At 35.7% G+C, this 127,885-nt stretch overlaps 6 protein-coding genes across 9 annotated transcripts; 1 reads left to right on the top strand and 5 right to left on the bottom strand.

The window, feature by feature from the left end:
• Positions 1–24,074: 24,074 nt before the first annotated feature.
• On the bottom strand, positions 24,075–24,959 carry LOC132697171 (neurogenin-2). Its single transcript, XM_060662465.1, has one exon. The coding sequence runs from the start codon at positions 24,957–24,959 to the stop codon at positions 24,075–24,077; it is 885 nt and encodes a 294-aa protein (XP_060518448.1).
• A 12,574-nt stretch (positions 24,960–37,533) lies between these two features.
• LOC132696711 (popeye domain-containing protein 3-like) lies at positions 37,534–42,551 on the top strand. Its single transcript, XM_060661701.1, has 6 exons — positions 37,534–37,713; positions 39,282–39,422; positions 39,475–39,788; positions 41,202–41,309; positions 41,360–41,630; positions 41,780–42,551. The coding sequence occupies exons 1-6, from the start codon at positions 37,590–37,592 to the stop codon at positions 42,001–42,003; spliced, it is 1,182 nt and encodes a 393-aa protein (XP_060517684.1). The 5' UTR covers positions 37,534–37,589; the 3' UTR covers positions 42,004–42,551.
• An 857-nt stretch (positions 42,552–43,408) lies between these two features.
• Positions 43,409–67,833, bottom strand: LOC132696710 (probable multidrug resistance-associated protein lethal(2)03659). Of its 3 annotated transcripts, none has more exons than XM_060661699.1 (14): positions 67,577–67,833; positions 55,358–55,698; positions 54,871–55,301; positions 52,618–52,774; positions 51,541–52,415; positions 51,077–51,482; positions 49,268–49,634; positions 49,053–49,203; positions 46,364–46,594; positions 45,924–46,152; positions 45,631–45,869; positions 44,708–45,023; positions 43,684–43,852; positions 43,409–43,545 (listed from the first exon to the last, which is right to left on the bottom strand). In XM_060661699.1, the coding sequence occupies exons 2-14, from the start codon at positions 55,672–55,674 to the stop codon at positions 43,516–43,518; spliced, it is 3,918 nt and encodes a 1,305-aa protein (XP_060517682.1). In that variant the 5' UTR covers positions 55,675–55,698; positions 67,577–67,833; the 3' UTR covers positions 43,409–43,515. The 3 variants fall into 3 exon arrangements, with proteins under 3 accessions (XP_060517682.1, XP_060517681.1, XP_060517683.1); XM_060661698.1 differs by lacking the exon at positions 67,577–67,833 and adding an exon at positions 63,816–63,936; XM_060661700.1 differs by lacking the exon at positions 67,577–67,833 and adding an exon at positions 59,108–59,184.
• Positions 67,834–69,175: 1,342 nt separating this feature from the next.
• On the bottom strand, positions 69,176–76,177 carry LOC132696002 (general odorant-binding protein 83a-like). Of its 2 annotated transcripts, XM_060660517.1 has the most exons (6): positions 76,021–76,177; positions 72,797–72,872; positions 72,009–72,100; positions 69,458–69,563; positions 69,328–69,392; positions 69,176–69,269 (listed from the first exon to the last, which is right to left on the bottom strand). In XM_060660517.1, exons 1-6 carry the CDS (start codon positions 76,081–76,083, stop codon positions 69,252–69,254), a joined length of 420 nt encoding a protein of 139 aa, XP_060516500.1. In that variant the 5' UTR covers positions 76,084–76,177; the 3' UTR covers positions 69,176–69,251. The 2 variants fall into 2 exon arrangements, with proteins under 2 accessions (XP_060516500.1, XP_060516499.1); XM_060660516.1 differs by having other exon boundaries at positions 69,176–69,392.
• Positions 76,178–77,207: 1,030 nt separating this feature from the next.
• On the bottom strand, positions 77,208–82,096 carry LOC132696003 (general odorant-binding protein 83a-like). Its single transcript, XM_060660519.1, has 6 exons — positions 81,956–82,096; positions 81,820–81,895; positions 79,965–80,053; positions 79,654–79,756; positions 77,333–77,397; positions 77,208–77,274 (listed from the first exon to the last, which is right to left on the bottom strand). Exons 1-6 carry the CDS (start codon positions 82,058–82,060, stop codon positions 77,257–77,259), a joined length of 456 nt encoding a protein of 151 aa, XP_060516502.1. The 5' UTR covers positions 82,061–82,096; the 3' UTR covers positions 77,208–77,256.
• A 6,995-nt stretch (positions 82,097–89,091) lies between these two features.
• LOC132696574 (calcitonin receptor-like) lies at positions 89,092–126,304 on the bottom strand. The gene is made up of 11 exons (XM_060661470.1): positions 126,180–126,304; positions 122,637–122,721; positions 122,274–122,479; positions 105,827–105,918; positions 103,380–103,506; positions 101,972–102,192; positions 100,491–100,567; positions 98,382–98,596; positions 92,145–92,310; positions 91,009–91,084; positions 89,092–89,750 (listed from the first exon to the last, which is right to left on the bottom strand). The coding sequence occupies exons 2-10, from the start codon at positions 122,713–122,715 to the stop codon at positions 91,035–91,037; spliced, it is 1,233 nt and encodes a 410-aa protein (XP_060517453.1). The 5' UTR covers positions 122,716–122,721; positions 126,180–126,304; the 3' UTR covers positions 89,092–89,750; positions 91,009–91,034.
• Positions 126,305–127,885: the final 1,581 nt, after the last annotated feature.

Below are 127,885 nucleotides of genomic sequence, written 5' to 3'. Positions count from 1 at the left end.
TATTAAAATTGCCGATTACTTTTTACAATCATCTAACACAGAAAAAATATTGAAGACAACAACAACAATTTTGAATATTAATTGCTTCGTCAAATTTATATTTATTTTTTTTATTTTTACTACCAAAAGTTTTATTTGGCAAATTTATATGTTATTGTAAAACACATAGGCTGAATGTCACATATCATATATACAAGGTGTGTTCAAAAAGTAACGTGACTTTTCTAATTGGGTACATTCGACCTTCGATATTTTTTGTTATGTTGGTACACATGTCCCTAATATATGTTCATAGTTTCAGCCAGTTCGAATATTTACTTATTTTTGTGAGACGGAAGCGTCAGACGTGTTTCTGTGTTCCGCGATTTTCTACTGTCAAAAAAAAGAAACGAAGAATTTGAATAAAATGTTTTAATATAGCAGTGAGATATTTTGGTAGAGAGTATGTTGGAGAGGCAATGGTGCTGACCATAGGACCATAGATTCTGATAGAAAAGAAGCCTTAATTACAGATTTAAGGTGGCGTTACATAGATGACGCAGGATCTTTTTTAAGATGACGATAGAATTCCTCTCTAAGATATTCCCTTCGAATTTCAATAGTTGTTTAAGATTGCAGTTTGTTTAGGGTAGACATTTCAAATGATTTCCTCTTCGGTGATGTTAGTTTTTCAAATGTTTGAATGTTTGAAAACACCCTTTAATTAGGTTTTCGTCTATAAGGTGTTCACTTCGAAATTCATTAGCTGTTTGGGATGGCAGTTTGTATAGGGTAGACTCGACATTTTAAATAATTTCCTCTTTTGTGATAATACGTGGGGCAACCAGCAAGTTGGAATCTTTTGCAAGAACTGATTTTTCCGTCTCAGAAAGTTGCTGCGTTGATATTGAAAAGAGTTTGATAGTTTCACTAGTGTTGATCTTAGTTTTTCAAATGTTTGAATGTGATCCTGGGTAGAATATAAACGAAATTTTCAGCTTTGTCATAAGATGGAAACAATTTCAAGGTGTGGAAACAGAAGGGGTATGATGAATTCTTTCTCGAAGTAAAGTGAAGAATTTTATAGAATTAACAACTTTGTTGGATTAATTATTCTCAGTACATTTTGTTAGTAAATTGGCAACTAGTAAAGCAATAGGCACGTACTAATGCACAAACACCATAAAACACCGTTTAATTAGATTCCACGATTTGTAAAAAACCACTGTTTGGTTAAAAGAAAACACTACAACTGGTTTACATCCTGCGCATGCGCAGCTTATTTTCACGGCAGCAACATTGGTTTGTGATATACCGCTTTCCGTGTAGAGGGCGCAACGTTCGTCCAAACCGACGGCGACGATTGTCACTCTAAGTGCGGACACGTGACGACGATCGAAATAAACGCGTCGCGTTATTAATATGTTGTTGCACCCCGCCTTTTAGCTTATTATTAGCCGGTACTTACCAGAAAGCGTGCGGGACGTTTAATCCGGAGCGACACGTGGCGCCGCGTGTCGGCGGTTAGATAAAGTCCTCGGCCGACGCCGGTCGAAAAAAAATGAACGTCTGCTGCAATGATACCGAAATAAAGAGCTCGGCAACGTAAACACGTTTTTTTTTGAGGCGTGAGGCTTGCGTTGAGGGTGATCGTCCAACTGTCAGCCAAATGTTTTCGCAAGCACACGCGTGTCGGTAATTTATACGCGAATTATCGCTTGTTCGAAATTAGGATGTACCGTCCGTTCAATTTATCTTGATAACATTTTAATTCGCTGTAACTTTTTTTTGTTTTTGGACATATCAGGGTAAACGAAAAAACAAAATGTAGGGTTAGTAGCCAATTTTTTTTGCAAGTGACGTATAAAACAAAACAGTATCGATGTTCTGACATATAAGCCTCCATCATAATTTTCGAAATAGAACATCTTGTATATTATATATTTATAAAATATAGTATTAGAATATTTTTTTCCGTTTGCAATAATGTAACACACTTTATATTTTAGTTTACTCTTTTTTTATATATGATTTCAAAGAATGCCGTGACTCACAAACAAAAACATGTTTATGTTTGATGTCATTATTATTAAAATGGTTATAATGAAATAAATAATGTTTTGAAAAACATTTTATGGACTAATGAAAGTTCGTTCAGTAGAACAAAGGGTTGTAATAGACAAAATACGCACCTCGCGAGTCTCTAAATAATTCTAGACAGATAGACGAAATAAAAACCCAGGGGTACCAATCAATTCATCTATTCATCAATTCATATTTTGGGTCCGATATGTATAGATCATTATTTGCAACTCTTAGAGCACCAAATTGCCCCTAAATATATCAACGCTGATTATATGGCAGCAAGACGGTGCCCCTCCTGACAATGTTGTGCAAGTTAAAATTTTTCTTAACCTCGAATATCCCAGGGGTTGGGTAGGGAATGGCGGAACTATACATTGGCCAGTCAACAGAACCGACTTAACTTTAATGGATTTGTTCTTTTGGGCCCCCTTAAAAATTCACGTGCACAGAACTCCTTGTAAAAATATCGTGGAACTTCGGCAAAGAATTTCAGAGGCAATCGATGAGTTAAGAGACAATCCGGAAACGTTACTAAATGAAACACATCATACAATTAGAGTGTATGAGAAATGTATTCAGAAAAATGGTGGTCACATACAGCAGTACTTAAAATAGTTAATGAATTTTTTGCTTTATTCTGCCTTGTCATTTTTAGTGTTTTTGTTCCACTTTAATTTGTAAATAATTATTGTTGTTGCAGTCAACAACTTTTATTAAGTACGTCGTCATATATTTTTAATGTCTATTAACTTTTCTAATATTTACTCTTCCTTCTGTTTAAGCCAATTGCTAAAATATTAGTTGGTCATTATTAGCAACCGAGGCTCTGTTCACAAAAACAAGAAAAAACACAGTAGGCTAGTCAATACATACATCAATTTGCCATCAATTAAACTCTAACAGCTGAGGGGCACAACATTCCTTGCACAACTAGAGCACCACGTGTTAGTCATTAGTAAAGGCTGTACAGATAGAAAATAGTAAAACAAAGGAAACTTATGCCTAGACAACTAGTCATTAATTATTAAGTAAAATAACCAGAAACGACACCAACACAACAAAAATGCAACCCAATTCGATCTTGTCGGAGATAACCCGCTACCGGCATTTAAAAGAAAACAGACATCTTGACAGATGGGAAAATGGCTAGGCACATACAGAGAAAAACTTGACAGACCAAAGAATCACCACGCTACAAAACCAAAGAACATAAGGCAAATAAACCACCAACGACCATCATCATCGAACTTACGTTTAACACGTTGGAAAAAGCACAGACCATAGTTACAGTACAGTACCAACACTACAGGACTTTTCTTGAATAGCAATCTGGGAGTTTCAGTTTTTTTTTTAAATGTTTGATGTAATAAATAAGTGTATATACTGCTCAAACCATCCATATCACTTTTATAGTTAATACAGTTGGCACACTGCTATGTGTTATGTGCCATGTGCTATATTCATCAGTGTCCAAAAATATCGTAGTTTATTTGCAAGTTTGAAACTAGTATGTTTTTAGAAAAATTAAAATATTGGTGTAGGCCTGTATTGTGACTAATAAAAATGTTGCAGAATTTTTTAAAAGGGATTCGACAGGGAATTTATAGCTAATATTTTCCTGCGATAGTTCGGCGCGAATGTCATCACGCCGGCGTTGGTTTTCCTTTTTTTTTATTTTAATTCTTCCGCCATTGGCGTATCGCGTTTTATGGGTTTAACGCTTACACATGTAATAACCGTGAAAGCTCCATTGTGAACTACAAACACGCAACATGCGCATAATGCGCCCGGAGCGCAAAAAATACACTTTGTATAGATTATGCACGGGTAGACCGGGAATAATGGGCCAAAGGGGTGAGTGAAACTACCCTTTCGGTGAAGGGAGGGGGGCTCAAAAACGACCCGTAGCAAAGTTACACACTCGACCTGGCATTTTAAATTCATAATTTATAATAAGCGAGTCTCTGTTTTCTTGTTTGGATAGTTTTCAAGGGCTGGTCCATTTTTGATGAACCTCGAGAGCATTGAGCGATGAGTAAAAAATTATCAGTCTTAAAAATACGTTTGACAACACTGAGTTTATTTATTTATATGTTCAATCATTTATTTATATATTCAATTATTTATCTATTTATTTATTCATTCGTTCATTGACTTTATATATATATATATATATATATATATATATATATATATATATATATATATATATATATATATATATATATATATATATACAGGGTGTTTGGGATATTTTGTGCTATAATATAAAGCATATAAAGTACTAAGTAAACTTTAGAAGTTGGCCGTTATCAAGCGTGGTAGTGCATTAAAAAAAGAAAAGATTTTTTTTGGGTCATTTTGGTTCCCACAAAATTTTTTATGATTTTAAGATTGTGTTTTTCAATGATTGGAAAAAAATCTTGTAAAAATGGTACTTTTCTAAAGTAAATCATGTCTATTATTAAAATTTGTAAAAAATATGACCAATTGGTTTAAACCGGATACGGTATACGGTTGGTACACGGTATAATTATGGCAATTCTATATAAGGTTGTATATGCCTAATATTGTTACTTTTTGAATTATTTCCTTTTAAAAATTTGTCTATCTCAAATAATATGCTGTTGTAATAAAAGTTCAGTTAGTGTAAGGTTGCTATGACGGAGTTTAAACAAAACAAGTGCTAGAATTTCTGGAAGTCCTATAAAATCTGTCCAGTGCAAAGTTCTTACGGAGAGGCACTTGCCAGAAAATATATTTGCTAATATTATTTGGACAGATGAATAAAATTTTTAATTGAAAATAGAAAACGTATGGAGTTATAAGATCAGGTAGAACTTTTGTCAAAGTATTTGGCCATTTGGAGGTTCAGAATAATAGGTCCGGTATTTTTTGATCAGAATTAAAATTCCCAACACTACTTGCAGCTTTTAAATATTATTCATCTCTTGGTTGAAAATGAGGTACCCGAAAGGGAACAACGAAATTTAATTTGGCAGCAGGATGACCCGACTTAACTCCCCTAGATGGGGTACACTTAAACATCTAGTTTACAAACACAAATTGTCAATTGCGGATCAACTTCGAAATGGTAAATCATAGTAATCATAGTAATCACTTTAGCACTTGTTTTGTCCAAACGCCGTCATAGCCACCTTACACTAATTGAACCTATCAAACCTATCAACAGCATATTATTTATGTTTCAAAAAGTAAAAATATTAGGCATGTACATTATAGAAAATTTTTATTGCTAAATATGGAAAGATTATAAAAAAAGTTTTTTGGTAGTTTTTTAATTTTATTTTTGATCTTATTTGTCGCGTATTCGAGTCCTTTGTCTACAACAAACCTTACTCAAGCGAAACAATTAACGCTTCCGAATGTAGAAGTTGGAAGATATTTGACGTCTTGCAAACATCATTTTTGGCATAAAAAATTATAAATGTCAAAAACTGTTAGACTTAGGTATAGGACATTACACACAAAATATGTTTGGAATTTTGTATAGAATTCAAAAATGAAGTAATAGAGGTTTATAGTACCTCAATTAACGTTTGTATTTAACTTAATAATAAATAAATTATAATAAATAATAAACAGTAGGCAAAGTTAGTCACGGGATCGGTTGTAAAATCATGATAATTCTGGTCCACCTGTAACACTGTAGAAGAGCTTATTGCGATTTATTAAGAAACACTGGAGGTGTATTTCAAAAAATGTGGGCAGTATGAGAAAAAGAGCTGAAGCGTGTATCCATCAAGGTGGAGGACACTTTTAACAATTTGTCTAGTTTCTGAGTTCCACTTTTTCAAAAAGTTTTGTATTGATTTATTAAGATACAATTTATCTATCATTAATAATTTTGTAAAAAATTATTAATGATAGGTGATGTTTTTTTAAAGATTTCATCAAAATTGTAAAAATTAAAAGAGCAACAATTTTTTTTTTGAAAAACTAGATATTTTGTTTTAGACAGATATTTTATTTTTTACAAAAAAGTTCGAACGGTGAACCGTACATTGAATTGAAAAAAATCAAGAAATTAAATTTTTTTAGAAATTATTGGAGATTGCAAGAATATTTTTTATTTTAAGAGAAATCAGTATCGTACCATCCATATTGGCCAAAATATACAGGTGAAATTCCGTGTGGTACACTAAATATTACCTCTTGATACAGTCTTCAGAGCGTCGTTGACAAAGTTATATTACGGCCAGACATAAATTAATCATTATCTAATTAATTAATTAATCTTTATTTAATTTTTTATTCAAAACTAAAGGAAAATCCATTCATCCATTCATATATATATATATATATATATATATATATATATATATATATATATATATATATATATATATATATATATATATATTCTCACGTATTGATTCACGGATGGAAAAATGTGATGACACTATATTCCGGGATATCATCCGTTCCATATATATATATATATATATATATATATATATATATATATATATATATATATATATATATATATATATATATATATATATATATATATATATATATATATATATATATATATATATATATATATATGATGACACTATATTCCGGGATATCATCCGTTCGCTCGTTGAACTCCGACTGGAATCCTGCAAATCCTGCATCCGACTGGAATCCTGCAGACGTTTCGCCAAAATCTCACTTGGCATCTTCAATGCTCGCGCTCCGAAAACACTTCGAACATCATCACATTTTTCCATCCGTGAGAATATCATACATATATATATATATATATATATATATATATATATATATATATATATATATATATATATATATATATATATATATATATATATATATATATATATATATATATATATATATATATATATATATATATATATTTATATATATATATGATGACACTATATTCCGGGATATCATCCGTTCGCTCGTTGAAGTCCGACTGGAATCCTGCATCCGACTGGAATCCTGCAGACGTTTCGCCAAAATCTCACTTGGCATCTTCAATGCTCGCGCTCCGAAAACACTTCGAACACTGCAGGATTCCAGTCCGAGTTCAACGAGCGAACGGATGATATCCCGGAATATATATAGTGTCATCACATTTTTCCATCCGTGAATCAATACGTGAGAATATATAAAAACACGATGTCTTTTGAGTTATGTCCCAAATTCAGTACCAGCCCTCCCCTTAGCACTGCATTTTTCACAATCTAAATGTAATTTTCAAATAAAAAGGTAAATAAATATCAAAATCGCTGATGTATTTTCCTTTAAATGTATTTGGATATTGTTTACAGTGACTGCGAAAATACGTTGTGTTCACGATAAAGTTGGGAGGCAAGCTGACTGAGCCTGAATAATAAGTATATAGAAACCTAGCTGAATTCTGGGAAATAGCTTTGTATTATTTTGTCGAGTCGTATCTAAATCCATACGTTGTGAACTACCCTACATACGGGTAGCACGCGAGAATTAACGTCCAAAGAAAAAGGAATCGCAGCCCTCGTTAAAAAACTACCCTCGCACCTATACGCGGATGGATTATTCCGAATGACATGATTTCCAACGCGGAACCTGAATGGTAAAAGGCGACAACTCCTGCCGGGCCTATCCCGGATATAAAACGACGCGATTACGTCGACTCCGGTAAATTTTCACGCCGCATTAACCACCCCCTACCCCCCTTCCGAGGCGGATTTGTTTTTTATTCGTTTTTTCCTTTCGAAAAAAATTGCTGGCTTTCGACAGATGTCCGGAAAATCCCAGCGGTGGGTTTTGCAACGATCTTGCATGATTCATCACATTTTTCTTTTTATTATTAGTTCATGGTGGTCTACTTGTTGCGCAGTTTGGTCGAAGTATAGTCAGAATGGTATATTTTTCACCCTCTCAGGGATTATTCAGCTACGCAATTTTGGTTTGAGGTCATTCCTCACATACCGAAAGAGTTTTTTCGATACAGAGACGAGCCATCACAGCCATCACGACGTAGTTGAATTTTAGGGATGACATAAGAGCAAAGTTTAAAGATCTTCAAATATTAACTGTTCCATTTTATTATATTTATTCAGCATTAAAGTATACTAAAAGCAACCAGGATCAATATCCTATTCATATTAATGTTTGCCACCATCTCACCAGAAACAGAAATGATAGGTTGATTAACTACTTAAGAATTGCCACTAGCCGTTAGAGAGGGGGAGGGGGCTGGCGGGTTGGTTAGTTTTTTTGTTGGTTAGTATTTTTAAAATTTTGAAAACCGCGTTTAAAGAAAAAACTCACGCCAAAATATAACTAACAGATGAGCAGGATCCAGTACTATAACTTCTATTATTATAAACAAAAATCTAAAAGACGCTGAAAATTGACCTTTTCCATAGTAAATTATTAGAAGTATATCAAAATTCGAGATATTTGAAAAATTCCAAATGGAAATCGGCTTCAATCTAGAAGCAATGACGCCATTTTCTATAACCACGTAGTGCATGGTTTAAGAAAACAAGTATTTTCTCGAAAAAAAAAATCATATACCAGGAAACTTGTAAGATCCAGGGTTATATACAGTTATATACAGGGTGTGTAGTTTATGCGCAAAGAATCAAAGAGTTCTTCCCATTTTTTTTTGGGTAAATTTTTTGCGATACATGAAAAACTGCTAGAGATGAGATATTTTGAATTTAGCAGTATCGTAAACTGTGTGGAGGGAGAGTTCCAGTTTACGTCTATAATACAGGGTCGGCGAGATATTTAAAAAAATATAATTTTAAATGAACAGTATAAAATTTAATATTTACCAAAGTTTGCCGCAACTTTGAAGTTCGACGACATCTGGAAGATACTTTATACAGGGTGCATGCACAATTCAGTTTCATCGATTTTGCGAAAGTTCCATTGTGGTCCGAAGGTGTTCTACGACATGGTTTCGAAGTTGCAGCTCTCAACGTAACGCTTCTTGAGTTATCGTGTCTTTTTCGAATATATATCGAACCAAATTTACGAGAAATAAAACCTCTGACCCAAAGTTGCAAGGTTGACAAGGATCTACAAGTCTACTCTATGGTCACTTGTCTCTACCTCCTTAATAATATTGCAAGGAAGCTTATCAGTTTTCAACAGTAGGAACAATTTCTACTTTCCCTTAATCCCCTTAATATCCCTTAAAACTTTTATGATGAAATTAGTCAAATTAAACCCGGACAACATTTTCTTTATTTCCGTTGGCAAAAAAACTGAAATTCTGATTCAATAAAATTCAACCTATGACCTTGTGGCATTCAACAACCAACGTGGCTATCATTAAGTGTAAGTATTTTCTGAAATCCTTACTCCCAGATATAATACGAATTTTTTTTTGGTCGATCTTGAGATAATGTGGAGTTCTTTGTAATGGAAATTCAAAATAATAAAAATATCATATAATTAACAATCTCGGCTATACAATTAATACTCAAAAATATATTTTCCGGATTTTTGTCCTTTTCTTAGAGCAACTGGGAATATTATGCAAGGAAGTCGTATAAAAGAAATACATTCTCTATTTTATGCACTTAATTCATTAGAAAAAATGGTGAATGAGTGCATAGATAAAAATGGATATTTGAAGTTTGTAAAATCTGCATGGAACTGTAAAACAGTAGAGCTGTCTCGTCTATCTCCAACATCTGAATGATCGTTGGATGGTTGGAAATCAACAAATAATTATTTGGAGCCAATTCAAACTTTACTCAAGAAGAAGAGAATGAAGATGAAGAAATAATTGTTGAAGTAGAAGTAGACAATTATCTATTGCAACAACTTTTAGAAGAAAACAACCTATTCCACTTTGAAAATTATCAATGTTACCATACTTTCGATCAATAATATACGATCAATTTTTCTTCATTACAATTGGGCATACCTACTGGGAAACCACGTTAAGAAAAAGCGGGAAGTACATTACCTCATAGGTGGTGTGCATATTATGTGAAATACGAATTTTCTACAGATGGAAAAAATTAGTTTGCTAATTGAACCGACTTGGTATCTCTACTCATAACAAAAAGAAACGATCAGTCTGGGTATGATATATGTTTATATAAGTATTGAAGTTACAGAATCACAGAACGCAATGTTGGTTGCCTATTGCGGCTCGTTCAAGCTACTACGCTTTTCTGTTTATCCTATAACGTCCCACCTCCCGTCTTAAATTTATTTGTTAAATTCTGTTTACTTTGGCATGTTAAGTACGACGTCGGGTTTTAGTCGGGCCCCCGCCCTCTCCCTTGACCCTAATCCCTCGTTACTGCTTAGACAATGCTACGAAATTATGGCAGTTTCGAGGCTCCCTCAAAACCGAACCCCCCGAGGTCCTTCGGTGCGGCGTAGCTCTAATAAAAAAGGGCGCAGTCCAAAAGAAAAAAGCGCCCGGGGATACGAATTAGGTAACGGGGAAAAGTCCCTATCATTATTCATTGGGATGTGCGACATCGAATGGTATTTACTTTTATCGATGGGGCGCGATTACTCTCAAAAATTTGTAGCTCCTTTTTCGAAAAAAAAATCGTTATAGTGATTTGGAATTTTATTTTTATTTCTTTCGAAACTAGGGGTTTTGGTTTAGTTAGAGGCGCAACAGAATGCTATCTTTTTAAAATATTTGTTTCGATAAAAAGCAGAATTAAACTTTTTGGGAGACGTTTTTATTTTGAAAACTGATTTTATATAATTTTGATGGGCATTAATTTTTTGTGTTCAGTAAAAAAGTGGAAAACCTAGTTGAAAAATGGAGAAAATCTCCCCTCAGACTTTTTTAAGTCAAATCTTCGGGTTTTTGTCAGAAAACTGCTTTGCGGACATTCGACTGTTTGTTTTTAAGGGCTAATCCCGTTATAACATCCAGCATTAGTCCGCCACCATCGCTGAATTGATATTGTCATTCCATTTATTACAACCTAGACAATGAAAGTGTTGTAACGTACTAGAGTTCCAAGGAAACTTATCAATTGCTTCTATAAATGAAACCCAGGCCTTTTTCTTGACATTGGTCGGTGTATTTTGAAAATCCTTGCCTTTACACAATGTTCTTATCTGCGGCCCAACAAAAATAACTCCTATTATCTCGATAACATATATGACTGAAAATTTCTGGCACAAATACCGTCCAGTTTTGTCTAGATCTTTAACAGCCAAGTTTGATATGAAGAGGAGGCAGTTAAAGTTTTTTGGGGTCAACTAAGCTATCTACTAATACATTTTTGCTACCAGGTGTAAGACTTGTTCTCGAATGTGCAATAAACAGGCCCCATTCTTCTTTTATATACGGCACATTTATTAAGTCAGGAATATTACAATACACTAGCGGTCCTTCCTGAGTAAAATAATATTGACATAACTCTTTTTCGCGATCGCGGTAGAAGCTTGATGTGACGCCGGGTGCCAGTAAATGCTTGTCACGAAGTCTGAACGCTAACAATTCGGATGCATCATTTTGAAGGTGCAAATCTCTAATTGAATCATTTAATTCGCTCTGGTTAAACACTATGAAATCTGGTGTGAAATCTTGAGTCATCTGGGTCGGAATTAGATACCTCTGTCGTACCTAGTCTCTCGCCATACCATAGAAACACCAAAGCTTAAACATTTCTTCCTAACTTCCTGTTGGCTTCTTCAGAGCTTGACTGAAACTGAAACAGGGAAGTATTTTTAAAAAATAAAAAAACCAAGCATGCAGCGCCACATATCTTTATTCTTGAAAAATATACAGGGTGTGTCCGGTATTCGTAAAAAACTGTTTTAGTTTTTAAGCACCGCCATTTTTAGCATTTTTTCGATAGTATACAGGGTGTGCTTTTAATGGCCAAAAAATCTATAAATAATTAGCAGCAAATGAAAAACGATGACACCGGACAATTTGGTTTAAAGATTATTACCTTTAATAGCTTCGAATTATACCATAATTTTGTTTTTTTTAATTAAAGTTTTTTGCGTTTTTATTTTTTTAAAATTTGCAAAGAGCCATATCGTGATCTTTTTTTACACCTCTAAGGGCCCCACGGAGCAGTGGAATAATTAATTGCAAAGAAATCCACTTATAACTACCGGAAATATTGGCTGTGACCGATTCCGATTTCATGCCGTGGCTGCGTTCAAATCAAAGCGCAAAATCGGTACGGTGGGAGACGCGACATGTTAAAAGTTGAAACGGGCACGCAGCTGCCCCGATCAACAGACCAGAACAACCCCCTTCCTACGCCGCGGGGGTACCTAGCTTCAGACCCGGACTGAATAAAAATTCCCGGTTGTGTTTGCCTTCGAAATGTCCAACGAATTGGCGTCTGTTTGCAAAGGATCAGGTTTTTAAGTGCCCCTGCCCACCAAATGTTTGACGAACGTAATTGATAACCGAGAAGGGACTACCCAATTTTGTTCTTTAATTTAATATGTATAAGTGACGACATCGACCTATTAAAACATGGTGGAGAAAGCCTACAGGGTGCAGTGCACTAAATCATACAAGCAGCAGTGAGGAGAAAGCGTAGTGATACCTATATATAAAAAGGGTACAAGAGACGAGTGCTAATGAATTTTTTCAAGTAATTCGCTATTAAACTCGATATCTTTCCGTTTAAATAGATGTATTATTTGTTAACAGATCGCTCACTAAAGATCATATTTTTGTAGTCTTTTGGAATTGAAACTAAGCAAAACTTTTTTGGTAGCTCATTGTTTATTAATTCATATTTTGTATATCTTACATAGCAATTCTCTAGATTATTATGAGGTTTCAGGTCAAATTTTAAGTCTTGGGCGCATCCGTGGGATCTTTAATTATTAACTATTAACAAACCTGAAATTGCTTATGACTACTAATAATAATAATATTAATGTTATTTTCCGCACACACATTTTTTTTAAATTTGTATAGGAATCGTCAAATAAAAAAAAGTTTACAATAACAAGTACAGACAGAATGTATGGAGAGGCTACAAAAAGATGTGTGTAATCGGGTAATGAAAAGTTTATGTAAAAAAACTGTTTACAGTGTATAAAATTTTTTGCAGGACATACTGATTCAATGTTATTTTATTTAATCGGTAAGGCGATTAAAGGCTTGCAGCCCCACTGCCGGTGGCAAAACGTAGACGAATTTTGATTTGCTGTCTGGTGTTAAAAGAAAGAATATACTTCATTTTTATTTTTGTGTATTTATTAAATAAATTTCTACAATAATCAGAGCTCGGTTCCCCAGTAATATAACGAATCACTCTTTTTTGTGCTAAAAACACTTCTGTCGATTTCATATCGTGGACGAGATTCAGTAGAGAGAGAAATCAAGAATTCCCAGTGATTTTTATTGTTAAGATTCTCACCAATCATAATACCTAAATATGTAGCCCTCTGTGATTAGAACGTATTTTCTGAGGATGGTGGAATCCTAAAAACGTTGTCTTATCGGGACTCGAAAACAAACCATTTGGAATGACAATGGAAGTGTCTAATCGGTTAAGAACCATATCGGCAATCCCATAGAACTTTCCCAAAAGAGTACTGCGATCAGTAAAGTCCCTACTGAGATCACAAAAGATGCCAATGGTGCACTCTCCCGATTCCAGCCTTTTCATTGCCTTTCTTCTTAGCCAACAGGATGATTGGCGAATCTGGAAAACTTGTAAGTATTACGATAGCCTCGTTCTTTGAAAAATTAAGTGATTTTTGTATTTCATGTTATTTAACGTTTTGATATATGTCTTTTTCATCGAGCAGCTGGCTTCAGAAGTGATGAAAATGAGTATACTCTTGATGTTTGAATTTTCTGATTGATAAGATCTTGTGGTTACTTTCTATCTTTTATTTGGTCCTAAATATTGGCTACCCATCCTTGATGGGTCCCTGGAACCGGCCCGAATGGTAGTTATATTTATACGTGGCAGTTCGACAATGAAAAACTAACAGGGGTGTATTCTGACGGCCCGTACTTCACAGTGTTATATATTTTGTAGTGCGTTCGAGTCAAACCACCCCATAGGGTAGGGGGTGGGTCAGGCAATGACCGTGTTTACGCAAGGGGAACAGCCACCGTTCGTTTTCTGAGCACCTGTTATGCCGTATTTGACAGCCAGATTTTAACGCCAATCGCTATGTCGCCGGTGAACCGCTATAAACGACTATTAAATGCGCCTCGCATATAAAACCGAATAATTTCTGTTAAAAGAAAAATTGGTATATCGCGGACAAGGCCGTTAATGAATAATCATATATTTTCAAAGCAAAAATTTTTAGTATACCGCTCATTGCCGCACGGAGCATAGGAAATCCGACGTAAATTTTTTAGCTGCCCAAATATTGCCCCCCACCCCTCCCCCGCGGACATTCTACAGCAAAGTTGTAATACAATTTCTTGAAATTATTGAATTAAATATGAAGGCAGAATTGAAAAATGCCAGGAAAACAAACACCAGCGAATATAAAGGTGGGTTTACAAATAAAGGCATGCATATTTGGTTTCACACATTCAAAATAAGCTGAAATTATATTAAACTACTACAAAAGAGGTCGTTCGGCGAGAGGTTAGGTGGACTGGATGGCCAAAGGATTCGGCACCTTGGGTCAATAATATTCCAGTTAAAAGTATTTCCCAGATACTCCCTGACCATTGGGTGGGATAACAAACAGACCCCAACCCACAATAACATTTATTTTTTGAGGATTAAGGTTACTCTTAAGGAATATGGCGGAATTTTTCATTTATTGTTGTGTTTTTAAATTGTTTCCTTTTAATGCTTTGTTGTTGTTGTGTCCTTTTAATAATACGCAATTAACACCTTTGTTGAGTTCAAAATGGTTTAAAATATTCGTACTCCATGGTTGTTTCCTAAATAAAATCATGGTTGACTGAAATAATCCGTTCTCACTTATGAAATTCAAATAGTTTATCAGTTTGATAGGGGTCACTTGCAAAACTCTCGAATACCGGCATTGTGTTTACTTTGTACAAGGGTATCTTAGTTTGAAAAATGTTATTTCTGCCCAAAAATTAAAAACACTAAAACGCGTGTGCTGGGTCACATAAATTCCATGTTGAGTGCCGGAAAGATCTAGTTTTATGGTCTGTTCATAGATATAAGAAAGTGACCAATTGCTTTGGAATGGGATTATCCAAGGGTGGTTATTAACATACAATGCAACAAGATTATTACCTAAAGTTTCGGAATTTAAATTCGGGTAAAATTGTGGTCCGTTATAGAAAATAATTTTATATCTACCTGTGTTTAATATTCTTTGGTTTTGTTTACTACTTAGTTTAAGTTTATTAGTAATCATTATTATTTCTTGTGTAATACAGTCTAGTGTATCTCAGGAGATGCTCCCGCCCAAATGTAGAAAACACTATTCTATTGAGACTAAGGAAATTTAAAACAATGTTTATTTGACTCTCATTGAACGTGGTGCCAACAAGCAAGCATCTTTAGAAGAAACGGCCACATTGACGAAAATTCCAACATCAACTGTATGGAAAATTGTGAATAATCAAAAATTTGCCAGTTATACGAGGAACAAAGCGTATAATAACGACATTTATTTTCAAGAAGATTATACCAAAAAGCAATGAATTGAGGTTCTACAAAGCCTGAACCTACAAAAGGAATACGTCTGTGATAATTATGCACAAAATCTAGGGCATAGAGTTTTAAGGCTTCCACCTTACCACTGTATATTTAATCCCATTGAACATGTTTAGCACCAAATGAAATCTGCCATTCGTCGTAACAATGTTTTTCCGCGTGTTAACTCCTCAAACTTATAGAAATAATTTTAAGTAATTTAAGTAGGTAATAAAAATAATTTGTAATTTTATTTTAGATTTAAACACAAATACATACATAAATAAATAAATATTGCTTAGTATCTTTCCTAACAAAACCCCAAATAATTAAATTCTAAGCAAAGTACGGACCTGTTCGGCCAAGTTTCATTGTTACAGCTTGCCCGGGTCTTTCCTTAATCGTATCAGTTAGTCACTTTCTTATATTTATGAACAGACTTTACCTACAACAACTCAGTGAAAACCCCAGTCTTTACAAATTTCAGTTCTTGAATGGTTGGCTACGACATTAACCATTTCTTCAGGTAAAGGTAAAAATCCAGAACATTAAACGTCGGCAATCAGGGAGAACGAAAAAATAACCCGGAAAAATCGTAAAATTATTAAAGATAACGATTATAGATAACAATAAGGGACGGGAGAAAAGTGGACATCCTAAAAACTGATAGCGATCGAATATCTAGGGCGTCACCGCCCGTACATTTATTACATAACGATTAAGGAATTATTTTCCAGGCCGGTTGTAATGTTTTAAGATTAGGGAGATTAGCGCTTTGTGCCCCGCAGATCGATAGATTGTTGCGAGAGCTTTTAACTACGGCGGGAACAGGTGTGCTTTTAGAGATCGGACAAAACCGCGGAGCTTTAAAAAGCCCGGAACTATTGTTAGTTTTGCCCCCCCCCCCCCCTCCGATCGTACGGCGGGCTATGGCATAGGCTATTCAGTTTCCTTTTCATCTGGACGTGTGTCGGTTAATAGAGAAAATGGCAATCGAAACATTTCTAAACTGTCAACGTAAAAATAAAGAAAAAAAAACGTGCTAGTGATTAGACTAAGAAAACGTTTATTATCTTTTCAATATTTTTAATTTATTTTATTCTAAAGCAGAACACAAAATTACAAACAAAAACCAACAGAATGGCCTCTTTTACTTCACAAAATTACGTCTCTTTCTTGATCGTTTCAAGGCGTTTGACACGGTTGATCATGAACCGATGTCGGAGGTCTGCCGTAGGCGGAATACCTTGGATATTATTTAGGTTACGGATGGAATGCAGAAAATAAAAATTAATAATACTTATAGTTAAAAAAAAGCGCTTCCTACAGTGTCCCCCGGGGTCCGCTTCGGGGCGTAATTCATCCTTTACCTATGGTATGTTGGAATGGGGCGAAGCACTGGATGTACGTCTAAAAAAATTGGAAATTATTCCAAAACAATTTTCCAAAAAACTAGAAAATACTCCTCTGTACAATTGTAGGCAATTATTTGTTAAAACGCGGGTTTTAAATATTTTCAAAAATAAAATCGAACTACAAAATATAATACATTCTTTCGACACAAGAAATAGTGAACAAGAAAATGTGTGAAAAAGTGGATCAAAGATCTTACACATTTTTGAAGGCCCATTTCTAGGATCTAAGGCAGAGAATCATAGTTTTAACATCATTCAGAGTTTTAAATAAAAATCTCAAAAAAATTATTCCATCTGCAACAATAAACAACAAAAAGTAAACGAAATTTGAGATACTAATATATATACAAGAATAAATAACAAAAAAAGGTTAATATCACAAAAATGAAAAGACTATCAAATTTAAAGTAACATTTGTGTTTCAAATTTTTATTTTATGTATTTTGTATTTTATATAAATTATGTAACAATTTGTGGCAGGTTAAATTTATGACATGTGAACCCACACAACTTACGGGTTTAGGGAGAAATTTCTTTTGTTTTTTTGTGGATATACAAGATATGATATATTATATTTAATTTAAATTTGTCGTTGTCTACAGAATAAGCACAAATTATATATACGTAAATGTCGTATCATCTGGAAATAATTTTTTTTATGCGGAATTAGAGTTTAGTAAAAAATATGAAGAGTATTTTTGAATGCTGCATTATTATATTAGCAATTTTTGTAGCTGTATTTTTATTATAATTATTAATTATTTTTAATAAAAGATTTTAAAGCTTCTTTGCTGCTTAAAGCTCCCTTTAAATAAAATTCTTTCCAAGAACACTTCAAGGGGCAAGAAGGTCTTAAGAACCAAGTATGAGTTTGATCCCAAGATATACAGTCTGTCTCAATATTGTTTATTTAGGTGCGTATAATCTTATTAAATTATACTAAGAAAAAATAATAACATTACATAGGTACAATAAATTTATGGCTAGGAATATCTATGCATAATTACTTTTTATTTTAAATGTCTAAATCTATTTCTGTTTCACTAGTAGAGTCCGTCATTGAGATATAACAGAATTTATGTTGTTTTGTATAAAAATGTTAGGGTAATATTTTTATAAAATGTATTAAATTTTTCCATGTCTAAATTCTTGGTTATTTATTACATTATTTTATCATATATATAAAACCGGGACTTAAAGTAGGAGTAGCATTTTCTTCTCTGACTTGGTCTAAACACAGCCTGTTCAGCATATAAATTTAGGACTTCCAAAAAGTCGTTTTTTTGTAACCGAATTCAAAATAAATATCATTTTCTAACAAATATATTCCTGGATTTCATTTTTTGCACTGGATGAGGCTGTGGCAGATATTCTTTGCAGGCAACAGCAAGCAGACAAATCCGTCTTTTGATCCAACGTGTATTATGGTGATGCGTTTTCCCTTATTTGAAGGTGCATTAGTCTGGCAGTTTTGAGTGTAATCATTCCATTCTTGTGTATGGGACCATGTTTCATCAATCATCAATCATCACCTTCTAATTTGTTGAAGGTAATTCACTGACCAAGTGTGTAATCTGTGTGATTCCATTACTACTTGCCTTTTGTCTATTGTCTCTATGGAAAGTGGCATTGCTTATAAGAGGGCTGCCGTTTTCTTAATTTTGAGGATAGGAATACTGTTTATTGCTGGTTTTCGGACTTCAGTGGTCGTCGTTGTTTTCTGAAGCAGTGCAGAAGCTGATTTTGCAGGATCGTCAAGTGACTCGCCATGAGATAGAGGTATATAAGGCTCGTGTTGATTGGTAGAAGGAAATGTTCAAAAATGCGATCGCGGTGCTTCCAAACACGTCAATGATGAAAAAAAGAACGTTTTGAGCATTAAAAACGTTGATTTGATGAGCCATCCACCATATAGTCCTGATTTAGCACCTAATTGTTTTTATTCCCATAAATTAGGTGGGCAAGGATTTTTGACGCCAGAAGAAGCGATTCGTGTGTTTAAAAAGCATGTTTTGGAGGTGCACGACTCGATGCGGGAAAAGTACTTTGATGATTGGTGTTATCGAATTCAAAATTGCATTGATCAGCAGGGTGAATATTTTAAGAAACTTCATTTTCTTCAATTCTCCACTGTTAATAATACCCCTTACCGACGATATTGGCGCTTTTTAAAGTAGACAGGTTTCTTTAAAAGCTTCTTGCTGAATAAGTTGAAGTTACATGCACACGAAATTTACTGCACACAATAAGAATATATTTTTTAAACGGCTTTACCCAATAACAATAGGTAATAACGTCGTTAAAGTTTTATTGGGGAGCTTCCGTCGAAAGCCAACACGATGAAGATTGAGACAGACTATACGTCCACTACGCGGAGGTCTCAGTCTGTGAGGTTTATCCGTTTGGGCCAATAAGAACTGGAATGGGACATGTCGACTAGGCTTTTTGTTCGTAATTAACATCCAATTTTGTCGAGATTAAAGTAGCAATAAGACAATGAAAAATCCGGGGATTCGCTGCCCGGAAAACGCAATAAAAACCCAATAAAACCAACCGAAACCCCGTGTGCCGTTATCACCCTGGCCTCAGAACATCACGAGTGATTTGTCAATAATTGTTTCAACTAGAACAAATAAAATATAAGCAATATTTATTGCCGTCTTTCCCTTGCTGCCGTTTTGCCTGAAAAGCACACGTGCGTAACGCAAATAGCGAAAAAACGGTAGTTTTCCGTGATATTTATGTTCGTCACACCTAAACAAATATAGATATTTTTAATTAAATTCATTGACTCCCGGTTATTTGCCGAAAGCCCTTTTTAATAAGCCCGGCGGCGCGAGAGCGTAGCCGCCTCTGCTGTAATTGGGCCGAAAAAATAATTTTTATCACTTCTAGACCGAGATGTTTTTCTGGTTGCCTATACGCGAAATATCCACCGAAGCGCTAAATATGACGAAAAAAATGCAGGACAGCAAGCGAGCAACGCCAGAGAACCACCATGGGATGGGAAAAAATGCAACCAGGACACCCAAATATACTTAAATGCAAAAACCATGGACATTCATGTAATACTTCAATAGTCAGAAATATTTCTTTACAATTAAACTCGTTCTTCGGAAATCTTATAATTTTTTACCACAGCAGTATGCCACACAAAGCACCAGCCTCATTAAGTTGAAAAACTGAAATCCGGGAATATTTCTTAGAGAACGTTATTTACCTTGAATTCAGCCCTAATTTCATATGCAATTAAAAAACGGTATGATTGCGATAATTTGCTGACAGACAGTAGTGCCATTGAAGTAATTAATTAATAGTTGCACAATACTGGAAGAAATCTACAATCACCCCCATAGAGGAGAAGACAAACAGAAATAAAAGTGAAGAATTTCGACCTATAAATACGGCACAGGTCTATGAAAAATTATTAGAGGTTGTTGTCAACAAGCAATTTATACAATATTTTGGATTTCGAAAAAACAATTCCTGCGAAAGTGCATTACAAAGTGTCTTATTAAACTGGAAAAACGCTAACAAACAAAAAAAATTGTAGAAGTGATTTTCTTGGATTTTCGAAGAGCTTTTGAAAATATATGGTATGCATCAATCCGTTCACGAAACAAGGTTTTTTGAATATACATTAAAGCAAAAGGAAAATCAATTTGGGGTACCCCAAGGAACAGTGTTGGGACCGAATCTTTTCATTGTCTATATAAACGACATTGTGCGACACTTAAAAAAGTGTGAAGTTCAACTATTTAGTGATGGTACCTTGTTGCATTTAATGGGAGATGATGATGATTCTGAATGAAGAAATGGAAGTTTTGTATAAGTGCCTGATGCGAAATGGATGAAGTTTGAACATACCAACCATGATTATTAAATGTAAATTTAATGCCATACCAACTAAGAGTCACACTGCAATATTCATAAATAACAAAAAATAGAACACACATAAGAGTGCAAGAAGAAGTCTACAATCATCTCCATGAGAAGAAGACAAACACAAATAAAGTAAAGAAGTTCGACCTATAAATATGGCGCCGGTTTATGAATAATTATTGGAGGTTAAGCGACATTGTACGACACTTAAAAAAGTGTAAAGTTCAACCATTTACTGATGATACCTTGTTGTATTTATTGGGAGATGATGATGATCCTCCATAAAGAAATGGAACTTTTGTGTAAGTGGCTGATGCGAAGGGGATAAAGTCTGAACATAGAAAAAACAAAACGTAGGATCATTAAACGTAAATTTAATGCCATACCAACTAAGAGTCACCCTGGAATATCAATAAATAACAAAAAATTAGAACAGAAAGAAGGGTGCAAGTATTTAGGTGTTACCATTGATGAGCATTTGATATAATCAGTAAAATTGCGAAGAAAATTGATCTTCTGAAAAGTCAATAATCTTACCACATTTAAATTATTGTTCATCTACACTATTCTTGCTAATATGACGCAGTAAGCGTACTTCAGAAAAAACAGAGCCAAGCCATGCGTTGTATTATCGTTACACACATATAAAGTCAATGTTGGAAGTAACAGGATTACTAAGTGTGAACCAACTTAACACAATGACTTTTTTATATAAAATGAAACACAGTTTGCTTCCCAAATATTTATCAAGAAATACAGACATGCATAATTATCAAACCCGAGCCAGAGAAGACTTCTATTTTCCTACACTTGAAAAACCAAAAAAAAAAGTCGCCAATCGTTTTTTTCTCGGGTCGAGGTGCTTTGACGTTTCTGACCGTAAACAGTAGAACAATAGAAGTAAATAAAAGAATCGGTCATATAAAATGTCTTTATTAAAAACGTACAAAAAATATTTCACATTTGACTTAACCTAGATAAAATGTATATAAATATATTTATACCGGGTGTCAACGAAGCGATTACTCTGTCAAAAAAAAAAAAGAAAAATTTCAAACATGGTGTGGCTATTTTTCGACATAAGCGAAACAAAATGCTATATTTGTATTCTACTGGTAAATCCAAGCGGGGAATGTTCTTTATCTTTTATAGTTTGGAGATAATAGGGTTCAAAAATTTCAATCTGTCAAGGTATTAAAAATAGCTCTCATAGCGTCGGAGAAAATACGGTTCCAAAATGTTAAAATGTCAAATTTAATACACGTGTATTCTAACTAGAAAATTGAAAGGTAGTGTTAAAAAAAAATAATATGTCAATATTAATAAGAAAAAGTACATATTAAAAATATGGTAATTGAATGTACTGCGCATGCTCAATATTTGCTTTTTATTCGGAAACAACACATAAGTATTCCAAGAAACTTCCACTCCTGGGTCGAATTTTCGGTACAAACGCGAAAGCGTATATTTTTTCCACTTTCACCAAATTGTTTTCCTTAAAAAATTCCGGCCTGTCAATTTTTTGCTTAAAACATTTTTTTTTCTTTTTTTTTTTCAAAATTTTCTATCGAAAGAGGTATATAAACTAGTCAGTCGATAAAAGAATAAAAAGCAGCCATTTTGCGTGTGCGTGAGGACGATTTGAGTTATTATATATTAGTGTGTCCGGGTGTGAAGGTTTATGGCAAATGGAAAAACCTTAATTTGTTCTGTAATTTAGTTATACGAGGTACGTTCCAAAAGCAAGGTGACTTTTGTAATTGGGTGGGCTACGTACATTCGATCTCCGCTATTTTTTTATGTTGGTATACATGTCCCTAAAATATGTTCACAATTTCAGCCAGTTTGAACGTCCACAGAAGAAGTGAGAAATTTTGTGTACAGAATGGAATACAGTGCCGCAGAACACTTGAAATGTAGACAACGGCATATGGTGAATCTACTTTGAGCAAAAAAAAATGTTTATGAGTGGTACGAGTTGTTTCAAGATGGCCGAGAAGACGCCGATGATGATTCTTGCTCTGGACGGCCCAAAATGTCACTAACTGATGAAACCGTCGAAGAAGTGAAAGAAATGTTGTGGAGAAATCGAATCACTATTGGAGAAGTGGCTGAAATCGTCTATCGGCTCCTGCCATGCAATTTTTTCTTAAAGACTTAAAGAAGCACGTCAAGTTCGTATTCTGTATTAGGTTTCCGATAAATAGAGTTTACTGTTGCCTGGAGTTGTTTCTTATTTAAATAAAATTTGTTTTTTATTTAAATAAAATAAAAAACAAATCCAGACAACAGTAAACTCTATTTATCCGAAACCTAATACAGAAGACGAACAATTTAAAACAATTACATACATAGGAGAACCTAGTGAAAAAGTTTCAAGACATTTGTCAAAATGTGGTTTAAAATTAGCTTTCAGAACTAACAACGCAATAGGAACATTTTTAAAAAACAATAAAACGAAATGTATAAAAAAATCTCAAAAATCGGGTGTCTACAGATTGAACTGCGGATCTTGTCTTAAAAGTTATATCGGACAAACAGGTAGATCCTTCAAGAAACGTATTAACGAACAAAAAAGAGCGTTTAAAAACAATAGTCTAGATTCTAATTATGCTACACACTTAATCACAGAAAAACGCATGCAGCCACAAAAAGTTGAAAATTAAATTTATTGGAAGCCATGGAGATTAACAAAATGAGACATTCAAATGTATTGCTTAACGATCAATTAGATTTACATAACTCTCTTTTATTGAACTTAAATTCTCACAACATTAATTAAGGTTTTATGGTCCTTTTTCAGTATGTAGTTTGTAAATATTACATTTCATAAAGACACGGTGTTGTCAAAATATATAATTTCGTGAAAATCAGAACTTTTAGTTCTTATTTATTTAGAGAGAGAGGGAGAGAGATATGTGAAAGATCCTGGAATAGGTGTTTGAAATAAAATAAACATTCCGCCATTTTATAAAAACATTCGTAAATTTAAAAATGTATTCGGTCGTTTCCGACAGAGTTACCTAGTGAGGGACTTCGTCGACACCGGGAGCTTAAGTTTCCCTATACTACGACTAGAAAAAAATCACAATTCCGGAACCCGACTAGATTTCTGTCCGCGTCACACTTTCGAGTACCCTCCGCCCCCGTACCCGTACACCACGTTGTTGTTGAACCCGTTTTCGGTACCCGTGTGGTACTGGCCGAACCCCCCGTCACCCTGACAGTACTGTAGGTGATCGTAAGGCATCGAATAAGGCATCTGGTAACCTGCGGCTTCGCCGCCGTTATAGTCCTGCATGAAACTCGCGTTGCTGATGCTGCCGCTTATGACACACGCGTGCGACGCGCTCCTCACAGCGTTGCCGTGTTTCCCGATCGCGACGGCAACGTTGCCCACGTTTACGACGACCCGTCCGTCGTCGCTCGCGTACTTTTCGATGTCGTTCAGCGCCTCCGCGAGCGCGTTGATGTAGTTGTGCGCGAACCTCAACGTTTCGATCTTGGTCAGCTTGGTGTCCTCGGGGAACGCGGGCAAAACGCACCTCAACCTGTCCAGAGCCTCGTTCAGCATGTGCATCCGGTTCCTCTCTCTGTCGTTGGCCTTGAGGCGTCTCACGCGTTTGATCCTCATGATCTGCGACGGACTTTTCGCCCTGGACACCCTGTTCCTTCCGGTGGCGTACCTCTTCTTGGGTTTCGTTTTCGCTTCGTCTTCCCCACCGCATCGCTCCTCCTGGAAGCCGTCGAAAAGGTTGCGCCTGCAACGCGGGGTCCAGTCTTCGTGAGGTTTCCTCTCGAAATCGGCTAGGCTCTTGTAGAAGGCGCTGTTGAACTTTTCGTAGAGGGAGACGTCGAGGCTAGGCGAGTTGGTCGGGGTGACTAGTTCGTCGAAGAAGTCGGTTCTGTCGTCGGTGGTCTCGGATTTGTACGAGAGCTCGAAGCCGGAATCGCAGCTGCCCTCGTACGAGGACGACGCGTACTTGTAGAACTCGTGGACGGACATTCTGAAACGAATCGAGAGTGTAGGGACGCGATGCGGTGCCTGGAGGTGCCCACGCTGGAAGCGCGCGCCTTACTTTCGTTTTTTATACCTGTCTGTTCGCGCGCGACTAACGAAACTCGTCTTGTAATGTAAGCATTCATGAGGACCGTCTACAATCAGCGATTTACAATGTTAACCAATGCAAAAAATGAAAAAAATAAGTTGATTCTATTAATTATTTTATTAAATAACACTGGTCTGTAATGAAACCCCCCCTTCAAAAAACAATGTCATAAATATGAAGATTCATATGATCCAGTTGGGCGATATTTTCTATCACGTGTATATTTTTCGAAATAATTCTTTTTTTAAATATCATAAATTTAATTTTTTTTGAATTTTATGCGTTAACATCATAAAGAGTGTATATAAATACAAAATGGGTTTCAGCGAGTTGTAAGATAAAGAAGGAATGTGCCGAATGTGATTTTTGTGGTGGTACATATGCGGTTGCGCAGTATTCGCTGTGAATTTACAAAAATTAGTTGAAAACTTGTCTTTTAATTGTTTACGTTCTGTATCAAATATTTTGTTAAGTTTTGCGTAAAGTTCATATTCTCCATATCTTTGTTATGTATTTTATGTCTAGTTCAAGTATTTTTTCACGAACAGAGCAAGTAAATATAAAGCAGCAATTTGAAATTTTTTCTAAAATAAATTTTATTTAATTTAGGTGAAGGCACTTTATCTCCAGTTCCACAGGAAATAACGAAAAGATGGAAAATAAAAATACTTGCGGTCTACAGCTTCAATCGAGATTTATTTCACCTTCACGCACTTTATCTGGATCTTCAAGTCCATCAAAAGGACCTCATTTACGTAAACAAGTCTCTAACAAGATAAGGCGTCTACAATATTTCTTTAATTTAATTGCAGTATCCACGATCACTTATTTAAAACACTAAAAAAATATAAATTGAAACTGCGACAAAACTTTTCAAAAATAAAATTAACAATTCTACATCAAATTATGTATAATTTTTTGTTTATAGAATGTTTTATATTTGATAAATTATATTCTGACTTGTGAACTACTTTTTGTGACCTAAATGTTATATTTAAAAATAACCTTTTCATTATACATGTGTAGTTTTTGTTTGTTTAAAAAATGTTTCATTTTTTAATAAATTAAAATATGACATTTTGTAAATAAACTTAATTAAATATTGTGTATTTACTTTAAAACCATCATACTAGAATCATTTTATAGAGGAAGGGCTTGTGCATTATACTATATGAAAATAATTGGCGAATACCTGATACTTGTCTATAGTACCAAAAAGTTAAAATGTCCCTATTATCTCCGGTCTACCCTAATCAAAAAATTTGACAAATACAAGAAAACTAAAGAACACCACTTTTTCGATACTTGACACTTTTGGCTTAAAAAATTGTAACAATATAAACAGTAAACAGTAGGCCTAGTTTTACAGAACGCGAAAATTAATATAATTGCTTATTTGGCACTCATTCTACGTATGGTCCAAAGTCAAAAATAAAATTCCACAAGTCTTTTTCTTCAGAGTTTCTAAATTATGTTAAAACATATTATTTTGAATTGGGTGCTGTGGCCAAATGGAAAAATATTTTGTGACCAATTATGGTGTTGTTTTTATTTGAAATTTTTATCTACGACCGTTATTAAAAGTTTCATGATATGGTAAAAATAAAAAAAGTTGTGTAAATTTAATATTGGGGTGCAAGTTGTTAATAAATATAAACACGATTGGACGTCATTCAGTAACAGTAAAAGCGTTTTAATAATAGGTGTTTAGACATATTCTAATTAAACCATCAGTTTCAAAGTCAATGTTTTCACTGAATACAACATGGTTTTGATCCGATGCAACAGATTTTTTTTTTATATTTTATTTGCTTGAGATAAGAGTTTCAATCTTGACGTGGCTTCTGGTTTATTGCTTAACGAAAATCCTTCACGCATGAGTTACGAAAAATGCCATTTAAAAAAAAATGTACGTGTTGCGGGAAAATTAAAAACAAGCCTAAGCCTATTTTTACAGAATCCGAAAACTAATATTAAGTAAAAAATATAATATTTAGAGGAAAATTACTCACTGCGAGAGTTCGAATCCGATCGAGGAATCGAAATCACCACCACGTCACCCGCTGGGACACCAAGTCGTTCATTGCCGTTCGCGCGGAAGGTTTTTCGACTACTAAAAGGCATATAGGGTAGTTGATTTATGCGGATCGGTCCCCCTTCCAGCGTTTAGGCTCCTATTCGGGGCACAAAAGCTCGCGAGCCCATTGGACGTTTACCGTTTAGGTCGACCGTACGATTTTCCTGCATCAGGATGACGGAGGACCTGTCGAAGTCTAAACGGTCTTGTTTTGTTGGGACCCTATGCACTTTGCGAAGCCTGTATTTTTGAAACATTAAGGGCATCCAAGGTGCAGGAAAAAAATGTTAAAACTGGCTACTTGGTGACTATCTACACACTTATTCTGTTAGATTACAGCAGAGCTTTTGGTATTATTCAAATTCTTTGTCTATTTTTTTTTAAATTCAGTGAAAATGTTGTTTGGACCACAAAAACGAATGAGGTTGATGTAGAGCTTAAAACTGGAAAGCTAAAACTATGGGCCGATACTAATCTACCATCTACTACTGCTTAAATTATTTGTCAACATTTTCCTTCGTTGATTTACAAGATAGGTCCACCATATTACGTAACTATTACTTTGATACTGTTGAAATCCTTTGATATTTTAATAGGTCGACAACAAAAGTAAAGCTTTCTGTGAAACAAGACTCTTGTCAGCATGCTGACTTCATTTCCTGCTTTGAAACGAAGTATTTGATAGTAGTAACGAGAATCTGAACTGTCTATTCGATATACCTTCAGCTCATAATCTAAAGCTTGACGTCCAGTCAGTGGCTATGTCATTTCCACCAGCACCAGAAAAACTTAGAGCTATGGGCGGGTACCAACTTAGTACCTACTTAATATATGACATCTTGATGATTATTTTGTCTTGTACTGTTAGATTGCAGCAAAGTTTCTGATGCTGTTGAAATTCTTTGTTTTTTTTTTGTGGTTTGCGAGGTTTAACTGACACCTACTTTGATGGCACGAGGTTGTCTATAACAAAAGTAAAGCTTTCTGTGAAATAATGCCAGATCTTGCGAACTTCTGACTTTCTTTCCTGTTTCGAAACATGTATCTCTTAATAATAAACGAAGTATTCGGTGGAAGTAACAAGAATCTAAATTCCCCAATTGCTATAGCTTAGGCTCATAATCTAAAGCTTAACGCTAATAAGTCATTGAAGTGAGGTGGCTTTTACTTGATGAAAATCCATTTAACAAAATAAATACGAACTAAAAGCTCAACAACACCGACTCTTTATAAAATGTAATATTTACAAACTACCTGCTACTATATTTACCGCAAAATGACAATAAAACCTTAATTAATGTTGTTGTGAGAATTTAAGTTCAATGAAGTTCAATTAGTTCAATTAGTTCTTATTTATTTTGCCACTAAGTCAGTAGGCGTTTTATTTAGACCACAAAAACTGGAAGACTATATCAAAAATCATTTAAAATCAACAATTGAGCAAAAAATCTGCAACTATGGGTGGATACTAACTTGCTAGCAAGTAAATGACTGATGACTTGATCACAATCTCGTCTTGTTCTGTTAAACTGTGAACTGGTCATTTCTTTCCCATGAAACTGTATGAAATTATTAACATATGTTATCTTTATCTTTTGTTGCTAGTGAAGCTTTGAATGCTGCTACCAAAATAAATTTAGATCTAAAAATAATTTCGGAGGTATCTGCGGCTCAGTTAGCCACCTTTATTTTTTTACTAAACTCCACTAAGACACCTTCGTACTTGTTTGATAAACTTTGCGGAGGAAATAATATTGATAACCGAGACATTCGTTATTGTTTAAGATATTGAGTTCCCAGACACACTTCGGTAACTTTACAGGCATCATTTAGCTACGACTCAGTTAAATTATTTAATGAAATACCTTATGCTATAACGTCCCTCCCCACAATAAAGTCCTTCAAAAAAGCGTTGTTATTTTTATTAGGAAAGCCAATATCTAGCAAAAGCGTATGAGTATTTTATTTGACATTTATGGTGTTGGTGCTCTTATTCTTGCTGTTATTATTTGCGACTGTCGCCACTCTCATGTTATTACTTATATTATTATTATTATTATTGGCAGAGTCTTTCTGCCCATAAAAACAAACAAAATAAATTTTTTATTTTCATTTCATAAAAAATCTCATCATTAATTAATAAATATATTTCATTAATTCATGATGCCGTGTCGTTGCTGAACGATGAGCAAATATCTCAGTTCAATTCGTTATTTATATGTCTATTTGCTTGAAAGAATCGTCCAACGAACGCGCTCCAACCCTTTCGAATCAAATTCGGGGCATCTGCCACCAGTCGCGACGAAAACAAAAACGTAGCGACATTTTCCGCCGCATTTTTTTCGAAACATTAAATTTCCGATCGCGTCGAATCGCCTTCGGATATTGCCATTGAAAGCGCACAACCCTTTCGCGAACGCGTCGAACGATATTTATTGCCCGTTTTACGACCCACGACCCAAATCGAAACGGATTGAAAAATCACTTCGAAAAGCCGTAAGCGTATAATAGGACTTGCCCATTTTTTTAATTTTACTGAAATGTGTGTTTGAACAGGGTGCGTTCTAATTAAATGTCAGTCGATTCTTGGGTTCATTTTAAAAAGGAAACTTCGCATGAACGTATGTCGTAAACGTCTTAACTTTTGAGATACTGGGTGGTAAATTTTTCAAACGTAAATTGTATTTTTTAATATCTGTAATACCACCAGATTTTCTGTTACATATTTATTCTTAAAAATATCAAAAATAAGAATCGAGCACGAATAACTCAGACAGCGAAGCAGAAGAAGAAGCGGTTTCTGTTTCTCCGCCTTTCGCCGGGAATTACATCAACCTAATAAAATCTGTGGAAGAGTCATTCAATTTTAAAGGAAAAAGTGGAATTTTGCGGTTTCGAACCCATTGCGCTAGAGGTAAAGTCTGTTCATAGATATAAGAAAGTGACTAACTGATACGAATTAAGGAAACACCCGGGCAAGGTGTATGAATGAAATATGGCTGATCAGGTCCGTACTTTGCTTAGAATTTAATTATTTGGGGTTTTGCTAGGAAAGATACTAAACAGTATTTATGCATAAATCTAAAATAAAATTACAAATTATTTTTATTACATACTTAAATTACTTAAAATTATTCACATAATATATCAAGTATCACTATCGCTATCATCGCCTTTCTAATTATTATTTGTTCTATATCATTTGCAATATGGATATACGATTGTTCTGCTTTTTCTATATGTTTAACAAAATTTGCCCAACTTTGTGGAGGGATGTTAAAAACTTCGATTTCTGTAAGTTTGAGCACACTGGTGTTAACACGGGGAAAGACATTGTTAAGACGAATGGCAGATTTTAGTTGGTGCCACACATGTTCAATGGGATTAAATATGTAGTGGTTTTTTGCATAATTATCAAAGACGTATTCCTTTTGTAGGTTCAAGCTTTGTAATTGCTTTTCGGTATAATCTTCGTGAAAATAAATGTCGTTATTATACATGTAGTTTTGCATTGTCGCTTCTGGGTCACATAAGGAAGGGGTTTTAGTCAACTGTCTATTGTGATAACTTGCATTGTCCATTACAATTACGCTATTAGGAGGAATGTTTGGGACTAGTTTGTTTTTAAACCAACTTTCAAATAAATCAGCGGTGGTGTCTTCATGGTAATCCAGAGAAGAATCTTTAATATTTAATATTATTATATCTTTAGAACTAGCATTCAAAATAGTTATTCTTTTACCTCTTTTTGATGGCGTGTTTGTTTTACACTTATCAGTTGAGTCAACCCAACCTTTTTCCAACCAAAACTATCGACATCAAATTTGGCTTGCAAATAAATTTAGTCGTGTGGTGGAATCTATTGAAATTGGGGACTGGGAGGGTCACCAAGTATTTGAAAAAATTGAAAAAAAAATTGAATTGAAAAAAAGTTCTACACCAAAAGATCCGCAACAGCCAGTGCTATAAATCTTGATTCTTGACAATTTTTACCAATGTACAGGGTGTGGTCAGTATTCGCAAAAAATTGAAAATTGGGTATCTCTATTAATAAAAATTGACTATAACTAGAAGACTGTGATTCAGATATCAATTTGTTTCACATCGAATGATATCTCCTGTAGACGGCTAAAACTTTTGTATTTAAGGTTTCTACTTTATGTACAGGGTATTCCGTTCAATATTATAAAACGTCTTAAGTACCCTAACTTTGTAGCTTTCCATCTGAAATTAAGCAGAGAAGTAGAAGTCCGGAGCCACATTTAAACTCTTAAAATTGGGGGCAATCAATTATCGCGAAGTATTTTTTAAAAATATTTGAATTTTTTTTGGGGTATTTTGGTTTTCAGAAAAAAAAATTCTTTAAAGAACTTTTGTTGCATGCATTTTTTCGATTACATACCGGATTTTTCAATTATAGACAAAAATCTAAAAGACCCTGAAAATTAGCCGCAAATCAAAATTCCATTTCTCGCCCACAATCTAGACGCGATGACGTCATTTACTATTAAATTTACTGCTAAGAGTGTCGAGGAGTTGTCCGTTAGGGTTTAGACAAGACCCAGAGTATTGTGTTTTCCTCCAATTGATTGGTAAATAGTGGACAGTCCCTCAAGTTGCTTGGCATTAGGATCGATGATGGTCTAAATTGGAAACAACATATCTCAGACCTGAAAAATAGATTGTCCAGCAACATATTCGTTCTTCGACGACTGAGAGGCCTGATAGGAACAAGGACTCTGCTTATGGTCTATTTTTCTTTGTTGCATTCGCACTTATGCTATGGCACGATGCTGTGGGGTGATTCCTCAGCTGCTGTGGAGATTTTTAGAATGCAGAAAAGGGCCATTCGAGTCGTTGCTAATATAGGATATAGGGACCATTGTCAACCTTATTTCAAAAAATTTAAAGTGATGCCCCTTCCTTGCATCTATATCTAATACCAGTTATTAGAGATACAAAGAACGAAAGGAAATTTTAGCGCTAATTCCGATTGCCATGCCTATCCAACTCGTTCGGGGGATCTCCTTAGACGGCCTAGGTTTAGACTGAGGAAGTCTGAGAACAACTCGTTGAACCTGAAATTGTATAATGTTTTGCCAGGTACCGTGAAAGAGATGAGCAATAGAAAATTTAAACATACTGTTAAACAATCCTTACAACGTCATTGTTTTTACTCCCTGCGAGCATACATTGACACTGTCACTGGCATCGATGTGCTATAAAACTGTATAGTACTGTATATTTTTTTTTGTATTAAATGTGTATTTTTATGTTATTTTTTAATGTGATTTTATTACACTTGAATATAACTTCTGACTTGTACGAAACGCAGTCAATAAATGAATCTATGTATGTATTTACGTACGGCATATTTTCGGAAAACAAGTCTTTTCTCGAAAACTATTGACCCCAATGGAAAAGTTATTATACCAGGAAACGTGGGGAATTATATACACGGTCTGTCGTTTAAGCGCAAAAAATTAAAAAGATACTAAAAATTTGTAAACTTCTAAAGGATAATTTGATTTCAACAGTGTCGGAAACTAATATGTTTACAAATCGCAATTAACAGTACAATTTACCGAAGTTTTCCGTAACTTCCGTAAAAACCCCGAAGCGGCTTCCTTTTGAAATAAAAAATCTTGCCCCGCCCAGTGACGATTTTTCGAAAGCAATCTTGTCTTCTTTCGTGACTTATAATCATCTAAACTTTTCCCGCTAATTTCGTACTCGTGACAAAGATTTTCTTACGCGCCTCCCTTATCAACAGGTCCATTAATTACTCCCAAATAAAATAGTTGTAATTGCTTATTCATGGCCGGTCGCAGTCAAGTATATGTTTGATCTGCATGAAATTCGCTTTCGGTGCCGATTCGTTTTCACCCCCGTGTGGGCTTAAAAGCGAGCACTCTTACCGACCGGGTCTTTAGGGCGACTTTGGGTCGACTCGACACACAATGCAGCTCCCCCACCACCCGCCGACGGCAATTATTCTCTCCCCCTGAATAATTAAATATCCACTGCTCTCGATTTTCTGCCCATCTGTCCCGAAATCTTTTCCCGATCCCGATCGAAAATATCGGGTTACTCGGGAACCAAAATCTCCTTGCTTGCAATCAAAAGCTGATGACCCGATGAAGAGTGATACAGAAAAAATTATTGTTTCTCAAAATATTCACCCTCACTTTTGCATTCGATAAAACCGATCATAGAAACACTTTTCCCACATTGAGCCCGACACCTTCAAAACATGCTTTTTAAAAGAAGTCATTATGTACTAAATCAGGACTATATGGTGGACGGTTCATCAAATCACCGTTTTAAATGCTCAAAAAGTTCTTTGGCCGCCGATGAGAGCTAGCATTGTCGCCGTGGAGAGTGATTCGTCTTCGGAGGTTGGTTTTTATAATTACTTCGAAGACTTTCAGCACGCAAATGGTTGTGCATTATTCAGAATGGACTGTTTTACGATTCTCCAAAGAAACAATTGCCACGTGGTCAGTTTTTCTAAAAAACAGGCTACCATTTGTTTCTAGGTGCTTCGCGTACTAACAACTTTGTTTTCTTGGACAACCACCGATTTTGGACAACCTTCACGAAATGCATCCTTAAGAAAACTACGACCACAACTGAAGTCCGAAAACCAGCGATAAACAGTAGTCCTAGATGGTGCTTTAGCTCCAAAAGTCGAATTAAGTTCATCGATGCATTGTTGTTGAGTTTGTCCACGTCTAAAATTATTTTTTTTAATATATCGCAAAAAATACAAACAATACTCTTTCGCCAAAACCAAACTGAGTAAACCTAACCCCAAAATGTCACACTTTCCTATAAAACCGTTAACCGCCAGATGGCAGGGCTAGTTTATGATAATCCCGAAATATAAAAGGCAGCCATCAAGGTGCAAGGCCATGGAGAGACCTTTCGCTCCACATGAATACTGAAGATTTGCGATCGGTACACGATGTAAAGTTTCTCGGAATATTCATATACAGGGTGTTCGGAAATTGAGTTCGGAAACTTTGGAAATTCGTTTTTTTTTCCCAACACCATCTGTTATAGGTGTTTCATACACTAAAGACTTTAAGAAGTCCATCGGATGGAGGTCTGGTGAGCGAGGCGGTCACGCTAGAGGTTAGCCCGACCTATCCATCGATGTTTAAATGCCTGATTTAAATACCTTCGCCAATGTAAAATGGGGTAGAGTGCCATCTTGAATTAACCACATGTTTTGTCTCCACTGCAAGGGTGGTGGTTCCTCTTGGAGAAATTGCAAATACATTTCGCCATTAAGCGATCGGTTAAGGAAGTGAGGTCTTATAAGATTATCTCCTATAATCTCTGCCCATACATTTAAAGAAAACCTGCATTAGTGTTGTCCTTCAATTTTTGCATGGCTATTCAATGTTCCACTGATGCATATTTCCGCAATTTACAATGCCATATAGTGCTTGAACTCATTGAACATGAAAAGCCGTCGTGCTTGCTCTTCCGTCGCAAAAATGCAAATGACGGTATGGCGGAATATTCCTGATGGACCATCGCAGTAGCAGTTGGATAACGGATTCTGACATTGACTTTTTTTTCAAATTTCATTACGTCCTATTAGGTAAAATCACATTTACAGGTAAAATTCGAGAAGGGAATATAAAGTCGATTTATGGTCAAACGATTACACTTATCTACTTAAAACAAGAGTAACAATTTTTAGGGATTTGTGATTCTGCTTAAGGCAATTTGCAATGTCAGTCTAAATAAATCAAATACAGGCAAAATAAAAAAATGTTCTAGATAAGTGCCCTCTGGTGACAGATTTCTGAAACAGTTTTAGTTTGTTACTATGACATTTACTAATTCAAGGCTGCGTGTAAAATACCAGTTTATTCCGTTGAAATTAGAAGATATAGATTAGACACCAGATCCATAATTTACCTTGATGAAATATGGTTAGATACACACGACACTGTATTCAAAGGATGCATTGATTCCACTCAAAACTATCACACGAAAGCACTTTCAAATAAAGGAAAACGCATCACCATAATACACGCTGTCTCAGATGACGGATTCGTCCCAAACTGCAATGAATATTCAAAAACTGAAATCCAAGAATATTTGAAAGTGAGGACTTACGTTTCTATACGAAACACCATAAATAGTGATAGATAGTGGAACAGAATTAGCTTCAAACGTTTAGAATTATAATGAAATTCTGAATAGATATTCCTAGCTATGAATTTATTGTATGTCTTTAATGTCATTGTGTTTTCTTTGTGTATTTTTATATAAACCAACCAAAACTTTTGAAACACACTATACGTTCATCTTTCAATCGTTTTGTCTGACCTTGAAGTTGGTCTTCTCTTGTAGCTAGGTTCTTAGTATCTTTCGTTTACGGGGTGCACTCAAAAAGAATCCCATTGATGTTGCCAATGCGGTCTGGTTTTACTAGCTATGTTGGGTTGAACCAGAAAAAGAAAACGTTGCCAAACTGGGCGCGCTGACAAATTTGACGTAAATCCCGTGACAAAAGGCCCGCCGAGTTTGGTCTATTTACCCAAAAATCTATTACCTAATTTGGTTTTATTTATTGTACATCCCGTCGATGCTTTCCGCCACCCTCACCCGTCCAACACGGGGGTGGATTATTGCGGATTTAGGTCTCGTTTGGTAAATGTGGACCCCAGGGTTCGCCATTGATCGTTATCAATCGGGCGACGCTGCATTACTTCGATGCCATTAAGGGTATTAATAATGAATATAAAGTAGAAGCGCCAAATTTTAATGACAATGCGACAACGTAGAGGTGAATGAAACAAGTGCGAACGGGATAAGGAAAGTAAAAAAGCTGCTGGGAAGTATTTCCATTGAGCTGATTAAGCTGATAAAACCCGGTAATTTACTCTACGGGGTAGAGTATATTACTAAGGTCAGCGTTTTGACACCTAGCATCAATTTGTTATTTTTTTTTACTGGATTTAAGGAGAAGGCTTGAAAAATAGTTTTCTATACTAACAATGTCATACATTTTCTATTAGCAAGTTGGTTAGGTGGTGAATCCCCATCTTACTAAGCAACAGTGTGAGTATAAGTATGTGCGACTAGTATATAGGGTGTTCTGCATAAATTAACGCAAATGTCACTATTTTTTTAGGAAATCAGCGGCGTGCCACTCTATGAACAAATAATGTTTTGGTTTATTGGTTCGGCACGGTACTGGCTAAATCGCAAAACTTTTTTTTGTGAAAAATGAAATATCGATCTAGTTTCTAGTTGCCACCAAAAACAATACCTAATAACAATAATATTTAACAAAATTGTATGTTAATAAATTAATAACAATCTGTTTGAAAAAAGTAGAACACAGAAACTAGAGAAGTTGATGAAAGTGATCTGCACTCATTGAAGTATACCTGCAGTGTTTCTTATTAAATCGCAAGAAGCCGTTATACCATCCTTAAGCTCTTCTACAGTGTTAACTAAGTGTTTAACACGCCCACATAAGAAATTAAATTCTACAACTGCCTGGATTGTTGTGGAAATTTCTGATTGCATCCTTGGAAAAGTTAGCTTGATTTGTTGATAGAATTATTGCTCTTCCAATTTTTCTAGTACTAAGTTCAGGATTTTTACCAATAGAATTTAAAACTGCCACTTCAGTTTCTGGAGTTCTTACAGTCCGGTCCGTGGGACTTTTAAATGACGACGCTCTTAAGAAATAGCTCTTGATATAATCGCCTAGCTTGCTTGTACTTCTTCTAGCAAAATCTTTTTAGCCTTTCTGGCAGGAAAAAGTAATTTCCAAAAGCCGCCAGTCAGGTGCTACGAAGGGTATTCCAATTATCTCAAACAATTGTCACATATGCTATCGTAGTTGAAGTTGAAGGAATATCACGATGAAAAAAAAATTCGGCACCAGATAGACGCTTACTTGGATTAACTAAGGTATTTTTTCAATTTCCAATTTGTTCGCAAAACATTTTTTTTTTACTTCTAACTTTAATCAACATCTTATTCACACTGCCTTGATACAATTTTCTTACCGAATAATACACAAATACAGTTACTACAGCTGATCTAGACCAGTTATTACTAACTTTGATGCTACTTACAAAAAATAACGCAGTTCATTTTCAGGTCAATGAAAGTGCTGCCATCTTTGGCTTACAAAATTAATTAAAGAATACTTATCAAAGCAAAAGCAAACTTTATAAAGCAAAAATCATTTGAACGGTCATTGAATTATTGCTATAGATTATTTCTATTTTCTAAAAGCGCGGAACTAGATTTTGCCATCTCCCGCGCCATCTAGCGGCCGCGGCGCGAACTACGCCGGCCGGCAGCGCAGCGCTCTGCTCCGGGAGGATCGGCCGTTTCAACCAACGATTCGCTTGCGCTCCGGGGTCCGCCTCAAACTGTCGTTCGATTCCGACAACTCCGGGCGAAGATGCCGTCCGATCCGGAATCCGGACTTCAGCCGAACCAAGATAGGCCGCAAATTCTGATAGTCGGCTCGAAACTGAACGACACGTGGCTCGAGAAAGACAACGTCAGCTATATCATCCCCTCCGGTGAGTTTTAATCTCGTGCCTTTAAACTCTACGAGTCTCCCGGACTTATTTTAAGAGTATGCAACTAGTAATACGTGATTCGTGTGCGTTTAGGCTGCGACGAGATATATTACGCCCCCGGCGACCTAAGCAGTAAGTTCTCGAGAGCTTGTTTGAAGGTCGTAGGCAGAGAGTTGTTCAAACTATTCGTTTGGGCTTCCATTGTCTTTATTTGAAATTATATCTCGGTTATGGTTGGCATATTACCTTCATTATATGACGTCACGCTTATATCAGTAATGACCCCTTACCTAAACCGTGACGTAAATAAGTGGGTTGCATTTCCTTCCAAGATTCTTGAATTACCTTTACCTTTACTGTGTTGTTGACATAATTTTTCCGGTACTTCATTAATCGCTCTTTGATACTATCAATATATACACTCATTCCATACCATTTAAATAGTATTAAACCAGCAATCGTATGAAGTAAGTCTTTCCATATGGCCCTCTGTAGAAAGTCAATGTTCTTTTCTTTTAACCTTCGAATCCACCTCTGCGTGGTCCTTGATTTTCTTGGAATATGCTCTAAAAGTTATTAAACTTTTCGTATACGGATTTGGTTTCCAGCTTATTTACATATCACTACCTTTTTTTGCACTTGCACAGGTTAACCTTTACTAAAAACCGAAATCTCATCAATAAATACGGTGGTTTAATCTTCTAGGTTTTAATTTTTGACATATTCCCACAAGAAATTCGGTGGTATTTTCTGTTACTTGATTTCTTCCACTTTTTAGGTAGATTCTTCGCCATAGATGTTAAAATTAAAATATTCGCTTGTCTCTTAGTTTTTAAAGCAAAGTCTGCATTAGAAGGGAATCATATCTCTTACTTTGTTCTGCAAGTAATAAGCAATTTTTGACAATGATTTCAAAAAAATTGTCTCTGTCAGTTGGCTTAGATCGACCAAAAATGGGTGATGGCTGGTCGTTGTTACCTGCGGCTCGTAGTGTCCATAGTCTGCCTACTTCAACTGATGAACTGTCCAAGGCCTCTTCCGTCAATAAAAACTGCTTTCTTGAATTATCTCGTATTGGCTTTAAGAAGACCCTATCCAGAGGCTCGATGAAAAAGGTTTGATGAAACAATAAACTCTGGAGTAGCGTACCACGCGTGGAACACCGAATCCTGTGGTACAGGTCCATCCAGGGATGAGGCGTCATGTAATCTATCAGTTGAGGTAAACAGGCGATGGGTACCATTAGTTACAGGACCACCAATAAAGGCGGCACACATGAGCAACCAGCAGCCGCAATGAGATAAAATTTTAGAAGAAATTCAATGGAAGTCGAACCAAACGGTTTTCCCCGACAGCCGTTGCTGTTAAAACCATAGGATATTTTAAACTTGAAAGTATTCATTTTGCGGTAGACTTTAGCCAGAGTTGATGAGATAGTAAATTGCTTTTTTGATTGTAAAGCTTTCGTTCCGGATTCCATATGCGTAAGATTTTTTCTGTAGGTTTTGATCGCATGCTCAATCACGATCCAAATCGGCGCCCATAAACTTTACGAAATGAACTTATAGGCACTTGGTGGCCATGGTGCGACTACTGGAAGACCCCCCAGCATACCCTGTTCCAGCTGGCGAACGTGTGCTTCGTGTTGGCGTATTCGTCGACGTGTTCCAAGAAGGGAGTCCTGTTCATGCACTGCTGGCTGATACTGGGTGAGTTACCGTTTCCAAAATAACTGTGATCGACTGTTTGACCCTTTTCCAGGCCTGATGCTGTTCTCTACGTGGGCGTGGAACATCATCTGCGCCCCGGACGTGTTCACGTGGAACTTCGCCTTCATGCTGATGAACATGGCGCAGGTTTTTCACATCCTGTACCAGCTCAGACCGGTCAAGTTCGATCCCGAATTGGAGGAAGTGTACCACACGCTGTTCGAACCTTTCAAGCTGGCCCGTCTTCAGTTCAAAAGGATGGTGGGCCCGGATTTCGCGCAGATCATGTCACTGCACGCGGGCGAAGCATACGCGGTGCAGAATTTGACCAGAACTGACCGGCTCGGACTGCTGCTGTCAGGAAAGGTCAGTGAAGTTTCAATTTCGATAGATACCACATAGGACGTAGGGCCAATCCATATAATCCATTTCATCCTATTCCCTGGATGTCGAACCAGATTTAGATTATTCGCCACTCATCGAGAGGTGGCAGCACAGTCTAGATTTTGCTGTTTTGAGCCTCACGCGTCAGGTATATTATATATGCGTTTAATAAAATATGTTATACCGAATACAATGTAACGCTCTTTATAATTTAGAGACAGGTATTTCTCGGGGATCAATCCACTCAGATTTGAAAGAATTTAAATATTATCCATTTAATCTTTCAAAGAAACTTCCACAGGCTTCTGTTTTACTCGTGCGTCGGTTTTTGTTGAGTCGAACTAGCTAACGTTTCGCCAATCATCCTGTTGGCTTCTTCAGAGTTTGACTGAAACTGGCTCGCATTTTACTCCGTACCTGCTTTTATATTGTTTGAGGGGGCTGACCTAAATGAGGGACATAAACACCATCACCATCTTGGATGGCCATATTGGTGGCAGGTAAAGACCTGGTCGCGGTTAAGATTGTTATGTTGCTTATAAATTTCTATACACTCTCGGATTTTTCGTTGGTTAGTTTGGTTAGAAGAATCGATTACATGCAAGAATTTTAGTTTTATCGAATAATACGGTCATCATGAACACATAGAGTATCACGAAAAGATTTAGGATATTCTTACAGACTGATCATATCGTCAACTTAAAAAAGATTCTACGTCATCTAAAGTGAAAGGAATTAAGTACGAAACTGTCAGTTTTCCCTGTACAGGGTTTTAATTAGGAAGCTAGATATTTTGCTAGAGAATATGTTGGGAGAACCAAGGGTGCTGACAATACGTCGAAGGGGTAATCCTGGTTTGTGAACTTTTGGGAGAGGACAGATTTTTTCATGGAGTCTGATAGCGAAGAAACCTTAATGACAGATTTAAGAATGCGTTCCATAGGTGACGTAGGATCATCGGTTATCAACTCTCTTGTTTACAGAGCCGTAAAGTTATCTCACCCCACGGCATTGAACCCAGAATTAAAACACCTCACCTCTGCTCTTCCCCCTAATAATTTCCACATTAGAGATATTAAGCGTTTCATCACAAATTACACTTCACCACAATCTTCTAATAGTGATGAAACCGAAAGCAATCCACACTTGCCACTGTTGTCTTTCCTTATATTCAAAACCTCACTGACCACATATCAAAAGTTCTAAAGAAATATATCGTCAAAACCAGATTTACCACTTGTCCAAAAATTTCTCAACATCTTCGATCCGTCAAAGACAAAATTTCATTTGAGATGCATTGTTTTTATTGTTTACCTTGATATCTCTAAAAAGCAAAAAAGTTACAGCCATTTAAAATGTTATTAAGATAAATTGAACGCATCGTACTCGTCGCAGGTGAACGTCTTGTCCGACAATCAGTTTCTGCACCCGATCCTCCCGTGCGAGTTCATGGACTCTCCGGAGTTCGAGTCGAGCAGGAACACCGTCGACGACAAGTTCAAGGTCGTTTCAAAGACAAAAACAACCGGCAAAGCAGAACGGCTCCGTTGCAGGTGTCGATAGTGGCGGCCAGCACGTGCCGGTACCTCTACTGGCAGAGGTCCTCCTTGGAGTACCTCTTCGTCAAGGACACCTACATAGCAACGGTCCTCACGACCCTCATCGCCAGGGACATCACCACCAAGCTGTACGCGATGAACAACAAAATCGTGACGGCCAAGGGCTCCCACCTGGACATCAGGCTGCCCAGCATTACGTCATCGTTGACGTCAGCGGGGGAGTACAAGAGTCCGATTAGGACCAAGAAAACCAACGGCGGCGTAGGTATGTAGGATACGTTGGTCGGTGTCGATATTCCCGGGGTTTCGTTAAAAAAGTATTGATTTTATAAAATGGGCGAGTGGCCTTAGCGCATGCGGCCGGCCTAACGAAAAGTAAAAAACGCGGAAGAGGTATAAATATGACGCCTGCAGGTGCGTGCAAGCAGGGGGAAGAGTCTTTTGTGGGCGATGCGCCGCGACACAAGATGTACGACAAGTTCAAGGAAAACGGCAACCTGTCGCAAAACTGTTACGTCAGCGAGATGGAGCCGCTGACCGAGCTGCCATCTACCGACGATCTGACGTCGACGGACGTGGAAAGCTGGCTCGAGTCCAGCTCGAAGTTCCACAGCTGCGAGATCGTCGACATGGATTAGATAATCTCCAATTTCAGTTTTTTTTTTAAATATACAAAACTTTAACCCATTACTCTGCTCTTGTTAATGATTTATAGCGATTGCCCATCGAGTGGCGTCATGAGTTGCGACGCTTCCGATTGAGCACTGGGAAAACAAGATTGCTTTCGAAAAATCGTCACTGGAAGAGACAAGTTTGTAGCGCGAAGCAGGTTATATTTCAAAGGGAAGCCGCTTGCTTTGTTTTTTTATCGTGCTCCTGCGGATCCCTATGGAACTTTCGCAAAATCAATGTAATTTTATTGTGTACACACCGTGTATAAAAAGTCTTTTACTTATTGCCGAATTTCAAAGTCACGACAAACTTTGATAAATATAAAAAAATGTACAAGCAATAACGATCGAAAAAATGCCTGAAATAAATGTTATTGCACTCGATCATCCGCGTCTGCTGGTTAAAGAGTTCTGCCGATCGGGTGAAAGATTATGGAGGAAAACATTTTTCTGGAAGCCAAAATTGCCAAAAAAAAAAATTCAAAAATTTCTAAAAAATACTTGGTAAAATTTGATTGCACCCAATTTCTACTGTTTTCTTATTTAGCACGGAATATAAGGAACACTCTATACAATAGGTGCAGGCTATATCGCAATGTAAAAGAAAGTGACATCTGGATCATAGTCTTTCAGTTATAACTGATTTTCAATAAAAGGGGTAGCCATTTTTCAGTTTTTTGAAATTTGCAGCGCACCCTGTAAATTTTTGAAAAATTGTCAAGAATAAAAGTTTATGGAGCCGTATCTTCTGCGTTTCCTGGTGCAGGAATTTTTTTGGTCTCGTAAACGGGTTTTGAAAAGTGATGTTTTTTAACGACCCTTGCACACGCGATTTTTTATTTTTTTAGAATACTTCCAATTTCAATAGGTTCCGTCACGGGGCAAAGTTGCATATATGTGCGATATATGAAGTCGATTGCTTTAAATTTCGGACCCTTATCGTGTTTCATAGCGGATCGAGGCCATTTGTTATAAGCTTGTGTGTCTGATGGAAGGTTAAAGAGGAGGCAAATTTTAATTTTGTAGCTCCAACGGTTCGAAAGTTATTCAGGAAAAATCAACTGACGAGGACGGAGAAAGGAGAACGGACATAACAAAAAAAAATTTTTTTTCGATGCTGATCGTTTCTGGTGGTTCCATAGGACCTACCGTTACCGAGATATTAAATTTGAATACGAGCGTAGATACTTTCGAAAAATTCGATTTCATCGATTTTCGAAAATATCAATGAAACACTGTTTATAAAACTTCTGGATTCCTCCTGCGTTGGTTTTTGTTGACTCGAACTCGGAAGTTTCTTTTAAGAATTAACAATGAAACGATCTTTTTTTTATAAAAAAATATAATTAAGTACTTTTATACATACCTATGCTGTTACAAGAAAAAAACGAGTTCTTATAAAAATATAAAAATACGATACAATAAATAAATAAAAAATAACAATAACAGTTAACGATAAAAAAAAACACGGAGCACCATCTACGTCGGCTGCGAAGATCTGAGGAAGTTCTGCAAAGGAAAATGCCATTATTAGCGACAATTCGTAACAGCCGTCAAAATGGCTTGTAACGCAGTGACGTCTGGAGCGTATTTTGATTAGAGAATTATTTAAATTAAAACTGAAAAATATTTTATTGTAAATCTCACCTTGCTCGCGATCTCCGCCAAGTGATCGGCGGTGGACTTTCCCGTCTCCCTCACCAATCCGGAAAAATAACCTTCGGGGTTCTGCAGCAGAACGTGGGGGTGGTTAAACTCGACAGCTTCACCGGCGTCCATGACCAGGACCTTGTCGGAGTCCATCACGGTGTTTAGTCTGCGAAAATAAAAATAAATCATATACATTTTTCAAAGAAACTGCCACAGCCTACTGTAATATTTTTTATAAAACTTCTGGATTCCTCCTGCGTCAGTTTTTGTTGAGTCGAAATTGCTAACGTTTCGCCGGTCATCGTGTTGGCTTCTTCAGAGTTTGACTGAAACTGGCTCGCATTTTACTCCGTACGTGCTTTTATATTGTTTGGGGGGGCGGAGCTAAACAAACAAACATGGAATTTTGTCTTTGACGGATCGAAGATGTTGAGAGATTTTTGGACAAGTGGTACATCTGGTTTTGGCGTTATACTTCTTTGATCAGTGATGTTTTGAATGTAAGGAAGGACCACAGTGGCAAGTGTAGGATTGCTTTCGGCCTCATTGCTATTGGAAGGTTGTGCTGATGTTGTGATGGAACGCTTAATATCTTTAATGTGGAAGTTAACAAGAGAGTTGATAACCGATGATTTTTGGGCCGGATGGTGATATGACCATGTACCTGTGTGCGTAGGTTTTCTCTAAACACAATGACCCAATGTTAGGTCTGATTTTTATTGATAAGAATATCTAAGAATGGCAGGTTATTAGTAGCTTCCAACTCAATGATAAAACGTATGTTAGGTTGTATCGAGTTTAACAACAATCTTAACCGCGACTCAGGTCTCTACCTGTCACCAATTTATGAATCGGTCATCCGAGACAATGTTTATACCCATCATTAGCGCGCCCCCCCCTCAAACAATATATTAGCAGGTACCGAGTAAAATGCGAGCCAGTTTCAGTCAAGCTCTGAAGAAGCCAACAGGATGATTGGCGAAAAACATATAAAACTATTTTATAAATTTTTTGACCTAACCTGTGAGCGATGGTGAATACGGTGCAATCCTCGAACCTCCTCCGGATCGTGTTCTGTATCAACGCGTCGGTCTTGGGGTCCACGTTGGCGGTGGCCTCGTCCATGACCAGTATCTTGTTGTTCCTGAGTATCGCCCTCGCCAGGCACATCAGCTGTCTCTGACCTACGCTGAAGTTGGCCCCGCCCTCCAGCGTTTTGGTATCCAGCCCCGACTTCAAATCGGATACGAAGTCTTTGAGTTCGACTTCAGCCAGCGCGTTCCAGATGGCGTTGTCGTCGTATTGCCCGAGCGGGTCCATGTTGGACCTTATGGTGCCTGTGGTGGATGTGTTTCGTTAGATACGCTGTAACTTCCGAACGGACAGAGGTGGGCGGTCGAAAGCCTCGCGGGGCGCGGCGACGTATCAAAAATGACCCCGCACCGCTCGTGTCAAATAAACTCGTGAGTCAAATGCCGTTTAACGCACTTGTTGCACAATATTCTATTACACACGGGAGTAGAAAAAAGTATATTATGCAACAACTGCTGTCCAACATTTTCGGAAAACAACACGAATATATTCACTGACGTGACTGTTAAAATTGACATAGGTCAAAATTCAAAGTGTGGGAAATCTCCGGAAACATCCGATTGTTCCCAAACCCGTGCCGTAAAATGACGGAAATGTCCGAAGTGGCTAGGATTCGCGCCTTCCTGCACGCTAGATCGGTGTGTAATTAGGTATTTTACAGACGGGAGTAGAAAACATTTTTTTTTTCATTTTTATTACGGGTTCAAAAAAATGCAGTTCTCTCGAAAACCGTTTGTGCGATTAAAAAAAAATTGATTTTTCGGAAAACGTACAGGGTCACGAAAGAAAATTTTTCGACAAAGTTCGAAATCTTTCTAACGTGAGCGAACGAACGGGGCAGCTGCGTCTTACCCGAGAATATGACCGGCTCCTGGGGTATGATCGAAATTTTCGACCGCATGCACTTGAGAGGGATGTCCTGCGTGCAGATGCCGTCTATGATGATTTTGCCCTCGACATCGGCAAGCCTGAACAGGGCGGCGGTGATCGACGACTTACCCGCCCCGGTACGCCCCACTATGCCCACCTTCTCCCTCGGCTTGATCTTGAACGACAGATTGTTCAGCACGTAGGGTTCGTTTTTGGCGTACCTGAAATCACAGGTCGGGGAATATTTCACGCGACTTGAAAACTCGACGGCTCACCTTAAATAAACTGATCTGAACTCGACCGAGCCGCGTTCCGGCCAGGTTTTAGGCGGTTCCTTCTCATCGGTGCCCGCCTCCTGGTCCACGTCTTCAGCGTACTCGACCACCCTTTCCACGGAGGTCATGTTATTCTCCAATTCGCTCCATTGTCTCATACCCCACTGGAACATACCAGTTAGGCTCATCGCTTGGGTAATCGCTAATCCTACGTTACCACCGTACGTCTCTTGAAAACATTAAAATCGGTAAAATTTCCTTAGTGCTAACGAGTCGGATAATGGAAAAGGAGGGCGTGGGAATCTCATTCGTTAGGCCACCGACATGACAGGAATATTTGGGACGTCCCGTCGACGAGTCGAAGATTTTGCAGATAATGCCTCAAAACCCTTCCTCGTCTTCGGTATCCTCGGGGTTCGAAACAATCATCCTGTACTCACCGTTTTCGATGAAAAAGAAGCTGAGCGTGACCAGCGCGGTGTAGATGATGCAGTGGAAGTCGAGCCAGAACCCGAAAGTGTGATTGCAGCAGAGGAACATGTAAAAAGCGGAACTGTGGACGTCTTGGAACGCATCGAACTCGTTGCGCAGCATTTCCTGCGCCTCGAACGCCCTAATGGTGGTCAGACCGCGCAGCGACGAGTTGAGGTGCGAATAAACCGGACTTCTCGCTGTACGCCACGAAATAATCGATAAAAGGGGGAAAATAACCGAGTGGATGATCGTTGTAAGCGTCAGAGTTAGCGTGAGCAACGCGTTGTGCGTGGGCAGTGAGCGCTTGCGTCAATAACGCTCAACGGTAACGGTAAAACTTAAGACGTAATGAATGGCAACGTAATCTGGTTTTTGTGTGGGGTGGGTTGCGACCTCTACAAACTCATCTAAATTAAGTGTCATCATTGGTGTAATACGACCAAAAATATAGTGCATTTATTGCTTTGACGTGTTAAGTATGTAAAACCCATCCCAAGAGATGTTTATTCTGCATTAAGTAGGCCTTGCCTTAGATAGACCGTAATAAATATCTGTATAGACTTGAAATTTTTATTTGAAACGTAAATTTGATTAAACATTGATACTGCGGTGTATTTTCGAATAAGTAGAAGCGTCTATTCTAACATCGGGTCATATGTATTGTTCTTAAGAGTAATAAAAGAAGAAAATATTTATCGAAAACGATTAGTGACGGAGTTGATCATTGAACTAGATGAAGACAGTAGCGATAGTGACTATACTTTATCATTATTAATTAATATTGATACTATGTACCTTGTACTATTTTTTTATGTATGTGTTTCAAGAATTTAATTTCAAGAATAAGCACTACGCAAAGTTAATCGCAGAGTCGGTTGTAACTGCACTATATTTTTGTCGTGGGTATAACTTTTTGCAAAGCCGGACTTATTAGCAAACCAGTAGTATTTTTCCCATCGTCGACAGACAAACAATGGAGTGTAGGGTTTATTAAAAAATGAGTGAAATGTTTCTGTAAATTGTTTCTAACGTTCAAACGGAACAATAAAAAGAAAATGGAATTTTATTTCGCAACCGTTCATAGCCATCAAATCCATAATAATTCGGTTATTTTTAATTTTAGGCTAACATTGCATATAAACTTTTTTATACTGTCGGCGATTTAGGAACGTCAAGAGATAAAACGCTACTAGTTTGCTAGTTTTTGAGGTTATATGTTGGGTTATGTGTTTTGAATGAATTTTATGGTGACAAAGTAATATACTGAAAGGAACAGTATTTCGTGTTTCGTATGCTGCCATCTTTTTTTTTATTTGTTTGATTGACTATTGCTCTCTTCCCAACAATAATATGGACGAATCGAAAGTGTAGCGGTAGTGTATTAAAACTTATTATCTCACTTGGTAGATGACGTAAAAGATGTATGCAAACGGCATTGGAAATAAATGCTATCGTTCATTTTCAATTGAGGTATCTCGATTTCCTTAAACGTTATACCATACCGGGTGACACAAAAATGTGGGAACACTCTATAACTTTTAAACTGCTTGAGATAGCGATTTCAAATTTGGAACGGTTAGTATAGCTTGAATGTCCATTTTTTTTACACGATGTAGTCAATGGTTGCACTTCCGGTTTGAGCGGAAACGACAATAACTTTTGAATTTTAAATAGCACAACCTATATTTTTTTGCATTTTTGGATTCAGGAGACCATTCTACGTAGGATAGGATGGTTTTTCTCTTTTTTTTGTGTTTTTAAATTTTTATTTAATTTTTGAAAACTGTGTCTAGGTAGCTGTGATCATAATAAATATTATTTACCGGGTCACCGGGACACCAACATTTCAAAAATCCGTTAAAATCCGTTAATATTCGAAAGTTACTGTTGTTTCCGCTCATACCGGAAGCCTATATTGATCCTTCCAAATTTCAGATCGCTATCTCAGGCTGTTTAAAAGTTATAGTGTTCCCACTTTCTTGAGTCACCCGGTATGTATATTTTTTCGAAAGATGTTACAAAAAGCCAAAACTTTCAATCGGTACGTCATACTCATATTTTTAATACCTTGCGATTTATGTTAACTTTAAATAAAATCGGAATTTTTGAATTTATAGTCATCCAAATATACTCGTTTTGGTCACTATGTAGCATATTATTCCATTTCCGTTACATACACGTCGTCTTCGAATAACGCTAAAGAACAACTGCAGACCTATACTATACCCTCATGTGTATGAATTTCAATGCCACCTACGTCATACGGCCAGCTATATAGTTGCCTTAATGTGTGACTGTGACCATCGAAGAAGTGACTTTTACCTACATCGTAACCTCACTATTTGAAAAAGTTCTATATTTAGTCGTCATCGAATTCGGATACGTCTAAGTGTTATCGCTACCGTTGCAGAATTAGTGACGCCGCGAAAGTAGCGTAAATAGCGGAAAAATCACCCAGACTGCGTTGTTATTAGCGACCAACCTTTCCAAAAAGCTGCTCTCAGTATACCGCGGCAGTAGGCTAACCTCCTCTATTCGAGGGCGAGATAACCACAGCACTGAAGATGGGTGCAATCTCTACGTGTACAAAACATGGTGCTTTTTATCGAAAAATATTTCACCGAACTGTGAGGGATCGGAGACGAAAAGACTTACTGGTGGCCTCGATGCGTTTGATGTTCCTGCTCGATTTGAGGAAAACGTTGCGGTACATGTAGAAGAGGGCGGCTATCACCAGGGTCGGTATCATGATCCAGGGGTCCACCGACGCGATGACGACGTTCACGGCCAAAACGTTGAGTGCTATCTGGAAATGGCAGAATAATTTTTACCCTCTTCCTTTGCTTCACCTTTTCATAGTTCAAACTAACTTGGATCGTGTCTATGAGGACGTAGGGCAACTTCTCGTCGATGGAGCCCATATCTTTGGCGAACCTATTAAGTACCCTGCCTGGGCAGTTGACGTTGAAGAACCTCGTCGTCGCGTTCACTATCCTCGCGAACATCCGGTTGTGCAACCTCACTGACGCGGACATGCAGAACTGGAAGAACGATACCGACCTGATGACGGTCAATACGATCACCGAGCCGATTATAAACGAGTAGACGTAGAAACACATGTCGGTGGTGAAGAACAAGTCCAGTCTGCTTCTGCTCTCGTCCGCGATGGTTTTGTAAGTATAGACGGTGGTGTGGTTCCTGTGGCTACGCTCGTATCTGGTCTGCTCCAAATTCACCCTGGATTAATAAATATATCTAAAGAAATTTCACAAAGATGTTGTTCGTGGTTATCGGCGTCGTTATACAACTTCAACCACCCAATCATCCGTCTGGGTCTAGCAGGAGAGAGGAAACCAGATAAAGTTTTATAACCAAGAATAGTCTCGCGATAACTCCGATAACTTTGACACCCACTCATTAACTAGAAGCTCGATCAATCAATCTCAAAGTCAATCTTCGGATACGACGGGTTGTTGATTGATCTTGTAATGGAGGATGTTATTAGTGATGAGAACGTACAACCTACACTTGCACTTGCGCTGAACTGAAACGTGACACAAACTCATCGATCAGAATCTTTAATACCATTCTCCAAAGTCAATCTTTTGAAGTTACTAAACGTGAGAACCATATTAAACCTGCGGAAGACCATCTAACCGTCTAATTGAAAACCACTTATTGTTATCTGAGAGGAGAGCAGTTAAAGTTTTATAACTAAAAAGAGTGGGTGGGTTAACTGGTAGCTCGTATATTTATCAACCAGACTTTCTCATATTATTCTACAAAATCATTTTTTGAAGGCTGTGTTGAAGATACATCCGTAGGTTGTTGATCTTGTGGTAAAGGAAGATGCTATTCGTAGGTACATCACCATCCATCTAAAAACCAATCAACCCTCCTGTCGAGTCTTGCAAGTGAGAGGAGTCCAGATAAAAGTTTATAACTGAGAAGAGTGTCGCGATAGATTATCTGGCTGAGTTAACTTGTAACGAACATGCTTTGACACAGATTCATCATCCAGATTCCAAAATGTTATTTTCCAAATAATTTTTTTCGAGGTTTCCAAAGATACATTGACGGGTTTTTGACCCTATAGTAGAAGATACTGTTCGTGATGAAAACCTACAACCTATACGCTACGACCTACATGAAGAGTCTGACAGGGGAGAGGCACTCAGATAAAGCTTTATATAAAAGGAAACACTCAGCAATATGAACGTTATAGCTCCTCTAACTGAGTTAACTTGCAATTCGTATTCTTTGACACAAATTCACTAACCAACAAACCAGAAGTCTAATGTCATTCTTCCAAGTCAATCTTTGGAAGTTTCTAAAGATGCAAACCATATTAAATCTACAGGAACTCATCCAACCGTCTAATTCAAAACCACTCAACCCTGCAGCCAAGTCTGCCGAGGGAGAGGGGCCCAGATAAAGCTTTATAACTAAGAAGATTACAGCAATAGATCCACTGGCTGAGTGATTTAGTAACTGTTTTTTTTTTACCAACTAGAATTTCTAATGTCATTTAGCAAAGTCACTCCTTTAAGGCTTCTGCGGATATATCCATGGGTTGCGGGTACAGCTATATTAAACCTACAGAAAACCATCCACTTCAAAACATTCCTGTTCAGTCTAGCAGATGAAAGGAGGCCAGATAATAACTAATAGCTGCTTACCAAAACTTGATGAAGTAGTCCGCGGAACTAGACGAGAACTGAGATAGCACGAACAAAGCGAACACCAGCACGGTGTAGCACCAGCCGCCTCCAGCTTTGAAGTATTGCCTGTAAACCCTGGACGCTATCGAACCGGTGCACCGGGTCTCTTTCACTTCTGTCGGCTCTTCGTCCGATACCGGGCAGTAAGAAGAATTCGAACCCGACAGATTTCCGCCCCCACGACACTCCGCATCTTCCGGATCGGCCTTACAGAGCTTGGCGAACTCGTCCTCGGAGTTTTGAATCTCCTGGTACGTTCCGCTGGCCACGATACGACCCCCGTCCATTACGTAGATCTTGGTGGCGGATTTGAGGTACTGCAGCTGGTGGGTGACGAGGATGATGCACTTGGTCTTGAGGAAGCCTGAAATTTACACCAATATCCTCGAATCTAGTGACGGTGTTGGGTGGTAATCTTTTACCTGCTATGCAATCGTCGAAAAGTTGCTTGCCGACCAGGGTGTCGACGGCGGACAAAGGGTCGTCGAGAAGATAAACGTCGGCTTCCTTGTACACGGCCCTCGCCAAATTGATCCTCGCCCTCTGGCCACCACTTAGACAGACTCCCCTGTCGCCGATAATGCTCCTGTCTCCGAACGGCAGAATCTCAAAGTCCCTTTCCAAAGCGCATACCTTCAACACTTCTTCGTAGCGTTTCGAGTCCCACCTTTCCCCGAACAAAATGTTTTGCTTGATGGTGCCCGGGAACAGCCACGGTTCCTGGGGACAGTAGGAGATCTTGCCGACCACGTCCTTGACGCCCTTGGTGATTTGCAGTTCCTTCATGATGACGTGGAGCAGGGAGGTTTTACCCGATCCCACCTCTCCGACTACGATCGCGAGCTGCTTCGAGCCGACGTTGAGGTTGATTTCAGACAGGGTGTTCTCGACTAGGTAAGGGTTCCATTTGGCGGACAGGTCGTGCAGGTAGACCCCGATGGACTTTTTGCTCGCCGCGTTGATCAGGGGCGTCGAGGTGTGCATGATTTTCTTCTGGGACTGTTTGGTCGCGGACTTGGACTTGATCTCGTGGAACAACAGGTAGGTCTCGATCCGTTTGATCGACACCAGGACCTCGGCGAGGTCGGAAACGGCCTGGGGGAAGTTACTAGTCATGGTCGTCTTGATGATGCTGTAGAACGACGAGATGACGTAGACGTATTCGGCGTTTGGACGGTTACCCAGCAGGGTGTAGGCCAGTATGCAGAGGAACACCGACGTCCTGGTGATGAATTTGCTGAAGGATACGTGCAGCGCCCTGATCACTGACGCCAGACGGATTTGTTTTATTTCTAGCCTGGAACCCGTTTGAGGTTTCAGATAGTTTAAAGGGAACTAGAGACCTGGTGGGCGTGGTCTCAAAAGAATGAGGTTATATATTGTTGGTTAGTTGACCTACAGGGTGTCGAATTTTGATTTGTCATTTTTGATGGACATGTCCACTGTATATCTTTAGAATGTACGTTCCTGGTGATATTGAGAGTGGTTTTGAGACTCACTTCCGGATTTTCTCGATGATCGACGAGAAAGATTTCTCCCAATTGAACATCTTGATGACTTGGATGCCGACGATGATCTCGCTCATGATGCGCACTCTCTCGTCTGTCCTTATCGCAGTGCGCAGACGGAATATGGAAGCGAGCTTTCCCAGAATCACTAGAACAGATATATCGACTTATAAATTATACTGGGTGTATCGATGCGAGGAGGCAGGAGTTTAACAATAACGAAAGTCTGCGAAGACTTCATTTTTTTTTTGCTTTTTTTCTCACTTATATTAAAACAGTAAATTCGATGACTTTGTCGTAGATAAAAATGGACAAACGGTGTTATAGTCATAGTGTTATATGTTACAGTTTAGGTCGGGAATTAATTCATACGCGGGATTTATAAATTCTGAAAAGAACATTCGAAAATTGTATTTTATTAGTCACCTTGTGTACCGCACAATGAAGGCGGAATCCAAGCAAATATTAACTCTTCAACGGAGGCTGATATTTTAAACGCATTTATTGTTATAAATAAACTTCACAACAAAGGCTTTTGGCGTCATTTTAAAACATCGGCTTGAGATTTATCACCCAAAACAACGGCTTGACACAGTTTTGATGTAACAACATTCAAAAATTTTAAAAAATATATCAATTGATTTTATGCATTTAACATGAACATTTTATTATGTTGGATGGATATTATTACCTAGCCGAAATTATGCAAATTGATGTATTTTTTATACAGGTCGTCCAAATAGTAATTTATCTCATTCATTATTTGTTTTTTGAAAAAAAAAAAACAAAGATAAGTACAAAAGTAATGGATATACTATTTTTACTATTGCACTCCCTTTTATTTTCTTCGTTTTTTATAGCTGTAATTTTGAAAGGTACTATAGTTGTTTGTCATATGCTTACCTTGAAGTTAGTTTGAATTGTTTATACAGAGTGACTTAAAATGCAAAATACACTTACATGTTTATGAATTACCCTGTATATTTGGAGATAATTTGAAATTGTTTCCTTTACTGTCAGCCATATCTTTTATTCCAGTATTATATATACGTTTGAGTGAAATGTTGTTTTGCAATAGTGATTATTGTTAATAGTCAGTTGTAATTGTCAGGTTTTAGTTCAAACGTTTATACCCCACAGAAAATAGAAAGAAGATGGTGGGATAAGACTTGGTTGAATAAACAAACAAAACAAAACCTGGTTTTCAAAATATCGCCAGAAAATTTGGATAAAATTCTGTTGTTGCCAAAGTCAGGAAACAAAAAAATAGCAAGTAGTAATTGACATATAAAAAAAACCGCAAGAAAAGACCAAACCGGAGACTTTTGGACTTTTCGTTTAGGGCTAGGCAATCTTATTATAAGACAAAAGATAAGTAGTGAAAGTTGAGGTTTAAGTCTGAGATGTTTGAGGTGTTGCGTTGCCTTGTGAGACTAATTATAATTATGTTCATTTTAGCGACAATTTTGAGGAAGTATGAGAAACTTTGAGGTATTTGGGGATATGCCCATTAGTATAAATTTCAACTTTCTGAGAACACCGTGGGTTTAAAAAATATATCAAAAAACAGGGTAAAATTATAGGTGAACATTGGTTTTATCGTCAAACTATCCATAGTAAACCGATTTTTAAAAAATTTTAAAAAAAGTTTTCGCTTTTAAGAAATTACCTCGAAATCCCATTTGGGGCTGAAAATCCAGCTCAAAATTAAATGTCTAGTTTTTGAAGTTTTGTATCTAGCTTACCGTAAAATGTTGAAATATATATATTATATACTTCAGTCCCACCTCTGTAGGATACCATTGAAAAGTCGATTGTATCCACATCGATAACTTGTCTACAATTTTATCTCTATATTTTGCCCCTAGCATAGATTAGAAAATTTCCAATTTAGGAACGGATACTATTATCTTGACAAATTTCACCTCGATCGATAGTTTTCATAGTGAATTTTCTAAAAATTTCCCGGAGCAAAAAATGAAAACAATTTTTTATAAAAACTCACCATGAAAATTTTCGATCTGCTTAAATTTGTCACGATGATAGTAGATCAGGAGGACAATTTCTGTCAGGTCCTTAAAAGTGGAAACTTTTGTACAAAAGGATTTCCAGAAATCAAAAGTTCGAATTCAATGTGATGTTTTCAAGAAAATCGATAATTTATCGATAAAATCCATTTTTTACCTATATTTTGCGCCTATGCGGGATTTCAACTTCTTTTTAACGCAACTCTTGCTCACTTACTTTGCAAAGGGATAAAAACCAGCAGTAAACAGAAGCCCGACAGCGACGTGAGGCCGGCAATATCGTACAGCAGGTACATGATCACCAACGTCTGCAGAGGTGCCACCCAGAGGTAATGCAAGTACCTGACGCAGCTGTCGAACCTGGCAACGTCATTGGACAGCAGATTGATCATCTGACCAACCGTTGTCTCGCACAGCGCTATCCTGCTCAGCTTCAGCGTTTTCCTGTACATCAGCGAGCAACATGCCACCCGAATCTTCATCCCCAAATGGTGACAGCCGAACATGTAGTTGTGGTTGACGACGATGAAAAGGAACGACGCTAGTATAAGAACGCCTGCGTACAAATAAGCCTCTTGGAGGCTCACCGATGTCTGATTGGGCGCGTAATAGTTCATGAGCTTCCTCAGAGCTAACGGTTGAGCCAACCTGGAAATTGAGTGGTTTTGAAGAGGATCTGGGAGCGGTCTCGAGCATGAACCCACCCCAAGATGAACTCCTGAGCGAAAAGCACCATCCCATATCCCAAAATCTCTTTCCAAAACATGCGCCACATGGCGCGCAAGAGGGCAGGTTCCGAGTTACGCATCTTTTCCAGTTTCCATTCTTCTTCGAGCTTGTCGCCCAACTTGTGCGACCGATGGTCGGCTAGCGGGTCGTAGAGGTCTTCTTCGTCGAACTCTTTTACCCATCCCCTGTAGAGTATCGGCAGGCCCCAGCAGAAAAATAGGTTCGATATGGGGTTGGCTTTGGTCTTGGGATGCGCGAACTTGTTGGTGTCGTCGGCGCTGCTATCATTCATATTAGGGTGACGTGCTGGATTTTCCTGGAACGTTCATTGAAAATGCCATAATATACCAGGTTTTCCGTTTAAAATTTCAATGTTGATCCCACATTAAAAATACAGTGCAAGCTCTATTAAGGGGGCGAATATATATAAAGGCTGGTAAAATTTTCAAAAACAAAATATATTTTTTTAATATCTGTAACTTTAAAAATTTTAATGAATCACAGTGGTGTCTATTTATTTCTTGATTTTTTTCAGAGTCATGACAATATCGTTAATATGCGGTGAACTAAAAAAAAATCAGAGATCAATTCTGCTCATAAAAAAATACAACAAAGAAACTAGATAAGTTGTGGAATGTATCCTCCATCTTGAGGGATACAAGCTTCAACTTTTTTCCTCATATTGCGAATTGTGTTTCTTATTAAATCGCATTAAGCTCTTATACGATCCCTCAGATCTTCTACAGTATTATAAATCAGACATTTAATATGCCCCATAAAAAACAGTCCAAATTATTTAATTCTGGGGATCTTGGTGCCATGGTTGAGGTCCGCCGCGACCTAACTCTCTTACTGCGATACTAAAGTGAGCAGGCTCGCTGTTACGCATGAACCACATGCTTTTAATAACTAAAAATGGTACTTCTAGCAATATTGGCAAATCCATTTCATCATTTAGCCTTTTTGGCAGGAAAAAGGGCCCAATTAAGTAATTTCCAACGACTCCAGCCAAAACGTTTACCCAAAACTGTTCTTTAATTACTTATCGGCCCAAATATGGTTATTGTGGAAATGTCTTAATGCATTCCTGGAAAAGTTGGCTTCATAGGTAAATAGTATTTATTGGTCAAAGAAGGGATAACGCAAAATTTTGTTCCAAAACCATTGACAAAAATTAACAGGCAAAATTTTGCAAACCAAGTCGTGCGAGATATACAGATTATTTCCAATTTTTGTAGTAATTGGATTTTCATCAATAGAATTAAAATTGTCCTCAAAGTACCTATTTCAGTCCACCTTCTATGTTTATCTGAAAATGTTCATCTATCTGATATCACTGCATTAGCATAGCGCTCTTGATATAATCACGTAGCTTCCGGCGCGCTGCCATTAGCCAAATCACACATAAAATGCATATCTGCCAACTCCTCATTAGTAAACTAGACCATTCACAAACACCAAATGAATGAGACGCGCGATGTCAAACAACTGTCAGACACGACACAACGGAATTAATAATTCTTAAAGACACAGCCTACTACAACGATAAGAAAGCTGGCATCTTCAGGGGAAGATTAAAACTGTTTTAATCTTCTCCTAAAGATGCCAATATCTGTAGATAACGAGAGCCTCAGGTAATATAGGTGCGACTGCAACAACAGATCGGAGGCTTTTGTGAAATCTAGTAGAACCAAAGTTGTCGCCATAGACTAGTCACTTGCTCTCAAGATTTCGTCACACAAGTGTAACAGCAGATTCATTTATCTTTTTCCAGAATTTTGAACAAAATGGGCAACAAAGATTATCGACTCCAAGAGTCTAAATACGAGCGGATCGGTCTTCTTGGAATTCATCTGTCGCTGGCATACATAGCTTTACCGTCGCCAGTCAGATTTTATTTCTGACATGATTTCGGTAATATAAGAAATTTCAATTAATTTAAAAATAAAATTAGTTGATGTAATCAGTGAAATAAACTCCTGGATTTGGCCAATCATCTTGTTGGCTTCTTCTGAGCTTGACTCACACTGTTACGTTGTAGGGACCAAAAGCAGCTTATAAAATTGTTCATAACCGTTCTTAACCGTAACGAAATAGACCAAATCAATAAGACTCTTATGTGTCTACATTTTGAAATTAGTTCCATTTCGTCCCCATCCGAGTTCGATGCCCTTTTAAACATGATCATATCATCTGCCCAAAATCACATTCATAAATTTGAAACACAACCAAACTCTTCTCAACTACCAAACACTGTGATAAATGTATCATCGCACCAACTTGCAGAAACGCAAAAGGTTCCAACTCCGTCCTTGCCCCAAGTATTATCCCAAAAGAGTGAATCATTTCAAATGTCGAGTTTATCCTAAACAAATGGACATCTCAAGCAGCTCATGAAATTCGATTTGAAACCTCAAAAGTCCTTAAAAAATCAAAACCTCCTATATTTAAAATTGCAAAGTCTGAACGTTTGGCCCGAAAATCCAGTTTCAGTCAAGCTTCGAAGAAGCCAACCGGATGATTGGCCAGTTCGACTAAACAAAAACCGACAGAGATGGATGTATTATTGAAATGAAATAAACTAAATTTTAAAACGTAATGTTGTTTATTTAACTTTTACAATTGATCATTAAGTAGATTATTTAAAGAAAAGGACTGTAATTGGAAGAAAAATCAATCAAGGATAGAGCTTTCAAGGGTATTAAATTTTTAAGATCCAAGAAAAAGCAGGTCCTAACCTTCAATTTTGTTTTGTTTGTACCGATGAGGCATGGATATTTGAAAATCGTACAATTGGTCTTGACAAGATATTAATATGAAAACTGTAAAAACCACTAGAGTTCAAGCGAACGGTATGTAAAATTTCCGTGGGAAACTTAAATTATAAAAGTCATTTTCATTACCGAGTAGGCCACTAGATTTTAATTGTCGCTTATAGCAGTACTTAAATTGTCATGTGTTGCATAATAATTTTCTGTGCATTAACAACACGAATACATTCACTGACATGATAGTCAGATTTGACAAACGGGACTGACACGGTAAAGTGATGCTTCCCGCACGCTAGATAGTATTAGTATAGTAGTATAGTAATATATTATGCAACAAGTGCGCTAAACGGAATTTGACTCACGAGCTTATTTGACACGAGCGGAGCGAGTGTTTAATAAACCAGTGACTAAAAAGGTTTTTCTACGCAAGCGTCACTTTACCACGTCAGTTTCGTTTCCCATGAATCCGAGCCACTTCGGACATTTCCGGGATTTTACCAGTAGGATGTTTTCGGAGATATTTCCAATGCTTTGAATTTTGACGTTTGTACACAAAAAATAACGGTCATAGAAAAAGTATAGTAAACTTTTTAACTCACTCGTTTATTAAAAACTCGCGAGTCAAATGCCGTTTACCGCACTTATTGCATAATATACTCTTACCGAACTTGTTGCATCCTATACTTTTTCTACGACCCTGAGTTTTTGGGTACATTTTCACAAAACAACAAGAATACATTCATTGACATGACTGTCAGAATTGACAAACGTCAACATATTGTCGTAAAAATTCTAGATTCCGTTTTTTGAAAATTGCGGAGCTTTCTGTAATGCGATTTTTAGGTTTTAAGTTCCCCATGGGGCAACCGGCTTCGTTATACGACCGCGCTGCGTTGTTGTTTAACAAAAGTAACGAAAAACTGTTTTCGGGTGAACGCGGCGTTGCCAACTCACCTAGATTTCCGGAAAACTCGTCAAATTTCAACATCAAGTCGTCGCGATCGCGAAAATTCACGTCTCGATGGTGGCGGCGGCGCGACAGTACTGGCGGCGGTCTCGTGAGACGAGGCGAGAAAAATTTTTCCCGAAAAAACCGCAAAAAAATCGACGCCATTCATAGGTGAAAAGAACAGACGCGACAGTGGCGCGCGGAGCGACGATCGGCCAGCGTTTTCCGCCGTTTCTCGTTTGAATTTTCGACGGGCGCCGCTGGATTGGACGGTCCAGCGGGCGCGCGCGGGCTTGCGACACCCGCGGCTTACGAAAATTTCGAAATTACCAACGTTTTTTTTTCCGTTCGTTTCGCCGCGTTTGTCGTTGGAAATTTTACGCTTTTTTTCGCCCGATGGTTTAGGTAATAACTACCCGACGCTGCTTATTAAAAGCCGATTTCGAGTCGACGACGTTGACGCACTTAAAACCTCTTTAACGGGTTGAAAAATTCATATCAACATTTAAAGCATCCTATTTTATTTTTAATTACAAAAAGCGACCATTTGCGGAACTCAATTCTCATGCATTCTGGACATACCGGCACGTTGCAGTTTTTACGTGCATACCCTGAACTTATTTATATTATTCATTATATTTTGACTCAGCTACGGGGTTAATTTTGAAAGATAGAAAAAAAAAACAAACGACGAACGCATGCTGTCAAAATGACAGCGCCATCTCTTTTTTATGGAACGTCCTATATGTTATTAGCATTAGTCGTAGATCTTTTTTTCCTGATCCGTCTTGAAACAGTGGACGTGATAGTGGTTGCAGTGTACAGGCCACCCTCCGGAGATATAAAAATATTCTTTGATAAAATAGACCAGTAGCCCAGTCATATTAGGGGTTTCACCTCGGAATGAAAGATAATAAGCTATAAATTGGTATAACCCTTTGTTTTGTCATTCTAAATGTTGTCTCAAAAGTCACAAACGCCATCGTGTGCGTGTCTTAAGATATTCAAGGTCAAAGGTCACAAAAATCGGTTTTTCGCGAATATCTGGCTTCCCATTGCCTAAATGAGATTTGCACCTATTATAAAAGTTATAGGCTATAAAATTCTCTACAACTTTTGTTTAAACTTTTTCTTCATACGACCAATCGTTTTTGGGGTAGATGGGGTAATGCAAGGTCAAGAGTGAGTTATGGTTATCACTACGTTGCATAAAGTCAATTATTTACTTGAAAATTATAATTATTAAACAATGCCCATTATTTATGTACTAATTATTAATTATTTATATTTAATTAAAATAAGTAACTTGATTATTTACATATAATTAGTCATATTTAACTATTTAAGTATAGCATATTATTAATTCTGGATTATATATTTTAATTAAATTTTAAATTAAAATGATAGTAAGAAAAAATATTTTACACATATCTTTATTTTTCATTAAATATGGCATATTATACATTTATTAAAATGTGAGTGTCCCAGATAGTAAAATGAAACCATAGGAGTGAAATTGATTTTTTATGTGGTAAAATAAATAGAAAGAAACTCAGGAGCAGTTTGCGAAAAATAACATCATAATAGTTTTCGATCGATTAGTAACTTCTTTAGGACCAAAAGTGAAAAAAAATCAGCAGGAAATTCCAGCGTATGAACAGGTGAGTGTGTAACCATTGTTATATTTGATGTTATAATTGTGATGTTTTAATTCAGTATTTAAAACAGTAATACAACTTTAGTTTTTTTTTTAACGTAATAGATGGGAATTATTCAATTGAAGTGTACACTTTTTGCATTGGAATTCGGAAAATATCATTCAAATTTTTCATAATTAAATAAGAATTTAATTGTATTGTTTTTTTTCCTTGTGGTGTCAGTTTTCAAAGCAATCTTGAAATCACATTTAGATAGGGGGTGGGGGTGGGGCATTTAGATAGTTAGATAGTAGATAGTAGATAGTAGATTGTATATTTTTTAGTTATCAGTTTCAAAATTTCTGTGGAAAATGGTATATTAATTAATCTGTGGATAAAATAATAAAAGGCAGCCATTTTGTGTCCGTTAATTTGTTTATAGTTAAGTCCAAAAAGTTTAAAGCATTATCCGTCTCTATAGAGGGTTATGCACTAAGTTAATATGATTGAAAAAGAACTGTAGTTGTCTTTGCGTTCCCGTGAAACACCATCAAAGAAAACTTTTACTTTTATTTTCTAAATTGTCCATGATAGTTTCCGTAGATAGTGGACTAAGTGGGTTTCCCATAATCAATCCCTCTTTAGCAATACTGCTTAAATTGACCATCAAATTCAAAATAATTTTGGTTTAAACAAATTAATAACCTATCTAACAGGTCTATTATGTTTATTATGCCAGTGAGTGGAATGCTGGGAAAATTATATATTCGAATTTTTAGACTACCACCGTGAATAGAATCAAAGCAAAACCTTTACATGTGGTCGAACTTTTTTTTTGGGACGACTGTGCTTTGGTTTCGACGTCATAACCATATACCCATGATTCGTCACCAGTTATGACCTTTTTGTTTAGCAGCTCTTGAGCGATGCTGTTTCGACTGTCATTTTGTTCAAAATTAAGCAGTATAGGAACAAATTTTGCTGCTATACGTGTCATGGACAAAAAAATTAAAATAAAAAAAAGTGTTTAAAAATGCATCAACCAACGTTAACTATAACATTTCTCGAACTTTGAGCCTTGTTAGTCAGGAGGTGACAGTTCTCGTATCGTAAGACGACATTTGCTCGAGTATGTTATCAGTCAGACCTCCTCGCGCGTGAGGTCAGCGGAAAATTTACGAGAAGCGTGGGAACATCTCGAAATAATGCATAAACAACCTGGGATTGTTTGTGGTTTCGATAAGGTTTCCGATGGGCTTACGTAAATCGAAACCAATTTCGTCGAATACGCCGAAGGCTACAATTTTGACCAGAGCACGTCATAATTAAAAATACCCGGAGATTTCGTTTTTTAATTTTATATATACTTTTTGCGAAGAAATTTCTATCCCGGGGGTTTCCCTGTTCCCTATAAACGCTCAATTGCGACGCTTCCGGGATACGGGGGGCTCCAATGCGGTCGCTTTAGAAAATTACTTTCGTAAAATTATTAAAGTGGTAAACGTGGGGAGGGTGGGGCAAGGTGGCCCACCTCAAAAATTAACCAGATTTTTTTTCTTTTAATAATTATAAATTCTGCTGGTTATTTGTACATTTTTAGCCGTTCAAAAATTCTAAACAGTGAGTGAGTGAGAGTGGGGGGGGGCGGAGACGCGCTACGAACTTGCCCCGCCCAGCGACGATTTTTCGAAAGCAATTTTGTGTTCTCCGTTCTCTGATATAGAATTATTCGACTATAACTTCCGAACGGTTTAGGCTACATCCCTCAAATTCTGCCCTGAAACACGATAAGTGAGCGAAATTTGAAGCTACGGACTTCAAATTTGACAAACGTATAGCGTTCGGTTCCCCGATAAAATCAATGAAACTTGGCGAGGCTGGGGTGTCGGGAAGTATTAAAAAAAAATCGTTTCCAAGGAAAATCATTTTTCGAAAACCATTTATGCGATGGCAAAAGCTATTAGAAAAGTGCTAGTGCTACAAATCTTTATTGTCGGTAATTTTCAAAAGTATGCAGGGTATTCCGGATTTCGCAAAAAACTGAAAATCGGGTTAGTTTAGCTGTGGTTCATCAGTCAATTTGATTTATATAGATCGCACATTTGTATTTAAGGTTTTCATTTATTGTACAGGGTGTTCCGAATATTCTGTTCTATATTAAGAAATGAATTAAGTGTCCTAAATTTGAAACTATTTGGCGGAGAAGTAAAAGTCCTTACCCACATTTAAACAGAAGAAATTGGGCTTAATTAAATCTTAGCAAAGTTTTAAAAAAATGTTTTTTTTTTGTTGTTTTCTCGAAAAGCAATAACCAGATCTTCAAAATTTGGGAACATTTTTTCGATTATATACAAGGTGTTTGACTGAAAATTGTTCTTTTCCACAGTAAATTGTTAGCTGTAAAGCAAAATTCGTAAAAAAATAGGGGTAATTGGTTCAAACCGTATTATAGGCAGCATCAATGGTTACAATTTCTGTATTTACACATCAGTCTCGACATATCTCGCACTCAATATAGACGCGATGACGTCATTTTCTATTAGGTGTACAATTTACCCTTTTGAAAAATTAAGAAAAACGGCGAAAGTTACAAGTTACAGTTTTTCATCAATCATACAGGGTGTGCGAGATATTTGACAAAATATCATTGCAAATCAGTATTACTAGTACAAATTTTTATATTTACCGCAGTTTGCCGTGATTCGAAAGTTCGGCGAGACTTGAAAGACACTATACGGGGTACATGCACAATAAAATTACATCGATCTTGGGAAAGTTCCGCACACAAAATAATGCCAAAAATTCTCTCTCTCTCTCAATTATTGACATTCAATTATAAAACACAATTTATATGAATCCAAACATTTTAAACACCCTGTATTTACCATGGTCTCATAACTTTCGAAACCAATAAGATGAAATCGAATCTATTCTATTCTAATTTTACAGGAATTTTAAGAGAACCCTGTATTTCGACATTTTCCGTGAATATATTTTTTTTCATTATACAGGGCGAGCTGAAAAATGTGTATGTGTATCGTATACTTTCACACCCTGTACATCGAAAACGACCTACCGTGTACTTGGCGGCGGAGAATCCATTTCTCAACAATCTATCGGTTTCCATATATAAATATACGGGGACGACCAAACGCGAAACTTTCGGCTGCGTTACGAACCTTGCGGCACACTGCGAACCGCGGTACTGAGCTACGCGTCAGCAACTAAAACCCTTGTCGTCTTGTTTTGGACGATAAAAGCTATCTCCGAGAGATGCCAAATATTTATTATTTATGTGTCAACCGCGGTAGTAGTGGTTTATTCCGTTGTTTTTTTTTTCGTTGTTGCTCCTACGAGAGAAGCTGATAAGCGCCCAAAGTCTGACTAATAACCCTATTGCGATGTTAAAGTGTGTCCCGTGGAAGTTTTCAGGCTTCATCCTATGGCCAGGTCAAAAATCCTTTTCGATTTTTTCAAAGATCTTGGGTCGTATCTCGGGAAGTAACCAGAATAACTTCAAATCCAATTAAATTAATCAAAATTGTAATTAAAGATTCATTACTTTTTAATGACAGGGAAAATGCCAACTAATAATTATAAATCCCCAACCGCCAAAATTATATTATTTCATTTAATTAAACAAACAGCATACGGTAATTAGGCCTTCGGTTTCATTTGTAGCAGAACCAACGGTTAAAATTGTGGAATATTATATTGCCTTTAGAATAGAACAGAATATAACTTTATTAACCATTCAGATAACAACAAATGCTACTTCCAAAATAATAAAAAACTAGCGTGATAAAATACATTCATTCTGAGTAAAAAAGTCTTCCATTTTAATTTTAAATTGCTTAAAAGGTAGGTAGATTTGACTGGAGGACATTATAAACTTTTATTTTAATCTTATTAGATTGCGAGGACAGATCGGTATATGTATATAGAAGACAGGGTCATAATCTGTAAACCTAGATACGTTATCAAAAATACGTTCGTAGTTTCCTTTGAGGTCCAAAATCTATTTCCTAGCATTCCACCGAACATAATAGACAATATTCTTTGTCACAGACAACTCAATCACATAGTTCGTTCGGACCAAAATTATTTTCAATTTAATGCCCAATTGCAATTTAGAAAATATCATAAATAAACATCCTTTAAGTAAAAGATTTCTTTGGTTGTACAGATATGTAGATGAAACGAAAAAACTTCAGTCCTTTTTGATTCATATATAACCGTATAAACTTTCTGGACTTAACTATAACTAAATTAGATTTTTCCATTTACCATAATCTCTCACAAACCAACATTATAATACATAATAACGCAATTCACCTTCACACGACCAAAATGGCTGCCTTTTACTTTTTTTTATCTACAGACTACTTAATATTACTCTTTCCACAGAAAATTTTGAAAAAGAATTAAATATAAAACGAACGACTTTTAGTAATTGTGTGATACGTAAGATCATACCTAAAAAACAGTTTCCAATATCTCTGAACTCGATCTATCCCATGTTAGACATAGAAAGCAAAATAAAACAGTAAAATAAATAGGAGAACCTACCAAGAAAATTTCGAAACATCTTGCTCTTAAGATTGCTTTTGAGAATAGGTTAATTTATAAAAAAACAATAAAACTAAATCACGAAAAACTCAAAAATCCCGTGTCTTTTCTTTTATATAGATTTTATTTTATTTTTCACAAAAAAAATTCTCAACCAATAGAATCTTATTTGTTTGTAGGCAGGCAGTGGCACGCCACTGATTTCCTTTAAAAATAATAACATTTGTTTTCAATTATGAGCAGATTTGATTTCTTAATCCTTTTTTGGTCCAGCGCACAGTTTTCACTAATTTATCTGCATGCTGTCATGTTAAGGATATTGTTATAACAATGCAGAGAACCAAAAACTGTAAATCGCATTGAAAAAAAATCAAGAAGTGAATATGAATAATTTGTATTTGAAGAGAAATCAGTCGCGTACCATCCATATCGGCCGAAATAAACAGGTAAAATTCCTTACGAACGCCACTGGTGTTATGGGTTATTCATTTTATTTTGACATCCACCTACAGGGATAATTTTGAAAGATAGAAAAAAAGTGTAAATACTAAAGTTTGAAGATTTTTGCTCTATTATCTTATGCAAATGTGAGAAAAAACAAACGACGATCGCAAGCTGTCAAAATGACAGCAACATCTTTTTTTTTAATTGGACTGCCCTATATATTATTAGCTTAAATTGTAGATCGTTTTTTCCTGATTTCAGTTTAAAAATAATTATCATTCGATTTCTGAACAATAGCCATATCGTTTAAAAATGGTCAAGTCTGCCTTGACACCAGCCATATTATCTACGTTCGCAATTGTTTTACAACTCTACTTTTGACAACTAATCAAAACTAATGAATTTCAGAGTAATGTCGCAAGGGTTAAAAGAGAAGATCGACAAATATATCCGGGTAGAAGAGTTTCTTCAATAAATACAATTAAAAATGTAAACAATTTGAGGACCGAAACAGTGTCACACGGAAGACCAGGACAATAGAAAGAAATTTTGATAAAAACCTCAATATATTACATTAGTCTCAAAGTAAATTTTGACTTTAAGTTTCACCTTCTTAATTTTTATATTTTATGTTATAAGTTCCTTCCGATAAACATAAAACGCAGTGGCAGAAGATGGAAATTTCCTAAACCAAATAATGTCTAAGGATGAGGCTTTGTTCACAACAGCAGGTGTATTTAATAGAAAGAGTAAACTTTGCATTTTATTTTTCGGCGTTTTTTTTCCTCAGTAAAACCCATTTGTAATATCTCAAGTTATTTAACTTAAACAACATGGCTATTGCCGAGAAATCGAATGATAATTATTTTTAAAATGAAATATCTCAAAAACAGCTATATGAAATGTCAATAAACTGTATGTTTTTGAAATTAGGAAACAAAGATCTACGATTGGAGCAACAATATATAGGTTACTACATTAAAAAAAAAAAGATGTTGCTGTGAATTTGGCAAACTTTGTATTTACACTTATTTTTCTATCTTTCAAAATTAACCTTGTAATTGGGTGTCAAATTATAATGTGAGCCACATTTCATTAAAACATCTAAAATGATAATACAGATACTAAAAAAATATAATTTATTTTTGAAAACTTTAGCGCGCCGTATCTCAAAAGTTAGGACATATGTTCGTATGAAATTTTCTAAAATTGAACTGAGGTGGCTTTTACTTGATGAAAATCCATTTTTCAAAATAAATAAGAACTAAAAGTTCCGATTTTCACGAAAGTATTTATTTTTATATGCCAATTGTTTCGACAATACCGTGTCTTTATCAAATGTAATATTTACAAACTACCTGCTACTATATATACCGAAAAATGTCCATAAAACGTTAATGTTATTGTGAGAATTACATTTTTCAATATATCATAAATCTTCATACACGGACACAGTCATACATAACAGCTCAAATCACCCTTATACACACAAAATGGCTGCATTTCACTCTTTCATACACAGACTTCTTAACACGCCACTCTCAACAGAAATTTACAACTAAGAACTTAAAATCATTAAACAAATTGCACTGAACAACGGCTACAATCCGTCCATTACCGATAAAATTATAAATAAAAAACAAATCCAGACAACAGTAAACTATCAAGCGGATTTTGATCGAGTAAAACTTTGATTTCAGATTCATCAAATTTTCTTCGTAAAAGCTGACGCGAAGTGAATTTCCCGGCAAAACTGTTTTCTTTACGCCAAAGGCGACGGAAAAAAAGGCTTATTTTCGCCAAAAATTTTAATTTTCCACTCACCTTTCGTGGTCCGTGGGGTCGTAGACACTCGACTGGGCGAATATTCCAAATATTATTATCAATCGATTAACAACACCTCTGTTCCCAAATCTACGTGATGTTTGGCCGATTTTTGATTGACAACTGTGCGTGTGTGTGTGTGTGTGTGTGCCGTCCTGAGAAAAAAAACCATTTGATGTTTTTTTTCTCTCCTATTCCAATCCGCAGCTACCGAGAACATCAATTTCGCACGGAAGTGTTAATACGGACGGCGAGTAGTTTATAATTTTGAATAAGGCTCGGTAAACAATGAAGCAGTATTTTTCGCGGACGTTTTTCCACGTACGTCACGACTCTAAGACGTTCGGATGTTTTTAAAACTCGGTATTTGTAAATATGGCGGCTTTATTGAGCAGAATATTGTACAGGCCTTGCTTGTAAATTGTTAAAAATGTTATTCTATTCTGCAGCTATAAGTCCTTTTGGTTTCAAATTTTTACGAAAAAACAAGAAAAATAAGTGAAATTTTGATAAAATCGCAGGCAAAATGAGCTCTTCTACCAACTCTTATATTGAAAACTACCTCAAACCAAAGACTTCACTTTTCTAAGACTTATTTTTGAAGAAAAATGTACAAAATAAGTGGAACTGTGCGTTTTATAATCAATATCAGGTGTCGACCAAATACCTTACTTTCTGGGTTCAACCCCGTTATTAACAAACAATATCCCCAAAATAGGATTTTTAACTATACAAAGAACAGCTCTCCTTATTTTGGACAAACTTTAGCCCAAAACCAGCATTCCTATCATTTCCTAAAATGAAAAATATCGAAAACATCATTTTCTAGATTGAACGTCGCTACGTCACTTTTTGGGATGAAGACTATCTCCAAAAAAAGATTTTTTGTTTTTGGACAAACTTCAGCCCAAAACCAGCATTCCTATTATTTCTTGAAATGAAAACTATCGAGAAACCTCACTTTTTGAACTGAACGGTGGCTATAAAAGAAGATTTTCATTTTTTAATCGATACCGGTGAAATTCTACTGAGTTGCCAACCTAATACCTCAATTTCTGAGTTAAACACCATTTACAACGATAGTTGACAAAAATATATACAAACGAATTGGAACCACCATTTTTTGTAATGAAAACAATCCGAAACCGGCAGTTATCAACCAAATTTGTAAATTAAAAAAAAAGTTTTATTCGTCCCGCTTCTTTGAGCCACCCTGTATACTTTGAAATAATTTTAAGCTGTTCAACCTAACAAGTTCAACAACTTTGTTATCCTCCATTTTCTCATAATTTTTGGAACCAATGAATATATGGAAAAGGAAGCTCTCTGCTTAATGTGGTTTGGTCACCTGCGAAGAAAGGACGAGAATAAGAGAGAGAAGAAAAAGTGAGGAACCAATGTGCACAGAAGCTATTATTTTTCTAGAATATTTTTTAGGGCATGGATATCGAATCCAGACCCGATTTTATCGAAAAGGTATAGATACTGATACTGATTCCCTGCCAAGCTGATCAAAACCTCAAAATTTCGAAAATGCTGCAGAAACATAACATCGATACTAGATTCTCTCTTGTAGCTGCAGGAAAAATAAAGTATACGCCGTTTTTCTGGAATTTTATTCAACCAAAGTGTACATTTGGAAAAGTAAGACGACGCCAGTCCCAGTAGCGCCGATCTAGATGAGCATATAGACCTAGAAAAAACACCAGAGATAACCGAAGGTCTATTGCAAATGGCAGCCGTTGTTTTACGTCTGGTTTCATCTCGGAGTAGCACTTATGGGTCAGCCAGGCGTTCTCGCAGATGTTAGCTCCGACTTAAAAAAGAAGACATACAAAATTTGGCAACGAATTTGGTCGTAGTCGAATCGCGTTCGATTACCTACTGTTCCGCATTTCCGGATCACCGGCCCCATGATCTCCTGGATGTCCTCCGGCAAGATGGCGATGGTCGCTTCTTCGTCGATGGTACCGTCATCGTCATCGATCTGCGAAACACGAGCAGTTGGGTCTGGTTTTCACCAGGTATATTAGAGTGAAGTATTCTTAAGATATCCTTCATTTAGCAGGGCGTTCAAGCCAGAAAGTGAAGCTTTCAGTTGAAAACTGCCCGTCTCAGATAGTTTTAATTATAGGAAATGGAGGAAGCGTTGGTTTTGACGGAATTTGTGCGATATATATTAGAAAAAGTGTGAGCATTTTTCTCTATCGTGTGTTACTTGAAATCCATGTTCTAGCCAGAAAGTGAGGTTATCTAACTCTTTAAAGCAGTGATCATTACAAAAATTGGTTGAAAAGTTCATTTTTCATTAAATTTAATGGCAATTCTCCTTAAAAATCCAGTCCATGCTGACCTTGTGAAAGTGAACTTTTTGGTGGATGGGTATTTCCAGAAATACAAGTTTTGACTGGATTTTGTGAAAAATTCTTCCTTGGAACTAGTGTTCAACCCAAAAAAATGAGGTTTTAGGTAGACAATTGCAATCTTCAGAGAATCGTTATTGCAAGCTATGAAAAAAAATTGCGTTTTAACTGTAAATCATTTTTTGTGAATTCTTCGTCCAAAATGCGGCGTTCAAGCCAAAATGTGAAGTTGAAGTGAAGTCGAATTTGAACGATATCTACAAAAAAAAAAGTTCAGTTTCGCTAATTTTGTGTTTATTTTTTCTATCAAAAATATTACTTGAAATCAGTGTTCCAACCAGACATGTTGTTAGCTCTCTGAAGGTCTCATTAAAAAAATTGATTGAAAAGCTCATTTTTATTGAAATTTAATCGAAATTGACAAGAAAACGTGAAGTTTCTCTTATTTTCTCTAGTTTCTCTTTAAAAATTCACCGTTGAAGTCGATGTTATCAAAGTGGGCGTTTGGGCAGACGGATAGTTTCCGGAAAAGCTAGCTTTGACTGGATTTCGTGAAAAATGAAAATGAAAAAAATTATAATGGATTTTCGGGTGTCAAGAAAATCCGATTTGCCAAATTTTATGCAAAAGCTCGATCATTTTATTTTATCATTTCATAATAATTGTTTTGCTACGTGCTGACTTATGTAAATTTGCATTATTTATGGACCTAGCTCAATATATACCTGTAATGGTCCTTTACCGACCCTACTAGCTTAGAATAAAAGAAAATTTTTAAGTGAGAAGTAATATAACAGTAATAATCTAAAATATGCGCAAGTAAAAAGTATACAATAATAAATATAACCTCAAAAACTAATGTGACAGACGAAATCTGTCGGCTCTTTGTCATTATTACATCGCGTGATTCTTTTTTCCTTATTATTTACGCATATTGTTATTTCGAGGCAATTATTGTTTTGTTGAGATGTAAATATTGCGTCGACACTTCTCGGTGTATGAATTAAACTTTTTACGGTGTTTTGAAACGCCGAACATTGACCTAATAATTATACAATGTAGGTTGTTTTCGATCGGTTTCTAGTTAATCGGCGAAACGCCCGACAGGGGCGGTCTCCGACGTTTCGTCGATATCGACCTAAAATCGATACCCTAATGCCAATGTGGAGAATTTTATTGTATTTTATACAGAGTGTTTGCTAATTAAATGTCAATAATTAAGAGGGCGGTTTTTGGGTCCATTTTCAAAAATAAAATATATTTTTTTTAATATCTGTAATATCAATTTAGATAATTTATCGAAATTTGCCGTACATGTAATAAGTATATAATAAGTGTACCACATTTTTTAAAAAATACAAAACTGTTCTTGGTGTTTAAATTCTACAACCGAATGAGAGTTTTCATCGACCCAAAGATGGTTATTATAGAAATTTCTGATTGGAAAAATTAGGTTCATCTGTAAATAGTATTTCTTGGTCATAATTTTGTCCAAAACCCAATGACAAAAATTAACACGTAACGGAATTTTTTTTGGACTTGTTGAATATGACATCGGTACAATAGAAAATCGTGCGAAATTTTCCACATATCTGCCAACTTCTCATTCATAAACTAGAAAATTCTTTTTTAAAATAAAAATGCTCTGATATATTAAACACCAAATTAATGTCAAACAATTGTCAAACAGAATTAAAAATTCTGCCTTCTACAATGCTAAGAAATAATTATAAAAATTTCAAAAATACACCTCAGAGTTTACGAACTTCGTATTCGTACTTCCACGTTTCAAATATTATAACGGATAATGTTGTTGTTTAAAGTACTTGACGTCTGTCGATAAAAAATAAACGAAATATGTCATAATTTTGACAGAACACAATGGAGAAACCTAAGCTCAACCTCGGTCAAATCTAAGCTAATATGGAGCATACGTCTTACTTTCGTACAAAAGTGTAAATAAATAAAATAAAAAACGATTAATTTACGCTGAAAAATCTTACACACAGCCATTAAAGTTTGGCTCCACCTTGTATAACGGTTGTGTTTCCACACCAACGACTACTTACGCAAGCCATTTGTGATAGGAGACACTTAATGTAGCATTTCAGCTTTTCGTCATCCGCGAACACTTTTTCCGCGTTGACTTTTGCGATCAAGCCTGTAAAGAAATCGAGACCGTCAGTACGGGCCCCGCAGGGAGACCTTGCGGCACACCCAAAAACACACTGGCGGAACAGCCCAGAAACTTCAAAACAAGAATAAATATAATAAATATTTATTTTAATGATTTTAAACTTTTCCGTTTTGGTTTCAATTTTTATTTATATTCCACAAATAGCAAAGTTAATGTCAATAATTAAAGGGACGATTTATGGGTCCATTTTAAACAGAAAACTTGGCATTAACATTAGTCGGTGGCACTTACAATTAAGTAAGAAATTATTTTTATTTATTAATTATTTATAATGTTAAAGAAATCAAAATAAAATATTTTTTCGAAAATCTTTGCTTACAAGGCGGCAGTTTCTTATGTCGTCCTTAAGTCCATTCTTGGGGGAATCGTTATAAAGAATAATTAAGTTACAGAATATTAACATTTTAACATTCCGTGTAACAAATGACAAATCAATGTGTTCGATGAGAACCTAGCCAAAGGAAAGAAGAGACCGCCATTTTCTCGCCTTTTTGTGAAGCTGTCGTGTTTAAGATGCTTTTTTTTGGGGGTACTTTATTAAATTTTTAAAAGGTCATTAATATTATTCTTAACTATAGCGGTAAAGTGGTTAGTTATTATGGTTGCTTTACACAGTGCAGTGGATAAAGCACAGACCACAAATACGATAAATGAACTTACTTTCGTCGACCCCCGTTTCTTCCACGCACGTGTCGTGTAACATCTGAACCAGTTCTTTCATTTCGTCCGACATGCCCTAAAAAATCGAAAAAGAAACCGTCACCCATCAAATTACGTTTTATCATTGATACCAGCTGAGTAATTGCTCACAGCGCCCCCTGGCGGCTATGTGAGACAATTACTTTCACAGGCAGAGCCGAGTTACCTATACTCAAATGTAGAGGGCGCCAAGTCCCCGACAAGTAGCTTAAAACGTTCACCTCGTTTTAACAAATTTAGATTAAAATAAGAAGCCTATTTTTAGATCTTCTTTTAGATTTAGTACATTGCACATTCATAATAACAGGTATTTGATATTTAAAAACGGACAAATTAAAACAAACAGTATTTACGAAAATGTGCCATCGTAATTTTTTAGCTGAATAGCCATTGTCGGTGCTTGAAAAGGAAAACGTAGAAGTTTATGGCAATGTTGTACTGAATAATGCAATACAATTTCGTGATTAGAAAATATATTTGTTCTCATTAGTACAGTTGTGAGCAATTTTTATTTACATTAAAACAAAAGTTTGGGAAAAAAGTGGAAATCAAGTAAAGATCAAGCTGAAAAAGTTATAACGCCGTATATCCCAGTAAAAACAAGGATTTTTTTTAAATTAAAGTGTGTTCTTCTAGAAACTACAGCAATTTTGCATATTTTCTGCAAAAATCACCAAATTTTACGATTTTTACTTAGAGTTTCGATTGAAGTTATGGTGAGAAACGTTTTTTTTAAATATTAGTCCATCACACCTTGGTGAAAACGTTTTTCTTGTTCTTCGGAGTATTCACCAATATATTCTGCAGTCCATAGTTTTAAAGCTTTGAAGCATGTTTTCAATCAATTGTTTATAATTGTCAGTCCTGTAATTTCCGAGGAAGCCGTCAGCTGCTGCTTTAAAACCCTTCCATATTTCAAACATGGATATGGATAATAATTTAATATATCCATATATATTTCAATATCCATATAAACATGTGAGTGAGGTTTCATCTGGTTGAAAGCAAAAAAAAAAACGGTTTTTTATTCCACCAAAGAACGTGAAATCGTTTTTGTTAACTAGAAATTATTTTCACGTTCATAAAATGGCCGCTAGGGGGAGCAACCTCAACTGTAAAAAACGGGTTTTCTCAAAAATATTCCAAATTAACCTATGCCAAAATTAGTTTTAACGTAATATGTTCTAGATAAAGACGCTTTTTGGTTAGAACTAATTTTTTTATCACGTCAAATTAAGGGAGAAGAAAGGGTCTAATATTGGTTTAGAAAAAGTTGAATAACTTTTTTTTGGCCAATGCGATTTCCGACGGACTTAGTTTAGTTTTAAAGCTTCTATAGGCTTGTCAATATCACTATCGGTTTTAGGTAATAGGCGCTTCATGTCAAAAACAGCTATTTTTATGATTCTCTCGAAATATTCAAATATAATGGTATAAATATTATTAGCTATGTTAAAAGAGTAAAAAAAACAATAATAGTAATAAATATTAATAATTTTAATACATTTAAAAATACTATTTTTTTGTATCTCGTCAAATGAAGGGAGGGGCAAGGGTCAAATATTGGTTTAGAAAAAAGTTGAATAACTTTTTCTTTGGCTAGATTTCGACGATCTTTAGTTTTAAAGGGTATTTATGGGAGCTTCGATTGGCACGTTAATATCACTATATTAATTCTTTTACGGTTCGGTAGGAGGCGCTTCATGTCAAAAACGGCTATTTCTATGATTTTCTCGGAAATGGTATAAATATTTTTAGCTTAAATAGCTTTAGAAAAAAATTGTTCAAACAAAAAAGTTTCCTTATCTAGAGTTGATTACTTTAAGACTAATTTTGATATAGGTAAATTTGGAATTTTTGTGAGAAAACTCGTTTTTTCTATATTACAGTAGAGGTTGCGCCCCCCAACGGCCATTTTATGAACCCAAAAATAATGTCCAGCTTTTTCTTTTAGCAGAATAACCTATAAATATATATTTTTTAAGTTGTAAGACTAATTCAAGTACTGTTCAAATGTAAAAACCCCAGTAATTTTGAATGCATTTAAATTATTAACATTTATTATTATTATTATTATTATTATTATTGTGGTTCTACGCTCTTTCATCCTAGCTGAAAATATTTATACCTTTATATTTGAAGATTTCGAGAACATAATAAAAATAGCTGTTTTTGACATGAAGCGCCTCCTACCGACTCGTAAAAACATTAATATCGTGATATTGATAAGCCAGTCGAAGGTCCTATAAATACTTTTTAAAACCAGACTAAGTTCGTCGAAATCGGATTAGCCAAAAAAAAGTTATTCAACTTTTTCTAAACCAACATTTGACCCTTCCCCCACCCTTAATTTGACGAGATAGAAAAAAATAGTTCAACAAAAAAGTTTCCTTGTCTAGTGTAGATTAAACTAAAACTAATTTTGATATAGGTTAATTTGGAATATTATTGAGAAAACCTGTTTTTTCTGATTTACAGTAGAGGTTGCGACCTCTAGCGGCGTGGTTGCTCCAAAAGTTGAGCCTTTGAGTATACAGCCTTACTCTTAGGAGTGGGTGGGGTAAGGCGGCCTACTTTTGTGGCTTTTTATCATCAAGTCTATTTATTTTTGACTAACTTTAACTAAAATTACCCAAATTATGGCGATGTCTTTAATTAAAAAAACGTTATTGATTAGTAACGGTTTTTCTATCTAGTAAAAAATTTGTTATTGGTATTTGTAAGATTTTCGAAAGTTCTGGCTTTAGGCTAAATTCCTAGGATTTTCCAAAAAATAACACTTTCAATAAAATAATATATATTAGCTTCTTTTTACAATTTTTAAGCGGTCCATTTTACCCCTGGTATTACGCAAAGGGCTAAATATGTACAAATAACTAGAATTTAAAATTATAATAACGAAAAAAAAATTGGTTAATTTTTGCCCCAGTGGAGCCGCCTTGCCTCATCCTCCCCTATTCAGCTCAAGCACTGTTTCTATTTCCGCTACGGTTAGAAGACAATGCCAGAGTTTCGGAAACTTCTTAAGAGTTATCAACTCCGCCGCTAATTATATTGGAAAACGCGTAACGATGCGTATCTGCTCGTACCTCTACGCGGCCGCGTATATCTCGTTGCCTACCTTCGCATCTGTCCCGCATTGCGTCACACGATTCGAGGGAGCTTTTTTATGCCCCGAAACTTACCGATGCGTATTTTGACACGTACAAAATGAAGCCGAACGCAGCGAGGACGAAACATCTGCACATGATCGTCGAATTTCAATTACGGGAAACGTTCGATTAAGCGACGGCGTAGAAATGAAATAAATCCGCGGCGACGGACGTATTTTTGTCCACGCGCTGATTTTTAATTACAGGATGGCGTTTTACGGGGGTAATTAGTAATTAATTAACGCCCGTTTTAATTGGAAATTAGTGATTTTGCATGTCGAATGTGGAAACGGCCATCGCTCTTATTTATAATGTCATAATATCAATAAACTTACTATAAAACTATTGTTCAAAAGCAGTTGCTGACCTTTAGGTAGAGCTGAGCATGTTACCTACCTATAGTCAAAATTAGAGTGGAACTTCTATATCGAATAGTTAGTGAAAAAGTTACTATCTTTAATATATTTATTCCCCAACTTGCTACAAAATCTGATACTTCTTTTGACTTATTTTTCACTACTAAAATCACTTATACCTTATGGAATAATTGGTTGGGGTGCTGAGTATCACACAACTCTTCAGCCTCTTTACGTAATACAAAAAAGAATTTAGAAAATTATATTTAAGTTAAATCTAACCACAACCTTACCTAGTAACCTTAGTATACCTTGAATATAAGTGTTTTTTTGTATTAATATTTGTTCAATGCTTACATTACAATAAGCTGTTAAATTGTATAATTTTTATTTCCAGCTGTCAATTGGTAGGTTATTAAGTACGTTTTTTATCAAATTTACGAGGGCTGGCGACTGTTTTTATGGGGAACCATTTGTTTGCCGAAAGTCTTTGAAGAAATTAGAAAACCCAACCGCCGAAGACGAATCCCTCTTCACGATGACAATGCTCACCGATCAGTCCAAACAAAGAACTTACTGAGCATTAAAAACATTGATTTGATGAAAGTATATTTCATTTTTGGAAACTTTATCACCCTGTCTGTTTCTCAAAAGTTAAGACGTGTGGGGTATATGTTCATACGGAGTTTTCTTTTTAAAATGGACCCAAAAATCGTGCCCTTAATTATTGACATTCAATTAGTCAAAAAAAAAAATAAAAGCTTAATCACGCTCCCGTCGAAAATTACGAATGAAAAACCGGTCGACGGGCGTGGGCCGCTTTTTTCGAGGATCTAGCGGAAAAGGGCAAAATAAACAAACGTATTTTCTCGAGCTTTTCAATTTATTAGTCGGCCTACGCAGCGGCGGCTCGTCAAATCAGGAAGTACGCCTACAAACAGAACCGTAATGAATAAAAGTCGGCGGAAATCTCGTCGGCGATTCCAAACCTCCGGGTTTTCCTTGTAGTAACATTTGTGGGTCAGCCAGGCGTTTTCGCAGGCGTTCGCTCCCTCTGCGAAAACATAAACAAATCCGCGGGTGGCATTTTAAAGACATTTTGTTTTTCTCGAAAACCACGTCTCTAACTTTTGCGAAAAGGGTTTTTTCGATACTGGCGGAATTGTCGTTTTTTTTTTTCGAATACAATACAATACAATACAATAAAAGTGCTACCGCAAAACAAAAAGGCTGGCAAAAAATTTGCAATTTGCATAACGTATTAAATGGTAAAAATGGAGAAAATAAGGCAAATATCTTAGGATTCTATGAAGCGCTTCCAGTTTCCTCTATTACTAGAGTATATGAAGAGACAGGTTTTTCTTAGGCATCAATCCACTCAGTTTTGAAAGCATATAAATATAATGTCAAAGGGAGATGCAGTTTTGTTGGGACATAATGAGAGAATAATAATTTTTTGAAAAACATTTTATGGATCGACGAAAGTTCGTCCAGTCTTTAAATAATCCTAGACAAATACACGAAATAAAAACGCAGAGGTATGAGAAAAATTGGTTAATCGGCTTTAATTGTCAGTTTTTTTCGAGTGGCACTACAGCCCATGTGGAGGATGCAAACTTTTGTATTTTAAGTTCCTTCATATTATACAGGGCGTTCGAGATATCCCGCACCACTTTAAAAACCACAGGAGGCTTAAAATTTTGCAGTCATCGACTTCAAATTTGCGGTATAACCCGCGAAGGCATGAGAGATCGCGCCACGGTAAGTATTTTTTAGAAATTTTCGAAAAAAATTGTCGTTTTTTTTTTTTCAAAACCTATTTAATCAAACCGGGAAACGTGACGAATCCGGGGCTACAATTTTTGTGTTAGGTATTTTTTCGATTATGTACAGGGTGTGTCGGTGATGAGCAGAAAACTATGGGACCCCGCAAGTCGACATTCTTGGGGGTTTGTTGTTGGCCGTAAATGAAAAACCGCGTAATAGAAAACAAATCGGTTTCAACTTAACCATAGGTCGCGTCGAGAGCTACATTTTTCGCGTTTACAGTTTTCGTTTGTCGTACAGGGTGCTCGCGATATATTCAGAAAGGTGTATCTTTAAGAACGATGAAATAGAATTTTTCGATAGTATACGTGCTAGTAATTTTTTTTCCAGATCTCAGTAACGGTAGGGTGGAGGTCCGCCATTGGTCGAAAAAAAAAATCTGTTTTCTGTTCTCTGTTCTCCGTTCTCCGCATCACGGATTTTAATTCAATCATCCAAGAACCGTTTGAACCAGGCAGCTTCGATCTTGTTCCTTTTTAACAGTACTTGGGCTGCATTAAGTATTTAAAAATGGCCGCCTTGAAACCTCGGCGGCCACTTTTTTTTATTCGATTTTCGACTGTTTTTTGAACATCGCTATGAAACGAAATTTGAAAGTATTGACTTAAAATTCGGCATAGGTATATGCGACATCAAATTTTATAAACTTCTATTCTTGATAATTTTGTCCGGTGTGCCGGGTATTCTAAAAAAACTGAAAATCGGATTCCCCTTATAATGGCAATTGACCTTTTTATTTTCATGGCCATATAGTTCGTATAGACAGTCAAAAATTTTGTATTTAAGGATTTAACATATCGTACAGGGTGTTCAGGAGAATCTGTACTATATTAAATATGCAATAGGCGCCTTAAATCTGCAGCCATCGACTTCAAATTTGGTCGAGAAGTAAAAGTCCGCACCCCCAGTTTAACACCGGAAACTGGGCGCAATCACATATCGGCAAGTATTTTTTACAAATTTCGGATTTTTTTTTTTTGTTATTTTTACTTCCGGACATAAATATTGCTGCAGGCTGCATCGAGATATTTGAAAAAATCTATATCCCTAGATTAAGACGTATTGCATTGTTTCGAAAAACAAGCATTTTCTCGAAAACCGTTTATCCCATAGAAAAAATTCATATGCCATATTATGTACAGGGTGTGTCGGTAAATGGTAAAAAATCTAAAATACCCTGAGAGTCTCCGTTTTCGGAAGTAAATTATTGGTAGAAAATAAAAAACTATAAATCCTGGGATCATGTGCTTTAAATATTATCGTAAATTGTAACTAGGGAGAGCTGCAAGTTTTGTTTAATATACCGGATGCGCGAGGTATTTCAAAAAATATCATTGGAAATCGCTATTATTTGTACAATTTAAGGGCAGGAGGAACGAATGTTTGGTTGCCTATTTGCCGGCTCGTTTTGAATTTGAAATGCGACGTTGCCAAGTGGGCGATAAATTTCCTCTAGCATTCTAAAAATCAGGAGCATACTTACTGACAGTCCCGCATTTTCTCATCACCGGGGCGGCGATTTCTTCCAGTTCTTCAGGCAGCACCGAGATCATAGCTTCCACGTCTATCATACCATCATCGTCTATCTTTAAAATGGCAATCGCATATTTTAACGACGCTCGACATGCTGCCACAGACTAAACGAACCCAGATTGAACTCGAACGTTGAAAATGTTGTTTGTTTTACTTGCCAGTTTGATTTGCAGATGTCGCTGTGCTAGATACGCGTTAATCCGGGTTTGTTTAGTTTACGGATGATTATATCGCGTTAAGGGTCTGTTCTCTGTTACTCACAACGGCCATTTGTTCCAGCAGACATTTGATGTAGCACTTGAAGTTTTCGTCTTCGGAGAATACGCCGTCGCGAGCTTTCGGGATGTCGCCTGGATGACAAACGGTTAGATTTTTCTATTAATTAATTATTTTTTTAAGTAATGAATACCCATGCATTGAAAGTTTCAGTTCAGTATATTTAACGACTGAGCCTTGTCATGATAAAAAAACGAATGGATAACTGTTGGAATATATTAAAATAAGAGGTAATTTGTACAAAGCCTATAACCAGAACTGGTAATATAGAAAAATTTGTCATATTAGTAGAAGACACAAACAAAACCGTAAATCTTAGGGGGAAACTAAAAAATAACTTTTACGAAAACACGAAACAAACATAACCCCCAAAAAATAGAGCTGAAGTGTGCCTCCTTGAAGGTGGAGGACACTTTCAACAATTTTTCTAGCTTCTGTGTTCTACTTTTTTTCAAAAAGGTTGTTGAAGATTATTAATAGCAGGTGATGTTATGTTATTTCATTAAAACTGTAGAAGTAAAGAGAACATTCTTCTAATATTATATAAGGACACTAGTTGGTAACTAAACTCTGGATATTTTGTTTTAGATAGATATTTTATTTTTCCCAATTTTATGATTTTGTAAAGGGATTATTAAAATCTATTTTCAAGAAGGTTTTGGATTATTCACAATTTGGCGACGTGGCAATCCTACGTTAGGCTATGGAGTGTCTAAGTAACATTAATTTCTTTTATAATTTGTGTACGAGAAAAATGTTATATTTTTCAATTATTTTAAAATATACACGGTGATTCATAAATATTCGGGAAATCATACTTACACATTTTTCAATAGATCAACCTGTATGTTATAGCATTAATTGATTCTGCCTTTTATACTCTATTACCCAATCTATGGGTGATATGGTCTATACTGAGTGTATTTATAATTTTGAGAAAAAAAAAATTGTTTTTGTGCAGAAATGTGTGTTTTTTTCAAATAATTTAAAAATTCGGCCCTTCTTGAAGGTCGCAGATTTCGAAATATTATAAGAAACGACATCGGAATGGCTAAACAAAAGGAAATACTGGTAAAATGCCGTGATATCCAACACTATCGGGACCTGCACCGTGGCGTTGATGTGCACACAAGGGTTGGAGAGGTGACAGCGAATTAAAACACAACAAAATATTGTAATGTAGAAGTACGAGGTGAACAAGGATCAATTACAGGGTAAGGGACCGACATTCTAGTCGAGGAAATAAGGACCGCTCAAATAGAACTAGTCCAGAACCAAGCAGCAGCGGAATTGAAATTAACAGGATTTCTCGAAATCTGCAGCCGTCGCACCGCCCATAAAAATTAAGTGCCCAAACGTGTGGGAACTTCAGAAAAATCTGATATCAGATAGCAGTTCAGAGAGTTGAGAGGATTCTGTTTAATTTGTACTCCGAATACATATTTCGAAAAGCACTTAATGATATTGGAGAAAGGGTTATCATGAATGACAACAAGCTAAACCATATACTCGTAAAATGACGTTTGCAGAAAGCCTCATAGGTTGGCAACAACTGTACATGGGCTAAAAGCATGGACACTCACCAGAGAACCTACCAGAAGACTGAAAGCGTTTGAACTGTGGCTGCAAAGAAGAATACGAAAAATATCTTGGACATGGAGTTACTAACCAAGAAGTGCTGAACCTGATGGGCAGCATAGCGAAAACTCAATGACGAACTCAGTACTCATTACTTCAAGACAAAATAACCAGGTTAGTTGTCAAACAAAACCTACACAGTTGCGCTTCAATGGAAACAGTTTTCGCTTTCATGGTAATGAAGAAACTCCATTTTACTCACTCTCCTGTGCTCCGGTTTCCTCTACGCAGGCGCTGTGAAGTTGATTGGCCAACTCTTGCATTTCTTCGCTCAGACTCTGCAATAATAAAGTGTAGAAACGTTCCTTCCTGGTGACGGGTGACCGAATCTTGCTTACCAAGACGAGGGGCGTCGCACTTAGCAGCACCAGCAACGAGATCGCACTGTTTTTCCACATCACGCTTACGTGGTGAAAATGTCTGGTATAACCGTTTACCTCCATTTATTACCTTTTAAATCCGGAAATCGGGCATTAATCGGCCCGAATCACGGGATACGAAATAATATGGAATTATATAGGGAGGCGCCATATTTCGAAAGAAATCCTTGAGGTGAATTTCCAACCGCTGATTTAAAAATATAGAAAAATCAAGGCGACGAAGTTAGTTAAGCCCATTTTCGCGGTATATTGTCTATAAAAACCCTAGGTCAGCGTGAAAAGAAAAACATCGTGATTCATGATTTTTGTAAAATTTTTATAAAAATTTTTTGTTGAATATATAAGAGGAGCCTTTTTGGGGGACAATGGCGGTAGAAGAGAATTTAAGGTATATATTAATAAAAATCATTGAAATTTATAGGCAGGAGATGGGTAAGAACGAGTAAAAATAATATTAAATTTGGTTTCGTGACGCTCGAAAACCCCATTATGCAAAAGCCTTTGAGAAATTACCTCGAAATGTTAGCAATTAATAAATTTTTGGTATTTTCTATCCTCCATAGTTGTAATCATATATTATACCCTCCGATTCTCCCTCTACCAACACCAAAAAGTCTAGAACGGTTTTTTCAGAGGGTTAAAATATCGAAAAATCAAGGCGAGGAAGTTAGCAAGTTCTATCAAAACTCACTACATCAGTATGAAAAAAAACCATCGTGGCCGAGTTTTGTAACATTTTTGTAAAAAAAGTTTGGTCAGAGACGAACTCGGCGGAGGAGGGAGGGGTAGGGGAAACTTTGAGGTATCTGAATAAAATTCATTCAAATTTCAATGCCCCGGAACGAAAGTAGGCTATTTAAAAAATTTAAAATGTCTCTATAGGCCAAAGATAGTTAAAAACGGGACATATCCAGAAAACAATTAATTTGCATTTCTCGCCATTGAAAACCCGCTTATGCAAAGGATTTTGAGAAATTATACAAACATAGCTAGACATTTTTAAAACGTAATACCAAGTTTGAACTTGGGGTCGCATTTAAAAAAAAACATCTTTCTTAAATGGAGGAGTTACTTTTGGTTATTTGATTATTGAAAGCGTAAATTTTTGTAAAATTAGATCCTCTGGCAACGTCATATCAACGAAGTAAATAACGAAACAATGTGCCAGATTTTTTGGGCACATGCAAAGTAGGAGATAATAAAACTTTTTCTTTGCTTTGAGACAAGATGGATGTAATTATGTTAGTTTCATATTTTCTGAGGTTAAAAATCTATAAATCGCTTACGTACTTAAATGTCTACATAATAACGATAGATCTGATTTGTAGGTTAGGTTCAAATTGCTACTGCATCCATTACCAATGAGCAGGTCAATAGAACAGCTTCAAAAACAAACATGGCTTTAAAACTCTTCTAACTAAGAGAATATCTGTCCTTCGTATTATGTGTAATTTAATAGCGTTTTATTTTAGATGATGCCAATGCCACTAATATTTTCTATATTGTCTGCCACTAGGTGGCGCGACGTTTGGAAGGGCATTTAGAAAATGTTAACCTATAAGCACCTTTTTTCTCGTCTTTTTCTAAAGCCACATTTGACGGAATTGCGATTAAGTTACTTTATTTTTTATAAACATCTGGGAGTTTTTATTAATGACGCTTAAAAAACAAAAAAAAAGCCCTCGCGCAGTGATATTTGCCTCCACGTATTATCGAAAGATTTCCGACCGTCTATAAAAAATAAACAAACGATGATCGTGACTTTCCTTTGAGCGAAAAGCCGGAAAAAAAACGCCCTAAAATTCCGATGGAAATTTCTATCGTTCTCCCTTTTAGAAGATCGAGAATCACAAAGGAGAGAAAAAAAGCTTGTGTGTGTCTGATTTAACGACACGTTTTACTTTTAAGAAGGCTCCATACGTTAATTTTTTAACGTTATTTCTCAAAGATATCCGAACGAAATTTAGATCAGAAACGCCCGGGACACGGGATTTTTTGCCCAGCCCACCCGGTATATAAGGTGTTTTCTAATTGAGTGTCAATAATTAAGAGGGCTATTTCTCATAAAATATATTTTTTTAATATCTGTACTTTAGATATTTTAATGAAATTTGGCTCACATATACTATGCACTAAGAAGCATTATCCAGTGTACGTGTATCGTTTCTTATTAAAGCTCTACTACAGTGTTAGCTGTGGTGCGATAAACCAGACTTTTAAGATGCCCCCGTAAGAAAAGGTCGCAACTGTTGACTTTGGAGCTTAGTCGAGGCAGTTTATACGGGGTGAATTATAGGAAACGTGCGTGCATAGATGTAAAAATCGTATATGTCGGGACATGGCGTTTAAGAATTCGAAATTTAATCAAAATACTATGGCGAGAGGGGGCGGGCAGCTTCGAAATACAATAATTAGTGATCCGCGTTGTTACCGGTCTTCCGTGCACTTAAAAACTACGGTGTGTCATTACGTCTTTTCCAAGGACGAAAAAATCGCTAATTACCGCCTCCCGATCGGTAATTGGCGGATATTAGTCCCGCAATGCTTACGAGAACCGACCGTTTTTGCGCACAAAGTAATGCCGATGAAGGCGGTTCCGCTCGCTGCGACGTGTGTGGTCGGCTTTATTTTTTGATTTCGGTTTCCTCCGATTATTTTCAAATTTCTGGAACCGCTGCCAGGAGCTTAGGTTTCACGAACATATTTAACCATTAGCGTTCAAAAAATTCACGACAGCTGTAACTTAAGAAATGAGAGTATGGTTTCAATTCCTAAATATCGTACTTAACTGTTTAGGAATGATGTTGTTCAATTCGCTGAAGAAAATGTAAAAAAACTTTCTTCAAAAAATTTTAAAATGGAATTTAAACAATACCAACTTTCTCTGTGTGTGTACTCAAGATCCATAATTTTTGTATAGACGGTTTTTCCATAGCATACAGGGTGTTTGCAATATTATGTGCTTTATTAAAAAATACAAGACGTTTGGGTTATGGACAAAAAGCTAAATAACCCTAAAAACCGGGCTATATTGTTAGTTGTAAATAAAAACGCCCTTGGCTAGAGCGTTAGCCGCGACACCGAGGTCGAGGGTTCAAACCTGATCGGTGAAAATGTTTTTTTCTAATAAAATATTTAATTTTATTATTTTCCGACTGCTTAAATTTTGCAAAAAAAACTAGAAACTATTTGCAACTGTTTTTGCCTATCCTTTGCCGCGATGTAAATGATATCGTTGAGTTTTTTTTAATTAAATATTTTTTTCTAGTGATGTCTCAAAACAGCTTCTAGCGGCGATACAAGCAACCGAAATCTATCCGCTCAGGGCAGCGTTGGCAGCCTAAAAATGGCACACATAATTTTGTTCATTTTTCAATTATTTCTTAAAAATGATTTTGAGATTCCTACTTATAGTATAATCGAGATTTAGATATAGTGGTGTCATAAATTTGCGGTAGCGGCATTAACTTTAAATTCCTAAATGGTACTATAATTTTGTTCATTTTCCAATTATTTCTCAAAAATGAACTTAACATTCCTACTTAAAGTATCATCGATCTAAATTTCTAAATGAGAAACAATATATTTCTGTTCATTTTTCAATTGTTTCTTAAAAATTACGACAGACGGACAGAGACGATATCACTTTCCTTTTCCACTTAAATTTAATCGCGTTTAATGGCGTCGGCTGCAAAGTTTCCGGGTGCTATAAACAGAAACCACCATTTTTTTCGTAGATTTTATTTTTGCACATTCGTTTACATTGTAGTCAGGTCTGGAGAGGGGTGAGGGGGGGGCGGAAAATCCCTTTGCGGGGATCGAAAATGACTTTATGCTAGTAAAAATATTCGATATTCTCGCAGTTTCGATCGCCGCAAAAGACATATACAGGGTGTATCAGTTTTTTCCAGCAGCAATTTTAAAATCGACAATAAAACGAAATTTTCCAGGAAGCAGGAAGTTAAAAAAAAACGTTACGTTTCCAGGGTGACTTTTAGGCTGGAATTTGAAAAATACTTTTAAGCTTTGCAAAAAACTGATACTGCGTCAGTATAAGGTGTACATAAATTTTTAAACGAATATTTATAAACGGGGATTCCTGAGGAAAAGAGACCTTTCGTATATTATATAATTTCCTGTAGAACGACTTCGGAGGAAAATGCAGCCTGCAAATATGACGGGAAAAAATAGACAAAGTTTTTTTTTATTTTAAGTTTATTCTTATTTTCCAAATAAAAAATAAAATCTAAAGTAATGCACGACGAGATAGAAAAGTTAGTAGTTGAAAACAAATCTATTTTTCCTATTACTATTATCAAACTTATTTACTTACTCATTTAATTCTTAAGTTGGTAACAATAAGAGCTTTAGTATAACATGCATGTCATATACCGACTGGCAAACAGGAATTCTTTGCTTTAAAAATTGTATTTAGCAAGAAATTCATTTTCTGATTGACAGTTCATTGTCGATTGTGGTGCAAATTTTATCAATAAATTCGGTTCAAAATGGAAGAAAACCACTACTCTATTGCCGTTTTTTTTTTGAAAACGCACTGTATACGAAAGACCTCCCTTACCGCGAAAACCCCTTACATATCACGTGCAAACTACGTTACGGTACACAAACGTCTATAATGAGAAGTGAAAACAATACATGCCCCTTTTTCGATACTGCCGTATCGAAAAATATAGGAAACCCAATTTTTTTCACAGCTTAGCGACTAATTAGTAACTAAGCGTTTTATCTCCCGTCTCGGTTTAGGATATGTCATCCATTTATAAACTAAAAGACAGTCTTCGTTACAAACTTACGTATTACGTTTTAAATTAGGAATATTTCGTCGGTGGTTCTACTAGATAGGAACACGGCGACATTTTTTTTCTAACCATAATTTTCACGACGAAGCCGTTGCATATTTCAAAAATTTCTAGAATCAAGTTGTTATATGCTCTTGCCAAAGTTTAAAACGAAAATTTTCTAATGTACAGTGTTAAAGTTATTAAAAAAATTACGAGACATAAGAGAAATAAAAAAATTGAACGCAGATATCAAGGTCGATGGAATGGAATATCGAGGCCACGGAGTATATAAGAAAATCCAGTAAACGAAGTTTCTCGGTCAAAGGGGAGAAGATAATAAATTTTATTATTTAATTTCGATTTTTTAATTCGGTTTTTGTTCTTGCACGGGATTTTCATTTATTAGTTCTTTTAATGTTGATCAAAAAATCTTAGGTGATAGAGAAAAAAACCAGTTGCTATTGATAGAACCACAAAGCAGGCAATGAGAATGCCCAGAACAATATTAGGTAATCTGTAATCCCAGGAATGTACTGAAGTGAGAAGGGCACTTTTTGAATTGTTCGATGATAATTGGGTAATTTTTAATACTAACTCACCACTAAGTTTCAACCATATAGGACTCTCGCTTACAATTCGAGAATACCTATCAAGTAGACTTTACTACACATCCAGTGACCTGCGCGATCGCCGGTTCTAATTCCCGCCGAATTTTGTTTTTGTGACCCCTATGATCCTGAGATACATCATTCGATAGCATTTGTTATATTTCCTCGATTCACGCTTGAGTTCACATTTAAGTTAAGTTTAAGCTAGTCTGCTGTGGTCACACTGACGTCTAAAAGTGGCATTTGAGAATCATTTCGCTCGACATGCTGCGCAGTGCGTTCAACATTCAAAATCAGAGTCGTATGAAAACTAAAAACTAAATAATACTGAGTTGATCTTACGTGCTAACAATAGACACTCAACAGCTGACTTATACCTTCTAATTAGACATCGTAATTTTCAGTTGTTTTTTTTTTCAATTGAATCAAACTGAGCTTAAAACAAATCTGCTTAGCGAGATAAAAGTTTATCTAAAATACATTCCGTTCATACGTAAGTATATATATAAATAGGTATACACACAGTCCGATACAAATAGTAGGGAAAGAGAATGCTGGAGGAGTTTTAGCGTCGCGGGAAATCATCGGCAACGTTGCAATTTCAATTTTTTTACTCATCATAATAATTATTTCTTCAGTACTGTCCTGTACGAAGTACAGCGGCTAAGGTAATAAACAAAAACTAGGCTAGGATTTCGTTGTAAAAGCCTTGTTCTAGCTTAAGCTTAGTTTCTCATCTCAGTTTCCAGGAAATCCTACCGTGCCGATCATTGTCTGCAAGGTCTCTTTCTTCCGTTGGAAGTAGTAGTATAGATAATAATTATATAATCTAATTGGCCACCTATCCTAGATGACCATAAAGATCTTAGTATTTATATATTGAAAATGAACTTTTCTTAAAAACTAAAATTTTGAATTTTTATTATGTTTTATTAAAATCCTTAAAAAATATTTTGAATATTTATATTTTGGAATATTTATACTTCAAAATGGAGGACACTTTCAATTTTGTAAAAAATCGTTAATAGTAAGTAGTGTTTATTTTAAAATAAGAATAATATTTATATTAATATTTATCTTGTTGTTAGGGTGTTATTTCATTAAAACTGAAAAAGAAAAAGCAACAGCCTACCAAATATTTTTGTTCTGAAGGACACTACTTGGTAACTAAAAACTAGGATATTTTTTTAGGCAGACATTTTATTTAAAAAAAGAAGTCCTCGATTTAACCAGTGCAGTGGCGACCTAATTAACCAAAATATTATTTCTTCATAGACAGTCAACGTCCTGATTATTGCAAATAGTAATTCATTACGTATAAAAAGATTTAAATAATTGAATTTTAAAATATTGAGTTTCTTATATGTTAATAATTGTTTACTTGGATATTGTTTTTAATAATTTGATCATAGCCTAGTTCTACAAATAAAATATAATATACTTAATACTAATACATATTTTTAAAAAGATTAAATGATTTGCAATTAATGTATTTAATGCTTCATAATTAAAAATCGGTTAGAGTTAATAAGAAACAAACTACGCCACTGGATTTCAAGAAAAAAAATCCTACGGGAAAGTTTTTCAGTAACTTAAAAGAACAGAGACGGCATCTTCAATTTCACAAAAAAGAGTAAACCGCAATTTTCTACCTTGGAAAATAACCAAGGTACCCCATAAAAGTGCCGGAAATGGGTACGGGACATATGTATGTATGTACGCAATACTATGTTCAAAACAAGTTTGTGTAATAAAAATTGAATAAATTATTTGTTGCTTTAAAAAAAAATAAATACATTAATTCATGTAAAACATTTCATAAATGTCTCATTTATCGATCCTAAACTCTCATTTTCCAAGAAAAAAATGGAAATCACTACGGTCCACAGATCATCGGGACTGTATTGTAGGTATTTAAAGTGCACAGTCTAACCATTCCTTTATCTGTGTACTGGAATCACCGTTTAATCAAAATGAACTGCGGTTATCTGTTTGCATATACTATGGAATATTTAAATTTTCCGACAAATAGGACAGTTTTCTGTTTGTACAATTCCGCACTTTTATCTTCAAAATAATTCCTAAGTATGACTTTAAGAATCTTTTTGTACTGTATTTCAGTTGCATTTTAATTTACTTTATGAAGGTTAGAAAATCGCAACGTTGCCGGATGGTTTCCGGTTTCATTGTTAAAATCACCCTGTACGGCCGAGTTCAACCACGGAAGCACTCTAGAACATAATCTGGCTCCGATTTTCGCACCTGTGTCAATTTTGAAGATGTTTGGTGCTCGGATCCTACACGTAGTCAGGTACTAATACTGCTCACACGTACGTGGCCTTCCTAGAAATAAAGCACTGGGATCTACTGTGAGAGGAAAACTTTATAGGAAGTCCTAAGCTTTTTTTTAAAGAAACTTCATCCGTCGGTTGTTGCTGAACCGAACTTGCTGAAGTCCTAAGCTGATAAAACCTTTAACAGAAACGACTTTCATATACAATAACAAACAAAAACAAACCAACCAGTGCTGTGGTTTTTTTGGCAAAATAAAATTTACCAATTCAGATGGTATGGAACTTGCCACTACTAGGAAAAACGAAATACATATTGTTTAGATAAGACTTGTGGAACTACCAACTAAAAATCCGAGAATCTATAGAATTACTTTAAAGGAAACCTGTCTACTTACAAAAACCCCAGTGCTGTTGCCTGCAGAGAATACTGGATTATCGTGAGGATACAAGTCCCGAACTTTTTGACAATGGGTTTTAAAGCAATCTCTTAGAATATAATGGATAACGCAAGTTACCAAAACCGCCAGCTACGCAAAGCAACAGTCTCATCAAGTTCAAAAACTGAAATCCAGGAATATGTGGTATACTGTTTTCCTCCATATCAGCGCAGAAAATGTCTAATTATTCTTACTTTAAGTCCCAGCGTTATAAATTTGATAAAAAATTTAATTAATAACATACCAATTAAGAGCTGAAAAAATTCAGCACCTTATAAAACTGGATGACTCTTAAATTTCTGTACAAAACAACATAAAACCTATTATAATTTATCTCAATGACGACTACGACTCTCGTAGTGAAGCAGTATAAGATTTAGATAATAAGAATGACAATTTAATTATGTATTGATATTCCTAGCTATGAATTTCTTGCATATATTTAATGTCATTGTTTTTCTTAGTGTAATAGCGCTCATATATTATTACCAAAAATTAGTGTTAATACCTACCGGAAGCGAGTTTTATTGCCGTTGGGTAACTTCCATAATTGCGGGCAAAAGCCAGCACGCTAAAGATTGAGACAGATTATGCAGAATACGATGAGAGCTAGATGCACTTAAGCTCTGAAGAAGCCAACAGGATTATTGGAGAAACGTGATCAAGTTCGACTCAACAACAACGGACGCAGTAGCAATCCAGAAGTTTTGTAAATAGTATTACACTAGCCTAGAGAAATTTCTTTGAAAAAAAAATTGACTTAACTATTGTTTGAGACTTTGTTATTTATTTTAGATTTTTTTAATTCGGTTTCTAGCACGTTATCTGATGATCTTCTTCTAGAAACACCCTGTATATAGAAGAACTTACCTGTGCTGGCCTTTCCGCGCTTCGGACTACCTCCGGATGGAAAGCAACGGTATCGACGTCGTATTGGTGGTATTACCTGCAAGGAACCAATGAAACTCTATTACCAACACGTGTGATAGAAAATTATAATGACAGTCAAACCATTATTTCTTCACACAGCGACAATGTACGTTTCTAGATGAAGAAAGAGAACTTGTACAACATATTATGAGTTAATTTTTCAAAGAAACTTCCACAAGCTACAGTAATGCTTTTTACAAGTTTCAGTCAAGCTCTGAAGAAGCCAACAGGATGATTGGCGAAACGTCAGCAATTTCGACTAAACAAAAACCGACCCAGGAGGAATCCATAAGTTTTGTAAAAAGTATAAAAATAAATTAACATGCTTTAAAATCTGAGCAAGACACTTAAAATGACGTCAATGTAAGGGTTGTGACCTTTATCCTTGTAAACGTAAAAGGAATAGGACGAAATATCAAATGAGATGGACCCAAGTGGATGAAATAGATAGAGATGGAGTATAACGAAACCGTCATCGGGTATGGTTATTCTAGAAACCGAAGTGTCTCAGTATAGATCTTAATTAGTGTCTACTAATGCATCGTGATCTCTGCCTAAAAAAAATTTCTAATATCGTTAGTTGTATAGCAGTGCCGGTTCTGAGCCAGTTTTGGCGGGAAATTTTGGAAGAGGGGGAAGTTTCATGTAGAAGTGTGTGTGAAAATTTCTAATTCATTGACTTCAATGCTAGTCTTGTTTTAAATTCTGTTCCCTGTCCATTCATGTCAGATCATCAGGTGTTTTTCATCTGCGTAAATGTCTACGTGGAGTGCCATTTCACCAACATTTATTGGAAACCATCTGAAGACGGGATTCAGGAAGAAAAAGAAATTACAAATGAAGATGAAAGAAGGGGACATCACAACAATGATTTCGATGCTCAAGGGGATTGTAAGTCTACAATGATGGCGAACGAGACTACTGGTCGTCAGTATATTTAGGAAATTGATCATTTTCTACATGTTCTGAATGATAAATTAAAAAAATAAAATTTTCTAGTTGTTATTTAAATCCGACTGACAGAGAAAATTTTTGCCTGACATAACAAAATTTGCAGCTAATGGACTGTTCATTACCGTTTCCGTTGACCATGAATACGCCGGCGCCGCTGTCCACGCCCCCCGTGTACTGGTAGTTGCTCCACCTAGTGCTCTGTCTCATGATGTTCCTCTGGTAACTCCTCTTGATCGCTTGGTGGACGTCTTGGTTCGCGAAGCAGAAGAGGACGGCGCAACACAGTCCCTGGACGAAGGGCAGAAAATTAAAGGCGAATAGGGCAGACGAAACTCGCGCCACCTTACGTCGAAAACCGAAACTAACAGCTTCATTTTGTGCTCTTTGGTATGTTACTTTAAATATGCTTAATTACATTTCACTTAAATTAATTTAACAAGATCGGATAACGAAAGCAGGATCGCGTTGATATTTGACAAGTGCCAAGACATAATTTCGTAAAGAACGCGCTTCAAAACTTTTTACAAAACTTATAGATTCCTCCTGCGTCGGTTTTTGCTGAGTCGAAATTGCTGACGTTTCGCCAATCATCCAGTTTTCAGTCAAGCTCTGAATAAGCCAACAGGATGATTGGCGAAACGTCAGCAATTTCGACTCAGCAAAAACCGACGCAGGAGGAATCCATAAGTTTTGTAAAAAGTATAAAAATAAATTAACTTGCTTTAAAATCTGAGCAAGACACTTAAAATGACTTCAATGTAAGGGTTGTCTCGTTTTGATATAGATAGAAAATTGCGGTTTTTCATGGCCCTTTTGGTTTTTAAGAGAGCTCAATCGAAAATATTGCAGTAAGCGTTTCAATTGCCTGCGTGTTCCAATTTGGTGGGAAAATTGCCAATATGTCGGACATTGTCGCCGACGAACGGTCGAAAATTAGTTCTTTTGTCTTGCCGACATCTTCCTGATGTTCGGTTTCGATTTGATCGATGAGCGAGGGCCGCTCTTTAGGAACAAAAATATATTCACTGTGTCGAAGATACTTATCATGGGGATGCTGGAAACCGAAAGAGATACAAAGATGATTTAATTAGAAAAATGTTGAGGGTTAGTAAGGTTGAGAAAACCAAAAATCCCCCACCACTTTGGAAGATACGGCAGGAAAATAAATTTTTATTCGTCGTCTTTGAGATAAGTACAACGCTGAGGTTATTCAAGGATCTTAGTAATATATTGAATAAATTAAAAAAGTACAACATTATTGCAAATTATCTGGAACCAAACCTCCCTATCTCAATTGGAACATATTTTTATATATTTTTACATATTTTTAAATATCTCAAGTCGAGTCACTCTCTTCTCCGACTGAAACAATTTTCTATTGTATTCGACGAGTGCAAGCGTTACTTCACTGAGATTTTCCCTTGCGTGTCAATTTTCATGGAAGGATTTTGGAGAAAATCGTGCATTATCCTTTGTTTGACCAAGAAATACTATCCACAGATGAATATAGTTATTCTAGGAATGTTCGGGTCTATGAAAACCCCCATTCAGTTGTAGAATTTAACACCAATAACAAGTTTCGACGACCACATTGACGAAAATTGCGACATCAACTCTATGGAAAATTGATCAATATATAATACGTCGTAAAATTTACCAGTTATACTAGGAACAAAGCGTGCTTACATTAGATATCTTAATTAGGAGACTTGAAATAGATTAAACCGGTGTTAAATGGCTAAAAATTGACAGTACTTGCAAGTACTTTTTGGCGTCTGCGGTTTTCCAAGTTATTAGCACTTACTTACGAGCGTAATGTTCAATCAGTTGCTTTAAGGCACTCCTACAGACTCTCACTGCGACTATATCGTTTATTTTTGTTCGGCAGATGATTTTCTTAGTAATTTTTAATAGTACACCCGATTCAGTAAAATCACATTCAATTAAATTCTTTCTATTTCTTTTTATTTTTACATTTATCTATTATACTATATTTAATTTATCAATGTAACGTAACTTCCTATTTAGTTTCTTCTCTACTGTATTATTATTATATGTGGGTAAGAAGTTTTGTTTTTTGAATGGACCAAAAAAAAATATATGTACGTATTGTTCGATAATAATTTAAAACGTTTCTAGGAGGAATAAAAAACAATTCCGAACATAAATAAATGTCAAACAGACGAGAGTTTTCGTCTGGTTTGGGGATTCAATCGGAAGGGCAAAAAGCGTCGACACGTTTCATTAGACAACGTCCATGAATCACACAAACGAGACAGAAAAAAAGTTATTGTTATAACATTTATAACCCCCCTTGACACTGGGCGTCACTTTTTATTTGTAACTCTTAAATTACAGAAATTGCTACTCGCTCAGTTTTCAACGTTATTCGGGAAAATATTTGCGCGCTTCAAATAAACACGACTGGAGTTACAAGGGCGGAGAAACGTGAAACCCCAAGTCGTTTTTGTTTGAATCGATAGCGTTTCTTCGCGTTTTCGGTACTTTTTTTTGCGTCTTTGCCTCCAATTTTATTTTAATGATTCAGCTCAAGTCGAATTTGATTTCTAAATTGGACGCACCATGCACCGGAACAAATTACGTTTTCGAAAAATACATAAAAATTATAATAATAAATAAACAAGGAACACAACCGTCAAGAAAGAAAGAATAACATGAATAAAATAATAGTAACAAAACGTTTATTATTAAAATGGAGACAAAAAAAGTGACGTGAAGCCGCAAAAAAATTACGCATACGAGGTGTGTTCAAAAAGTAAAGTGACTTGTAACTTTTATCGAAAAGTATTTTTGGTATTATTATTATATTTATTCATCAAAATTAACGTTGTTTCCTTCAAAATAATCCCCCAGATGTAATACACTTGTGCGAACTTCAAGGTAATACTATTTATTTACCGTACAACCTTGTGGTATACTTCTACCAGAAGTATAATGCTTTTACAACCGAAGCAATTCTTGGAACATGTCTATGTCACCTGTTTTCTGAATTTCTTATAAAATTGTAAACATTCAACACAATATGTTGTTTAGCACCCAAAGACAATGGTTCCGTTTTTTTTTCTTTGCTGAGTGCGTTATTTTCCATGTCTTCTTCTAAACTGCTGAAAAAACAGGATCCTTCAAACAATGTTTAATTGTAATTTTTGTATTTATATGTATTCTTATAGGGCTACCGCGAATATAGTCTATAGTCTTACAAAGGAATCGAAGAACTATGTGGAAGACCCAAAAATGATCATTTTCAAACTTTACTGTAAGATACACAGAGTACAGGTACATCTGTTGGGGTGGGTTTTACCACGGTCCTGCGGAGGTCTTGGTTCGAATTGGTTTCGACGTCATAACCATATAACCATCATTCGTCGCCATGTTCTGAACTTAATTGAGCGTAGCAGGATAATCATTGAAGTCGTGTAACAGCTCTCGAGCGATGCTCCTTAGACGGTCCACATTTTGCTGCTACACATTTCATGCCTAAAACTTCGGAAAAAATTGCAATACAGATGCCAACGTCTTTAGCCACTTCTCTAATAGTGATTCGAAGATATTTCAACACTATTTGTTTCACGTCTTCAACACTTTTATCAGTTACGCCCCGTGCAAAGATCGAAATTCGTTATCGGCATCTTCTCGGCCATCTTGGAACAGCCTGTACCACATATAAACAATTTTTTTGCTCAAAGTAGATTCGCCATTGTCAACATTTCAAGTGTTTTGCGACACTGCACTGCACTGCACACAAAACACGTCTAACGCTTCTGTCTCACAAAAAAAAAGTGCAAACTTGCTCAAACTGTGAACATATGATAGGGACATCTGTATCAACATTACCAAAATATTTATGTCGCCTTACTTTTTGAACACACCTCGTATGTTTACAGGGTGTCCCACGACATGACTGCTAAAGCTGCAGAGAGTGTTACCGGAGTGATTTGAAGTAAAAAATATCAAATGGACATATATTCTATCTAAGCCACGAGCTTTTGAAATTTTAAGGACCATTTAAAGGAAACCGCTTTATTATTTATTTTGTTATTTTTAATTTATTTAGGTATATTTCATTTTAGTGAATCACTACCTCAAAATGTCTAGCTATTCCTAGAATTAAAGTGGTAGCCATCAGTCTTGGTATTTTTCTGGCTAATATAATAGAATTGTGTATAGGAGGCTGTGACTTTCATAAATACTATTTACCGGGTCACCTGATCATGGGAAAGATTGTAAATGAAACTATTCTTTACTTGTCTAATGGCAAATAGCATTTAATGTAATAAACTATTTTTTTTTTGCAACCTTTTGACACCAACATTTTCAAAATTCGTTAAAAAATAAGCTCACAGGAAGAAAAACACCAGATAAGTGAACACAATTTTATAGAAACAAAATATTACTTAGGTGGCTTCGTTTCTATTCGTCGTCAAGTCGGCATGACTAACAATTCAGATTGTCTGATAAACGATTTTGTTGTGTTATCGATTTAGATTACCATGGAAAACAATAATCAATTTACAAATTGAGAAAAAATTGATATGTTTTCGATATACGAGGAATGCAGAAAAAACTCTCGACAGGCTCGTGCATTGCAGCCCGCTATTCGGGACGTCGCCTTATTAGTAAAGAAATGGAAATAAAAATAAATAAAAATTAAAAAAAAACAAAAAAAAGAGGAAAAACTGTCCTATACTGAATCAAAAAATGCAAAAAATATAGGTTGTGCCATTTAAAATTAGAAAGTTAGTGTCGTTTCCGCTCAAACCGGAAGTGCAACCAAAAAATTGGACATCCAGCCTATATTAACTCTTCCAAATTTCAAAACATAACAATACTTCCGTAATATTTTACTGATCCATTTCCATTTTTAAATAAGCAGATAAAGACCATGTAGCGACTAGTAAGATTTTACACTTTTACTTTTCACAACTTTTGCACAGGCGGTTTAATTGCATTTGACAAGCCAAAACCATTTACTTGCGAAAGCACTATACCTAATTTCCCAAGTGCTTCTTTCGTTGAGACGCAGCTCTAATATTTCCGAGACTCGCGATTTGCCCTTAAGATTTAATCAGGAAACAGAACGAGAAACTCGGACTGCGTTAATTTCCTTTTTTTGCGTCCTTCTTTTGATCGCGTAACAAAAAAGAAGGCAATACAACCCGTGATTTGCGATTTTAAAAGGCCCCTTTGATGTCGTCCCTGGCCATTTTTTTGCGACAAAGCCAGCGCTGCTGGTTAACCGTACAGGGTGTCCCAAATTCGAAGGAGATTTTTGGTATGTACCGGCTATCTCGCGCGACGCTGTAACACTTTTTTTGTGAAATTACAGATGCCGTGGAAAACATTATCACGGCCATCTTAGCTTTTAAGGTACAGGGTGGAATCCAAAACTATCGATTTTGGGACCACCCTCCTATCTCCGTTATTTTATAAGTTACTGAAGAATTTCAAAAACACGTTCTTATGGGATTTTATTCGTAGAATCCAGTGGCATAGTTTGTTTTTTAATTACTCTAACCGTTTATTAGTTATGAAGCAAACATATATTTTTTTAAATGAAACACCCCGTATATTATTTTTAGCTTTTCAGAAAGATACGTTAGTATCAAGTAGTTTTAAAAATTTGTTGAAGCCATAATTAATCTATTAAAAACAATATTAGCACACAAGAAACCCAATTCGGTAGGCTATTCGTTGTCCCAAAACAAAACACGATACTTCTGTTGGGCCTTTCTGTCGAAATAAACACAGAAAGAGCAAATGGATAGGTAATCAAAATATAACTAAAAACTGACAGTCTCGTAAGTTGCTGACACATTTGCTTTTTGCTTATAATAACCAACTATCTACTTAACATTATGATTCCACAATATCAATTGTATTAATAAATTAAAATACATTTATTATAAATAGTCTCTTGCGTGGTAATAACCGCTTAGTGTATCTTACTTTGTCCACTGTTACAAAAAAGTAAAAAATGAAAAAAATCGAATTTTGAGCTTCATTTTCAAAAAACAAGTTTATATAAATATATATTTTCGAAAAGCTTAAGTGATTTTCAATTTTCATACCGGCATCCCCTTCACGTGATTGGTGGAATTTTCTGGTCTTTTGCCTGGCACCAATATGGGAATTAAACCCTTACTTAGATACTTCCTTGCCCTTAATTCGATCCCATTCCCACCCCACCGTGTCAATGTCTGTTAATTTTATTGCTCCTTGCTTCTAAATTTAAGTGGAAACATAATTTGTTGTTAATAACGGCTACAGCAACAAAGACATATGTTTTTATTTATCTATATATTTCAATCTTAAGCGCAGTAATTACGAACGACCCTTACCTGGAATGGAATTATAACCACAGTGGCGTACATGTAGACGTAATAGAGAGGGTGGCTAGCAGAAGGCCTGACCGGTATCAGGATGAACTGTAGACCAAACAGGGGCGTCAGTATGAGGGCGGCCCTTACCGCCCTACGTATCCCTACGGGTGCCGGATTCGGCGAGTTGGGATGCATGATCGTCAGGATGACTCGCAGGATGTTTATCAGGAAAACTGTAACGGAAAAACTGCCGACGTGACGTTTGTTTTTCCATCGCCTGCGTGAGTTGCGATTCTGATCTTCCATTAAAAAAAAAATACATCCTCCCTCGTTTAAGGTATTGTTTAACTACTACTTAAAAAAAAATGGCGGGTCAAAGCTAAGGATGCCTGTCGTGTGGATATTATTTACAATTTGGCCCATTTTTATTCAGTTATTTAGTTGTCTGCACTTTGATATTTTTTCTCAATTTATCTTGGACTCTGGAATGTATTTTGTCGGCTTTTGAACTCTTGTACCCAATGGTGGTCTTAACCTACGATTATAGCATTATTAGGCGTACATAATGGATGTCTACTAAGGACGAAGCGAGAAAGATCTGTCTGGGAACATGTTATAGATCTTCAACTTTTAATTTACTTAGGAAACTTTTTGACTATTGATGTTTGATGTATCCACGTGTATTGAAATATGATTTAGAGACAAAAGGTTTATGAATAGTCTTGAAGGAAGTAACTGGGATCTTTTATACTCTTTTGATGGTATAAACGTAAACGTTGATTTTCTTCGTGCTCCATTAAAAACAGTTGGGATTTAGAGACCCCAGCCCATGGGCTCACAGAAAAGCTTAAATTTCCAATAAAACTTAAAAATAGGTCACGATATTGTTCTAAACGAGTATAGAGAATTAAGGAATTTTGCAAACTCCTCTGTGAAAATGTGAACATTTTTGGCCTACTTTGAGCAGACCTTGGTATTGGTATTGGTATTGGTATTAAAGGGGGGTGCCCTCGCGGGCGTCCAAGCACTTAGGCCACCAGATGGGCCCGTTGTGCCCCCAGGCCGCTCTAGAATGCGTCCAGAATGCCGCCCCTCCTGTAGAAGGTCAGCAACTCCTTTAGCCCAATACCGTGCACTGAGTCCGGATCGATCAGGGCCGTTCCGAAGACTCCCAATCTTGCCCATGTCAAGGCAGGGCACTCGGTGAGCAGATGATACGGGGTCTCCTCCCCTTCCATGCACCACCTACACTCCGGGTCGTCTCCAATGCCTAGCAAGCAGAGATGCCTCCTAAGCCTGCAATGTCCTGTGTAGGCCCCTGTTAGTGCTCTACACTCCCTCCTGGTCAGTCTAAGCAGCTCCCTGGTCCGAGGAAGGGCGGGCCCATCCATCATAAGCCTCGTTTTGTGTCCTCACATTATACTAATAAACAATTTGGCTCTAATTCATTCCGTTTTGCTAAACTTGTCCGGGAGGAAGTTAATAAAACTTTGATTTGTCTTGCCCAGGGCTCAATGTTGGTATCAAAATGCTTCTTTTTTCTTCAAAAAGACGAAATCATTTAAAATTCTATATCGAATTTCCAAAATTAGGCCATTTTCGTTTCATCAAAAGGTACCGCCGGTTTGGGTAACCCAGGGCTCTCTCTCTACTAACAACGGAAATGCCCCTCAGTTTTGACCAAAATAGGACACAGTGTACACAAAATGATAATATTTTTACCCCTCGGTATATATTATTTATCACGCCGGCCAGCAAAAGCGTATGAGTTTATGAGGTATGACCATTTCTTGTATTTACGATTGTATACTATGGTAAAAAAAAATAAGTGGTATTTTTTCATTTATTTATTAATTTTATTTAATTTATTTTTCTTTGCATTCCCATTGATATTGTGGTTACATGGAAGAGGGCAATTTGTAATTGTATCACAACATATAATGTAATATTTTGATCAATAATAGAGACAGGTTACTATTATTATTATTATCTTCGTATCTCTTATGCTTCCCAATATTCCCATGATTGACATCCTGATTTTGGAAAAAAAAACCTTTTATTCGCCCAGTCGAAATATTTCATATCCTTATTTCCGAAATGTCCAAATTTTCCTTTTGACGCACTTACCCATGGATAACAGCAACGTGATCAGGATCGGAATGCTGACGAACCATGTGGCAAACGGTTTCTCCGTCATCCAGCAGCTGCACAAAGAAAAAACCTGATTATTTCCGAGAGTGTCACTTTTTATCTTTGTATCAAGTCCCGAGGCCGAAGGAATTTCTCGAGTAAAAGAGAGATACGGTTGAATGAATAAAAAAAGAGAATCGGCGCGAATTTAAATCAACAGCAGCGTCGCGACGTCGGTTTCAAGCGCCGTTAATTTTCTATGGATCCCAAAAGGGCGGAAAAACTCGCAGGAAACTCACGGGTTGTTATTACACTTTCCGCATATCTGGTTTTATTAAATTTCCTTGTCGATGTTCGATAACACCGCGGAGGGAACAAAACGAGAGAGAAAAAATGGCGATTTTATTGTACCTGCAAGATGATTCGTTGTGGAAGGCAGGTTTATGGTGAAAATTTCTTCGTTTACTCGAGAGAGGACGATATAACCATGTATTATATACAGAGTGACTCAGAAGAAATGACCATTCGTTTATAGTATAGGGTAGAGTAGAAGTTATTTTTTTTATTTTTTGCTATTTATAAATATTCTGAATTCCTCCTGCGTCGCACAGAGATTCGATCTTAGGCGCCAAAAAACAATTGATTAATCTAGTTACCTTTGAAATGCTCAACTGTTGGCAAGTATCCCATACCAACATAATTATGTTGATTTTTGACATTTGCCAACATTCGTGTCGTGAATTTAATTGTGAAGTTTGATTAAATTTAGGGAAAATTAGGATAAATAATTTTACATTTATATGCAATCTATATTCTGCTATATTACTAAGGAGAAAGTTAATTGTGGAAATTTGAAAAAATGGCAAATATAATTTTTTTATTTTGATTGATAATTATTGATCAATATACATAGGGTGAAATATTTAATAAATAAATTTTTTTTTAAAAATTCCAAAAAGACATTACCTTTCTCAACATTCTCAATTTCATTGTAAAATCTAGGTATGAGTACCCCCTTTGGTTTTTTGATATGTTAACATTACATTATTTAGCATTCTTTTTCCATAATTTAAAGCACGGAGATAATTACCGAAATTCTCGTAAGATGTATTTAGCCGTTGGTGTTTGTTTTTCATATAGAAAATATTTCTAGGAACATTTCAAATGGTTTCAAAATTTTTAATTAAATTAAATTAAATTAAATTAATCAATTTAAAATGAAATATAATTTAAGCAATTTTTGATTTTTTAAAATGAAAATTAAGTTCTGGAGTTAATTTATTTTGAAAGTAGTGTATGCATGTTATGTATATAATATGTATTATTTTATTCGAATTCTATTTATCAAACAATAGCAACATTGAGAGACTTCATCTAATTTGTTGCGCTAACCTCTAATTTTCGCAAAACAAGAGAATACAGACTGACAGCAGTGTCACAGTAAACGGTCCATATTTCGAACGTCACAAATTACTCACAACCCTGTGTCTTCGGTGACGTGTATCCTGACGAGACTGTGGACGAGGACTATGACAAAGGACACGCCCCAGCCGATGACGTAGAACCATTTCATGGTGCGCTCTTCCCTTACGAATACGACAGCAAGCGCCAGATGTAGGTGCAGAGCTTCGCAAAACATCCACATGTAATTGGAAACCATAATGTATTCCTTAAGCACGTGGAAGATTTGACACCAAATCTGAGGAGAAACACGATATCAGGTTTCCCTTTCTCGCGGTTGGGTATCGAGATTGGACTAATTACTTTGTTTATATATATATATATATATATATATATATATATATATATATATATATATATATATATATAAACAACCGTGCGCAGGTGTATTTCGCGTAGCCTACACTTACACATTGCTCGCATGCTATTACGAGTGATCTAAGTAACTCGGCAACACATATTTAAACCGCGTTAGAGATTCGAAAGATGTTTCTATTAATACAGTTTATCTTAAAAGCCCGTAAACATTTACGGGCTTCAAAAGTATTACATATTTCATCTGAGCGCGACTACACGAAAATAACATTTTGACATTAGTGGTCGTTTTATTAGACGTCCGTGATGAACGGCGTTCGATTCCCGATAGATCGCCACCGCAATTGCGTACGGGCAACGTAAAGTTCCGGCCAGCAGGAATAAATTGCAAGTAAATTAAACGATTTAAGAGTCGAGTTGGACAGCAAACAGCGGTCGGTAAGGCTTCGAATATGGCAACTCGATTACACGTGTGAACGCTCCTATACAGGGTGCTTCTTAATTTAAAGTCAATAATTAAAATTAGAAAAAAACTATTCTTACAATCTCCGAACATTTCTAAATGAATTTAGCTTTTTTGATTGAAAAAAATGAGAACCTCTTGTCTGCATGGCCATGAAAATATCGTTAATATGACCACATTCTGTTCCTAATTAAATATGGTACTTCTATAATATCGGCAAAGTGTCTTCTATAAACCGGCCATTTAGATTTTCTTACCGAAAAAGGAACCAGATTAAGTAACTTAAAACAATTCCAGCCCAAACGTTTGCCGAAAACTAATCTAATTCTACAACTGCATAAGGGTTTTTCATGTTCTGGCTAATTTCTATCTTCTTCTTCTTCTATCATTATCTTGTCTTATTTCGTTTCTAAATTTTAAATGATATAAATTTTGTGGTTTTTCTCTATGTGCTTTTGATTTGATTAATATCTGGAGGTCTTGCAGGACATTCAATTGATCCCCTAATATCAAACTCTTGACTGGAACCTTCGGCACTGTACTAACACACAATAACGCGTTTCAGGAGAAGATTAAAACTGCTGTTAAAAAAGAAAACGGAACTTTTTAAGGCGATCAAAAACCAACCAACATTTCGAAAAACTTACCGAATTATTGATCGTAACGTCCACTTCAGGAACGATATGCTTGTACCAGACGATCCACATGATGTTGTTCAATATAAACGATATAAACAGTTGAATGTGGATCTTGATTCTAGTGCATCTTAGTACTCTGAAACCAAGGAAGGCCATGAAATGCAAATGAATTATTATTAAACATTTTATTTAATTACTATATTACGTCATAATTTTATATATTTTAATACTAATTTGTTTTTGTTTATTATTTAAATTATTCAACTTGAGAAGTTTATTTAAGAAGTATTTGCGTTATCTGTTTGTCTCTTGCAAAATTAATTTAAATTTGTATTAGTTGGATAAGTGAATTATTGCCACATTTCTCTTTTAGATTAGATGACTATTAGTGTTCGCGAAATAAAACTCTATTTTCCTTCTTCTTTTATTATGAAACTTTTTCGTCTCCTTCTTTCGGCAAAAACAGCTTCCTTGTTTACAAAGACTCATATTGGCGCTGAAAGAAATATTCGTAGAAGGCTGTGCAAATTAATGACAGCCCTGCCAACTAGAAAACTAGAAATTAAAAAATTAGTTGCATGTAATCAATTCTTCTATAGTCTATAGTCTATAGAAATCCATAAACAACCTAACAATCTTAACCGCGACTCAGGTGTTTACCTGTCACCAATATGGGAGTAAAACGCGAGCCAGATTCAGTCAAGCTCTGAAGAAACCAACAGGGTGATTGGCGAAACATCAGCAAGTTCGACTCAACAAAAACCGACTCAGGAGGAATCCAGAAGTTTTGTAAAAACAAATTCATAGTATTAGTTTTTTAACATTCACAACCTCATTGTTCTGTCGGTGATTAACGAACGTTCACACTCACCCCTGGACTAGTTTCCCGACAATCTTGGTGCCGTAAGTGAAGAGTAAATTGAAATGTTCCAACAAAATATAAAGGTAACGGAAGGCAGATATCAACGTCAAAGGGAGAGATCTCCAAAAAATAAAGGGATTTTCAATTATTAACTTTTGTAATGTTGATAAAAAAAAACCCTAAGCAATAGAAGAAAATGATTATCAGCAGCTTAATGTTGATATAAAAAAACCCTACGCGATAGAAGAAAATGCTTATTGGCAGCTCAATGTTGATAAAAAAACCTACGCGATAGAAGAAAATGATTATCAGCAGCTTAATGTTGATAAAAAACCTTACGTGATAGAAGAAAATGCTTATCAGCAGTTTAATGTTGATAAAAAAAAACCTACGAAATAGAAGAAATTGCTCATCAGCAGGCCTAAATTATACACAATCAAATGTCAGATCAAAATCAACTAAAAAAAAATGTCGATTGCCTGACAGCTTTCGTATCGTCCAAATCGACCGTTGAAAGTTTATAGCGTCTTGTTTTTCTTTTCGGCAATATATTCTCTATAAAAATACAAATGTGACGGGCAATTTATAGCGGGAACGCGCCGCCAGGAAAACTCGCGTTTTTCCGAGCCTCGTAAACACAGCCCGACGTCGTAAATTTCGGTTTTGTATCAACAAGAAGCGAAGCTTCTCAAAATTAAGGTTCCTGGTCGTTTTTTCATTCGGAAGTCGGAATAAGAAATAGTCGTTTGTATCAAACCGGGCCCCACTAATAAAAAAAATTTTTTTTTTTTCGTAAAATATTAATAATTTTCGATACTCGCGAGAGTTAATATTGTGTTTGTTGCAACGATATTTAATAACACTTTTAATAACATATGTCAAAAAAGCCTCAAAAAATCAAAACTCCGTAGTTTTAATTTTTCAAAGAAACTTTCATGGGCTACTGTAATACTTTTTACAAAACTCCTGGATTCTTCCTGCTTCGCTTTTGATGAGTCGAACTTGCTGACGTTTGGCCAATAATCCTGTTGGCTTCTTCAGAGCTTGACTGAAACTGGCTCACATTTTACTCCGTACCTGCTTTTATATTGTTTGAGGGGGCGGAGCTAAATGAGGGACATAAACTCCGTCTTGGATGACTGATCCCCATATTGGAGACCTGAGTCGCTGTTAAGATTGTTTGGTTGCTTATTGTCTTAGCCTTAAGCCCATTTCGTGTTGTTCGAGCCTAGTTAATACTTTACGTCCGGTCTATCCAATGTATTCTTTGCCGCATATAACCGCATGTAACCAATTCCTCTACCAACGAAAAATCCGGGAGTGTATAGGAATCTATAAGCAACCTAATAATATTAACCTGTCATCAATACGGGAATCAGTCATCCGAGACGGTGTTTATGTCCCTCATTTAGCTTCGCCGCCCTCACACAATATATAAGCAGGTACAGAGTAAAATGCGAGCCAGTTTCGGTCAAGTTCTGAAGAAGCCAACAGGATGATTAAAAAGTTAGACTCAACAACCACCGACGTTTAGTTTTATATTTTAAACATTCACGACCTCATTTTGCGGGGACTTCTGTTTTAAAAGACTTACCTGAACGCCAGGAATATATACAGGGAGATCAGCAGGGCTCCCAGCGATATCGAGTATCCCAAAACGTGTAGTTTGTTGATCAGCTGGTAAAACTGAAAAAGGGAAACCAAAATGTCAAATTCCGTGAACACCAAATCAAAGAAGCAAAAATGTCTCTGAAGGAAATGCTATTGTTACATTGGGATGTGGGTTACTCCCAATCCCACTTAAAAAGTCTTCAGTTCCTTTAAAACTCATTTTTAATAGTAGTTTTAAGTTCCGAACTCGAAAGACAGCTTGGTGCATTCAAAATACATTTAATGCGATTTTATTTATGGGCCTTGTCCATGTGAAATGACAAAAATGACAAACACACAATTAACAAATAACTTGGTTCAAAGGTCTAAAGTGCGTTCGAAGAACATAAGAACGAATTATCCATTTGAATGTTCGACTTTGTCGAAGCAGGTGAAAACAAATTTGTGAGATAATTGAACTTTTTGTTACAAAACCAAAACACTTCATTATTATTAAAGAAATATAAGATTTTTTTTTCTCCAAGAAAAGATTAAATTTACTAAAAACATCAAAATGTAGTACTCGGTAGTGTCGAAAATGCAATTCCCATTTGTGAACAATCTGGAGGAACCCCGAAAATTTGTAAATAGTATGACAGCAGCTTGTAAAAGTATCTAACAAAAAAGATTTGAATCTGTCTCTGCTTTAAAACAGTGTTTGTATTAATATCATTGTCCTCGTTGAAACGCCCGGTATCTTTCTCGATATCGGAGCCAGTTTCCAGACATTTGAACCAGAAATGAGCGATATTGGATAAAATAAGTTTGTTCCTCTAGTAACTCGAGTGAAATAACGATAGGAGCGACGCCGCAGCAGCGCACTAGTTTAATGGATTTCCTGTACTCTCGGATACGCAGTTGTTACGGGAGATTTAATAATAGACTGTCGTTTCTTTCCTCCAAGCAGATGCGGATCGGATTGATGGCGATTTTGTTCAGCTAGCAGCGAAAGTAACACCTACAAAAATTTGGTAGTTCTACTCTGTAAACTAGAAAGTTTGAGGACTCAGATGTGCTGCTAACGGTGAGCGATTTCTTTCAAATAGAAAGCGATATATCCAACAAGCTCTAATCTAGCACTTATATCTTTATCATAACGAACGTTAGTAGTATAGTAATGCCGGTTCTAAGCCACTTTTGGCGGGAAAAATTTTCGTGAATGTTCGGGTTGGCGTCTGAAAATTTTGAATTTTCGGGTGTGTTCGGGTATGTTCGGGAGTGTTCAAGTACATTCGGGTGTGTTCCAACTGAATTGGACTCAAGGTATCCGGAAGAGTATATTGATAATGCAAAGTTGAAGAAGTCACACATATTAATGGCGGATACTGCTTTTAGTTAGTTTAAATCTAACGCTTGCCCATTTTTCTGAGCAACGCCATCTACGTCCAAAAGGGAGAACCGCATTGAACCGGAATCGGAAACATAACCTAAAACTAGAAGCCACAACTTCAAGTTCTATACAGTAACACGTTTAATGGCAATCAAATTGCGTTTCAACTCGATCTAAACTCCAAGTTACGACGTCGCCCGATCCCCCGACGGCTTTGCCCGCGAGGTAACTTCCGAAGAGTTCCGGTAACTCCGGCCGAATTCAATATCGCGTGTGTACAGGCTGATCTAGATTACGTTGGTAACTTTGTTATGAGGTTGAATAAAAAAAAACAATTGGGGTTTAGAAAAAAATGAGGGAAATGTACTCTTTTTAAATGTATGTTTTTACTCTAACGTTCGTATTGACAGAACAAAAATTGCAATATTGCAATAAATAATAAAAATCTAGTCTAAAGGAGAAATGTGCTGATAATTTTGAGTTAATATTGTGTATGACCTTTTTTGTTTTGTTGGTGATTTACTAACGTTATAGTAAAAAAATAGGCTGAGTGTTCCATTTAAAAAGAGTTCCCTTTCTTCATTTTTTCCTAAACCCCATATTCAATTGTTTTACCGTCGTAATCAGTGCCAAAAATGCTACCGGTTTGCTAATTTAACCGACTTTGTATCTCTACTCATAACAAAGTTATCAATGATGAACACTTAAAACGCGAAGGAAACGTTGCCGATACGTCTTTTCGCAAACGAAGAACTTCCTCCTGGTCATTAGGGATTGTTTTGGCCGACCCTTAACGACCTATCCTAAGGAGCCGACGTTAAAAATAATGACGATGATAAATCTATAATCGATACCGAGCTTAGACGGCTATTTTTCCAAAGTGGTTAAGTAATGATCTAGATTTGTTGCGGGAGTTTCGGCGGATGCGCCGAGGGAAAGTGAAGCACCGATTTACGAAGCGGTTGTTATCTGATATGCGGTGCAAAAATTTCCCGTAAAGTATCTACGAAATTCGAAATTTTTGCTTTACCTGATCGGAGACACTTCGCATAATTTCCACTTTTATATTTTAGCTTTTTGCGCAAACATACATTTGCTTCATAAATATGTAATAATATCATTTTTTCGACCATACATTTTTAAGTTTTAAAATTGCTTTATATTTAAACTCTTAATCTGCATAGACACTTCTTTGCTTTATCAACTTTAAAGCTGTTTCGGAATAACATTAACGGCTTATTATTAGATAAACAAAGTGCTGATCGGGTTCTTTCGTCTTGTAATTAATAACAGAATTATTTTTATAATTACTTACTTTCTTTTTCTTTTGTTTATATTTAATTTTTCTTTGAACCGTGATCTTTTGTTATACACTGTATTGTCATAAAGGTATATATATATATATATATATATATATATATATATATATATATATATATATATATATATATATATATATATATATATATATATATGATGACACTATATTCCGGGATATCATCCGTTCGCTCGTTGAACTCCGACTGGAATCCTGCATCCGACTGGAATCCTGCAAATCCTGCATCCGACTGGAATCCTGCAGACGTTTCGCCAAAATCTCACTTGGCATCTTCAATGCTCGCGCTCCGAAAACACTTCGAACACTATATATATATATATATATATATATATATATATATATATATATATATATATATATATATATATATATATATATATATATATATATATATATATATATATATATATATATATATATATATATATATATATATATATATATATATATATATATATATATATATATATATATATATATATATATATATATATATATATATATATATATATATATATATATATATATATATATATATATATATATATATATATATATATATATATATATATATATATATATATATATATAAATTGGTATATTTAATGTTCATTCAAGTATAGTCTGCCTCAACCTTCATCAGAAAAAACAATGACAATGAATATTTACAATAAATTTATAGCTAGGAATATCTAGACATAATTACATTTTTATTCCGAATATCTAAATTAACTCCTGTTTTAGTAACAGAGTCGTCATTAAGATTAACTATAATAGGATTTATATTGTTTTGTATATAGAAGTAAGAGTAAATATATATATATATATATATGATGACACTATATTCCGGGATATCATCCGTTCGCTCGTTGAACTCCGACTGGAATCCTGCATCCGACTGGAATCCTGCAAATCCTGCATCCGACTGGAATCCTGCAGACGTTTCGCCAAAATCTCACTTGGCATCTTCAATGCTCGCGCTCCGAAAACACTTCGAACACTATATATATATATATATATATATATATATATATATATATATATATATATATATATATATATATATATATATATAGATATATATATAGATATATATATATATATATATATATATATATATATATATATATATATATATATATATATATATATATATATATATATATATATATATATATATATATATATATATATATATAAATTGGTATATTTAATGTTCATTCAAGTATAGTCTGCCTCAACCTTCATCAGAAAAAACAATGACAATGAATATTTACAATAAATTTATAGCTAGGAATATCTAGACATAATTACATTTTTATTCCGAATATCTAAATTAACTCCTGTTTTAGTAACAGAGTCGTCATTAAGATTAACTATAATAGGATTTATATTGTTTTGTATATAGAAGTAAGAGTAAATAACATAATATTTACACGTGCAGATAAAGGGAAGACAGTCATAGCTATCGATCTCCCAGAATATATTTCAAAAACCAACAATTTTCTTAAACCAGAACTTTTCCAATGTATCAAACACGATCCTACTGAGTTATATCAAAGACAAGTAAAGGATGTAATTACTAACTCCACACAATTTAGTGACAAAGACAAATATTTTTTTAACAATTATGATTCCACAACCGCCTAAATTATATTCTTTAGTTAAATTACATAAACAAGACCAGTGGTGTCTTATGTAACAGCTCCAGCAGTTAAACTCTCTACAAAATTAGTAAATATTTTTAAAGTTTCACACAGATTTTAAACCAAAATTTGCAATAAAATATTCTTTTGAATTAATCAACAAAATTAATGATATCAAAATCCCTTCTAACGCAACACTATTGTCTTTTGATGTACAAAACTTATTTCCCAGCATTCCACCTATGGATGTGATAGATTTAGTAGATTTTACCCTAACTCGGAAACAGGTTAACCCATTGGTGAAACAAGATGTATTAGATTGCTTAATAGTATCTTTAGACCAAAATTATTTTGAATTTAATGGGCAGATTTATATCTCTAAAGAAGGTTTGATTATGGGAAACCCACTTAGTCCTTTGTTAGCCGAGATTTTTATGGATAATTTGGAAAATATCATACTAGAATATCCTTTAAGTAAAAGTTTTTTATGGTGATATAGATATGTGGACGATGTCTTTGCTTGCTTTGTTGGAACGGACAGACAATTGAATTCTATTTTAAATTACATTAACTCAATACATAATCGTATAAAATTCACTATCGAGATTGAACAGGATTAGATTTAGATTTTTCAATATATCATAATATATCAATATATCAATATATCATAAACTTTCACACACGGACACAGTCATACATAACAGCTCAAATCACCCTTATACACACAAAATGGCTGCATTTAACTCTTTTATACACAGATTTCTTAATACGCCACTCTCAACAGAAAATTACAACAAAGAACTTAATATCATTAAACAAATAGCACTGAACAACGGCTACAATCCGTCCATTATAGATAAAATTATAAATAAAAAACAAATACAGACAACAATAAAATCTATTTATCCGAAACCAAATACAGAACACGAACAATTTAAAGCAATTACATACATAGGAGAACCTAGCGAAAAAGTTTCAAAACATTTGTCAAAATGTGGTTTAAAAATAGCTTTCAGAACTAACAACACAATAGGAAAATATTTAAAAAACAGTAAATCGAAATGTCCAAATTCCCAAAAATCAGGTGTCTACAGGTTGAAATGTGGATCTTGTCCTAAAATTTATATTGGACAAACAGGTAGATCCTTCAAGAAACGCATTAACGAACATATAAAAGCGCTTAAAAACAATAGTCTAGATTCTAATTATGCTACAGACTTAAACACAGAAAAATACATTTTTGACGACAATTTTGATATATTACACACAGCCACAAAAAGTAGAAAATTTAATTTATTGGAAGTCATGGAGGTTAACAAAATGAAACATTGAACTTAAATTTTCGCAACAGTATTAATTAAGGTTTTATTGTCATTTTCGGTCCATATAGTAGCAGGTAGTTTGTAAATATTACATTTGATAAAGGCACGGTGTTGTCGAAACAATTGTCATGTCATAATATATAATTTCCTGAAAATCTGAACTTTTAGTTCTTATTTATTTTGAGAAGTAAGAGTTCTCGATTTCTATAATTTACTGTAGATAATTTTTCCAGCTGTCAATTGGTATGTTATAAATTACTTTTTTTTTTTTCAAAGTTATAAGACTGGTACTGGGAGTAACATTTTTGCACTGACCTTCGATTTTACTTCATTCAACAAATGCTCTATGGGGTTAAACACACTATGCCCAGCCTGTTCAGCCATCGCAGTCATCCTATACAATTTGCACATGAATTTAGGACTTCCAAATTTTTTGAAACTTGGAACCTATTTTCAAAAAGTTCAGCACTTGTACCCTCATGATAATCCAATCTAGAATCCTTAACATTCATTTCAAACAACATTAAGCAGTTTGGGACAAGTGCGTCTTTTGCCAAAATGGTGATGCGTTTTCCTTGTTTCGTCTGACAGTTTTGATTGGAATCAACATCCTTTGAATCAATCGATCAAGGTAAATAATGAATCTGTCGTCTAATCTATATCTTCTAATTGCTTGTAGGTTCTTAAATATCCAAGCAAGTAATCTGCCAGCTTCTTTTTCAGGTTTTCCAAGGTAGGAACAACGTCGCTTTGATAAAGACAATATATTTTCCTTCTTATTAGGTCCTGATCACTATTGCCTATACGATGAGTTCGAAAATCACTACTTTACTAAATATTTGCGTTCTAAGACACAAGAAATAAAAATATTTGATATCGTTTTTTAAGGCAAATGAAGGTGAACAAGTCGTGAAAAATCATACCCACTCCCTTACGGACGATATTGGCATGTTTCTAAGTAGACAAGTTTCTTTTAAAGCTTTTTGTTTAATAAGTCTTCTACTGGTTAAAGTTTCAGGCATATTTTTTACAACCCGTTGTGCATCAAGCGACAAACGATTGCCTTGTCACTCAAGTAACCAATAGGTAATAACGTCGTTGAAGATGAAACTGGTGTTAAATGTGGCAGAGCTACCTTATGGAAGTGTATTCAACACATGGGTTTTAGATTTAAAAAAAATTACAAAAGGCAAGTTTTAATGGAATATCTAGAAAAAATTAGGATTTACAGAGAACGACAAAGGTCAATTATTTATTTGGATGAAACCTGGTTCGACATTTACGACACCCCGGAAAAAGGTTGGGTTGACTCAACTGATTAGTGTAAAACAAAACGCGCCATCAAAAAGAGGTAAAAGAATAACCATTTTGCATGCTAGCTCTAAAGATGGTTAGATTCCAAATGGACTTTCTCTGTCTGCGAAAGATATTAACGATTCTTCTCTGGATTACCATGAAGACAGCACCGCCGATTTATTTGAAAGTATTGCGTAATTGTAATGGACAATGCAAGTTATCATAGTGGACGGTTGACTAAAACCCCTTCGTCATGTGACACATAAGCAACAATCCAAAACTACATGTATAATAACAACATTTATTTTTAAAAAGATTATACCAAAAAGCAATTGATTGAGGTTCTACAAAGCTTGAACCTACAAAAGGAATATGTCTGTAATAATTATGCAAAAAATCTAGGGCATACGGTTTTAAGGCTTCCACCTTACCACTGTATATTTAATCCCATTGAACATGTTTGATACCAAATGAAATCTGCCATTCGTCGTAACAACATTCCTCCACAAAGTTGGGCAAATTCTGTTAAACATATTGAAAAACTAGAACAACCGTATTTCCATTTTGCAAATAATATAGAACAAATAACAATTAGAACAGGCGATGATAGCGATAGTGACACTGATATATTATGTGAATAATTTTAAGTAATTTAAGTAGGTAATAAAAATAATTTGTAATTTTATTTTAGATTTAAACATAAATACATACATAAATAAATAAAATTGTTTAGTATCTTTCCTAACGAAACCCCAAATAATTAAATTCTAAGCAAAGTACGGACCTATTCGGCCATATTTCATTTCACTTTCTTATATCTATGAAGAGACTTTACCTACTTTTACGGTTGGCGTGGACCCATTGTAAAATTGTAAGGACTCCCGCAACTTTTTTATAGGAACAGTATCATAGGTGCTCTGGAGGTCTATTGCCTATTGCCCAATCGCTCCTCCTCCTCAAATTCCTTATGTTCGCCTTCTATTAAGTCTCTGGATAATTCTTCTATGCGAGGAACTAGGAGTGCTTGTAACTTATTTCATTTTTTGTATAGCGATGCCACTTACCATTGATCTGATATACGGGTTCCGTTTAGGTATTGATTTATAGATAGATATATAGATTCATTTATTGACTACGTTTCGTACAAAAGGGACGTACAATTGTAGCAAGTCAGAAGTGATATTCAAGTGCAACATAAAGACACACATCTAATACAAACAAAATTAGACAGTACTATACAGTTTTATAGCGCATCGATACCAGTGACAGTGTCAATGTATGCTCGCAGGGAGTAAAAACAATGACGTTGAAGAAATTCTTTAATAGTATGTTTAGATTTTCTATTGCTCATCTTTTTCACGGTACCTGGCAAAACATTATACAATTTCAGGTTCAACGAGTTGTTCTCAGACTTCCTCAGTCTAAACCTAGGCCGTCCAAGGAGATCCCCCGAACGAGTTGAATAGGCATGGCAATCGGAATTAGCGCTAAAGTTTCCTTTCGTTCTCTGTATCTCTAATAACTGGTAGTAGATATAGATGCAAGGAAGGGGCATCACTTTGAATTTTTTAAAATAAGGTTGACAATGGTCCCTATATCCTATATTAGCAACGACTCGAATGGCCCTTTTCTGCATTCTAAAAATCTCCACAGCAGCTGAGGAATCACCCCACAGTACCGTGCCATAGCATAAGTGTGAATGCAACAAAGAAAAATAGACCATAAGCAGAGTCCTTGTTCCTATCAGGCCTCTCAGTCGTCGAAGAACGAATATGTTGCTGGACAATCTATTTTTCAGGTCTGAGATATGTTGTTTCCAATTTAGACTATCATCGATCCTAATGCCAAGCAACTTGACGGACTGTCCACTATTTACCAAGCAATTGGAGGAAAACACAATACTCTGGGTCTTGTCTAAATTTAATTTAAAATAATTATTTTCGAACCAGACATTAGCCCTGTCCTCCAACATGCCAACCCTGACGGACAACTCCTCGATACTCTTAGCAGATGTAGTGAAGGATGTATCGTCGGCAAACATCACGCACTGATTGGGGACCATGAAATGATAAAGGTCATTTATGTATATTGTAAATAGTAGCGGGCCCAGGACGGAACCCTGGGGCACCCCGCTTACTACTGATTCAAGTGATGAACGGTCATCCTGGTATTCTACAAACTGCTGTCGGCCCTGCAAGTAGGACGCTATAAGATCTGAGAGCTTCGTTTTGCAACTCTGCTGTCTTCTGTCCTGTTCTCATTGGTTGCATGTTTGTGTTATTTTTTCTGATTTGACATTTCTAATAAATTTCCACGTTTCTCAGCAACGTATACTTTAAAACAATTTTATATTGCGCGTTCAGACGATCTCTACAACTTTCGCATTTACGAGTTTCTCGTAACTTTTGAAACCGACGTGATAACGAACTTTACTCTATCACCCTGTGTAAACTTTCCCGTTAATATTAATATCCAGTTTCGGGACGAAGCCCGCCGTGTCGCCCATTCCACTCGATTTAATTCAATTCCAACTGGGGCGAAAAACTTAATAGTCGTGAACGACAATTTCCCGTAACTGCCGCCACTACCTTGGAGAGGGCAGATATTACATTAACTACATCTATTTTTTCGTTAATTTTATTGTATATAATTTTTTTTTCTGTTCGTTCTCCGTTCTCTCTTCCATGACGTTTTCGGCAATAACTTCGGAACGCTTTCAGCTAGACGGTCTTCCTTTTTAAAAGTCCATGGAGAGCACAAGAAATGTGAAAATGGCCGCGGTCAAACATCGGCGGTAATCTTTTTTTTTTTTCAATTCTCTACTGTTTTTTGAACATCGCTATGAAACACGATGTCCGAAGTTTGAAGCAATCTACTTGAAATTTATTGAACTTGAAATTGGCGGGCTGGGGGGTCGGGAAGTATTTTAAAAACATTAAAAATCGCGTTTGCAAGGGTACAAGTCAAAGATCATTAATCGAAAACCGATTATGCTACCGAAAAAATTATGAAACAAGAAGACGCAGAAGATTCGGCTACATAAACTTCTATTCTTGATAATTTTTAAAAAATGTACAGGGTGCGGCGCAAATTCAAAAAACTGCAAAATGGGTTTTACAGGGTATTCAAGATATTAAGTGCAATATTCAAAAATTAGCAGGTGTCCTAAATTTGCAGCTATCGACGTCAGATTTGGCGGGAAGGTGGAAGGAAGTCTGTTAAAAAAAATTATTTGCTCGGACATATTTGTGAACCAGAAAATGCGGGAGATCCAGGACCATAACTCTTACTTCAGGCATTTTGAATTATTAGACGTAAATCAAAATTCGTGAGAAAAGTGGCTAACTGGTTTAAACAGTTTTATAGGCCACATCGAGAGCTATAATTTTTGTGTTTACGGTTTTCATCTATAGCATACGCTGCTCGAGATATTTGAAAAAATCCATATCAAAATCGGAATATTTCGCAGTCGGCAAGATGACGTCATTTATTATTATTACTGCATGGTTACGGAAAACAAGTATTTTCTAGAAAACTATTTATCCTATTGAAGAAATTCATATACCGGGAAACGTGGGAGATCCAGGGCCATACCTTTCACTTTGGGCATTTTTTGAATTATCTCCCTAGTGTGTGGATTAAGGGCAAAAAAAAAACAAAAAGATCCTGAAAATTTCCTTTTTCGTAGTAAAATTATTTGCCGCAAATGAGAAACTTTGAAGTTCGGCGAGGCTTGAAAGACACTTTATAAAGAGTGTATGCAAAATAAAATTACATCGATTTTGAGAAAGCTAAAGCTCTACAGCAAGAAAACTGCGAAAAGGCGTCTTTTCTTGTTAAATTATGAGGCCGTCATCTCTAGCCGCTTTGAAGATCTTTTTCCCCTCATTCCTACTACATTGAGCTTCTTTATTCTTTCTTACCAAGGAAAATAATTGTGTTAAAATTAATCCATTTTCAGCGTTTAGATAATGTACCCATGATTATTACAGTTTTTTTTTCACTAGTTTTTTTTTGTTTCTGGTTTTCCTTTTCTTTTTTCCCTCCATTTTTCTTTTTTCTTGTTTTTGTGTTTCCTTATTTTTTTCTTTTTTTTTTCCTTTTTTCTTTGTTCTTGGTTTCCTTTTTTTTCATTTTTTCTTCCTTTTTTTCTTTTTTTCCCTCCTCTTTCTATATCCACCGCCGTGCTATTGGATACAACCGGTTGTTTTTTTTTATTAACTGAATTTAGCAAAACTCCACTAACATTTAGTTTTTTATAAACATTTTTTTTTTAATTATTGTCATTTTTAGAGATCTCGGGTTGGTTAAAAGTACTCATCCATTAAACCAGTAGCTTTTTTCTTAATTCATTTATTTTTCGGTATGGAAACAACTTTGAACACTTCAAATAGATACTATCGGTTGTTGTGGAGTTGAACTTGCTGACGTTTCAACACCCCTAATGACTGTTAAATTCCTCGTCTCTACAAAACTCCCTAGCTTCCTTTTTAAAACACTTTGCAGGGAAAACTGATGGTTTCGTATTTAATTGTTTTCAAAAAATCATAGCGAATATATTTATGGAAGCCTATGAGGAGAAAGCTCTCCATCTAAAACCAAAATTATAGAAACGCTACGTCGGTGATAATAATAACCTCCCATTCTTTGATATTCTTATCAATAGAAAATCAGAGCTAACATTGAGTCATCGTGTTTACAGAAAACCTACGCACTATTAGAGTTGTAACAGAAAGGAGGGAAGTGCCGAAGGTGATTTTTATGGTAGTAAGTACGCGCATGCGCAGTATTCATTGTGACACTACAACAGTTCCGCGAAAACTTGTCGTTTAATTGTTTACCTTTTATATCAAATATTTTGGTAAGCTTTGCATAAAGTTCGTGTTCTCTACATTGGATTTAAGTATTTGATGTGTAGTTTGAGTATTTTTTTAAGTAGAGTCAATAAATATAAAATAGAAGTTTGAAAGTTGTTTTAAAATTAATTTTATGTGATTTTAGGTTACTAAATGCCACGGACTTGTAAAAATTCCTCAGATTGTTTTTGCTACATTTGTGGGGAATACATACTAAAAACACAGCGACATGTCATGGCCGATCTGGTTAAAACAGCTTATAAGCTATATTTTGGATTTTCTATCGATGAGCTAGATAAAAGTTGGTTGCCAAAAGTATGCTGCAATAGCTGCTCAAGAACGTTGAGAGGTTGGCTTGAAGAAAGTCACAAATCCATGCCGTTTTCAATACCAATGATTTGGAGTGATTCTCAAAATCATGAGAATGATTGTTATTTTTGCATGACATCTACACGAGGATTCTCGAAAAAAATTAGAGATTAGATCCACCTCCACCTCCAGTTCCAGTTCCACCAGTTAATGAGGAGGCTGAAAATAAAAATATTTCAGGTCTACAATCTCAATCGAGTTTTCTTTCTGGTAGTACATCTTCATCTTCATACACTTCATCTGGATCTTCATGTCCATCTACAGAACCTCATTTACTTGAACAAGGCGACTTAAATGATCTTGTTAGAGACTTGGGACTTTCAAAATCTAAGGCACAGTTGCTCGGATCAAGGTTAAAACAGTGGAATCTTTGGCTAAAAGTGCCAGAGTTTCATATTTTCGTACCAGGCAAGAAAGTTTTACAAGTTACTTCTCCAAAGAAGATAATTTGGAATATTGTAATGATGCTGCAGGGCTTCTTCAAGAACTAAGTTTTCCAGAAGACTTTTTATTGATGCTTCAAAAATAAGCTTGAAAGCCGTTCTACTTCATAATGGTAATAAATACCCATCTGTCCCCGTTGCACATGCTACAAGCGTGAAAGAAAATTATGCAAACCTTGAGGTATTACTTGAGAAAATTTAATATTGTCAATACCTATGGAATATTTGTGCTGATTTAAAAGTCGTCGCTATACTGACTGGACTACAAGGAGGATACACACAATTTTGCTGTTTTCTTTGTGAGTGGGATAGCCGCGCAAGAAACAAACATTACAAAGTAAAAACCTGGCCATCAAGAAAAATTTACTCGAATCAGTGACGCGAAATTTTGTAGGTCCGCAGATACGTGAGCTCATGAAGGATGAGGTTTTTGATTATAAGTTGAGCAAAGCAGAAAAAAGATCTTGGGTTGTGTTTGTGGAGGTGTGTCATAATTTTCTTGGGAACGCAAAAAGTGACAACTATCAACAAATCATTCGGGAGCTACTTTCTGCTTATAAAGCTTTAGGATGCAATATGTCACTCAAGATCCATTTTTTAGACTCGCATTTAGATTTCTTTCCTGAAAATCTTGGAGCTGTATCAGGTGAAAGGTTTCATCAGGATATAATGCAAATTGAAAAACGCTACAATGGAAAATGGTCAGCAGCAATGCTTGCTGATTTCTGTTGGTCAATTCACCGAGAAACCCCAATAGAATCTATGAAGAGGAAGAAAACTACTAAATAATTTGAATTCTATCGCTCCACAATGAAATAACTGACGATATTTATTAGTTTTGTTAATATAATTTAGGATTTTTTACTGTAAAACTAAAGCCGCCACATTTTTTTATTTCGTTATAATAATTTATACTTTAATAATATTGTTTTTTGATGAAATAAATATTAAATTAAAAACTTACGTGTGGTACTTATTTGTATATCAGATTCCGTGTTTAGAGCATAAAATAAGATGAATTCATGCATGAAAACAAGGAGAGAAAAAAATTTTTTTTTGCAGACCAGTGAAATTGGCGGCCACCACGAACTCTATAACATTCAGATTATATAATACGAGTATTTCACACTATCTTTCCCGAATAGTGGAACGTCACACTCCCAGAGATCATCTTTGGGATATATCCGGATTATCCGCCAGGATACACATTGAAAATGGCGGATATATGAAAACACGGTTATACAGCGTCTCAATTTAAATACAAATTAGAATCAACCACGTCAACGCGAGCACGATTTGAATGCGAAAGTGGCAGCCTGACGTAGCTCTCGTCGCGAATATTTTGCGCTTCGTTTGTCTCTCTGCATTTGATTTATGAAAAGCGCCGATCGCGTATCAAATTTGTAGTTATCAGCCTTAAACCTTACTTTCTGAATTCAATAGTTGCCGTTTCTAGTAAAAGTTCGATTAGATGTCAGTCAAAATCGGGCTTTCTAAATTATAATGTATATAAAAAGGCATCATTCATACATTTTCATATCAATATCGTTCAAGTACTAGTCAAAAACGGCATATTCGGCCTTCATTGTAACATAACTAGTAGATATCGACGTAAAACCGCCCCTTCTGGGTCAAATAGTTGCCGATTTCGATTAGATTCAGCCAGAATCTACATATACATTAATATACATTATATATATACATTAAATCTGCGGATCAATACTTAAAAACCCACTCTTTTATATTGAAAATAGGTTTTTCTTCTTGATTTCAAACAGATTCCAGTCAAAATCGATCCAATACAAATCGTATCTAACACCGCATCAAAACGGCAGATACCAGCTTAAAATATGGTTTTTTGATTAAAACATTCTTATGTCAATATCGTTCAAATACTAGTCAAAATGGCCTTTATTGTAACGAAAACGTTAATAAACCAGTAGATATCGACGTAAAATCGCCCTTTCTGGCTCAAATAGCCGAAGATTTCAATTAAATTTCAGCCAGAATCTGCTTTATCGCCTCTTGTTGTACGGAAATCCACATTGAAAATTCAGATATGAACTTGAAACCCCTCTTTCTGGGACAAATAATTAGTTTTCCCTCTTAATTTTAAGAATATTATAGTCAAAACCAGTATTTTCATAACTACCGGACTGAAATCTACATTAAATCTACAGATAACTACTTAAAAACCCACTTTCCTGAATTGATAGTAGGCTCTTCCGACACATATCGTATCTAAAATAGCATGATAACTTCTAATATCAGCTTAAACTATCATTTTTTGTTCCAAACAGTTACCTTTTCATGCCAATATCGTTCAAATACCAAGCATCTTCGGTCTTTATTGTAACGAAAGCGTTAATAAACCAGTAGGTATCGACGTAAAACCACCCTCTCCGCTGCCTTTTTTTTTGGAAAATACAATTTGATAGCGAAGTACTGCGAAAAGACCAGAGAGAAGCGATATCCTTCTTTCGAGGCTACTAAAATCCGTTCTAAGATTGGAACAGCTGATTCAGGTTAATTTTGAAAATGTGTTTGTTTCAGCCGTCTGTTTATTGCCCGTTCCGTTGCTGAAACACCAAAAACTCATGGTTGTGTCTTTGTTTCTGTGTAAAATCTGTTTGTTTTTACAATTCGTGTTAAAGAAACGTTTACATACAGAAATAGTTGGAAAACTTTACTGGTAGCTCTGCTATGTTCCGCGCTACTCAGCTTCGTATTTGAAGAACTTCTTGTCCTACAAGGACGCATTGTTTTCCTACAGTGCTTTTGCGCACCACTATGCAGCTGTATTAAGTGTCTTTCATTCTCACCGAGCTTCAAAGTTACGGCAACCTTTCTTCTAGACATTCCCGATAATATTTTTCCAAATATCTCGTGTTCCCTGTACGATGCACGAAAACTGTTAACAGAAAATTGTATCCCTCGACACAGTTTACTAAACAGTCCAAACCAAATTATCCCATCTTTTGCCGTTTTTCATTTCCGGGCAATAATTTAGATTTAGATTTCTTTCCCATAAACGACACACCCTGTATATAACTGAAAAAATGTTACAGGTAGAGGTTATAGTCCTGGATCTCCCACGTTTCCTGGTCCTTTGTTTGGGAAAGAGCAATTTCAATAATTGAAAAACCCTGTATATAATCGAAAAAACGCTTGAAATAAAAGTAATAGTACCGGATCCTTCACGTCTCTTAGTTAAATAGTGTTGTCGATTTTTCTCTGAAAGCCAACATAAGCCAAAATAAAATTTCAAACATTTTTAAAAAATACTTGGCTAGATTTCATTGCTCCTAAATTTCACAGTTTAAATCTGGGTTGAGACTTTTTGACAATTTTGAGACACCTGTTATATTTCTCAATATAGCACGGTATATCGTAAGCACCTTGTACAATAGGTGAAAACGTTAAATAAAAAAATATTAGCTGTTTAGCTGTTTCACTGACAAGTTAAATATGGTCTTTTAGTTGTGGTCAATTTCCATCGAAAGACGAACCCATTTTTCAGTTTTAATACACGGCGCACCCTGTACATTTTTGAAAAAGCGTCAGGAATATTTTTTTTTAGACCACTGGAAACTTTTCCGTCCCCCCTGCCCCCCTGTTTTGACAGGTTCTCGAAAAAATTATTTCCGCCGAGGACCGATGTTTCAAAAGCAACTACCCAAAATAACATAAAAACGTACAAATTTTCAATAGCAATGTTGAATCATTTCTAAAGAAATTAAATTTCTTTCTGCTTGTGTAATATGTAAGGAAATAAAAAAGAACCACTTACCTCCAGTACTTCCACGTCGACGCAATCGGTATAATTGGTCCAGGGCCCTTTGCTGTTAAGGAACCAAGTGCCGTTATCCCAACACTCTTTGAACGCCAATCGCGACTTCTTGAAGCCCAACACCGATGGACAGGAGAGGTTCGCGGTGATCCCGGCCGGAGTCTCGGGCCAACACAGGACGCTGTCGAATATTTCCGGACAGTAACCTGGACGAGTAAGGACAGGACGTTTACCGAAAAGTGAAAAAAAAAACTGCAATTGTCAAAAAAATTGACCGAAACCGCGAAATATTATTTTTAGGAGTAATTTCTTTATTAAATATCGATATTTTCGATTGGAACCTTTAAAATTGCAAACTCTCACCGGGTGTTGCGGTCTTATTGGAGCCGCAGGAAGAGTGGTCCTTGAAGGGAAACTCCTCTAGATCAGGATCCGCTTCCATTGCGACCTGCAAAACGATAGATAAATTTATATTATTTATTATTTTTATTATTATTTATAGGTTTATCATGTTCAGTGGCATGGATCTTAGCATAAAATAGTAAAAGAACAATATAGAAGTACGTAACCTCTCCAAACCGTTATACATATAACCGAAGTCAATTAGTGCCCTTTCTACTCTCGCCAAAGTTTTAGAACAATTATTTAAAAAAAAAAAAAAAAAAAGTTCCCGAAATCAGTGACGTACCGTCTGCCAAAATAGACAAGTGAAATTCCGTACGTCCGCCAGTGGTTTATTAAAAAGAAAACGGTTTCACTAAATAATATACGTCAATATTTTAACCACGTATTCTGCGACCCAAAATAATGATAAAAGTTCATATAAACTAGGGTCCAAAACGTCTTAGTTTTTAACATACAGGGTGTTGAATTTGAAGAGGTGATGGTGATTTTTTGAAAATATTTTTAAATAAAATTTGGTACAGTTACTAAAATTTATAGGCTCTACTACTCTACTAAACTTAGTATTGGATTTTCTTCAGGGGAGGCGCAGGAAAAATTTTGCCCTAAATTCTTTGTTTATCGAAATTTGGACGCACCTCGCTAGAAAAATGCTTTTGAAAATATAATTACAAATTATTTTTTTATTTTAATTAGTAAGCCTTGGAAGTTAATGACCTTCTTTAAAATGTAAAGTTCATAATTTTTATTAGAATAATTAGCTTTACAGTTGATAGTTTGATTGGTCTTTCGTTAATCCAACAATCCAAGTGAAAACTATTTTTTACCAACAATGAACAAAAATGAAAGCTGTCGAATAATTCACATTTAATTTTTATTTGCCCAGCAACACAAACAAATGATACGCGTCATTAACTTTCAAAAAAATGCAATCAAATTTTCAAAAGCATTTTTCTCGAAAAAGGTGTGTTCTAGAGCGGTGCCACAAGGGTACCTTATTTACATAGAAAACTTTATAATATAATATATAATTATATATAATATAATAATATATATATATATATATATATATATATATTCTCACGTATTGATTCACGGATGGAAAAATATGATGACACTATATTCCGGGATATCATCCGTTCGCTCGTTGAACTCCGACTGGAATCCTGCATCCGACTGGAATCCTGCAAATCCTGCATCCGACTGGAATCCTGCAGACGTTTCGCCAAAATCTCACTTGGCATCTTCAATGCTCCGCAGTGTTCGAAGTGTTTTCGGAGCGCGAGCATTGAAGATGCCAAGTGAGATTTTGGCGAAACGTCTGCAGGATTCCAGTCGGATGCAGGATTTGCAGGATTCCAGTCGGAGTTCAACGAGCGAACGGATGATATCCCGGAATATAGTGTCATCATATATATATATATATATATATATATATATATATATATATATATATATATATATATATATATATATATATATATATATATATATATATATATATATATATATATATAAGTGTTATACGTTGTTAAGAAAGTTTTGCGCAAACACATTTTTCATTTCGAAATTGAAGCGTCATTTTGTAAAAAATACCAGTTTTGTCAGCATTAAAAATGGCGTTAGCAAGGTACTTTTTTGCTAGTTTTGGTCACGTCTTGTCCAGCCAGAACCCCATGGAATTTAAAAAACTGAATTCAATTAGTACCCCTCCTACCATCTCCCAATTTTTAGAATTTTTTTTTTTTTTAATGGAACACCACAAACATTTTTTTTTGAGGAAAATGAGGTGTGTTTTGTTACAACTGAAAACTAAAATTAGGAATTTGAATCCATGGAAGTGGTTAATGTTTAACGCGTTGACATATGGCGAAAATATATTGCAAAGGGTGGTAGAATTAAAAAAAATAAAAATTTTTAGTGAACCACACTGTATTTCGCACTTTCATTGGCTTTAGAGTTTAATTGCGTATTATTTCGTATATGTCCAATAATTAACGGGGGATTTTAAGGTTTTCTAATTTTTTTTGAACTAAAAACTTAATATTTTGTTTTAGATAAATATAAAAAAAATATCTATATCTACAGCGGTATTACAGATATCAAAAAGCATATTTTATTTTTGAAAATTATCCCAAAAGTTAAGATGTTCAGGACATATGTTCATATAAAGTTTTCTTTTTTTAATTTATCCATAAATCGCGCCGTTAATAATAACACATTTAACTCCAAGTATGATAACGTAGAAGCTAATCTCAGTTTGGATCTAAAAAGTATTTTTCAGCATATTTAAAAACAGTCTTAAGCTAAATTCCAAAAAGTCACAAATTATCATAGAAAAATTCAATTGGGAAATGAAGAAAAAACTTAGTGATATTACTTAGAGTGATAATGGTTAGTCAATTGAGATGTAGTGGTCATATTTATAATTTATATAAAAAAAAACTATATATCCCCCTATATGCTATATACTATATGCAAATAAACATGTGTTGAATTTTAAAGTACAAAAAAACTCTCTTTTCTAAAGTTATATATTGTCTTCGATTATTCTATTAAATTCTTAACCCTTGCTGATAAATCCAGATCACAAAACAAAATACATGTTTGTATCGTTGCATGAATGACCCTTGTAAATCTAGCTATAGTGCCATTAAGCTTTATGATAACTATAATAAAAATTTTGAATTAAGCTCAGTAGTATTTGGGAAAAAAATTAACGTCCACTTACTGGAATTACAAAAGTCTAACAAGTTAATCCTGTGCCTATAATTAATTTTTAGAGACTGATTATTATCATTATAGCTTGTTGTTTTATTACGCTAAACCTTGTACAACAATTTAAAATATCTCAATAAAGACGATTATTATTATTAACGACATCTGTTCTCCTCTCTAATAATTTCCTTATTAGAGATATTATTTATTATATCCTATAGTAACCCCAAATATTCCCTCATTTTATCGAACTTTTGAAAGAAAAGAAACAGGAAGAAAAATTAATAAGAAGAAAGCAATAATATTCTAGAAGGAAAGATCAAAAGCGGAATGAATCTGGGTAGGGGAAGGACTTCCAGGCTCAGAAAATTAAGGGCGTGGTTTGGAGAGCTAATATCATAGGAGTGGGAACCGGAAAAAGAAGAAGATTTGTTCACAGTGCATCGAATTGTTAATTATAACATCAAGATGAGGTAATAGCAGCTCAGATGACGAAGCGTATCTCGCAGATTACCCCAAATGTTTCCGCGATCTACCTACTTTTTGATCGTCACGGACCGACAGGGTTCCTAACCTAGAACTGAGACAGAGAACTCAAGAACAGGAGAAAAAAGAAGAAGAAAAGAGAAGAAATATCAAAGGCCGAATAACTCGGTAGGGGAAAGGTCGTTTGGCCTCAAAAAGTCAATAGAAAAGCGGGAAAAAGATGAAAATTTTCTCGCAGTTAATTGTAAGGTCAAAATGAGGTAAAGCAGCTCAGATACCGAAGAATATCAAGCAGATTACCTGCTTTCTCAAGTTCTCATGTTAACTGTTGATGTTGGAAATCCCGGACCAAACTTCGGCGTCTTTCCTCGACCGATACCGAACTTTATCTCCACGTACTTTTAAAATGAGATAACGAAAAACAACAGTTTACAGGCTACAGCCGAAAGGTAACAACCGATACTGATTAAAACTCGATGTAATTGTATTTTAATACCGCCAATGTTTTGATCCGCCCGATCGAGAAAAACGCCAGATAATTCTTAGAGCCGTTTAGATGATAAATAAGCGATAACGAATCGGCAACGTCGCGCGGGCGCCTGGCAGCAGACAAACAAACTATAAATTGATCGTTTATTATATACTTATTTATCTATTTATAACTGATAGTCGCTTTCTTCACACGGGAAATCTGTCAAATGCAATGCATATTTTCAATTTCATTTTTACTTAAAAAAATCACTATCTTGTTGGTTTCAAAAATATATTTTTTAGTATAAAGGGTGGCTCAAAAAAGCGTGACCAATAATTGTTATGAACACACTCTTTTCAAAATTATTTCCTTTTTTATTACGTACTTTTTCAATTTTTTAATTATTCTTAAAAGTACTAGTTTTTAGCCTTCACTCAGTATATAAATTATTTCCATTAATTCAGCTCTAGGAAAATCCATACGTTTTTTTTTTTAATTTACCGACACCGCAATAAATTCCATGAACTTATTTACTCAGTTGTAAGGTAAACATTTGTCATTTTGCCATAGCCAACAGTAGCGACAGTCTTGGACAAAAGGAGAGTACCTATTCATGTGCTGTAAGATATAGGCGTGAGAGACGAGGGCTAATAGACAGGATAGTTTTCCTTGAATCCTCAGACCAGCAGCGCTACTTTGAACAGACATTTTGCAGAGCAAACTCACAGTCTGATGGCAGTATGTTTGCAGTATGTTAAGATACTAGAACTGTTCCCTCTGTGGCATTGCCGTTAGTCAAAGACTCCGGTTTAGAACTACAGTTGAGTTTCATGTTAGCCTTTGATTGTTAGACGCATATGACGTTCTTCTTCTTCTTCTTTACTTCTGTGGGCGCAACTGCCAGAATCATTAGGCCAATGTATAATAAGTCTGTCCTTTCTCCAATTAAGCTGAGAAGTTTTGGTTCCAGATTCTCTGTTTAATATATCCGAAATATTGTTAAGTAAGTCAGTAAGCTTATATTTTATTTTTTCGACAATGTCGGTCGAAAAATTATGAAATACTTTTTCTCGCGCAGTGTATCTGGAAAACTTGATAAACCAAGGGGAACTAAAGGAAACGGACATTTTCAGCGTACACGTCCGCCCGGATCTAGCTAATGCCACATCGTTTATTTCATTCGCCAGTGTGTCAACATTCGCCGGGATCTGTCTCGGGAGTCGGGCAAATTAAAATGCCACCGCCACCGAACCGCTGCTATCTGCAGTCATTCGGACGAAGATTTTTACCCGATAGAAGTGTTCACATATTCACAATTCTATTAATAATTATAATCATAATAGTTTATTTGCTGTAGGTATTTACATAACCAGCCTCAATATCATCAATTAACCAATTTCGCAAGCGAAATTCAATTAAAAAAAGAAGTGACATTTCCATTCTTTTTGTATTATACCGGGTGACACATGAAAGTGTCCAATCTTTTGACAATATGTAGCCAGTGGTTGTACTTCCGGTTTGAGCGGAAACGACA

This window comes from Cylas formicarius, unplaced genomic scaffold (assembly GCF_029955315.1).
Source record: "Cylas formicarius isolate icCylForm1 unplaced genomic scaffold, icCylForm1.1 PGA_scaffold_1__22_contigs__length_36826433, whole genome shotgun sequence".
NCBI lineage: Eukaryota > Metazoa > Arthropoda > Insecta > Coleoptera > Brentidae > Cylas > Cylas formicarius.
The sequence above is the reverse complement of the archived record's forward strand: the minus strand, read 5'-3'. Positions and strand labels throughout refer to the sequence as shown.

Bases quoted from the DNA above. Each gene is read 5' to 3' on its own strand.
- LOC132697171 (XM_060662465.1), bottom strand. From the start codon at position 24,959: ATGTCCGTCCACGAGTTCTACAAGTACGCGTCGTCCTCGTACGAGGGC.
- LOC132696711 (XM_060661701.1), top strand. From the start codon at position 37,590: ATGCCGTCCGATCCGGAATCCGGACTTCAGCCGAACCAAGATAGGCCG. The intron at 39,789-41,201 runs GTCAGTGAAGTT...TACTCGTCGCAG, and splicing joins GACTGCTGCTGTCAGGAAAG to GTGAACGTCTTGTCCGACAA. The intron at 41,631-41,779 runs GTATGTAGGATA...TGACGCCTGCAG, and splicing joins GAAAACCAACGGCGGCGTAG to GTGCGTGCAAGCAGGGGGAA.
- LOC132696710 (XM_060661698.1), bottom strand. From the start codon at position 63,866: ATGGAAACCGATAGATTGTTGAGAAATGGATTCTCCGCCGCCAAGTAC. The intron at 46,153-46,363 runs GTGAGTACAGGA...AATGTTTTCAAG, and splicing joins CTTCTTTTTCATCGAAAACG to AGACGTACGGTGGTAACGTA. The intron at 45,024-45,630 runs GTAAGACGCAGC...CATCCACCACAG, and splicing joins GGAGCCGGTCATATTCTCGG to GCACCATAAGGTCCAACATG.
- LOC132696002 (XM_060660516.1), bottom strand. From the start codon at position 76,083: ATGTGCAGATGTTTCGTCCTCGCTGCGTTCGGCTTCATTTTGTACGTG. The intron at 72,873-76,020 runs GTAAGTTTCGGG...TCGATTTTTTAG, and splicing joins ACGTGTCAAAATACGCATCG to GGCATGTCGGACGAAATGAA. The intron at 69,393-69,457 runs GTAATCGAACGC...TTCTTTTTTAAG, and splicing joins CCGGAAATGCGGAACAGTAG to TCGGAGCTAACATCTGCGAG.
- LOC132696003 (XM_060660519.1), bottom strand. From the start codon at position 82,060: ATGGAGGTAAACGGTTATACCAGACATTTTCACCACGTAAGCGTGATG. The intron at 81,896-81,955 runs GTAAGCAAGATT...TTATTATTGCAG, and splicing joins GTGCGACGCCCCTCGTCTTG to AGTCTGAGCGAAGAAATGCA. The intron at 79,757-79,964 runs GTGAGTAACAGA...GCCATTTTAAAG, and splicing joins TGCTGGAACAAATGGCCGTT to ATAGACGATGATGGTATGAT.
- LOC132696574 (XM_060661470.1), bottom strand. From the start codon at position 122,715: ATGGAAGCGGATCCTGATCTAGAGGAGTTTCCCTTCAAGGACCACTCT. The intron at 105,919-122,273 runs GTAAGTGGTTCT...TCCCTTTTTCAG, and splicing joins TCGACGTGGAAGTACTGGAG to TTTTACCAGCTGATCAACAA. The intron at 92,311-98,381 runs GTAAGGGTCGTT...CCCTTCGTCCAG, and splicing joins TGGTTATAATTCCATTCCAG to GGACTGTGTTGCGCCGTCCT.